We start from the raw sequence: 131921 nt of genomic DNA on the forward strand, positions 1-131921 counted from the left end.
TAGATCTCTCCTTTTTCTTTCATCGCAACCAGTGGGGCGGAGTTTCTCTGTTTAACTCAGCCAGTCCCAGGCTGCGGATTTGATCCAGCCCGGGTTCTGGGAGGGTCTGATCTCCGCTCCGTGTGTAAACAGCACTGTCCGGCGTAGGTAGAGTTGCAGCTCAAACGTCCCTCGCATGTTCAGGTACAGGGAGCCGCAATTCTGCTGAAATTAAACCAAACACGTTCGACAGTATATTTCCACTAACTGGAAAAAGAAAAGCTGGGAGAGATAATAATCTCTACATATTGCTGTAGAGACATTTCCCTGTGCACAACTGGAATAAATTGGCATCTGGGAAGAAAAAAAAAATGATCGGAATGTTACAAGCTTGGGAAATGCACAAAGAAAAGAGTATCGTAATGTGTTGAAAAAAAAACGTCACAACTGCTTATTTCCAAACAGACCTATTACCCAAACTAACCTGAAATTCAAAAATTCAATAGAAATATGCAACTAAATCTCTGCGTCAAATACTTACATGAAAATGAAACAAAGAACGCCAACACCTTACGCGAACTTACGCTAAAGCTTCCACTCCCACTTCAACCATGTCCATTGTATGGTGCACCACTGAACATTTGTATGTCGCCGATATCAACGCTCTTCCCAACCTTCAGTGAATTCTGACCGTCCGTTTCCTAGTCCTTCTCTACATCAGCGCTCTCGGGAACCCGTCACTCTTTGTGAATATTCCAGCCCTGCTCACCCATGGAACGGACTCAGTACGTACATCAATATTGACCCCTGTTTGCCCTTCGAGGACCATCTGACAAGCTGATCAATTCCATACCATAACTGACGACCCATTGGCTTAAAACCGCACGGAGTAGCTGGACAGGTGGAAGGCTGTTCATGTGTGTCATTCAATTCAGGCCAGTGCACGACGGGGAAAAAAGGAAACGGAATATACAATGTTGTGTTATATTTGCCGTGAAAATGCAGTTCAGGTTGCCCAAACAAGTAAATACGACTTTCTACCTCACTTTCAACAACGCTATCAATTTTGTGCATCTGCAAAACAATTGTCATTATTGGTACAAGTGCAATAAATGCAGAAGGTTTAAACATTTGCACCAAATGGAGGGTCGATTGAAATGTTTTGCTTCATACTGGCGCGAAATTGATGGTAGCTGGTTCTCTGTGTGAGGAACTACATCAGTTTCATTCACAAATAAAATGCTGGAAACCTCGGCAGTTCAGGCACATCTACGGAAAAGATAAACTGCGACTTTTCAAATGGACGGGGAAGATGCCGGAGCGAAAAGGTTGAGTGTCGGGAATGCGGACAAGCATGAAAGTGACAGGCGAAGCCAGGTGCGTAGGTCGGGGGCGGGGGGAGACGAATTATGTGACTGAAGATAATTGGAAATGGCAAAAGGTCTGGAGAAGAAAGAATCCGATGGGAGAGGAGAGTGGGTCCATGGAAGAAAGGGAAACAAGTCGGGCACCAGCAGGAGATGATAGGCAAGTCAGGAGAAGTGTAAGAGTTCAGGATGGTGAAATGCAGAAGAGGGAAAAGGAAGGTGGCAATTCCGGAATATCGAGATATCAATGTTTTTGCTATTAAACTGGAGGTTACCTACGCAGAATATCAGATATTAATCCTGCAGCCTGAGAGTGGCCTCATGGTGGCGCAAGAGGAGGCCGTGGACCGACATGTCGGCTCGGGATGGGGATAGGAATTGAAATGTTTGGCCGGCGGGAAATTTTGATCTTGATGGACATGAGGTGCTCGACGAGGCGTTAGTTAATTTGAGGAAGAAGTCTAGGCCAGAAACGTTGACTGTTTATTCATGTCCATAGATGCTGCCTGATCTGTTGAGTTCTTTCAGCATTTTGTGTGTGCTGCAATTAATTTTATTAACCGTTTGCATGTGTTCAGTATCTGCGTCAGTCTGGATCCGATATCAGTTTAAAGCTTTTCATTATATTACAGAAATCTACAGAACATATATACATAAAATAATAGTTCAATTGCAAGATCCATTACCGAGACGATTTCCTCAGTGAACATAGCAGCCCAATAACGGTTAACAATTGCTCAATCACGACAAAGTCTATGGAGCCAAGGAATAGACATCACGTGGTCAACAACGACAATCGTGAAAACGAGAGCTGACCCTGACAGTGTTTCAGAACAACATACACTGATCGCTAGAATCATCATTCCTTTGTCTTTGCGATTTTGCAACCTCGTCACAATTGGGATTTTACTTGAATGACATCATGTTTATTTTTACCCAGCTGTTGGAGGACACGTCAGCCTTGTGTAGTATTAAATATTCAGTGTGCTGCAGCGAGTATACATGAATGACCGTGGAGATTCATCAGCTCAGAGTTTCTTCAGCGGGATCGCGGGCAGCTGGAACTCAGGCTGAATCTCTCACAGAATGCTTTAAATATTTTCCCGTGTGAGATAGATATGATACATGATCATTGCAGTTATCGGTGTTCCTGGTAAGAACATTTGCGAAGTAACAATTGCGGTTTTGTGTGCGCGGTCCGTGAGCTCGTTCAGTTACCGACAGCGTTGTGATGCCGGTGTATCAGTGAGTGCGGTGCGGACATTGTGACAAAACTCCGTGTTCGTTCAGAAGTTTCCCTTGCAGTTTAATCCGTACCCTCGGCTGAAAATCACCTGGCTGTTGAAATAGATGCAGAGTAGAAGATCAGAGATATGATTCACGGCCGGCTGTCGAAGTTAAGTCCGATAATCCAGCACTTCTGCGCCTTTACGGGCTATTAGTGTTATTCCGTATCAATAGAGCAACATGCTTTAAACTCAAATTTAAATTATTGCGCTGTGTTTTCAGAAATTGCTGCAAGTTTGAAGGGAATGCAGGAAGCGGATCGCGGGTGAGGTTCAGCGGGGAGAATTAGACATCTCTGGTGATACACACACAATGAAAAAGTGTACAGACGACGTCATGGGCCGAGCTCCCTCAGCAAGTCCGTTCTGCTGAAGCGTCTCGGCCGGAACTGTCGACTGTACTCTGTTCCATTGATGCTGCCTGGCCTGCTGAGTTCCTCCAGCATTTTGTGTGTGTTGCTCGGATTTCCAGCATCTGCAGACTTTCTCTTGTTTGTGATCGGGTTACATCACTTGCGAGTTAGACTCCGAAACATCAGGAGTTTCCAAAATTCAACTAAGGTTCTGTGTGCGTTTTCATGCACCAGGTTTTGTTCCCATTTGAAGTGAAGCGAGATTTAAGAGCCAACCCAGCAGGGTCAGTCGGAGGTCAGACGGGGCAATATGCAGATGATACTACTCTCTAGAACAATAAGCATTGAATGATTCAAAATAATCCTGCAGCAATCTGGAAAAAATGTGAAAGGGACAGATAAAATACCTATATGGTCTTTCTTTCGAAAATTGGACAGTTTAAGCACTCACGTGCAAAATAGCTGAAAGTTCAGCGTGTCAAGGAAATTCTTTAACAACGAAAGCTGAAATTCTCTGACAGGATACCGTGCATTGTGTGCAGTAACCACGGATTTGTATTCATTTCTCCAAAGCGCCCTCAGCGATCAGTTGTCAATGCCTCCTTCGCAAACTATGACGCTCTTCCAGTATCGAGTACCGTACCCTCTTACCCAGCATGTACTTTTGCGAGGCATCTTCGACTCCCGCTCTACGCATTTAAACCTTCAGAGATAAGTTGTCTGCAAAGTTTGATTGTTGTCAATTACCTGTTTTTTTCTCTTCCCTGTGACGTAGGGAACGGCGAGACAGTAATTAACATTCTTTTTCCTGTTCTCCCAGTGAATTTAGTGCCGATTGTGATCCTGTCCCGGGGCAAGTGCGGCCTCTCCACCTGTACCAAACCCTACCTGGTGACCATGGCAACGGCGGATCTACTAGCCATCATCTTTAATGTTATATTCTGGCCGGTTAGTTGCTATTATTTCCCCGGGACTTTCCTTGACATCACCCCCGTGTGCAGTGTGATCTTTGCTCTGGGAGAGGCAGCCACTGACTGTTCTGTCTGGTTCACCGTCACTTTTACATTTGATCGGTTTGTCACCATCTGTTGCCAGAAGCGGAAAGCAAAGTATTGCACCGGGAAAACTGCGGCTGCGGTGATCACAACAACCGACGTTCTGTTCTGTTTTATCAATGTGCCCTACTTGTTTAGATATCATCCAGTAAAAGTGATTAACAATATATCCTGGGACTGTATTACAAAGATACGGATCCAGGGTGGGTGGGATATGACTCGTTTTCTACCGTTCTAATGCCATTACTCCCGTTCGTGTTAATTTTATTGTTCAACGCTCTGACAGTCAGTCACATTTTAGTGACCAGTCGGGGGCTGAGGGGTCAGAGTAAGGCGGGGAACCACAGTGACCCGGAGATGGAGAGCAGGAGGAGGTTTGTGATCTTACTTCTCACCATCTCCGGAAGCTTCATCACCCTGTGGTCGGTGAGTGTTGCCGAATTCCTTTATTACACCATTCCCAGGCTGGAACCAAATAATTACAACGATTCAGAATACATAGTTCAACATTGTGGATACATGCTGATGCTATTAAGTTCCTGAAGAAACATTTTTATTTATGGGGTAACTCAGTCCAAGTTTAGAGAGCAGTTCATCAGCGCAACGAAATATCCGCTCACCTTATTTTCATTTGATTTGATTTATTACTCTTCAAATTATTTATTTTCGAAGTTTTAGATTTGATCCGAAAGTCTTTTCCTTTTTATTGGTCGTATCCTCAGAATGGACTGCCCAGTCCCTGTTTTTCACCCTTTTTCTCATATAGTGTATTTTTTTCTCTTTATTTTAATTTAAAGTTTTTTTTTCTCTCTTTATGAACTAATAAGAGGTATATTAGCTGTTTTCTTTTTGATTATATACAACATATTAGCTAAATACTATGCATGATTTTGATAATGCTTACTTCACATCCTGTTTGTATTGTTATTTGAGATAATTCTCCTCTTGTTTGTATACATGCTCATTTTAAATCAATAAAACGATTAATAAAGAAAGAAAATAATCCGCTTACCTCAATTATTCAACTAAATATTAAACAAAATATCTAACCTATTCTCAGAGGCGATCGCTGGGTTTTCACCTAGACACTACAGAACTGTGGTCAACGGAGAACGCGACAGCGGGGAGAATTAAACTTGTCTAGAGCCGAGAGAGACACAGCACCATTCGACACCTGCAGTCCATGATCTCCACGTTCTACGAATTATAAACCTCATCCTACGTTTTATCTTATTTTTTCTCACCAAATTCGTTCTTTCGTCACTGCCAGACTCCTTTCGATAATGATAGAGCATGTCAGGATCAGAGGATATTCAAGAACAAATCGGCTGAAATATAAAGTCAGTCGTTAATTTAATTTGCATAAGATTGAAAAGGAAAAGAAAGTCAACAGACTGCACCAATTTACAGATATACCTGTTATGGAAAAATCTTTAACAAAGCAGAACTCCTAGATTCTGTTCATAATTGTGCAAATTTCTGTGGAAAACCCCATTGTCTACTCTGCTTAAATGAAAGAATAACATCTCACTTCCTGATTTCTAATTAATTTCTATCGGAGCAAACTGCATTTTTTATCTCCTCTGCACACACTCCCGTACAACCGGTTGTTTTTTTTTAGATAAAACTGATAAAACTTGAAGTATGAACACAGACAAACACACTCGTTTCTCAACTGCTGTGAAATCTAGGGCTATTCTCGTGGTGTTTCGTATTGTGGATTTCTGAAGATTTACACAGATATTGCCGGGCAGGCTTAATTATGTAATATTATTGCGAAATTATTTCGATATGATACCATTTACTGCTTGGACGATGTTGACCTTATTCGCGAAACATACTCTTTCTAGCTCATTTTTCATGTCAGTATAGTTCTGCTGTTTTCACATATTGATCTCTGTATGCAATGTGTGTTTGGGATGGCAATATCTATTAATGAAGTTGTTCTTGCTTGCTTGTGCTGTAATATTATATCCGGACCGGTATCATGCATTGCCCTATCTCTAATGATGGATCGGTCGTAATATAGTTGCAGGACTGACGGTAAAGCTGGTCTTAATTTTATTTATATTAATGTCTAGTATCTTTCACGAGTTTGTGTTTTAAAGTGAGATGTTAGTGAACGATGGTTGTCACTAGATGGTGCCTGTGTAAGTAATCAAATTGAACTAAACTGTTGCAGGATCCTGGAATGTGTTGGATAGTTTCTAATTTCTCTGGGCATTTTCTGCGTTAATCGTCTTGAATTTCTGTAATACTGATATTTTTGTGTTAATCCCTGGTTAGAGACTTTCCTTTTCCACACAAGGCTCAGAACCAGGTATTAGTTCGCACTCTTTGTTTCCGTGACCTGGACAGCCGTCCCTCTGGAGAGCAACTACTCCAATTAAAATCAGTACACGCACCGTGTTTAACATTGATTCTAACGGGTATAGTTTATTCTACATTCCCATCTTTGGTTTTGTTCCAAGGAATCTAGAGGGAAGAACGTAACCATCCCACCGAAGTGCAATGAATTATGGCTTTTGATTGCACAGAGCCTTGCGTCCTGGTAGATTAACGGGTGAGTTATTGGTTATAACAAACGTTTCTTCAATCCCTCTACCTTCTGCACTAATCTCTACGGGCTGGGATAATGGATCGGTCATGGGAGGTCCGGTTATCCACACGGTTGCTATAGTCATAGTACTCCCAGGCAGTGCCACAGAGGGGCTTCCGGACGATAGAGTGGCGCCGGAATCGATCAGAACATGGACTCGTTTCTCAGCTATTTCTACATCCAGGAATGGATCCTCCTGCGGGTTCACATGAAGCCCGATCATCGCCACTTGTATCGTCTTCCCCTCGTGATCTCCCTACTGGGACCCGAAGGGCTCACGTAGATTGAAATGTGTCACTTCCCCGGGGGTGTTCGTGGTCTATCCTTTCTCACTGCTCTCGCCTATCCATTCCACCCACACCGCCGCGGCTCTCTCCTGCCTCATGCCCATTTCGCCCACATTTCCGGCACACGTCCTGCCTCTTGTCCCGGGGTCTTGTCCGAACTCCCGCCTTCCACTCCCATGTTTATATGTACTGCCCCCTTTCTCTCGTGATCTTAAACAACCCATTTCGTTCCATGTCAGTCAGGGTCTGGTTTACCACAGTCTACTACTGGATCTGCCAGTTCGGATTTGTCAGTTAAAAGGCAGGGCCGACTCGGGTCGGAGGCATTTCAGGAAGGTTTGTACAACCCACTGGGCATTTGGCTGGTCCAGGGGTATTTCCGAATTAAATTTCCAGGTGTATTTGATCGGGCAATGAAGTCAGTGACGGTCTCTCCTTTCTTTTGCATGCACTCGGCAACCTCTCTGAAGTCTCCATGTTGTGGGGCTGCGACATGAATAGGGCCTTTAATTTCGCGCACCCACGTTTTCAGATCTGTCGGGTTTCCTCGCCGACTGACGGTGGCTAGTGTCTCTCGGGAGTAACCCTGGCATCGAGAATTTGGGTTCAGCCACAGCCCAGGACGTTCCGTATATGATATGGAGCAGCGCCCGTAAGTCGCCAGGCAGCGGGTTAAATATTTGACAGTTCCCAGTAAGCCAATTATGAAACGCTGTAGGTTTCCATAGTGCATCCGGGGCGTCGCTGATCAGATTGCGAACCTCAGGCGGGATCCAGCATTTTAAAATAGGGATATCGTCCACGATTATCCGGGGGAATTCAGAGTTCCCTCCCTTTGCTATCGGGTGTAACCTCTCCCCTGTCTGGTGGAAACTCGGCCCTCTGTGAACGGAGGGTCCGTCCCCGCCCGGGGGCTCCGGAAGAAACGGGCACAGGGACGGGGCTCCGGTCCAGGCGGGCGAACATCCGGGCCGCCACAGCGTGGGCTGGCTGCCCGTTCTGGGGTCTCTTTTGTTCCAATCCCACTGCCATTGCAATAACCTCCGTGACGTCATCGGGCGCGTCACAGAGCGGCGACGGCGCCAGCTGAGGCTACAAGCTTCCCAATGGGGCCTTCGGACTGACGCTGGAATCTGCCCTCCGACTATTATTTTCCCATTTCTTTACTTTGGGGCGCTGGCGCCGCTGTTCCACCTCTTCCCATTCAGTAAAACATGGAACTAAGATCCCAATTAGGATCCCCACCCCCCCAGTTTCAATGTCTCCCTCCCAATATCCGATTTTTCTGAAACCGAAAGAGCCTCGTAGCGCCAACTCCTTGATCCAAAAATGTAAATCATTGGAAAATGTAACAGAGTACTTACTGTCCCGTTTCCAACCAAACCTTATCGGCGGGCGAATCCGGGCAACTAGCGAGTAGCGCAACAATTGTTTTGTGCTCTTGTGTTTTGAAATTTTCGTCTCTGTGCCCTTATTCATTGGGATCGGCCGGGCGTCGTTCATGGGGGAGCCCCTTGTACTTTTCCGATCAAGTTGGCTTGATCAAGACTTACTGGCCCGGTTTCCCATTTTAATATATACCTCTATTTCTTTCTTTTATTTATTCGTGTTATTTGTATTCTACGTTCTATTTCCTATGCTCTCCACGCCTCCTAATCAACTGATTACCACACACGAATTCCTGGGTCCTCTTAAATTCCAGAAAGGAAAAATACTTTGTCCATCAGGTCTGATTTGCTTCCTTCTTGTTCTCACCAGAACTGGGCACCCGCCGGTCAGGGACGGCCTTACTCACGCCTCGCCCTAGCCTGGTCTTGATTCCCGTCTTTCAGGGAAGTCTCACACGTAGCGATGAGATTCCTTTCCGAGGGATAGGATGTAGGGATATATAGTGATCCCATCCTCGCTGCCAGATTGCTTAGGAATTTCCTTTTCCACACTAGACTCGGACCCACGTATTCGTTAGGAGACTCTTTAGGGGAGCCGATCCTCCGGAGAGCAACGACTCCACTTACAATCTTTACAGTTTATTGGAACGGGTGTTGTTTGCTCAACATTTGCAATCTAGAGGAAAAACACTTCAGTCACGTGGCCTCTTGCTGTATAGCTGCAGGCCAGAGGGCGGTGCGACGTATTCTTCTGTCTACATCCGTCCGCCAGGGGGCGACATCAGGAATTTTTGCTGATCCAGGCATTAGGCAATACAAACACAAGATGCTATATCACAAATAGGGCCGAGTGAGACCCCAATGATTCTCTCGGCGGTCTTTACTCTCCCCTGTGGTTCCATGCAGCTTCCGCACCATAGAAAGATGGAGCGGGACATGACACGATCCATAGTGTTCTGGGAGACGCTGTTCTGCCTTCTTGATTAGTGAGGAGGTGTTGTGGGTGCAGGTTAGATCGTTACTTCTGTGCACACCAAGGAAATTCGTGCTCCTGACCCTCTCCAGAGCAGAACCATTGATGAGCAATGCAGACTGGTCGATCTGTGTCTTCTTGGTCCCCCATCATCCTTTCTCTGTGTCTCATCCACGCTGACACTCATGCTACTGTTCTCCCGCCATTTAACAAGCGCCTCTACCTCCTCTCCGTGTGCTGACTCACCATTGTTGCTGATGATACCAGCCACTGTCATATCATCAGCGAACCTGATGGTGTTGTTCGAGTGCAGACGTCAGACAGTAGTTTGGGGGGCGGCGGACTGAGTACACAACCTGGGGGTGGGGGTGATCAGCGCTCAGCGTAATGGAGTTGCGATGTTGCTGCCAACACGAACTGACCGAGTCTTCCCGTCAAGAAGTCCAACATCCAGTTACGGAGAGGTGTGCTGTGTCACAACGAGAGCACTTTACCCACCAGCCTCTGAGTTATGACCGTGTCAACGCCCACCTGAGGTCTGTGAACAATATCCTGCCGTAGGAACCATCGACTTCTCGCTGGGACAAGTCGGGGAGAAGGGCAAGGTCATGACATCATCAACGGAACCGTTTGACCGGAAGAAGAACTGGAAATGACCCAATGTAACCGGAACGTGGTATTTTATTCGACCCAATACCAACCTCTCAATGCACAGCAAGACTGTTGAAGACAGTGACACTGCGTGTTATCGTTTAGCCCGGTTATCGTTGTTCCCCTGGGCACCTAAATCATGGCGGTTGCTTTGAAGCTTGAAGAAACATTGGACTCTTTCTGAGAGATTTTAAAGTTGCCCGTTCAGACTTCTCTTACCGGGGCCATATGGTCCCTTGGCACCTGACTGGGTAAGTTGTCCGGCTCTGCGGGTTTGTGTGGGTTGTCCCTGGGCAGTGTCCTCCTCACCTCGGCTCTGGCCAGACAGGATGTCTGTTCCTCTGGAAGAGAGGGGGCTTTTCTTCAATGGCACATCATTCCATTGGTCCAATCGTGCACACAAAGCATTCAGCCGATCAGAAATGGAGGCGTCGCAGTTATTGAGGTGTAAGGTCCACTTGTAATCCGATTGGTATTTGTATCTCGCCACATTCTCCGCGTGTCCCTGGTGTCACGAACATGTCTGTGCATTTTCTCTGCGAACTGCTGAATCTCCTCCTTGAGGACACGCTATCCGCTCTTTTGCCTTCTGCAGTTCTGTTCCGTGGAATCATGAATGGTTCAGAACAGACAGATTTGAGCAGGACAGGATTAGCAGGAACAGAGAAGCAGGACATGCTGGCAATTTACCTGAGCAGAGGAGACAGGAACAAATAGAGTTGGAAATATCGAAGGGCTGCAGGAATTTGAAAATCACGGACGTCCCAATGATTCTAAAAAGAGACACTGGTCGGATTTAAGCATTACTTGCCAGGTATAACAGTCTCAGTGATACACTCCCACCGGCTCTTCATGCTGCCTGGGAGCAACGAAACAACCTCACACAAACAGCAAAAACACCTCAGGTTGCTGTTAACGATATAACGCGGCGTTTAACACCATCATCCCCATCCGCTCAGTACCAATCAACAAGCTTCAGACCCGGGCTCTGCACCTCTCTCTGCAACTGGATCCGCAGTTTCCTCTGCAGGAGTTCACAGTCAATGCAGATCGGTAGAAACCACTTCTTCCTCGCTGAGAGTTGTGATGAACTCCTGGGTTTATCTTGCCGTGGACTGTCATTCTGAAGGGAGAGTGCCTGAGTGACTTCAGCCGCCGGCTCTCTGGGCTCCTGTTTGATTCTCACTGAGAGAGAGAGAGGGACGGAGCTCTGGGACTCTGCGGCTTGTTTCGATTGAAGCAAGGACACTCACTCACACACGGTCAGTCGCAGTTGCAGTCGGACAATGGAAGGACACTCACTCACACACGGTCAGTCGCAGTTGCAGTCGCACAATGGAAGGACACTCACTCACACACGGTCAGTCGCAGTTGCAGTCGGACAATGGAAGGACACCCACTCACACACCGTCAGTCGCAGTTGGAGTCGCACAATGGAAGGAAGCCAGTGACTGAGGGGTCACTGGTTGGAACTTCCGGGAGCCCACAAGGGTAGGTTGAGTATCGACCCAGCACATCGATAAGCGGCCATCACGTTGTGTGATTGGGGCAATCTTGTGGAATCTACCTATGTGTTAACCCTTGCCTGGGGGTAGTTCCCTTTAGAGGTACCCCTGTGATGAGCTACTATTGGTGATGATTCGTAAGTGGATTTGGAACGACGACGGGTAAAATCTACGGCGATTGTTTCCTGTTTTACCACCGTGGAAACTGTGGAATACGACGTAAATGCCTTCTCTCGACATTCACCTTAGATTACAAATATCTCTCTCATCCTGTAATCTGTGGATGAACTGAACTCTCATCCCTTACCATCTCAAGATTATAAGCCTGGTGCCCCCTCCCCCCCGCCCCCAGCTCAATATTTTGGGAGTTATATTGACACATATGCATACTGATAACACTGTTAACCTTTGATCATTCTTGTTTAAGTTGCTATATTAAGCACACACTAATAAGGATAGTGGTTTTAACTCAACACCAGACTGCAGGTGTAGTCTATTGCTGTTGGTTCATTTAAACCGTTACGGGTCCGTAACAGAGTTAACGCAGACACACCTGAAGGTTGCGCGCTTAGTCGACCGCTGCACGATCTGTCATGTTTGTATATCTAAACACAGCTACAAGATCTGTGCTATATTCCATGTTCTTATGAATTTTTTTGCTGTTCTAATCTCAGCTAGCGGCGAAAATTGCAAAATCTTGCAAAATTTCAAGATGTACATGTATGTGAAAGTCACGTGAGCCCCCTTTCCCGCAGATCTGCCTTGTTTCCGAGGCTCCGTCCCCAGCTGAGATGACGTAAATTACTGTCCTGACTTTCCTTCAGTTCTGTGTTGAAGCGGGTCGGCGGCGGCGGATCGTCTGTAGGATCCGGATTGGGAGAGTACCATCCCCCCCAGAGTGGGGAATCGGGGGGAGGGTTCACTGTCCGCGCCTGAAGAGAGCAAGTTCTCATCGGTGAGTATTGAGCCTGGTCCCGAGGGTGGACGTCTTATGTTGAGTAGTGAATCCAGTTAACTTCCCCGATCTGGCGGCCTCTCTGCGCTCGCTGGACAGAACCTGCCGGGGTAGGTCTGTGTTCTGGGACCTTCACAACAGACTGACTGAGATGAGCCGCCGCTCAGACCCTTTTGCCCTGCTCCTAGGAGCGTGATGGGGTGGTGATACCGAGACTGCACTCATCTGTTGGGGTTTATCCCGGGAACTTTACCTCCATCACCCAGTCCAGCATCGGGTCCAAATTCCACCTGGATCGATAGCCAGTGTCTACAATTGTTTTACATCATTCCAGGGCGCGGGAAGCGGCCCCTGCACCTGGTGTGTTCTTGCAGACAGAGAAGGTTAAAGCGGGTAATCGCACCTTCGGGACACTGTTCCATCTGCCTGAGTAGATCCATCTTTCACCCGTTCAGACAAGGCAGTGAGATCCAGATCTCTCACGGCCTCTCGTTTTGGGTGGCCATCGTTGTGTGTTTTCTTTTGTTGAATCCATGCCACAGTTCCCACTTGCCGAAGCGCAGCCATTGTTTCCAGTTCTATAACCCCATTATTGCGAGAAATAAGTCTTTTCCATTTATCTGGGCTTCCCAAAAGTTTGTAAACGTCAGTTCAGCCTTCCTTCAACGGGTGTTGCATATCATCCACACAGATCAATACAACAGCACATCGAGGTGATATAAGGTAAAACAATAACAGAGTGTAACAGAGCGTTATGGTTACAGAGAGAGTGCAGTGCACATCGAGTTAGACTGTGAGATTAAGTGTCCAACTTATCGCACTGGGGAACATTCAATGTGCTAACAACAGCAGGCTGGAAGGTTTCCTGGAGCTTGGTGCTATGTGATTTCAATGTTGTTTTAAATCTCCGACCCGGCTGAGAAGAGAGAATATCGAGCGTTATGAGGATCTTTGATGCTGCCGGCTTTACTGATGCAATGGGAAGTGCAGAAACAGTCCAGGGAGGGGAGTCTGGAGTTTGTTATTCGTGGAAATGTTCTCATCCCAATAGTAGTTTACAAAGTTTACAAGAAAGATTTCTGAAATGAAAAGCTTTATGTATGTGATACATTTGTTGACTCTGGGCCTTTTCTCAAAGGAGGGATGAGGGCGCTGGGAGTAGGAACCTCACTGAAACCTATCCAATACTGATCTCTCGATAGAGTGGACGGGTGAAGATGTTTTCATCACTAGCGGAGTCTAGGAAGTGAGAGCAAAACCTTACAAACCATTCAGCTGTATCTAGAAACCTTCTCCTCCATCATTCTATCTAGTAGCAGGGGCCGAACTTGACTGTATTGTCAAATGTAGTTTTACGTTACTCGAAGGTACAGAAATTTGATAGAAGTTTTAATCGCTTAACTAAGCAAAGACGGAAACCTCATGAATATCTCCTCAATATAATGCCTTTTGTAAATAACAGCTTACCGACGTTTGAAGCAGACTGATCGTATTCAAAAAGTGCTTCATTTTGGAACAGCTTCTGCACTGCTGAAGTTCCATAGAGTTGGAATTACCAGCATATTTACTGGATGTACCTCGACAGGGTTAAAACAGCAACTGGTATTTTAGTTTTCCATTATAAAATGGCTGAGTGTTCAGTACTCACTGTGGTCATAATGAAACTCAGAGCATGTGAGATTGGGAATGTTGCTTCCTTTTTCGTTTACATCTGGTGGGCCTCTTCCTCAGTCACCAGGGAAACAGGCCACCAGAACTTGAAGGAGTGTTGAAGATTTTTATCACTCTGTAGTCACAGCTGCCTAGTGTAAAGACAGAGGCCTCAAGATCCACTGTGGGCTCGGGGATGATTTGAGCATTTACTGTCTGGAATATATGATGTCTGGGTTGGAATGAAGAGATGACTAATGAATGTAGGAATTGTAGTTATGCAAATAGTTTTACAATGTCAAAAACATCTTCCATCAGTTAATATTCATGAATCAAAAGAAAAAAAATCTATACTCTCTTTCCAAGACTGTATTTACTATTTAATATTAAAATACATTGTTCCTGTTCCACTACAGGAAAAGTGGCAGCTAAATGACCTGGTGCAGATCCCACTCAACAATAAAATAATCAACAATATGCCCAATTTAGCTGTGGAGACAAGCTGAAATGTATCCCGGGCTATTTTGTGAACCACGGCCTGGAGGTCAACGCGGATCCCCGTCCAGACAATGGTTCCTCAGGTTACAATTCTGTCATGCGTTGTTATTGGAGTGTTAGTATTTTGAACTGGGAATAGCTGAGACACTGCAGCAGATTAGTACATATATAATGGACCCGTCGGTCAAGTTGCCCGGGCGTATGAGATGATGAGTTAGTATTAATGTTCTGTGCTCAGATGTTTGGTTCTGGGGTTCCTTTGGAAGCAAAGAAGAGAATGAGTTGCCATTCCCTCCCTCACAGTGAGAGGCTGTGAGTTCATGGGCAGTTCCGCGTTTGCAGAAGCAAATCCGGGGTTTTGTGTTCAATCCGTTTTTGGAAAGTCCCTCTTACTGTCCGCTGCGGTGAGTTAGTGTGAGTCAAATAGAAATTCAAAAAGGGGAAGCTAAAGACAGACGCATCGATATTACAGAAGTACCAGCATTGAGGTGGTGTACAGGCAGTTACCGAGGTATGAGAGGAGAATTGGCCAGAATTGATTGGAAATGATCTGATGACAGCAGACAGAGCAACTTGTGGGAAGTTGGAGGGTTGGTAAGGTTGTAAAAACAAACAGAAGGCAACAAAATTTGTTTAAAAAAAAGTAAAGTTAGAATACCAAAGTAAACGAGCCAATAATATTAAAGAGGATTCTAAACGTTCCTTCAGATACATAAAGTGTAAAAGAGAGGCACGACTGGATATCAGAACGCTACAAAACGTTACTGCTGATGTAGTAAATGGGGACAAGGAATGGTGGACTAACTGAATAAGTATTTTGCATCAGTCCTCATGAAGGAAGACACGGGCAGTATATTAGAAGTTCCAGGTGACAGGGGACATGAAGTGTGTGAAGTTACCATAACTAGAGAGAGGTTTCTTGGGAAACTAAAAGGTCTAAAGTTAGATATCTCACCTGGACTAGATGGCGTGTAACCCAGAATTCTAAAATCGGTACCAGAAGAGATGGCGAGACATTAATAACGTCCTTTCCAGGATTACTGACTTTTGTAATGGTTCCGGAAGACTGGAAAATTGCAAATGTCACTTCACTCTTTAAAAAAGGAATTGGACAGAAGGGAGCCCATCTGCCAGTTTGTCTGACCTCAGTAGGTAGGAAGATATTGGTGTCGATTATTAAGGATGTGGTCTCAGGGGACTTGGAGACAAGTCATTAAATAGGCCGTAGTCAGCTGGATTTCCTCAAGGGAAAATCTTGCCTGACAAATCTGATGAATTTCTTTCAAGAAATAACACGCATGATAGACAAAGGAGAATCAGTAAATGCTGTGTATTTGGACTTTCAGAAAGTCTTTGTTACGCTGCCACACATAAGGTTGCTTAACAAGCGACGAGATCATGGTATTACCAGACAGATTCTGCCATTATTAAAGCAGTGATTGATTGGAATGGGGCAAAGCGTGGGAATAAAATAAACCTTTTCTGAATTTCTCCCAGTGACTAGTGATATTCCACAAGGATCCGTGTTGGGACCGATTCTTTTACGTTATATGTTAAATAATTGGGTGATGGAATTGATGGCTTTGTTGTACAGTTTGCCGACTGTATGAAAATAGGTGGAGGGCATGTGATTTTGAGGAATTAGAAAAGCTACAGAAGGACATAGACAGATTAGGAAACTGGGCAAAGAAGTAGAATACAGTGTTGAGAAGTGTATGGTCATGGACTTTGGTAGACAAAATGAAAGCGTTAGTTATTTTCTAAATACAAAAGAAAACAAAGATGCAAAGGTACTTGGGGGTCCGTGTGCAGGATTCCCTAATGATTAATTTGTAGGTTGAGACTGCGGTAAGGAAGGCAAATGCGATGTTAGCATTCATCTCAAGAGGATTAGAATATAAAAGAAAGGAAGTAATGTTGAAACTTTGTAATGCCAAGTCCACACTTGAAGTATTGTGAGCAGGTTTGGGCCTCTTAACTTCGATGGGAATGTGCTGAAAATGTAGAGGGTTCAAAGGTTGTTCACGAAAATGATTCCACGATTGAATTGCTTGTCATATGACAGCGTTTGATAGCTCTGGGCCAGTATTCACTGGAATTCAAAGGAAGGAAAGGGTGACCTTATTGAAACCTATCGAATGGTGAAAAGCCTTGAGAGAGTTTATGTGGAGATGATGGTAGTATAGTCTACGAGCAGATGACACTACCCTAAAATAGAGGGGCGTCCTATCAGAACGGTGTGAGCAGGAATTTATTTTGTCATGGAATGTCGAATCTGTGGAAGTTTATTTTTGCCACAGGCAGCTGTGGGGGGGGGGGGGGGAACTTTGTGTATATTTAAGACAGAGGTTGATAGATCCCTGATTGATCAAGCCATGAAAGGATGTGGTGAAAAGGCTGGGAATGAGAGGAAACTTAGATCAGACATGATGAAATTGTGGAGTAGACTCGATGGGCCAAATGACCTAATTCTGCTCCTATATCATATGGTCGAATGGAGATAGAACATACCATAGAACATAGAATAGTACATCACGGGAACACGCTCATTGGAATGAAACCTGGAATCATTTTCCAGAACCGCGTTTTAACCCTCCCAATTTTTAACACATCTTTTCTCATGTTAGAGGCTTAAACCTTAAATTCTCAACAGTACATCCTTTCTTTTGTATTACAGTCCTCTTCAAATGAATGCAAAGATCGCATTTGTCTTCTCCACTGTCAACTAAAGCTGTGCATTAACCTATAAGGAAATTGCACAAGCACTGCCAAGTCTCTTTGCGCCTCAGTAGTTGTTGTTGTTGTTGTTGTTGTTGTTCTTTTTTTTTCTTTTAAATTTTTGGTCCCAGCCTGTCCATTATCTCCACACAGTTCAAATGGGAAATATGCTTATTATTCTCATGTACCGAGGTGCAATGAAAATCCTGTTTAGCATCTCATCCATGCAGGTCAATAGAGCCCAACAGGACATTGAGGTGATATAAAGTAAAACAATAACAGAGTGTAACAAAGCATTATAGTTACAGAGAAACTAAAGAGCAGGGAGACATATGGTGCAAGGTCACCGCAAGTTAAATTGTGAGGTTAAAGTCCAACTTATAACGTCGGGGACCATTCAATTTGCTGATAACAGCAGAACGGAATCCGACCTTGAGCCTGATGGTGTGTCTTCCATTTTTTCAATCTTCGCCTAAGGTGGAAAATGAGAATGTCGGGCATTGTGTGGTTATGTCGTCTGCTTCACTGATGCAACAGAGAGTGCAGGCAGTCCATGGTGGGCAGGTTGGTTTCCGTGATGTCCTCAGATGTCTACAGCTCTCTGCAGTTCCTTGCGCTTACGAGTAAAGCAGGAACCGTACGAACGCGTAAGGTATCCTGTTGGGATACTCTCTATGGAAAGTTGATGAAATTTGGTGAAGGAAAAAGTCACATGCTAAAGTTCCTATTGTTTGTTCTATCTCTGTATTTTAGAATATTTTCACGCAATAATAGGCATTGCTAATTTACTATCTGCTGAAGGACCACTTGCTACTGTCAATTATCCTTACTCACACCTGGCTCCTTCAGCTTACCCCATGCCGATTTTGTTCAAAATCCGTCCAGCTTGAATCCCGTCATTTCAATAATAAATACCAACCATCTTATCAACATATGTCCAGCCTGTATATATATATATATATATATATATATAACTATATATATCAACCAGCATGTTCATTCTCTGTCCAGCCTGTATCACAGCACCTCAATGTTTATATATCAATCACCTTGTGCAACCTCTGTCCAGCCTGTATCCCTCTACCTTAACCATATATATCAACCAGCATGTTCATTCTCTGTCCAACCTGTATCATGCCGCCTCAGTAATTATATATCACCTAACTTGATCAAACTCTGTCCAGCTTCTAATCCCACCACCTCAATGATATAGATCAACCATCTTGTTCAGCCTCTGTCCAGGCTGTATCTCACCACCTCAATGATACATATCAACTATCTTTTACAACCTTTCTCCAGTCTGTATACTGCCATCTCAATGATAAATATCTAGTTCAAACTCTGCCTATTCCATATACCGCCAGCCTAATGATATATATACTTTAAGCAATGTTTCCTGTAATCGTTCCTTTCATTCTGAGGTAGCGTTTTGCACCTCTTATCGCAATGAGTCATCCAGGACTCGGTTGTTGTTAGCTAGAGTTATCACCGGGTTAATGGAATGAAACATAGCGCAAGGCAAATCAGCCATTACAATATTTTTTCACATTTACAAATTTACTGCTGTGTTAATCTTTGCCAAAATGTAACTTACAGTACATGATGTGAAGTCTATTATTTCCCCTTTCGTTTATTTTCTGTTCCTTATATTTTGAGCGTGTCTTGCATTTGTAGCTTCTTGATACAGCTAACCATGGTATCATTTTCAGCGAATTGTGGATCTGTACTCCCATGTCAGCTTGTTTTGTCTCACACCACAGAACATTGTCACTCCCTGTATCAGTCATACCTTGGTTTATCTTGCCAAATTGCAACAGCCCGCTGTTGTCAGCATTAAAATTCCTGTACTAGTTTGTAACCTACCTTTTCAGTTGGTCCAGAGCACTTTGGTAGCCTTTCTCATTGTCAACTACATCCCCATATCTGTATAATCCACATATTTCCTGCTCCAGTTTGCCACATTTTCATCTGTTCTCTAACTCATTAATATCAATACCTGCAGCACCCCGCGAGTCTCATGCTTACGTTCGGAGAGACAACCATTTGCAATCTCTCTCTGGCTTCTGCACTCGCTTCATCCTGAATTATAAGGACCTTTCCCTTTTGGACCAGTCTCCCATACAGAACTTTGTCAAACGCCCTGTTAATATCAATGTAGGCAATGACACCCATATTACCTTCATCAAACTTCTTGATAACTTCCTCAAATATTTCAATGATTTGATTAGACATGACCTGTCAGGCTGACTATCTCTCATCAGGCCCGGTCTTTCGAAATCCTATAAATTCCGTTTATTAAAATACCTTCCAAGGACATACCCAAGACTGATGTCAGGATCACGTGCCTATAATATCCCTTCTTACCTTTCCAGCCTCTCTAGCCCAAATGAGCAAAACCAGCTATCCTGCCATCCTGTGGCATATCACCCATAGCTCTGTGCATGTTAAATGTCGAGCAGTTTCTGCACTGACCTCCCACAGGGTCCGAGGTACACTTTGTCAGGCCCTGAGCATTTAACCTTTCTAATTCAGCAAACACCTGTTCTGTAATCTGTATACAATCCATAACAAGACTAACTTTTCCCGATTTTGATATTCTCTGTATCTGTCTCCCAAGTAAATACAGGCAAACAAAAGACATTGAACATCTACTCCATCTCCTTCGGTTCCTTGTCTAGATAGCACGCTGAACTTTTCTGACAGTTAATTGGGCAGTGAGAAATATTTGGCTCAATAAATTATTCCGCACCAAATTGTCTGTGTCCGTGGAAAAGTGCCCATTACAGTTGTTGTTTACAAAGTTCAGAAGAGTGATTCTGGAATAAAAAGTTTTATGTATGAGGAACATTTGGTGTCTCTGGGACTGTTCTCAATGGAGGGGTGGTGACTCTCGGAACAGGAACCCCAATGAAATCCTGAGGTCTAGATAGAGTGGATAGGGACAAGATGTTTTCAACAGTAGGGGAGTCTAGTAACTGAGGTTCCAATCTCAATCTATTCAATTGTATCTGGGGACCTTCCCTTCCATCAATCTGTTCAGTAGCCGGATCTAATTTGAACCTGTATCAATGCCTGGGGTTGATCATTGATATAAGCTATTTGCCGACACAAGAATACAATGGAATTTTAACCACTTAATTGAACAAAGAAGTAAACTTTATGGTTATCACCATGAAGCATTGTGTGATGTCCTTATGTAAATATCCTATAGTGACATTTGGAGCGGACAGGCCGCATCAAACAACGTGGATTTGAGTTTGGACCAGCTTCTGCACTGCTGGAAGTTCTGTAGGGATGGAAATACCAACAGATTTACTGGGCGCACCTCGAGACGGGGTTAAAACATGCACTGGAATTTTAGCTTCCCCATTACAAAATAGCTGAGAGCTCAGTATTCATCTTAGTCAAAATGAAACTCAGAGCATGTGAGTTGTTCCTTAATTCCTATTTTCAGTTAGTTCTGCTGAGCCAGTTCCCCCATCACCAGGGTAACACCCACCAGAGCTGCAAGGAGTGTTGAACATTTTTATCACTCTCTGGTCACTACCCCTTACCGGAGAGACAGTGAACTCAGGAGCCGGTGTGAACGGGAGAATGCCTTGAGCTTTTACTGTAGGGAGTGTCTGATGTTTATATTGGAATAAAGAGATAACGAATGAATGTAGGGATCGCATTTATGCAAATCTCTTCAGGATGCCACAAACATCTTGCAGTCAGCCAATATTTGTGCATCAAACAGACAAAAACCTGTACTGAGTTTCCAGTGATTTATTTTCAATTTTATATTAAAAACATTTTCTTATTGTTTCACTATGGGAGATGTGGCGGAGAATTGCATTGACCCAGGACCCGCTCCGCAATACGACAATGAACATATGTGTTCAATTTAACTGCTGAAGACAAGTTAAAATATACTCCCATCCGCTGCTGACCCACGGCCGGGTTCCCCGCCCAGTTAAAGTATCATCAGGTTCCAGTTTTGTTATGGGATGGAGGGTAGTGTTAATTTTAGAGCTGGGATTAGACGAGATACTGCTGAATATTATCAATAGGAAGGAGTCCTGGGAGTGTTGGTGCTTGGCATATAATCCTGGGATGGGACTCCAGGATTACGGAACTGGCAGTCTTCTCCAAAGAGATATTACAACTGAACATATCTCTACCTTCCTCGCTCGCACACCGCCGCCTTCTTTCAACAGGGATCACTGTCTCCACAATTCCCTCGTTCATTCATCCCTCCTCTCTAATCTCCCTCTCAGCCACTTATCCCTGCAAGCGGCCCAAGTCCTACACCTACCCGTACACCTTCTCCCTCACCTCCATTCAGACATGAAACAGTCCTTCCAGGTGAGGTAACACTTCACCTGCAAACTGCTGGGCTCATTTATTGTACCCCGTGCTCCTGATGCGCCCTCATTTACATTGATGAGACCCCCCCATAAATTGGGAGACCGTTTTGTCGAGCATCTCTGTGTCACCTGCCACAACGGGGACTTCGCAGCGGCCAAACATTTTAATTTTGATTCCCATTCCGACGTCTCGATCAATGGCCTCCTCTTGTGCCAAAATGAAACCGCCCTCAGGGTGGAGGAGCAACACCTTATATTCCATCTGTTTATCCTCCAACCTGATTGTATGAATATTGAATTCTCCTTCCAGTAAACAAATTACCCCCACCCACTTCTCCTTTCCTCACTCTGAACTTTCATTTTTTCTCACAACCCTATTACTTCCCCCTGGGTCCCCTCCTTCCTTTTCTCCTATTGACAACTTTCCTAATCTTTATTCTCCAGCCTTGACCTGCCATCACTTGACCTCACCGATCACCTTCCAGCTCCCCGACCGTTTTATTCAGATCACTTCACCTCCTCTCCAGTAGTGAAAGGGGTTCGTGGCCTAAAATGTCGACTGTATACCCTTTTCCATAGATACTGCCTGTTGTGCTGAGTTCCTCCAGCATTTTGTGTCCGTGTTGCTTTGGATTTACAGCGTTTGCAAGCTTTCTCGTGTTTAAGTATGGTAATTACCATAACAATTATTTACGCTTTGGTGAGATTATATCTGGAATACGGTGTAAAAATTCTGCTCCCCATATTAGGGTGGGTTATGTAGACCAAAGAACAAACTGCCGGAGGAACTCAGTGTGTCGGGCAGCATCTGTTGAGGGAAATGGACTATCAACGTTTCGGGCCGAGACCCTCCCTCTGGACTGAGAGTGGACGAGAAATAGTCAGAGAAAAGAGGTGAGGGGTGGGGATGGGGCAAGAGCTGGGGAGTGAGAGGTGAATCCAGGTGAGGGGGTGGTGGGAAGGTAGAAATAGTGACGGGGGTGGGAGGTGAGTGGTTGGGGCAACACGGGGCTGCAGAAGATGGAAATTAATTCCATAGAGGATTAACAAAGAGGATAGAGAGTATTTGTTTCAGAGGTTCACCAGACTGATCCCTGGAGGACGATAACGATCACTGATCGTCTTCACATAAAACAGAGGCCGGCAGATGTGTGGAGACCGAAGGGATCGAGGAAATTAGGATCGAGCAGGGACATGTGGCTGAGATGGGAGAGCAGCCGTCATCTTGTTGATGGTTAGAGGGGCTGAATGGCCACCTCCTGCTGTTTCTCACTTGATGTTTCAGTGTTCCTGTCCAGTGAGGCCGGAGGAATGTGAATAGAAATTACTGTTTATAAACATAGAAGTTATTTGAATGAAACCTGCACAACAACTGTTCAGGTCTGAATTGTGTGTCAGACCGGGATGTAAATCGAACCCATAACTCTGAGACGGGGTGGGATGTGGAGAGCGATGGGGACGGCGAAGTTACCGTGGAAAAAAATTTAAAAAGTAGCTGGTGTAAATATGAAATAATTTGTAAAATGCGGCAGGTAAGTCGGGCAGCGTGTGAGGGGCGAGGAGCAGAGTCACCGGATCAGAAGGGAGACCCTCCACGCGTCACGTGATCCAGTATGTTGCTCCCATTTCAAACGCTGATCCGCTTCCGATAGCTTCCGAGGCCCCGCCGCCGCTCTCACAGTCTCCAGGTGGGCAGTGGTTTACTTTCCGTTCTCTGTTGAAGCGGATCGTCGGTTGGTCCCGAGGGGAGAACGAGACCAACAATTTCCCATCGGTGAGTACTCAAGCCGATCCCGTGGAGGGCTTTACCTGATGTCGGGCAGAGAGTCCATTTAACTTCCTCGAACTGGCGGCCTCGTCCCGCTTCCTGGACACAACCTGTCGTGGTCGGTCCGTGTTATTGGACCGTCACACCGAACCGCCTGAGATGAGCCGCCGCTCAGCCCCTGGTATTCTTGTCCCAGGAGCGACATGAGGTGGTGATGCCGAGACCGAACCCATCAGTTCAGTTGTACCTGGGGAACTTTACCTCCATCACCTGGCCAGGTATCGGATCCAAACTTCACCTGGATTGATACCTGGGGTCGATAATTGCTTTACATATTTCCAGCACATTGGAAGCGGCCATTCGGCCCGTTGTGTTCTTGCAGACACGAGCGTTAAACAGAGGAATCGCACCCTTGGGTCACTGCTCCACGTGTATGAGTAGTTTCATCTTTCCCCGTTCAGACAGGACAGTGAGATCCAGATCTCTCACGTCCCCTCGGGGGTCTGGGAAGTTTATTTCCATTTTCATTCCATGACTACGACTTGCCGAAATGCTGACAGTGTTTCCCGATATCTGGCCCGGTTAATGCGAGAATTAAGTCTTGTTCATTTATCTGGGTTTCTCATAATTATGTACACTCCCTCCAGAATTTCCAGAGGAGCAACCCAGGCTGTCTAATATTTCCACACGTTTGAAATGGGGAATCTTTATTTTGTTTTACATGTACAGAGGTACAGTGAAAATCATATCTTCGGTATTATCCACACAGATCAATACGTTACAGCAGTACATTAAGGTAAAACAATACCAGAGTGTAACAACTCATTCTGGTTACAGAGAAAGTGCAGTGTAGGTAGATATGTGGTGCAAAGTCACATCGATTTAGACTGTGAGGTCAGGAGTCCACTCATCACGCTGGGGAACATTCAGTTCGCTTATAACAGCAGAATGGACACCGTCCCTGAGCCTGGTGGTATGTTTCTGTTTTATTTAATCTTCGCCCCGATGGGAGGGTGAGAAGTGAGAATGTTCAGGTTGTGGGGATGTTTCATTATGTTGGATGCTTTACTGAGGCAGTGGGAAGTGTAGACTGAGCCCATGGAGGGGAGGTTAGTTTCTATGATGTACTCATCTTCTCCAGGATTGTTTTTTTTTCGCTGGAGCGACCAGAGGTTTAAGTACCGGGATGGGATACTTTCTGCGGAGAATTGTTAAAGCGTGTAGATTCGAAATGGAAATATACCAAAGTTCTTATTGTTTGTTCTGGTTTTGTTATATTGGAATTTGTTATCTACTGGTGTGTACTATTATTTCAGTATCTGTGTATTACTGGAGGACCATCAGAGATCGCCCTTGATCCCCTTCTCCCATCCGGCTCCATCTGCTGAACCCTGCCCATTTGGTTCAACCTCTGTCCAGCCGGCATCCCATCACCTCAGTGATATATATCAACCATCATGTACAACCGCTGTCCAGCCTGTATCCCAGAAACTCAATGATATATATCAACCATATTGTTCAATCTCTCTCCAGTCTGTATCCCATCACCGCAATGACACATGTCTACCATCTTGTTCAATCTTTGTCCAGCCTGTATCCTACAACCTCAATAATATATATCAACCATCTTATTCAATCTCTGTCCAGTCTGTATCTCACCACCTCAATGATATATATCAACCATCTTGTTCAATCTCTGTCCAGTCTGTATCCCACCACCTCAATGATATATACCAACTATCTTGTTCAATCTCTGTCCAGTCTGTATCCCACCACCTCAATGATATATATCAACAATGTTCAGCAATCTCTGTCCAGCCTGTATCCTACAACCTCAATGATATATATCAACCATCTTGTTCAATCTCTGTCCAGTCTGTATCCCACAACCTCAATGATATATATCAACCATCTTGTTCAATCTCTGTCCAGTCTGTATCTCACCACCTCAATGATATATATCAACCATCTTGTTCAATTTCTGTCCAGTCTGTATCCCACCACCTCAATGATATACATCAACAATCTTCAGCAACCTCTGTGCAGTCTGTATCCTACAAACTCAATGATATATATCAACCATCTTGTTCAACCTCTCTCCAGCCTGTATCCCACCACCTCAATGATATATATCAATCATCTTATTCAAAATCTGTCCAGTCTGTATCCCATTGCCACAATGGCATATTTCAGGAAGCTCTCTTTCAAACTTTGTCTTCATTGTGAACTTCTGTTTTTCATCTTTTCCAGGATTGTTTTTTTTGATAGCTGGAGCTACCAGAGGTTTAATTGAATACAGCACATGGCAGGGTAAAAGCAGCCATTTCAATTTTAGTATCAGCGTGACAAAATTAGATTAGATTAGCTGCTGGGGGCAGGCTGAAGTGTATCCGCATCCTCTATACAGACCGGGGAACCAGCCTGAGCCCCGGCCCCGGCAGAGGGTCATTATGTTCCAATTCTACCTTAGTTTGTGAATCGAAAGTGGCAGGAACACCACGGCAAATCGCCGGCACCGAAGTGTCTTTGTATGGGTGATAATATTGGGCTGGTGACTCTGATGACATGGAACTGGCAGTTTACGGGCTTCAGTCCAGGTAGGTAATTCGACAGCCGGAATCAGAATTTTCTCAGTCTGCAGTGAAGCTGAAGTCTTGGGCAGTTAGACTTGGGGAAATCTCCGTCTACACTGCCCAATGGGACATCATATCTGTCAAGTATTTTGGATATTATTTAAGAGTTAACTAGGGAGTTGGGTGAATTAGGGCAGTGATGTTGTTGTTCTGAACTTTGGTAAAGTCTGTCACAAGATGCCGCATGCCAGCTGATCTGGAAGGTTAGGTCACGTTGGATTCACGGGGAGCTGGCGAGGTGGATTCACACCGGGCTCGAGATCAAGAAGCAGAGAGAGATGATTGAAGACGGTTTTAGTGAATGGAGGCATGTGACGAGTGGGATGTGTGTGTCAGTGTTGAGACCTCTGTAATTCACTATTCATGCCATTGATTTGTATATGAATGTACATGGCACGATTCGCAAGTTTGAATTGAATGGATTTTTTACATCCTTCACATACATGAGGAGTAAAAATCTTTGTTATGTCTTGGTCTAAATGTGCAGTGTGCAATCAAAGTAACATAATAATTTATGATAAATTGAACAGTACATATAATATAGAGTACACTCAAATCAGCGTGAGCTAATCAGTCTGATGGCCTGGTGGAAGAAGCTGTCCCGGAGCCTGTTGATCCTGGCTTTTATGCTGTGGTACTGTTTTTTGGATGGTAGCAGCTGGAATAGATTGTGGTTGGGATGACTCTGGTCCCCAATGATCCTTCGGGCCCTTTTTACACACCTGTTCTTGTAAGTGTTCTGAATCATGGGAAGTTCACAACTACAGATGTGCTGGGATGTCCACACCACTCTCTGCAGGTTCCTGTGATTAAGGGAAGTACAGTTCCCATACCAGGCAGTGATGCAGCCAGTCAGGATGCTCTCAATTGTGTCCCTGTAGAAAATTCTTAGGATTTGGGGGCCCATCGCAAACCTCCTCAACTGTCTGAGCTGAAAGAGGCGCTTTTGTGCCTTTTTCACCACACACCTGGTGTGTACAGACCACGTGAGGTCCTCGGTGATGTGTATGCCGAGGAACTTAAAGCTGTTCGCCCTCTCAGCCCCATTGATGTTAATAGGGGTTTTCCTGTTTCCATTCCTCCTGTAATCCACAACTAGCTCCTTTGTTTTTGTGCCATTGAGGGAAAGGTTGTTATTTTGCCACCACCGTGTCAGAGAGATAATTTCTTCCCTGTAGGCCACCTCATTATTGCTTGAGAGGAGGCCAATCAATGTAGTGTCGTCGACAAATTTAATTAGCAAATTAGAGCTATGGGTGGCGACACAGTCTTGGGTATACAGGGAGACTAAATTCGGGAGGGCACCGAGTGTTGTGGAACAGAACGACCTGGGAGTACAAGAGTACAGTTCACTGAAAGTAGACGTGTTAGTATAGAGGGTGAAAAAGAAGGCTTTAATCATGCTGGCCTTCTTCAGTGTGGGCATTGACTTCTGGGTTATGGCCATTATATTGTTGTTGTGGCTAAACAGAATATTATAGAAACCTAGAAACATAGAAACATAGAAAATAGGTGCAGGAGTAGGCCATTCGGCCCTTCGAGCCTGCACCGCCATTTATTATGATCATGGCTGATCATCCAACTCAGAACCCAGCCTTCCCTCCATACCCCCTGACCCCTGTCGCCACAAGCGCCATATCTAACTCCCTCTTAAACATAGCCAATGAACTGGCCTCAACAGTTTGCTGTGGCAGAGAATTCCACAGATTCACCACCCTCTGTGTGAAGAAGTTTTTCCTAATCTCGGTCCTAAAAGGCTTCCCCTCTATCCTCAAACTGTGACTCCTCGTTCTGGACCTCCCCAACATCGGGAACAATCTTCCCGCATCTAGCCTGTCCAATCCCTTTAGGATCTTATACGTTTCAATCAGATCCCCCTTCAATCTTCTAAATTCCAACGAGTACAAGCCCAGTTCATCCAGTCTTTCTTCATATGAAAGACCTGCCATCCCAGGAATCAATCTGGTGAACCTTCTTTGTACTCCCTCTATCGCAAAGATGTCTTTTCTCAGATTAGGGGACCAAAACTGCACACAATACTCCAGGTGTGGTCTCACCAAGGCCTTGTACAACTGCAGTAGTACCTCCCTGCTCCTGTACTCGAATCCTCTCGCTATAAATGCCAGCATACCGTTCGCCTTTTTCACCGCCTGCTGTACCTGCATGCCCACTTTCAATGACTGGTGTATAATGACACCCAGGTCCCGTTGCACCTCCCCTTTTCCTAATCGGCCACCATTCAGATAATAATCTGTTTTCCTATTTTTGCCACCAAAGTGGATAACTTCACATTTATCCACATTAAATTGCATCTGCCATGAGTTTGCCCACTCACCCAACCTATCCAAGTCACCCTGCATCCTCTTAGCATCCTCCTCATTGCTAACACTGCCACCCAGCTTCGTGTCATCCGGAAACTTGGAGATGCTGCATTTAATATTATGTACAGATGTGTTCACCCTACTGCAGGAAAGATATTATCAATCTGGAGAGGGTGCAGACGAGATTGCTGAAGATGTTGTCTGGACTAGAGGGACAAGTCATAGGAAAAGGTTGGCCGAACTGGATCTTTATTCCGGAGGAGAATGAGGGTGACATTGTAGTTTATGAAATCAAGACGGAATATAGATAATTTGGTTGGTCGTGGTATTTTCCCCAGGGTTCAAGACATTGTTTAATGTCATTCTGGTACACAAGTGTAAAGGAGAACAAAATAATTGTTACTGTGGATCCAAAGCAAGACAGAGAAAAAACAAAATGATAGAGACCACAATAATAAACAAAACACAGCACATTAAGTATGGTAGCTTAAAAACATTGATCTTATGTCCCTCAAGTGACGTTAGGCACAGGAGTGTCTGGACATATGAGACTGATATTGTTTGTCTGGCCATAAAGTTACTTTAGGCACAGGAGTGTCTAGAACTGTCAGGAAATGTTAAACTAGTTGTGGGTGGGGTGTGAGGGTGGGTTAGTGAGTGGAGGTGTTGATCAGGCTGACTGCTTGGGGAAATTAACTGCTTTGAGCCTGATTGTCTGGGCGTGGATGTTATAATCCACAATACCTTTAAGGTAGCACCAGGGTGGTAAAGAGAGCTTTGGTCATATTGACCTTTATAACGCAGGCTATTAAGAAGAGGGGTTGGCATATGAATGCTAAAGTTGTAAAAGACTCCGTGATTCCAAAATATGCAGATTGTGTGCAGTTCTAGTCAGCTAGTTGGAGGAAAGATATCGATAAGCGTGAAAGAGTTGAGGGGAAATTACACACAAATTACTGGTATTTCAGGAAATAATTATAGTGATAGGTTGAACAGGTTATAACTTGATTACCTGGAATACAGGGGAATGAGGGGGTATCCTAGCAGGGTTCCAACTTTTCTATGACATTTACCCCCACAATTAAAGGAAGGATCCATGAACCCCAGGTTGTGAACCCCTGCTGGAGATGCAGAAATCCATGATGGTATAAACAGGGTGAATGCAGGTAGGCATTTTCCCCTCAGGTTGGGTAAGATCATGGATTTAGGGCAAAAAGTGACACATTTAAGGGGAATCTGAGGGGGAACTACTTCACTCTGAGGGTGGTGCGAATGCGGAACCAGCTCACAGCTGAAGTGAGAGATGAAGTTTCATTTGTAGTATCTGAGAGATGATTGGGTAGGTACATGGATGAGGGAGATATAGAGGGCTATTGTCTGGGACCACACCGAACATGGCACAGACTGGATGGGTTAACAGTCCTGTGTCTGTGCTGTAAGGGTTCTGTGAATCTCAATTGAAATTTCTACACATAATCGACATTTGTTGCAGACAGGTCGTATCCAACAACGTGTGTTTATTTTGGATCAGCATCTGCACTGCTGAGAGTTCTGCAGAGCTCGAACTACCGTGACATTTACTGAATGCACCTCGAAAGGGTAAAAACAACCACTGGAATTTTAGTATCACCATTACAAAATGGCTGAATGTCCACTTCAGCTTTGGCACAATGAAACTGAGAACGTGTGACACTGAGTTTGTTATTTCCTTGTTCAGTTATCTTTGTGAGCCACCTACTCCATCACCAGGGCAACAGCTCACCAGAGCTGCAAGGGGAGTTGAACATTTTTATTGCTCTCTGGTTACTGACTCTCAGCGGAGAGACAGTGGCCTCAGCAGCCGGTGTTGATACGACGATGCTTTGAGCATTAACTGTGCGGGATAGATGATGTCTGTGTTGGAATGAAGAAACAATTAATGATTGTAGGGATTGCATTTATGCAATTCTGTTCTGTGTGTCAAACATCTTGCAGTCAGTCAGTGTTTTGTGCATTAAAATAACAAAAAAAAATCTCCTGTACTCAGTTTCCAGTGCTGTAGTTCCAATTTTATATTTAAAACATTTTGTTCCTGTTACATGACGGGAAAAGTGCCGTATAATTGACCCTGGCTACACCGCACTCAAGAATAAAATAATGAACAAATGTGCTCAATGTAACTGTGGAGACAAGTTGAAATGTATCAAAACCCTCTTTGTGACCCAATGTTCATGTTTCCTGTCTGATCTCCATCCAGACAAAGGATCATCAGGCTCCAGTTCTGTCATGGGTTGGTGTGTGAGTGTAAGTTTTTGAACTGGGATTAGTTGAGACACTGCCGCATATTACCGGCAGCAAAGAGCACTGGGAGAGTTGGTGCTTGAGATACAATCTTGGGATGGGGCTCCAGGAATATGGAATTGGCAGTGTTTGGGCTTCGGTCCACGTTGGTGCTTTTACAGATGCGGATGGATGTTCCTGCTTCCGCAGTGAAGCAGACGTCTCCGGGGGCTGGATATTGGTAGCGTGAATCTCTCAGTGTGAGATGTGGGAAAGATGTGCGAGGCTCTCGGTGTGGGCTGTGACCCTCTGAGGTTGGATCCTGGGATACCACACATGTTTTCACCCAGATAAAATGAATCAGGGGATCAAGTTGTCCGGGTTTATAAGATGTTCAGCGAGCATTACTGTTCTGTGCTCAGATGTGTGGTTCTGAATTTCCTTTGGAAGCCAAACAGGGAATGAATTCTCATTCCATCCGTCACAGGGAAAGGATGTGATTAAATACGCTGTTTTGTGTTTGCACCAGTAGAAGTAGACTGGGGTTTCAGAATTCAATTCACATTTGGAAATTGCCCCTCACTGTCACCTGTCTATCTGCCGGTGGGAGTCAAATAGAAACTCAAGATGCTGAAGATAGAACAGAACATGGAAGAGTACATCACAGGAACAGGCCTTTTGACCACAATGGCATGCCAAACTAGCTGAAAAGTAAATCAACCCCCACCCCCCAAAAAAAACTAATATCTCCTACCTACACAATGTCTATATCCTATCAATCTTCCTCACACCCATGTGCCTATCCAAACATCTCTTAAAAGCCTCCAATGTATTTGCTTCCACCACCATAACAGACAGCACATTCCAAGCATCCACACCTCTCTGAGTAGAACAACTTACCCTAATATTTCCTTTGCATCTACTCCCTCACACCTTCATTGCATGTCCTCTGGTATTAGACATTTCTAACCAGTGAAAAGATTCTCGCTGTCTACTCTATCTATGTCTTCCATAATCTTATAAACCTCTATCTGATCTTCCCTCAGTCCCTACCACTCCATGGAGAACAACCCAAGATTTTCCACTAAAAACTGGATGATGATTGAATCCATTCCGACGAAAGGTTAGGAAACTGAATCACTAACATTTTTCCTCCCCCACAGCTGTTCCTTACCTGCTGAGTGTTCCTAGTGATTCCAGTTTCTATTTGTTACATTCACCCTGGAACATTTTAAATCTCCTGCGAATGGACCAGTGCACCAGCGCTCATTTTGTGAGAGTTGATAGAAGAGTAAAGAAACCAGAGCTTTTACCAGTGCATTATCCTGGGAGCAATTGTCCTGTTTTTCCCGGAAATGTATTCAGTACAGTTGTTGCTAACAAGGTTCACAAGAATATTCTGAGGAATAAGCTTTATGCATGTGGAGCATTTGATGGCCCTGGGCCTGTGTTCAGTGGAGTTCAGAGGGGTGGTGGTTGAGGTTCGGTGGGGGGTGGGAGAGGGAAGTTAGGGCGGGGTGATTATTTACACCAACTGAATAACAGCAAGTCTGGATGCAGTGGGAATGGAGAGGGTGTCTTTATTAGACGGAGAGTCTGGGATCTGAGAGTGCAGCCTCAGAATAAAGAAGCTGCACTTTAAAACTGAGGTGAGAGAAATTACTTCAGCCAAATGTTGGTTCACCTGTGGAATTTGATGCCACAGAGGGTGGTGGAGCCTGTCGTTGGGTGTATTTATGTTCTGGATTGCTTAATAGGCTGAGTGTTATAGCAGGGAAGCAAGAATACATAGTTAGAAAAAGAATCTTCCATGATTGATTATGAAGCGGACTGGAAATGACTGTATCACCTAATTCTACTCCGATGTATTATGATTTGTATCTTATACCATGACTGAACGCTGACTTCTTTGTATCCTATCACAAAGAAGAGAGAATCTGAAGTTTCTGGAAATCCAAGCAACACACACACAAAGTGCTGGAGGAACCCAGCAGGCCAGGCAGCGTCTATGGAAGAGAGTAGAGTCAACATACAGATTCTGCCTGGTCTGATGAGTTCCTCCAGCATTTTGTCTGTGTTCCTTTGTATCCCACGTCAGGCTTTGTAAAGTGTGAGGGGCAGTTACAGATATCTTCACTCGGATAATTATATGTGTATTCAATATTTAAATTTCAATGAGCTTAATGCTTTGTTCTCCTTTGTATTAGTAACATGCTTCATTATCTCTCTGGTTAAAGTTAGATCTGGGCTGAGAGATATATTGGAAGAAAAGCCCACGACTGGAAGAAAACCACAACTGAAGATGAGGGAACAGCAACAAGTGAACCAGCCTGAGGACTGAGAGCACCAACTGGAGAGAACCCTTCTGACTCAGGGTTTCCATTGATTCAGTCCGGAGAATGTTTGGTGAGTCTCATGTACTCAAACGCTAGTCCTTTAGATATTACATTTCTGTACCAAGGAAGGTAGGAAATAGCTGGGGTGAGACTGAATAAGCCTAGAAATACCATGTATGCCTCTATCAGACCCAGTTGCAATCATTCCAGATCTACTAATGTGCTGTCAGCATCAGCTCTGTGAAGCCACACACATTCCCTCATATTGTTTGCTCATTTCAAACATCATTTCTGATGTTTCCTTACTTGTCTGTGTTAGGTCACAATTATCTCAAAATGCGTTGAGAATTTCCTCCCTTTAGAAGACGCCACAGTTGTTTCCTGCTGTAGTGACTGCAGAAATGTGGAATTACCATGAACTGCAACAACATGTCATTGATTCCTCGGCATGGACAGAGTGGATGTGGCAAAGTTGTTTCCCATGATGGGGGAGTCCAGTACGAGGGGGCATGACTTAAGGATTGAAGGGCGGCCATTCAGAACAGAAATGCGAAGAAATTTTTTTAGCCAGAGGGTGGTGAATCTATGGAATTTGTTGCCATGGACGGCAGTTGAGGCCAAGTCACTGGGTGTATTTAAGGCAGAGATTGAAAGGTATCTGAGCAACCAGGGCATCAAAGGTTATGGTGAGAAGGCGGGGCAGTGGGACTAAATGGGAGAATGGATCAGCTCATGATAAAATGGCGGAGCAGACTCGATAGGCCGAATGGCCGACTTCTGCTCCTTTGTCTTATGGTCTTACGGTCTATTGCAAGCTGTAATGACATACTTGCTCTCGAGTATATCGTCGTGCAAGCCTCTGCTAAGAGCAAACCCTCTTGAAGCCAAATGTCCCAGCACCACATTTCATTCAGTCCTAACTAGCAAATGCTAATCAATAATTTACATTTACCTACCCGGTCGTTATCAAGTACTTTTCTACTAATAAATTGTCAGAACCTACAAATCTGTGATGAAGCAGAATTAGGTTTTACAATGAAGTTATGTTCCCATTTGACCCTGTACAAAAGGCACCGGTTATATCTGTACCTGAGATGAACAAATGTTCTTCCAGCCAGGACTGCTGGAGCTGCCGGGGTTGGTTTAAACTCAATCATTGCGGGATGGGAACTCAAGTGTTTGGTCAGATGATAGAAGAGTTGATATAACGGTAGATGCAATGTTCAGAGAGACTGTGGAAGGATCGGTTGTGGACAGGGCATCAGGTAGTGAGTTGGAAATGTGTTTACTTCAATGCAATAAGTATTAAGAATAAGAGTAACTTAGAACATGGTTCAGTACATGGATGGTACATGTTATCACCATTACACAGACCTGACTGTTACAAAGGCAGAATTGGAGTTTGGTGCTCCAGGTTTTAGTTGTTTCATAATTCATATGGGGGTGGGGGGTGAACGGGGGAGAATTCTCTGTACTAATTAGGGATGGTATCACAGCGACAGACACAGAGGACATCAATGTGTGAAAGTCAGAAACGGGAAGGGGGCTATCATTCTGGGGGTATTCTATAGGCCTCCCCCAAAGCCACAGGGATAATGAGAGCAGATAACTTGGCAGCATTGGGAAAGGTGCAAAAGCAACAAGGTTGTTATCATTGTTGACCTCAGCTTTCCTGATGTTGATCCCACCTCCTTGTTCCAAAATGTGTCAATGGGGCAGAATGCAGTGTGTGTCCAGAAAGGATTCTTGACACAGTATGTGGATGGGCTAACTGGAGGAGTTGCCATACTGCATCTATTATGAGGCAATGATGCTGGTCAGGTGACAGATGTCACGATGGGTGACCCTTTTGAGACAGTGACCACAACACCCCAACTTTTATCATAGTCATGGACAAGGATAGTAGCAGACCATACGAGACAGTATTTAATTAGTGGATGGATAGTTAGAATGGTATTCGGAGCAACTTGGGAGTGTAAATTGGGAAAACATTTTCAAAGGGAGATGCACAACGGAACTGTGAAAATTGTTTCAGGAACACTTGTGTGCTGTCGGAGCAGATTTGTTCCACACACAGTGAAAGAATGTTTATATAAGTGAGCCGTGGTTCACAAGAGATGGGGACATTTAAGCAAGAGGAAAAAGGAACCATTACTCAGGTTTAGGAAGCAACATTTTTCCATTGAGAGTCGGGGAGATTCAAACAAGAGGACATGAGTTGAGAGTTAAAGGGCAAGAGTTTAGGGGTAACATGAGGGGGAACTTCTTTACTCAGTGAGTGGGAGCTGTGTGGAACGAGCTTCCAGCAGAAGTGGTTGAGACAGGTTCAATGTTGTCGTTTAGAGTTAAATTGGATAGATATATGGACAGGAAAGGAATGGAGGGTTATGGGCTGAGTGCAGGTCGCTGGGACTGGGTGAGAGTAAGAGTTCGGCACGGACTAGAAGGGCTGAGATGGCCTGTTTCCGTGCTGTAATTGTTATATGGTTATATGGTTATAAAAGCAAGGCACTAGAGAATTATGAGGTAGCCTGGAAGGAGCTTAAGAAGTGACTTAGAGGTTGAAGGGAACTTGAGGTGTCCTTGGGAGGTAGGATGAAGGAAAGCCCAAGGCGTTCTACATGTGGGTGATGAAGAGGAGGGTGAATAGATTGAGGGTAGGACTAGGACTACTCAGGGGCAAAGGTGGAAACGTGCCTGGAGGATGCCGTGATTGGTGAGGTGCTTAATGAATGCTTTGTTTCAGAGTTACCAATGAGATGGACAGTGATTGTGACGATAACATAGCAACATGGCAATGTTCAGAAAGAGATGTTGTACAATCTACCAATACACACCACATTACTAGAGGAAGTGAGGGGGGAGGTTACCAGGCATTGACAATGATCATTGTATCCTCTCTGGCCACAGGGGTAGTAACACATGATTGGAGGCCGTCAAATATTGTTCCGTAATTCAATAAACCCATTGGGTTTAATCCTGGGGATTATAGACCAGTGAGTGTTACATTGGGCGTGGGCCAACCCTTGGAACGGATACTTGGGGACAGGAATTTTGAGCGTTTGGAGAAGCATAAACTTACTACGGGTTGCCATTTTGGCTTTTTGATGGTGAGTGGAGAAAATGGAAGGGGAGGTGCCGGAGATAATTTTCCACAATATGGACCAGTCACAGACAGAATATCTACCAACACTTGGATCGACAGAGACTGATCAGGAGTCACCATGGCATTGTGCATGGAAAGTTGTGTTGAACAATACTGTTTAAGGTTTTGAAGATGATTGTCGCTGAGGGTGGGGGAGTGGATGTTGTACATTGAACTCCAGTAAAGCCTTTGGCAAGATGCCTCATGACAGCTTGGTCTGGAAGATAAGGTCCCATGCGGTGCAGAGAGAGAAAATTAGATGGATTTAAAAATTGCCTTGAAAGTAGCAAGCAAAGAGTGGTGGTTGAAGATTTCTCCTCAGAATGGAGGCGAGTAACTAGTGGTGTACCGCAAAGCTACAAGCTGGGACATTTGATATTCATTATTTGATAGCAATGATTTGAATGCAAGTGCACAAGGCTTGACCAGTAAGTTCGTGGATGTAATAAAATTTGTAGATGGTACTCACAGTGAAGATTATCGTAGCTTATAGGGTATCTAAATGGGCAGAGGAGTGGTAAATAGATTGTAAAACCAACACGAGCAGCAACGGTTCCACGCAGAGTTTGGTGATGATGTGGAGAGACCTGACAGAGGAAGTGGATGAGGCAGGCACAATTGTATCATTCTAGAAGCAGTTGGGATCTGTAGATGGAGTGAAGAGTCCAGGAGGCAAATGGGCCCGACACAGGAAATTGGGACCATCTCTGTGGGCACTGTGGTCAGCATTGTCTGGATGGGCTGAAGGGACTGTATCTGTGCTCTGTTGCTCTCTGACTGTCAGTAAGATTCGTCAGATATTGTTGGACAGACATACAGACATGGTGTGAGAGTTGATGTTAACAGGGAATGTTTGGTCCCTAAGCCAACTGCTGCTCTGATGCAGGGAATGGCAATACCGTCACATTTTCAAAGTAATCCGACTCTCTCTGACTCACTGTCTGCATGTTGTGTGTAATTCAGGGCATCACCAGCAGGTAGAGCTGTCCTGCACTGCGACCAAAGTGTAAACAAGACGACGACAATCAACAATCGTCAGTCAGAATCAGAATGGCTACAGGTACATTCACTGGGATCTTTATAATTAAACCTCTGCCCTGTTGGTGCACAATAGTTCAGATGAAGAAACTTACACAGGTGCTAACAGGGCAGAGAAAAGTTTCATCAAGCAGTGTCATTGATCCAACTGGTCAAGCGGCTTTGTGCAATCGTTCAGTCGAACAATTGTGATAACACAACATTTCAGGTTTTGGCAGGGCAGCTATCAACTCCCACCTCGATGCACAAAGTAGATCAGGGGAATTTTCCAAACTCTTTTCTATAACCGAGCTGAGAACATTGCCAGCCTTGGAAATGGCTGAGGATCAGGAGACACTTCATTTGAGATAAACCTGTGGTCTGGTTTGGTGCATCACTGTCTGGTATGGAGGGGCTACTGCAGAGGACCGAAAGAAGCTGCTGAAGGTTGTAAATCTTGTCAGCTCCATCCTGGGTACTAGCCTACAAAGTACCCAAAACATCTTCAGGAAACGGTGTCTCAGAAAGGCAGCGTCCATTATTAATGACCTCCAGCACTCAGGGTATGCCCTTTTCTCACTGTTACTATCAGAAAGCAGGTACAGAAGCCTGAAGGCACACATTCAACTACTCAGGAACAGCTTATTCCCCTCTGCCATCCAATTCCCAAATGGACATTCAATCTTTGGACACTACCTTACTTTTTTTTAAAATATACAGTCTTTCTGTTTTAGTACGTTTTTAAAAAAAAATCTTTTCAATATATGTAATTGGTTTACTTGTTTATTTATTATTATTATTATTTATTTTATTCATTATTATTTTTTCCTGCAAGATTATGTATTGCATTGAACTGCTGCTGCTAAGTTAACAAGTTTCACTTCACATGCCGGTGATAATAAACCTGATTCTGATTCTGTTTTAATACCCCAATCCATGTCTGGTCTGTGGCCAAATGGTGAACGTGAGTTCTCAATATTTCCCTCTTGAGATGATCTGCTACCTGAATTTAAATTCCCAGTGTCTCCGATGGGAGACCCGGTGTAACCAATGACCAACTGTCTCTGTCTCCGGTGGGCATTGTGATTGAGCTCAACTCTGTGATTCCAGGTGCAATAAAACAGAGATTACAGCCGGGAAACAGGCCCTTCGGCCCAATGAATTCATGCTGTTCTAAATGCGTCTCAGCTTGTGCAATTTCCCAGCAGCTTTTCCCAAATTTCTCTTGCAGACTTCTTTTATCCATTTTCCTGCCCACATCTTCTCAACTCTAATTTTATTTGTGTTACAGCCTCCTCTGGCTGCATGTAATTTATACCCATCATCTTCCACAAGAAAAGTTGCCCCTTCGGTCCCTTTTGAATGAATGAATGAAATTTTATTTTGGTCAGTACAAACATAACAAAAAAAATCATAAGACAAAATTAAATAATAAAAAAAAGGAAGCAATGATATTCTTTAACACTGACAAAGGGTGTAAGCTGAAGCTACAGCTTATTACGCCTAGCCCTCTTACTTATACAAAAAACATATTTGGAGTCAATCATCACATCAAAAAAAATCATAATCTTTCAACACAAAATCCAATTCCAAGTATCATTTGTTTACATTACTCCCATTCATTTTAAATCATGTATTTTTATATTTGGTCATTAAATTATTTTTAAATATTTTTTTAAACTTGTTAAGTGTGGTGCATGTTTTTAAATTCTCACTACAACTGTTCCATAGATTCACCCCTCTGACTGAAATACAATCATTTTTTTTCGCATTTGTTCTTATCCTTTGTTTTTGAAATGTACATGTTCCTCTCAAATCATGTTGACTTTTTCTCATTTTAAACAACCTTTGGATACCTTGTAGTAACACTACATTTTTTACTTTATACATAATTTTAAATTCCTGCCCTCGAGTCTCAGACTCCCCTAACCTGGGAAAAAGACTATGACTATCCACTCCATCTGCACCCCTGATTACTTTATGTACGTGTGTAAGGTCACCCTTCAAGCTCCCCTGATCCAGGGCAAACTGTCCCAGTCGAACCATATAACACAAAAACCAAACAGCCCCGTCCAGTAACGTACTTGTCAATCTCCTCGACACTCTTTCCATCTGAATCACATCCAATCTATAGATTAGCAACTGCAACAGCGAGACTTTAAGTTTAGCTACGAGAACTGCACGCTAGACTCACCCTTTGCCAATGACTTGTATAGTGGTTACATGACAATCATCATCCAGGAGACGGGATGGGACCCAGGGCACCAGGCATCAAGGCAATGGTCAGTCTGTGACCCAGGGGACAAGACAATGTGTGACAAAGCAAACGGAGAACGTGTGATCTAGGGGATCGGACCATGAGTAATCCAGTGGCTTGTTTGTGAGTGACGCAGGTGACTGGACAGTTTGTGACCCAGGGAGATTTATGTTTGTGGAAAATAATCCCAGTGATAATTCCCGGTATCACCTGATGCCGTTCCATTAATAACCGCTGGTTATCAGTGTGTTCAACTAATGCGTAGTCGGTGATCAGTGTTACTGTGTCTATCCAGTTTATTTTCTGGGACTGGATGTGTCCAGACACCGGCTTATCGTGATGGTCACCTAGCAGGAAGTGTGGTTCACATTCACCAGCACAGTCCCACTCCAAATCTGGTCAGCCAGAGTCTCGGCTCCATTGCAGACACGCATTGTGAGTCCTTGTTCGAGTATAAATCACACTAAACCTGCTATTCATAATTTCTTTCAGGTGGGAAATTAAATCGGGTACGGAAAGTACTCAAGAGGTTTTTACCAGGCAACTCGCCGAGGGAAGATGATCGGGACATGGTAAGCAAGGTACCACAGCAAGGTCAGATTGAGAGCAATGTCCCAATGGAATGCGGTCTGGCCGCAGCGGAAGTGGAGCAAATTCAGCCCAGACACAGTGACGTCAGAGACACTGAGCAGGACCCTGGAACCGGTACAAGTGAGGCGACTGTCTGTCAGCCCAGACACAGTGACGTCAGAGACACTGAGCAGGACCCTGGAACCGGTACAAGTGAGGCGACTGTCTGTCAGCCCAGAGACAGTGACGTCAGAGACACTGATCAGGACCCTGGAACCAGCGCAAGTCAGGTGACTGTCTGTCAGCCCAGAGACAGTGACGTCAGAGACACTGATCAGGACCCTGGAACCGGTACAAGTGAGGCGACTGTCTGTCAGCCCAGAGACAGTGACGTCAGAGACACTGAGCAGGACCCTGGAACCGGTAGAAGTGAGGCGACTGTCTGTCAGCCCAGAGACAGTGACGTCAGAGACACTGAGCAGGACCCTGGAACCGGTACAAGTGAGGCGACTGTCTGTCAGCCCAGAGACAGTGACGTCAGAGACACTGAGCAGGACCCTGGAACCGGTACAAGTGAGGCGACTGTCTGTCAGCCCAGAGACAGTGACGTCAGAGACACTGATCAGGACCCTGGAACCGGTACAAGTGAGGCGACTGTCTGTCAGCCCAGAGACAGTGACGTCAGAGACACTGATCAGGACCCTGGAACCGGTACAAGTGAGGCGACTGTCTGTCAGCCCAGAGACAGTGACGTCAGAGACACTGAGCAGGACCCTGGAACCGGTACAAGTGAGGTGACTGTCTGTCAGCCCAGAAGCTCATCGAACACAGAATTGTCAAGTCCCCAACAAGGAGCAGGTGAGTGAAATATGAGGGTGATGTGTTCGCAGAATGAGGCAGGAAGCGGGTAAATGTGATTCCTTGTTGGAGGGTTGGTTAGAGAAGGGAAATGTGTCGGTGTGGTGAATGTGGTGTAGTGAGGCACCCGTTAACCCCACTACAGGAAATGTACCACCTGCTCTGATGATTTCCAGGATGTGTATTAGAGGAAATGCAGCTGTCCGGATAAGAGAGTATTTCCAGGAGTTGAGTTATGAGAAATGTATTCGCCAGGATGGAGAGAGTGTTTCTGGGAAGCGATTATCCTTGACTGTCCCAACATTTATTGCCCATCTTAAACTGCTATAGGTGAGTGGGTGGGACGGTGGGAGAGACAGGGTTCTGGTGTATGTGATCCTTCTGGTAACGTCATGCCCAGCGCATTGATGGGTCGGTTTTAGTCCAGTGTCGGAGATTAGGACAAAATCCATGTTTCCAGTTGAAGGCAGGTGAACACTGAGGTTCAAGACATGACTGGTTTGTTGACAATAGACAATAGGTGCAGGAGTTGGCCATTCAGCCCTTAAAGCCAGCACCACGATTCACTGTGAAGTTGAGTTGGGTGAGAGCGGTGGAGATAAGCAATATTTCAGTTTGAGTCGACATTCTCTTTTTATATTTGCAGAGCCAGGGTTTACAATCTCTGACCTCCTGGCACAGGGGGAGGAATATCGACTGTACCAACTGACAAAGTTCTACAGAGACAGACTCATACAAGCAATTGAAGAAAAGGTTGAAAGACTCGGTTGGATGTTGACAAAGGAGGGACATTTCAGTAGAGAAGAAAATGAGGTGAGTGTATTTAGTGTATTAGAATAGTACAGCACAGTACAGGCCCTTCGGCCCACAACATTGTGCCAACCCTCAAACCCTGCCTCCCATATAAGCCCCCACCTATATTCCTCCATATACCTGTCTAGTAGTCTCTTAAACTTCACTAGTGTATCTGCCTCTACCACTGATTCAGGCAGAGAATTCCACGCACCAACCACTCTCTGAGTAAAAAACCTTCCTCTAAAATCCCCCTTGAACTTCCCACCCCTTACCTTAAAGCCATGTCCTCTTGTATTGAGCAGTGGTGCCCTGGGGAAGTGGCGCTGGCTATCCACTCTATCTATTCCTCTTATTCTCTTGTATATCTCTATCATGTCTCCTCTCATTCTCCTTCTCTCCAAAGAGTAAAGCCCTAGCTCCCTTAATCTCTGATCATAATGCATATTTTCTAAACCAGGCAGCATCCTGGTAAATCTCCTCTGTACCCTTTCCAATGCTTCCACATCCTTCACCGAACTCCCACTGCAGTTTGAGAGGGAGAAGGTAAAGTTAGATGTATCCATATTACAGTGGAATAAAGGAATCACAGAGGCATGAGAGAGGAACTGGACAAAAATAAATTGGAAGAGGACACTAGCAGAGGCAAAAACAAAGCAGGAGTAGGTGAAGATTCTGGGAGCGATTCAGAAGGCACAGGTAGAGGTAGATAATCTGAAATGTATTGTCACCAAACTGCTGGTATCAGAGGGAATAGTGATCAATATTCACCTGCTGCATGTTCTGTCTGGGAGCTCTACATGACAATGGAGACTTTGATCTCTGATTGTCTTCAGCAGATCTGTTTTCAGCTGTTAAGGTGGGGAGCACTGGGAACTACAGCGTCACCTTTTCCTCTCACACCTGCTGTGTTTATCAGTGTGGTGCAAATGCAGGGGCTGCATATCTAGACTGTTGAACAGGCATTCAGTCTAAAACTAATTTTGCATCTTATCAGGACCGTTGGTTAAATTCATCCCAAATCATTAATTCAGGATGAATATTAAACTGTCAGATTGTAAATTGGGCCAACCAGCTTCACTGCGGTACTTGAGGGAGGGAACCCTGCTAACCACAGCTGGTCTGGTCTCCATATGAGTTCCCAAACAATTAGTGGCTAACTTGTCATAGTCATACGAAAGTATAGCACAGCAACAGGCCCTTTGGCCCGTCTATTCCATGCCAGACTACTGAAACTGCCTATTCCCATTGACCTGCAATGGGTCCTGGTGCTCTATACCCTTATCATTCATGTATCTATCCAGACTTCTCTTAATCGCTTGTACCACTTGCGCTGCTGGCTCGTTCCACAATCTCACCACCCTCTGAGTGAAGATGTTTCCCATCACTTACCCTATCTATACACCTCATAATTTTGTGTACCTCTATGAAATCACCCTTCAATCTTCTGTGTTCCAAGGCATAAAGTCCTAACCTGTTCAGTCTTTCCTTATACCTCAGGTCCTCCAGTCCTGGCAACATCCTTGTAAAATTTTTTTCTGTACTCTTCCAACCTTCTTTACATCTGTCCTCGAAATAGATGATTGGATTTGCACACAATACTAAAAACTAGGCCTCAACACTGTCGTATACATGTTCAACGTCATATCTCACCTCCAGTACTCAACATTTTCATTTATGAAGGCTAGTGTGACAAATACTTTCTGTCCAATCTATCAACCTTTGCTGCCACTTTTAATGATTATGGACCTGTTCTCTCAGATCACTTTGTTCTACCACACCCCTCAGTGCCCTACCGGTCACTGTATAAGATTGACCCTGCTTGGTCCTTCCAAAGTGCAACATGTCGCACTTGTCTGTATTAATTTGCTTCAGTCATTTTCAGCCCATTTCTCAGCTGGTTTAGACATCACTGCAAGCTTTGGTAGTCTTCCTCACTCTCCACTACACTTCCCCACTCTTGGTGTCATACGCAAATTCGCTGATCCAATTAACCACACTTTCATCCAGATCATCGATACGGATGACAAACAACAACGGACCCAGCACCGATCCCTGTGGCACCGCACATATTACAAATTCCCAGTCAGAGATTCAACAGTCTATAACCATAGAACCATAACCATAGAACCATAGAAACTACAGCACAGAAACAGGCCCTTTGGCCCTTCTTGGCTGTGCTGAACCATTTTCTGCCTAGTCCCACTGACCTGCACACAGAACATATCCCTCCATACACCTCCCATCTATGTATCTGTCCAATTTATTCTTAAATGTTAAAAAAGAACCCGCATTTACCACCTCGTCTGGCAGCTCATTCCATACTCCCACCATTCTCTGTGTGAAGAAGCCCCCCCCTAATTTTGCCTTTAAACTTTTCCCCCCTCACCCTTAACCCATGTCCTCTGGTTTTTTTCTCCCCTTGCCTCGGTGGAAAAAGCCTGCTTGCATTCACTCTATCTATACCCATCATAATTTTATATACCTCTATCAAATCTCCCCTCATTCTTCTACGCTGCAGGGAATAAAGTCCTAACCTATTCAACCTTTCTCTGTAACTGAGTTTCTCAAGTCCCGGCAACATCCTTGTAAACCTTCTCTGCACTCTTTCAACCTTATTTATATCCTTCCTGTAATTTGGTGACCAAAACTGAACACAATACTCCAGATTCGGCCTCACCAATGCCTTATACAACCTCATCATAACATTCTAGCTCTTATACTTAATACTTCGATTAATAAAGGCCAATATACCAAAAGCTCTCTTTACAACCCTATCTACCTGTGACGCCACTTTTAGGGAATTTTGTATCTGTATTCCCAGATCCCTCTGTTCCACTGCACTCCTCAGTGCCTTACCATTAACCCTGTATGTTCTACCTTGGTTTGTCCTTCCAACGTGCAATACCTCACACTTATCAGTATTAACTCCATCTGCCATTTTTCAGCCCATTTTCCCAGCTGGTCCAAGTCCCTCTGCAGGCTCTGAAAACCTTCCTCACTGTCTACTACACCTCCAATCTTTGTATCATCAGCAAACTTGCTGATCCAATTTACCACATTATCATCCAGATCATTGATATAAATGACAAATAACAATGGACCCAGCACTGATCCCTGTGGCACACCACTAGTCACAGGCCTCCACTCGGAGAAGCAATTCTCTACTACCACTCTCTGGCTTCTTCCATCGAGCCAATGTCTAATCCAATTTACCACCTCTCCATGCATACCTAGCCACTGAAATTTCCTAACTAACCTCCCATGCGGGACCTTGTCAAAGGCCTTACTGAAGTCCATGTAGACAATATCCACTGCCTTCCCTTCATCCACTTTCCTGGTAACCTCCTCGAAAAACTCCAACAGATTGTTCAAACATGACCTACCACGTACAAACCCATGTTGACTCTCCCTAATAAGTCCCTGTCTATCCAAATGCTTGTAGACTCTGTCTCTTAGTACTCCCTCCAATAACTTACCTACTACTGACGTTAAGCTCACCGGCCTATAATTTCCCAGATTACTTTTCGATCCTTTTTTAAATAACAGAACAACATGAGACACTCTCCAATCCTCCGGCACTTCACCCGTAGACAGTGACATTTTAAATATTTCTGCCAGGGCCCCCGCAATTTCAACAGTAGTCTCCTTCAAGGTCCGAGGGAATACCCTGTCAGGTCCCGGGGATTTATCCAGTTTAATTTTCCTCAAGACAGCAAGCACCTCCTCCTTTTCAATCTGTACAGTTGCATGGTCTCACTACTTGATTCCCTCAATTCCATAGATTTCATGCCAGCTTCCTTAGTAAATACAGATGCAAAAAACCTATTTAAGATCTCCCCCATTTCCTTTGGTTCCGCACAAAGCCAACCACTCTGATCTTCAAGAGGACCAATTTTATCCCTTACAATCCTTTTGCTCTTAATATACTTGTAAAAGCTCTTTGGATTATCCTTCACTTTGACTGCCAAGGCAACCTCATGTCTTCTTTTTGCCCTCCTGATTTCTTTCTTTAGTATTTTCTTGCACTTCTTATACTCCTCATGCACTTGATTTACCCCCTGTTTCCTACACATTTCATACAACTCCCTCTTCTTCTTTATCAGAGTTGCAATATCCCTTGAGAACCACGGTTCCTTATTCCTATTCAATTTGCCTTTAATCCTGACAGGAACATACAAACTCTGCACTCTCAAAATTTCCCCTTTGAAGGCTTACCACCTACCAATCACATCTTTGCACTCTCTGTCTTCTTCCAAAAAGCCATTGTCTAATCGAAATTACTAGTTTACCTTGACTGCTGAGCAACTGCACTTTCTTGACCACCCTCCTTTGCGGTACCTTGTCAAATGTCGTGCTAAAGTCCATGCAGACAACACCCACTTCCTTCCATTCATCAACTTTCCTGGTAACTTCCTGGTTCAACATTCAGATTGGTTAGACATGAACTACCACGCACAAAGCTGATATCGCATGACATCAAAAATCAATAGGTTGTCCTAAAAGGACATATATATCAAAAGAACCTTTTGGTAAGCTATTTTACATTATTAGCGAGCACCCCTTCATATTTCATATTCTACTTATTGCTTTTTAGTTGCTTTTTGCTGGTTAGTAAAAGCTTCCCAGTCCTCCAGCTTTGAACTATATTTTGCTATATTCTATGCCCTCTCCTTTGCTTTTGTGCTGCATTGACTTCCTCGTCAGCCACGGTTGATCATCCTCCCTTTGGAATAATTCTTCATATTTGGGAATATCTACCTCTACCTGTGTCTTCTGAATCGCTCCCAGAATCTTCATCTATTCCTGCTTTGCTGTTGCCTCTGCTAATGTCCTCTTCCAATTTATTTTTGCCCAGCTCCTCTCTCATGCCTCTGTAATTCCTTGATTCCAGTGTAAAACTGATACATCTAACTTTACCTTCTCCCTCTCAAACTGCAGTGTCAGTTCTGCTATTTTATGATCACTGCCTCTGAAGGGTTTATTTACCTTAAGCTCCCCAATCAAATCTGGTGCAATACACAACACACAGACTCCAGATCCAACTTTCCTATAGTGGGCTCAACCATAGGCTTCTCTCAAAAGCCATCTCATAGGCATTCTATAAATTCCCTCACTTGGGATTCAGCACTGACCTGATTTTCCAAAGCTACCTGCATATTGAAATTCCCCATGACTATTTTCACATTGACCTCTTTACATGCCTCTTCTCTCTCCCACTGTAATGTGTATCCCACATCCCGGTTACTGTTCCATCAGGGTCATTTTTTCCTACGCAATATCTTAACAGCTACACCGTCCAATCTGCTATCACTTCTTTAGAAGGACTTTTCAGTTTTTTTATGACAACAGAGTCAACCCAACCCTTTCACCCACCTGCCTCTCCTTTCGATTAAATATTTATCTTTGGATGTGAGCACACAAATATGATCTTCTTTCAGCCACGATTCAGTGATGCCCACCATCCATTTTTTTTGCTCCCTCGCTCTCCCCGTCTTCCGTTCTTGTTGTCACATCTTTTTGATGTAATGTTGCACATTGATGGATAAGTAAATTAATCACATTGAATATACTGCAGGGTGTCAGTAAATCCTTATTCTTTCACAATACTGATTTAGAATTTCCCTCAGTTACTGTTTCTCTGTTAACGACTGAACCCAGAGAGGATCGGGCAGCAGCCCAGTGACTGCATCTGTTCTGAAGCTACTGGGACCATGAACAGATATTTTCCTGCACATTCTCCATGTCTGTCTGTCTGCTCCACAGTAAATTTATTACTTTCCTTTTCTAGAAAGTCACCGAACTGACAGAGAAGGGAAACCGGACAGAGAGTTCCAGACTCTTCCTCAGTTTGGTGATGGGTAAAGGCTCCCAGGCCCGGAGGGCGATGTGGGAATCCTTTGTGACATGGAGGACTGAGTTACCGAAATTGGACAGAATACTGAGGGAAATACAGGAACTTGGTACGTTAAAAGCATGCACGAAACACAAAGGCACATTGAAATAAACATTTTAGTTATTTTAATTATTTTAGCTCTGTTTCCATGGATTCTTTCTATATTTAAACAGGTCCTGATCCACAGGAATACGTGAACATCACCCAAGGGTTATCTGAATTACCCACTGAACTGATAGGTGAGTGATGAAATGCTCAGCTCAAACCGCACCTCAGGTGTTATACTGTGACTTGGCAAAACCTGGGAATCAAAATTCGCCATTAGCCATTCGCTGATCTCTGGATTGAAGTAACAATTCAAAGTATCTCTCTTTGCAGCCTGAATATTCTACATTGTATTTTTCTATTAATCCATCTGTTGGTTCTGCTGAAGCCTTCACTCCAGGTGCTAATGCTCTGGGAATGCCCACACACCCCAGGCAGGCTCCTGATACACTGTATGACCCAGTCCAGGTGAGTTTTCTATCTTCAGACCTTCCATCTTCCAAGCCCCTTTTCCTTCGTAATAGCACGACACACAATTCTGTTCACTGATGTTCATTACTTTTTGTAATTCCGCTAGTGACTTCCACAGCGTTTGTCTGCCATTTCCTTTTCACCCGTTACTGCAACTACAACATCATTTTTCAGCGGTCCGATATCGACCCTCTCCCTTTTTGTTTTAACTCTTTATATATCTGGGAAAGATAAAAAAAAACAACACTTTGGTATCCTTTCTTATATTATTGACCATATCCTTGCATTTGCTGTAAATTCATGTATATTTTACTCCGCAAATCCTCTCAACCCCATTATCCCGCCTTCTGTAAATGTTGACGCTCTTCCTAATCAGGAACATATCGACCTGCATTTTAAATATATCCAATGACGTGTCTTCCTCTGCAGTCCATGACAATAATTTCACAGATTCACCACCCGCCAGCCAAGACATTTCTCCCAGTGTGCGTCCCCGCCAGCCAGGACAATTCCCCACAGTTCCCAAGCATATTAATTTTCTGTATGAACCTCCCATGTGGGACCTTGTCAAAGACTCTACCAGTATACAAGTAGACTTGTGTAGACCTGTAGTGGTGTGCCACAGGGATCAGTGCTGGGTCCATTGTTATTTGTCATCTGTATCAATGATATATATTAATGACTTGGATGAGGGAATTAAATGCAGCATCTCCAAGTTTGCGGATGACACGAAGCTGGGCGGCAGTGTTAGCTTGAGGAGGATGCTAAGAGGATGCAGGGTGACTTGAATAGGTTGGGTGAGTGGGCAAATCCATGGCAGATGCAAGTTAATGTGGATAAATGTGAAGTTATCCACTTTGGTGGCAAAAATAGGAAAACAGATTATTATCTGAATGGTGGCCGATTAGGAAAAGGGGAGGTGCAACGAGACCTGGGTGTCATTATACACCAGTCATTGAAAGTGGGCATGCAGGTACAGCAGGCGGTGAAAAAGGCGAATGGCATGCTGGCATTTATAGCGAGAGGATTCGAGTACAGGAGCAGGGAGGTGCTACTGCAGTTGTACAAGGCCTTGGTGAGACCACACCTGGAGTATTGTGTGGAGTTTTGGTCCCCTAATCTGAGGAAAGACATCCTTGCCATAGAGGGAGTACAAAGAAGGTTCACCAGATTGATTCCTGGGATGGCAGGACTTTCATATGAAGAAAGACTGGATGAACTGGGCTTGTACTCGTTGGAATTTAGAAGATTGAGGGGGGATCTGATTGAAACGTATAACATCCTAAAGGGATTGGACAGGCTAGATGCAGGAAGATTGTTCCCGATGTTGGGGAAGTGCAGAACGAGGGGTCACAGTTTGAGGATAAAGGAGAAGCCTTTTAGGACCGAGATTAGGAAAAACTTCTTCACACAGAGAGTGGTAAATCTGTGGAATTCTCTGCCACAGGAAACAGTTGAGGCCAGTTCATTGGCTATATTTAAGCGGGAGTTAGATAGGGCCCTTGCGGCTACGGGGATCAGGGGGTATGGAGGGAAGGCTCTGAGTTGGATGATCAGCCATGATCATAATAAATGGTGGTGCAGATCGAAGGGCCGAATGGCCTACTCCTGCACCTATTTTTCTATAATGTGGTAAATTGGATCAGCAAATTTGCTGATGATACAAAGACTGGAGGTGTAGTGGACAGTGAGGAAGGTTTTCAAAGCTTGCAGAGGGACTTGGACCAGCTGGAAAGATGGGCTGAAAAATGGCAGATGGAGTTTAATAACAGACAAGTGTGAGGTATTGCACTTTGGAAGGACAAACCACGGTAGAAGTTACAGGGTAAATGGTAAGGCACTGAGGAGTGCAGTAGAACAGGTATCTGGCAATACAGATACAAAATTCTCTAAAAGTAGCGTCACAGGTAGATAGGGTCGTAAAGAGAGCTTTTGGTACTTTGGCCTTTATTAATCAAGGTATTGAATATAAGAGCTGGAATGTTATGATGAGGTTGTATAAGGCATTGGTGAGGCCGAATCTGGAGTATTGTATTCAGTTTTAGTCACCACATTACAGGAAGGATACTAATAAGGTCGAAAGAGTGCAGAGAAGGTTTACAAGGATGTTGCCGGGTCTTCAGAAACTCAGTTACAGAGAAAGGTTGAATAGGTTAGGACTTTATTCCCTGGAGCGTAGAAGAATGAGGGGAGATTTGATAGAGGTATGTAAAATTATGATGGGTATAGATAGAGTGAATGCAAGCAGGCTTTTTCCACCGAGGCAAGGGGAGAAAAAAAAACAGAGGACATGGGTTAAGGGTGAGGGGGGAAAAGTTTAAAGGGAACATGGGGGGGCTTCTTCACACAGAGAGTGGTGGGAGTATGGAATGAGCTGCCAGACGAGGTGGTAAATGCGGGTTGTTTTTTAACATTTAAGAATAAATTGGACAGATTGCAGACAAGTGTGATGTGTTGCACTTTGGAAGGACCAAGCAGGGTCGGTCTTATACAGTTACTGGTACGGCACTGAGGAGTGCGGTAGAGCGAAGTGATCTGGGAATACAGGTCCATAATCATTAAAAGTTTTGGATGGGGTTTGCGTCTTGACAACTTGATTGAGTTCCTCCAGGATGTGACAAAGGTGATGGATGAAGTTACACATGGATGTTGTCTAGAAACCATAGAAACCATAAAAATTCTACAGCACAGAAACAGGTCTTTTGGCCCTTCTTGTCTGTGCTGAACCCCAAACCACCTCAAACATTCTCTCTTTCATACTCCCATGGGGCAGAAGATATAAAAGGCTGAAGGTATGTACCACCAGTCTCAAGGTCAGCTTTAATTCTGCATTTATAAGACTACTGAATGGTCACCTACTATGTTATTATTGGCTCTTAATAATAATAAGACAATTATATAATTGTAGCATCGTGCATCCCGTAACTAATAACAACTCACTGAGATAACCGCAATATACTCACAGGAGAGCAGTAAGAATACCTTTCGGGTATGAACAACAGATAACAGATTATGTAATTCTATTTCAAAACCTGTGGAAAGCAGAAATCTTTCAGTGTAATATTGTCTATCAAAAAAACATTTGATTCTCTCCCTCACATGGTTAAGAGAAGTTACAAATAGATATGAAATTCATCCAATACTTGTGAAATTTCTACAACATCTGATGACTCATTGGCGTAAAATAATCGTCCTATTAACAACCACAAAGGGACAACCACCATTATCAAAATAAATTGAGAGATTTTCCAGAGAGACTCATTAAGGCCAGTATGGTTTTGTTTGGCTTTAAACCTGCTTATAATTTACTGAAACGGACAAAAATTAGGTATCAAATCAGGTAAACATACGAATTATACCTTTGCACAGCTGTACATTGATGATTTGAAATTATTTGCTCTTGCATCAGCAAAGCTAAAACAAATAATTCAAATAATGGAACTAATTTCCAAAGATATAAGCATGAACTTTAGACTAGAAAAGTACAGAACATGAAACATAAAGAAAGGTGCAATAGAGCGAGTAGAATATCAAACAAAGCATCAGGATACAATGCAACAGAATATGAAACATATATTTAGGATATCAATAACAAAGAAAATAGATAATAGTGTGATAAAGGAAAACCTTCCAAAAAAATTTACTTTAAGACCAAAGAAAATCTGAATTTACTGCAAGTCTGAAGAAAATCTGAATTTACATCAAGGATCAAGAAAATCTGCCAAACAGAGCTGAACAGTAAAATATAACAAAGGTAGTAAACACTCACTATGCCCATATTGACGTATAATTTTGTTTTAATATCCTGGTCTGAAACAGATCTGGAAAATATGCAAAGAAAAATAAGAACTTAAATAACAGTTTCTAGAAAACACCATGTGTACTGGAGCATACTTAGATTGATATGAACGAGGACAGTATGAGGATGATGAATAACAGATCTAAAAAAATGAGATAACAGCCAGATAAAAATTCTCAGAATCAGGGTTAATATCATGGACACATGTCGTGAAAATTGTTTTTCTGTGCCAGCAGCACAATTACAGTAAAGTGTGCTTGGTGAGTGTGTGTTTATGTATACAATTGTAGAAATAGAGTTGTATCAGTGTGAATTAATCAGTCTGATGTCCTGGTGGAAGAAGCTGTCCCGGAGCCTGTTGGTCCTGGCTTTTATGCTACGGTACCATTTCCCGGATGGTAGCAGCTGGAACAGTTTGTGCTTGGTGAGACTTGGGTTCAGAATGATCCTTCGGGCCCTTTTTACCCCCTGTCTCTGAAATGTCCTGAATAGTGGGAAGTTCACATCTACAGATGTGCTGGGCTGGCCGCACCACTCTCTGCAGGTTCCTGCGATTGAGAGAAGTACAGTTCCCATTCCAGGTAGTGATGCAGACAGTCAGGGTGCACTCAATTGTGCCCCTGTTGAAAATCGTTATCATTTGGGGGCCCATCCCAAACTTCCTCAACCATCTGAGGTGAAAGAGCTGCTGTTGTGCCTTTTTCACCACACAGCTGGTGTGTACAGACCATGTGAGATCCTCAGTGACGTGAATGCCGAGGAACTTAAAGCTGTTCACCCGCTCAACCCCAGATCCACTGATGTCAATAAGGGTTAGCCTGTCTCCATTCCTCTTGTTTTTGCGACATTCTGAGAAGCTCCTTTGCTTTTGCGACATTGAGGGAGAAGTTGTTTTCTTGACACCACTGTGTCAGGGTGATGACTTCTTCTATGTAGTTTACCTCGTTATTATTTGAGATTTGGCCAATCAATATAGTATCATCAGCAAATTTAATTAGCAGATTGGAGCTGTGGGTGGCGACACAGTCATGTGTATACAGAGAGTAAAGGAGGGAGCTTAGGACACTGCCCTGAGGGGCACCTACATCGAGTGTCAGAGGGGCAGAGGTGAGGGGGCCCACTCTTACCACCTGCTGGCGATCTGACAGGAACTCCACGATCCAGCTGCACAAGGCAGGGTCGAGGCCGAGGTCTCTGAGCTTCTTGTCAAGCCTGGAGGGAATGATGGTGTTGAATACTGAACTGTAGTCCAAGAACAGCATTCTCACATAAGCATCACTCCTCTCCAGATGTTCAGAGGCACTGGCTGTCCACTCTATCTATTCCTCTTAATATCTTGTACACCTCTATCATGTCTCCTCTCATCCTCCTTCTCTCCAAAGAGAAAAGCCCTAGCTCCCTTAATCTCTGATCATAATGCATAATCTCTAAACCAGGCAGCATCCTGGTAAATCTCCTCTGTACCCTTTCCAATGCTTCCACATCCTTCCTATAATGAGCTGACCAGAACTGGATACAGTACTCCAAGTGTGGCCGAACCAGAGTTTTATAGAGCTGCTTCATTACATCGCGATTCTTAGACATTATCCCTCGACTTATGAAAGCCAACACCCCATAAGCCTATCTACCTGTGAGGCAGCTTTCAGGGATCTGTGGACATGTAATCCAGATCCCTCTGCTCCTCCACACTACCAAGTATCCTGCCATTTACTTTGTATTCTGCCTTGGAGTTTGTCCCTCCAAAGTATACCACCTCACACTTCTCTGGGTTGAACTCCATCTGCCTCTTCTCAGCCCACTTCTGCATCCTATCAATGTCCCTCTGCAATCTTTGACAATCTTCTACACTACCTACAATACCACCAACCTTTGTGTCGTCTGCAAACTTGTCAACCCATCCTTCTACCCCCACATCCAGGTCGTTAATAAAAATCACGAAAAGTAGCGGTCCCAGAATAGATCCTTGTGGGACACCACTAGTCACAAACCTCCAATATGAATGTACTCCCTCCACCACCACCCTCTGCCTTCTGCAGGCAAGCCAATTCTGAATCCACCTGGCCAAACTTCCCTGGATCCCATGTCTTTAGACTTTCTGAATAAGCCTACCATGTGGAACCTTGTCAAACGCCTTACTAAAATCCATGTAGATCACATCCACTTCACTACCCTCATCTATGTGCCTGGTCACCTCCTCAAAGAACTCTATCAGGCTTGTTAGATACGATCTGCCCTTCACAAAGCCATGCTGACTATCCCTGATCAGACCATGATTCTCTAAATGCCCATAAATCCTATCTCTAAGAATCTTTTCCAACATTTTTCCCACCACAGATGTAAGGCTCACTGGTCTACAATTACCGGGACTATCCCTACTACCTTTTTTGTACAAAGGGACAACGTTCGCCTCCCCCCAATCCTCCGGTACCATTCCCGTTGACAACGAGGAAATAAAGATCCTAGCCAGAGGCTCAGCAATCTCTTCCCTCACCTAATGGAGAAGCCTGCGGAGTATTCTGTCTTGCCCAGGGGACTTATCCGTCCGAATGTATTTTAACAACTCCAACTCCTCCTCTCCCTTAATATCAACATGCTCCAGAACATCAACCTCACTCATATTGTCCTCACCATCATCAAGTTCTCTCTCATTGGTGAATACTGAAGAGAAGTATTCATTGAGGACCTCGCTCACTTCCACAGCCTCCAGGCACATCTTACCACCTTTATCTAAATGGACCTAGCTTCGCTCCTGTCATCCTTTTGTTCTTCACATAATTGAAGACTGCCTTGGGGTTTTCCTTTACCCTACTCGCCAAGGCCTCCTCATACCCACTTCTTGCTCTTCTCAGCCCCTTCTTAAGCTCCTTTCTTGCTACCCTAAATACCTCCATAGACCCATCTGATCCTAGCTTCCTAAACCTCATGTATGCTCCCTTCTTCCACCTGACTAGATTTTCCACCTCACTTGTCATCCATAGTTCCTTCACCCTACCATTATTTATCTTCCTCACCGGGACAAATTTATCCCTAACATCCTGCAACGGATCCCTAAACATTGACCATATGTCCATAGTATATTTCCCTGCAAAAGCATCATCCCAATTCACCTCCGCAAGTTCCAGCCTTATAGCCTGATAATTTGCCCTTCCCCAATTAAAGATTTTCCTGTCCTCTCTGATTCTATCCTTTTCCATGATAATGCTAAAGGCCAGGGAGCGGTGGTCACTGTCCCCCAGATGCTCTCCCACTGAGAGATCTGTGACCCGACCCGGTTCATTACCTAGTACTAGATCTAATATGGCATTCCCCCTAGTCGGCCGGTCAACATACTGAGACAGGAATCATCCTGGACACACTTAACAAACTCTGCCCCATCTAAACCCTTGGAAATATTCAGGTGCCAATCAATATTAGGGAACTTAAAGTCAACAATGATAACAACCCTGTTATTTTTGCACCTTTCCAAAATCTGCCTCCCCATCTGCATCTCTGCTGCTACCAGGGGGCCTATAGAATACCCCCAATATGGTAACTGCTCCCTTCCTGTTTCTGACTTCCACCCATACTGACTCAAAAGAGGATCCTGCTGCATTACCCACCCTTTCTGTAGCTGTAATAGTATCCTTGACCAGTAATGCCACCCATCCTCCCCTTTCCCCCCATCTCTATCCCTTTTAATGCACTGAAATCCAGGAATATTGAGAATCCATTCCTGCCCCGGTGCCAGCCAAGTCTCTATAATGGCCATTACATCATAATTCTATGTATGTATTCAAGCTCTCAGTTAATCACCTTTGTTCCTGATGCTTCTTGCATTGAAGTACACACATTTCAGCCCTTCTACCTTACTGTCTTTACACCGTTTATTCTGCTTCTCTTTTCTCAAAGCCTCTCTGTATGTTCGATCTGGCTTTACTCCATGCACTTCTTTCACTGGTCTATTGCTCCGGGTCCCATCCCCCTCGCAAATTAGTTTAAACCCTCCCGAACCATGCTAGCAAACCTACCTGCAAGGATATTGCTCCCCCTCGAGTTCAGGTGCAACCCATCCAATCTGTACAGGTCCCACCTTCCCCAGAAGAGATCCCAATGATCCAAAAATCTAAAACCCTGCTCCCTGCACCAACTTCTCAGCCACGCATTCAACTGCCATCTTCTCCAATTCTTACCATCACTATCACGTAGCACTGGCAGCAATCCTGAGAACGCCACACTTGAGGTCCTGTTCTTCAGCCTTCTGCCTAGTTCCCAAAACTCACACTTCAGGACCTCATCCCTCTTCCTGCCCATGTCGTTGGTCCCAACATGTATCACCACTTCTGGTTGCTTTCCCTCTCGTACCAGGATGTTGTGCACCCGGTCAGAGACATCCCGGACCCTGGCACCCGGGAGACAACAAACCATGCGGGTGTCCTTCTCACGTCCACAAAATCTCCAGTCTACTCCCCTGACTATAGAGTCTCCAATGATGACAGCTCTCCTCTTCTCCGTCCCACCCTTCTGCACCACAGGGTCAGACTCAGTGCCGGAGGCCCTGCCACCGTGGCTCACACTTGGTCGGTCGTCCCCGCCAACAGTATCCAGGACGGTAAACTTATTATTCAGGTGAATGGCTGACACACACCCCTGACAACATCCTGTAAAACTATCAGACCCCACACATCCCTGACAGGCTCCTGACACACTGTGAAACCCCACACACACCTGGCCAGCCCCTGACACACTGTGAGACCCCAGACACACACAAGACAGGGTACTGACACACTGTGAGACACCTCCCAGCCCTGACAGGCTCCTGACACACTGTGAGACACGATACAAACCTGGCCGGCTCCTGACACACTGTGAGACCCCACACACACAAGACAGGGTACTAACACACTGTGAGACACCTCCCACCCCTGACAGGCTCCTGACACACTGTGAGACAGGACACAAACCTGAGAGGGTCCTGAAACACTGTCAGAACCCACACACCATTGGCAGGGTCCTGACACACTGTGAGACCCCACACACATCTGACATGGACCTGACACACTGTGAGACCGCACACACCCCTGACAGGGTTGTGACACATTGTGAGACCCCACACACTCCCAACAGGGTCCTGACACACTGTGATACCTCAAATACCACTGAGAGGGTCCTGACACACTATGAGAACGCACCGACCCCTGACAGGTTCTTGACACACTGTGAGACCCCACACACCCCTGACAGGGTCCTGACACACTGTGAGACCCCACACACCCCTGACAAGGTCCTGTCACACTGTGAGACCCCACACACCACTGACAGGGTCCTGACAGACTATGAGACACCACACACACATGACAGGGTCCTGACACACTGTGAGACCCCTCACACCTCTGACACGGTCCTGACACACTGTGAGACCGCACACACCCCTGACAGGGCGGTGACACACTTCGAGACCCCACGCACCCCTGACAGGGTCCTGACACACTGCGAGACACCACACACCCCGGACAGGGTCCTATAGAAAATAGACAATAGACAATAGGTGCAGGAGTAGGCCATTTGACCCTTCGAACCAGCACCACCATTCACTGTGATCATGGCTGATTATCCACTATCAGCATCCAGTTCCTGCCTTATCCCCATAACCTTTGATTCCGCTGTCTTTAAGAGCTCTATCCATCTCTTTCTTGAAAGCATCCAGAGACTTGGCCTCCACAGCCTTCTGGGGCAGAGCATCCCATATATCCACCACTCTCTGGGTGAAAAACCTTTTCCTCAACTCCTTTCTAAATGGCCTTCTCCTTATTCTTAAACTGTGGCCTCTGGTTCTGGACTCACCCATCCGCGGGAACATGCTTCCTGCCTGCAGCGTGTCCAATCCCTTAATAATCTTATGTTTCAATAAGATCCCCTCTCAGTCTTCTAAATTCCAGAGAATACAAACCCGGCCGCTCCAATCTTTCGACACATGACAGTACCGCCATCCCGGGAATTAACCTTGTGAACCTACGCTGCACTCCCTCAATAGCAAGAATGTCCTTCCTCAAATTTGGAGACCAAAACTGAACACAATACTCTAGGTGTGGTCTCACCAGGGCCCTGTACAACTGCAGAAAGACCTCTTTGCTCTTGTACTCAATTCCCCTTGTTATGAAGGCCAGCATGCCATTAGCTTTCTTCACTGCCTGCTGTACCTGCATGCTTGCTTTCACACTGATGACACACTGTGAGACCCCACAAACCCCTAACAGGACCCTGACACACTGTGAGACCGTACACACCCCTGACATAGTTCAGAAGCACTGTGAGACCCCACACACCCCTGACAGGTTTATGACACAGTGTGAGACCCCACACACTCCTGACATGGTTCTGACATACTGTGAGACCCCACACATCCCTGACAGGGACTTGAAACACTGTGAGACACAACACACCCCTGACAGAACCTGACACACTGTGAGACGCCACACACCACTGACAGCGTCCTGACACAGTGAGACACCACACACCCCTGACAGGGTCCTGACACACTGTTTGACCCGAAACCCCCAGACAGGACCCTGACACACTGTGAGACCCCACACACCCCTTGGCAGGGTACTGACACACTGTGAGATCCCAGACACTACTGTCATTGTCCTGACACTCTGTGAGACCCCACAAACCACTCACAGGGTCCTGACACACTGTGAAAACTCACACATCCCTGACAGGGTCCTGTCACACTGTGAGACCCCATACACCACTGACATGTCCTGACACACTGTAAAACCCCACACACCACAGACACGGTCCTGACACGCAGTGAGACCCCACACACCCATGAGAGGTTCCTGACACATAGTGAGACCTCACACATCACTGACAGGGTCCTGAAAAACTGTGAGACCCCACACACCACTAACAGGGACTTGACACACCGTGAGACCCCACACACCACTGACAGGGTCCTTACACACTGTGAGACCCCACACATTCGACGGCAACCTGACATACTGTGGGACCCCACACACCCCGGACAGCATCCTGACACATTGTGAGATCCGGCACACCCCAAAAGGGTCCTGACGCACATTGTGATCCCACACACATCTGAGAGGGTTCTGACACACTGTGAGATACACGACAACAGCGTCCTGACACACTGTGATACCCCACACACCCACAACAAGATCCTTACACACTGTGAGAGCCCACACAACCCTGGCAAGTTACTGACACCCTGTGAGACGCGACACACAACTGACAGGCCCCTGACAATGGTCAGACACCACACATTCCTGACAGGGTCCTGACACACTGTTAGACCCCACAAATGCCTGACCATATCCTGACACATTGTGATACCCCACACACCTCTGAGAGTGACCTGACAGACTGTGAGACACCACACACCCCTGACAATGTCCTGTCGCACTGTGAGACCCCGCACACCCCTGACAGGGTCCTGACAAACTGTGAGACCCGATGCACCCCTGAAAGGGTCCTGACACTCTGTGAGACCCCACACACCCCTGACAGCGACCTGACACACTGTGGACGCCGCACACACCTGACAGGGTCCTGACACACTGTGAGACCAAACACACCCCTGACAAACTGTGAGACCCCACACAACCTTGACAGGGTCCTGACCCACTGTGAGACCCCACACACCCCAAAAGGGTGATGACACACTGTGAGACAGCACACACCCCGCACAGGGTTCAGAAACACTGTGAGACCACACACACTCCAAAAGGGTCCTGACGCAGTGTCAGACCCAACGCACACCTGACGGGGACCTGACGCACTGTGAGATGCCACATACAACTAACAGCGTCCTGACACACATTGCGATCCCACGCACATCTGAGAGGGTTCTGACACACTGTGAGACCCCACACACCCCTGACAGGGTCCTTACACAGTGTTCGACCCCACACACCCCTGACAGGGACCTGACACACTGTGAGACCCCACAGACACCTGACAGGGTCCTGACACACTGTGAGACCCCACACACCCCTGACAGGGTCCTTACACAGTGTTCAACCCCACACACCCCTGACAGGGACCTGACACACTGTGAGACCCCACAGACACCTGACAGGGTCCTGACACACTGTGAGACCAAACACACCCCTGACAGGGTCCTGACACACTGTGAGACCAAACACACCCCTGACAGGGTCCTGACACACTGTAAGACCCCACAGACACCTGACAGGGACCTGACACACTGTGAGACCAAACACACCCCTGACAGGGTCCTGACACACTGTGAGACCACACACATTCCTGAGAGTGTCCTGAAGCACTGTGAAACACCACACACACCTGACAGGGTCCTGACCCACTGTGAGACCCCACACTCCCCAAAAGGGTGATGACACACTGTGAGACCACACACACCCCGCACAGGGTTCAGAAACACTGTGAGACCACACACACTCCAAAAGGGTCCTGACGCAGTGTCAGACCCAACGCACACCTGACGGGGACCTGACGCACTGTGAGATGCCACATACAACTAACAGCGTCCTGACACACATTGCGATCCCACGCACATCTGAGAGGGTTCTGACACACTGTGAGACCCCACACACCCCTGACAGGGTCCTTACACAGTGTTCGACCCCACACACCCCTGACAGGGTCCTGACACACTGTGAGACCCCACACACCCCTGACAGGGTCCTGACACACTGTGAGACCCGAAACCCCCTGACAGGACCCTGACACACTGTGAAACCCCACGTACCCCTGACATGGTACTGACACACTGTGTGATCCCAGACACTAGTGACATTGTCCTGACACTCGGTGAGACCCCACAAACCACTCACAGGGTCCTGACACAGTGTGAGACCCCACAAACCACTCACAAGGTGCTGACACACTGTGAAAACTCACACATCCCTGACAGGGTCCTGTCACACTGTGAGACCCCACACACCAGACGGCGACCTGACACACTGTGGGACCCCACACACCCCGGACAGCATCCTGACACACTGTGAGATCCGGCACACCCCAAAAGGGTCCTGACGCACTGTGAGACACAACACACCCCTGACGGGGACCTGACGCACTGTGAGACGCCACATGCCACTGACAGGGTCCTGACACACATTGTGATCCCACACACATCTGAGAGGGTTCTGATACACTGTGAGATACACGACAACAGCGTCCTGACACACTGTGATACCCCACACACCCACAACAAGATCCTTACACACTGTGAGAGCCCACACAACCCTGGCAAGTTACTGACACCCTGTGAGACGCGACACACAACTGACAGGCCCCTGACAATGGTCAGACACCACACATTCCTGACAGGGTCCTGACACACTGTTAGACCCCACAAATGCCTGACCATATCCTGACACATTGTGATACCCCACACACCTCTGAGAGTGACCTGACAGACTGTGAGACACCACACACCCCTGACAATGTCCTGTCGTACTGTGAGACCCCGCACACCCCTGACAGGGTCCTGACAAACTGTGAGACCCGATGCACCCCTGAAAGGGTCCTGACACTCTGTGAGACCCCACACACCCCTGACAGCGACCTGACACACTGTGGACGCCGCACACACCTGACAGGGTCCTGACACACTGTGAGACGCCACACACCCCTGACAAACTGTGAGACCCCACACAACCTTGACAGGGTCCTGACCCACTGTGAGACCCCACACACCCCAAAAGGGTGATGACACACTGTGAGACAGCACACACCCCGCACAGGGTTCAGAAACACTGTGAGACCACACACACTCCAAAAGGGTCCTGACGCAGTGTCAGACCCAACGCACACCTGACGGGGACCTGACGCACTGTGAGATGCCACATACAACTAACAGCGTCCTGACACACATTGCGATCCCACGCACATCTGAGAGGGTTCTGACACACTGTGAGACCCCACACACCCCTGACAGGGTCCTTACACAGTGTTCGACCCCACACACCCCTGACAGGGTCCTGACACACTGTGAGACCCCACACACCCCTGACAGGGTCCTGACACACTGTGAGACCCGAAACCCCCTGACAGGACCCTGACACACTGTGAAACCCCACGTACCCCTGACATGGTACTGACACACTGTGTGATCCCAGACACTAGTGACATTGTCCTGACACTCGGTGAGACCCCACAAACCACTCACAGGGTCCTGACACAGTGTGAGACCCCACAAACCACTCACAAGGTGCTGACACACTGTGAAAACTCACACATCCCTGACAGGGTCCTGTCACACTGTGAGACCCCACACACCAGACGGCGACCTGACACACTGTGGGACCCCACACACCCCGGACAGCATCCTGACACACTGTGAGATCCGGCACACCCCAAAAGGGTCCTGACGCACTGTGAGACACAACACAGCCCTGACGGGGACCTGACGCACTGTGAGACGCCACATGCCACTGACAGGGTCCTGACACACATTGTGATCCCACACACATCTGAGAGGGTTCTGACACACTGTGAGATACATGACAACAGCGTCCTGACACACTGTGATACCCCACACACCCACAACAAGATCCTTACACACTGTGAGAGCCCACACAACCCTGGCAAGTTACTGACACCCTGTGAGACGCGACACACAACTGACAGGCCCCTGATAATGGTCAGACACCACACATTCCTGACAGGGTCCTGACACACTGTTAGACCCCACAAATGCCTGACCATATCCTGACACATTGTGATACCCCACACACCTCTGAGAGTGACCTGACAGACTGTGAGACACCACACACCCCTGACAATGTCCTGTCGCACTGTGAGACCCCGCACACCCCTGACAGGGTCCTGACAAACTGTGAGACCCGATGCACCCCTGAAAGGGTCCTGACACTCTGTGAGACCCCACACACCCCTGACAGCGACCTGACACACTGTGGACGCCGCACACACCTGACAGGGTCCTGACACACTGTGAGACGCCACACACCCCTGACAAACTGTGAGACCCCACACAACCTTGACAGGGTCCTGACACACTGTGAGACCGCACACACCCCTGACAGGGTGGTGACACACTGGTAGGCACCACACACCCCGGACAGGGTCCCATAGAAAATAGACAATAGACAATAGATGCAGGAGTAGGCCATTCGACCCTTCGAGCCTGCACCTTCATTCACTATGATCATAGCTGATCAGCCACAATCAGTATCCAGTTCCTGCCTTCTCCCCATAACCTTTGATTCCTCTATCTTGAAGAGCTCTATCCATCTCTTTCTTGAAAGCATCCAGAGACTTGGTCTCCACAGCCTTCTGGGGCAGAGCATTCAATATATCCACCACTCTCTGGGTGAAAAAGCTTTTCCTCAACTCCGTTCTAAATGGCCTATCCCTTATTCTTAAACTGTGGCCTCTGGTTCTGGACTCACCCATCAGCGGGAACATGCTTCCTGCCTCCAGCGTGTCCAATCCCTTAATAATCTTATGTTTCAATAAGATTCCCTCTCATCCCTCTAAATTCCAGAGTAACAAGCTCAGTCGCTCCAATCTTTCGACATATGACAGTCCCGCCATCCCGGGAATTAACCTTGTGAACCTACGCTGCACTCCCTCAATAGCAAGAATGTCCTTCCTCAAATTTGGAGACCAAAACTGAACACAATACTCTAGGTGTGGTCTCACCAGGGCCCTGTACAGCTGCAGAAGGACCTCTTTGCTCTTGTACTCAATTCCCCTTGTTATGAAGGCCAGCATGCCATTAGCTTTCTTCACTGCCTGCTGTACCTGCATGCTTACATACACACTGATGACACACTGTGAGACCCCACAAACCCCTAACAGGGACTTGAAACACTGTGAGACACAACACACCCCGACAGGACCTGACACACTGTGAGACGCCACACACCACTGACTGGGTCCTGACACACTGGGAGACGCCACACACCCGACAGGGTTCTGACACACTGTGAGACCCCACACGCCCCTGACAGGGACGTGACACACCGTGAGATCGCACACACCACTGACAGGACCTGACACACTGTGAGATCCCACACACCCCCGACAAGATCCTGAGACACTGCGAGAAACCACACACCTGAGAGGGACCTGACAGATGGTGAGACCCCAGACCCCGATGGCAGGATCCTGACACACTGTGAGACCCCACACACCCCTGACAGGGACCTGACACACTGTGAGACCCCACAGACACCTGACAGGGACCTGACACACTGTGAGACCAAACACACCCCTGACAGGGTCCTGACACACTGTGAGACCAAACACACCCCTGACAGGGTCCTGACACACTGTGAGACCAAACACACCCCTGACAGGGTCCTGACACACTGTGAGACCCCACAGACACCTGACAGGGACCTGACACACTGTGACCAAACACACCCCTGACAGGGTCCTGACCCACTGTGAGACCACACACACTCCAAAAGGGTCCTGACGCAGTGTCAGACCGAACGCACACCTGACGGGGACCTGACGCACTGTGAGATGCCACATACAACTAACAGCGTCCTGACACACATTGCGATCCCACGCACATCTGAGAGGGTTCTGACACACTGTGAGACCCCACACACCCCTGACAGGGTCCTTACACAGTGTTCGACCCCACACACCCCTGACAGGGTTCTGACACACTGTGAGACCCCACACACCCCTGACAGGGTCCTTACACAGTGTTCGACCCCACACACCCCTGACAGGGTCCTGACACACTGTGAGACCCCACACACCCCTGACAGGGTCCTGACACACTGTGAGACCCGAAACCCCCTGACAGGACCCTGACACACTGTGAAACCCCACGTACCCCTGACATGGTACTGACACACTGTGTGATCCCAGACACTACTGACATTGTCCTGACACTCGGTGAGACCCCACAAACCACTCACAGGGTCCTGACACAGTGTGAGACCCCACAAACCACTCACAGGGTGCTGACACACTGTGAAAACTCACACATCCCTGACAGGGTCCTGTCACACTGTGAGACCCCACACACCGGACGGCGACCTGACACACTGTGGGACCCCACACGCCCCGGACAGCATCCTGACACACTGTGAGATCCGGCACACCCCAAAAGGGTCCTGACGCACTGTGAGACACAACACACCCCTGACGGGGACCTGACGCACTGTGAGACGCCACATGCCACTGACAGGGTCCTGACACACATTGTGATCCCACACACATCTGAGAGGGTTCTGATACACTGTGAGATACACGACAACAGCGTCCTGACACACTGTGATACCCCACACACCCACAACAAGATCCTTACACACTGTGAGAGCCCACACAACCCTGGCAAGTTACTGACACCCTGTGAGACGCGACACACAACTGACAGGCCCCTGACAATGGTCAGACACCACACATTCCTGACAGGGTCCTGACACACTGTTAGACCCCACAAATGCCTGACCATATCCTGACACATTGTGATACCCCACACACCTCTGAGAGTGACCTGACAGACTGTGAGACACCACACACCCCTGACAGGGTCCTGACAAACTGTGGACGTCGCACACACCTGAAAGGGTCCTGACACACTGTGAGACGCCACACACCCCTAACAAACTGTGCAACCCCACACAACCTTGACAGGGTCCTGACACACTGGGAGACTCCACACACCCCGCAAAGGGTCCTGACACATTGTCTGACACCACAAATTCCTGGCAGGGTTCTGCTACACCGTGACACTCACACACCCCTAAAAGTTTCCTGACACACTGTGAGACCCCATACACACCTCACAGGGTCCTGACACACTCTGAGACCCCGCACACACCTGTCAGCGTCCTGACACACTGTGAGACCCCACACACCCCAAAAGAGTCCTGACTCACTGTGAGACCCCACACACCCCTGTGAGGGTCCTGACTCACTGTGAGATACAACACACAACTGACAGGGACCTGACACACTGTCAGACACCACAAATTACTGACAAAATCCTGAGATACAGTGAGACCCCACAAACCAGTCACAGGATCCTGACACAGTGTAATACCCCACACACACCTAGCAGCGACCTCACACACTGTGAGACCCCACACACATCGGAGACGTTCCAGACACACTGTGAGACCCCACACACCCCTGACAGGTCTCTGACACACTGTGAGACCCCACTCCGCATCACAGGGTCCTGACACACTCTGAGACCCCGCACACACCTGTCAGCGTCCTGACACACTGTGAGACCCCACACACCCCAAAAGAGTCCTGACACACTGTGAGACCGCACACACCCCTCATTGGGATCAGAAACACAGTGAGACCGCACACACACCCAAAAGGCTCCTGACTCACTGTGAGACCCCACACACCCCTGTGAGGGTCCTGACTCACTGTGAGATACAACACACAACTGACAGGGACCTGACACACTGTCAGACATCACACATTACTGAGAAAATCCTGAGATACAGTGAGACCCCACAAACCAGTCACAGGATCCTGACACACTGTGATACCCCACACACACCTAGCAGCGACCTCACACACTGTGAGATCCCACACACATCGGAGACGTTCCAGACACACTGTGAGACCCCACACACCCCTGACAGGTCTCTGACACACTGTCAGACCCCACTCCGCGTCACAGGGTCCTGACACACTATGAGACTCCACAATCCCTGAAACAGTCCTGACACACTGTTCGACCCAAAACCACCTGATAGGATCCAGACCACTGTGAGACCCCACGCACCGCTGACAGGGTACTGACACACTGTGTGATCCCAGACACAACTGACATGGTCCTGTCACACTGTGAGACCCCACACACCACTGCCACGGTCCTGACACACTGTAAGACCCCACACAGCACAGACACGGTCCTGACACACAGTGAGACCCCACACACCACTAACAGGGACCTGACACACTGTGAGACCCACACACACCTGACAGGGTCCTGACACACTGTGAGACCCCACACACCACTGACAGGGTCCTGATAGACTATGAGACACCAAACACACATGAAAGGGTCCTGACACACTGTGAGACCCCTCACACCCCTGACACGATCCTGACTCACTGTGAGGCACCACATACCCCGGACAGGGTCCTATAGGAAATAGACAATAGACAATAGGTGCAGGAGTAGGCCATTCGGCCCTTCGAGCCAGCACTGCCATTCACTGTGATCATGGCTGATCATCCACAATCAGTATCCAGTTCCTGCCTTCTCCCCATAACCTTTGATTCCGCTATCTTTAAGAGCTCTATCCATCTCTTCCTTGAAAGCATCCAATGACTTGGCCTCCACAGCCTTCTGGGGCAGAGCATTCCATATATCCACCACTCTCTGGGTGAAAAAGGTTTTCCTCAACTCCGTTCTAAATAGCCTGCCCCTTATTCTTAAACTGTGGCCTCTGGTTCTGGACTCACCCATCAGCGGAACATGCTTCCTGCCTCCAGCGTGTCCAATCCCTTAATAATCTTATGTTTCAATAAGATCCCCTCTCAGGCTTCTAAAGTCCAGAGTATACAAGCCCAATCGCTCCAATCTTACAGCATATTTCAGTCCCGCCATCCCGGGAATTAACCTTGTGAACTTGCGCTTCACTCCCTCAATAGCAAGAATGTCCTTCCTCAAATTTGGAGACCAAAATTGCACACAGTACTCCAGGTGTGGTCTCACCAGGGCCCTGTACAGCTGCAGAAGGACCTCTTTGCTCTTGTACTCAATTCCCCTTGTTATGAAGGCCAGCATGCCATTAGCTTTCTTCACTGCCTGCTGTACCTGCATGCTTACTTACACACTGATGACACACTGTGAGACACCACAAACCCCTAACAGGGACTTGACAAACTGTGAGGCCCCACACAACCTTTGCAGGGTCCTGACACACTGTGAGACCCCACACACCCTTGAGAGGGACTTGACACACTGTGAGACCCCACACAACCCGACAGGGTCCTGACACAATGTGAGACCCCACACACCCATGACAGCGACCTGACAGATTGTGAGACCCCACACACCCCTGACAGGGACCTGACACACTGTGAGACATCACACACCCCTGACAGGGTCCTGACACACATTGATATCCCACACACACCTGAGATGGTCCTGAAACTGTGAGACCACCCCTGACAGGGTTCTGACACACTGTGAGACCCCAGACACGCCTGACAGGGTCCAGACACACTGCGTGACCCCACACACCCCTGACAATGTCCTATCACACTGTCAGACCCCACACACTCCTGAGAGGGTCCTGACAAATTGTGATACCTCACACACCCCTGACAGGGTCCTGACACACTGTGAGACCCCACACACTCCTGACAGGGTCCTGACACACTGTGAGACCCCACACACCCGACAGGGACTTGACGCACTGTGAGATGCCACACACCCCTGACAGGGTCCTGACACACATTGTGATCCTACACACATCTGATAGGCTTCTGACACACTGTGAGACCTCCTACAACAGTGTCCTGACACACTGTGAGACCCCCCACACCCACAAAAAGATCCTGACACACTGTGAAATCCCACAGACCACTCACAGGGACCTGACATACTGTGAGCCCCACAGGCCCCAAAAGCGTCCTCACACACTGTGATACCTCAAACAACCCTGAGAGTGTCCTGACACACTGTGAGACACCACACAACCCTGGCAGGGTCCTGACACACTGTGAGACCCCACACACCCCTGACAGGGTCCTGACACACATTGCGATCCCACACAACCCTGGAAGGCTCCTGACACACTGTGAGACCCGACACACCCCTGACAGGGTCCTGATACACTGTGAGACCCGACACACCCCAAAAGGGTCCTGACACACTGTGAGACCACACGCATCCCTGACAGGGGCCTGACACACTGTGAGACGCCCCCCTGACAGTGTCCAGACAAACTGTGAGACTACACACACCCCTGGCAGGGTCCACACTGTGAGACCCCACACAACCCAGGCAGGGTCCTGACACACTGTGAGACCCCACACACCCCTAACAGGGACCTGAAACACTGTGAGACACCACACAGACCTGACAGCAACCTGAGATACTGTGAGACCCCACACACCCCTAAAAGGGTCCTGACACACAGTGAGACCCCACACACTATTGACACGGTCCTGACACTCTGTGTGACCCCACACACCCCTGACAGGGTCCTGACACACATTGCGATCCCACACACATCTGAGAGGGTTCTGACACACTGTGAGACCCACAGGCCCCAAAAGGATCCTGACACACTGTGAGACCCCACACACCCCTGACAGTATCCTGACGCACGGTGAGACACTGACGCACTGTGGGTCCTGACACACTGTGATACCTCAAACAATCCTGAGACACTGTGACACACCACACCCCCCGACAGTGTCTTGACACACTGTGAGTCCACACACACTCTTGACAGCGACCAGACACACTGTGAGATTCCACACACAACTGACAGGGTCCTGAAACACACTGAGATCCCACACACACCTGACAGGGTCCTGACACACTGTGAAACCCCACGGGCCCCAAAAGGGTCCTGACACACTTTGAGACCCCACACACACCCGAGAGGGTGATGACACACTGTGAGACCCCACACACCCCTGGCAGGGTCCAGACAGACTGTGAGACCCTACACAACCCAGGCAGGGTCCTGACACGCTGTGAGACCCCACACACCCCTAACAGGGTCCTGACACACTGTGAGACCCCACACACTATTGACACAGTCCTGACACTCTGTGAGACCCCACACACCCCTGACAGGGACCTGACAGACTGTGAGACCAAACACACCCCTGACAGGGTCCTGACACACTGTGAGCTCCCACACACTATTGACACGGTCCTGACACACTGTCAGACCCCACACACCCTGGATAGGGTCCTGACATTCTGTGAGATCCAACACACCCCTGAGAGGGTCCTGACACACTGTGAGACCCCACGGGCCCCAAAAGGGTCCTGACACACTTTGAGACCCCACACACACCCGAGAGGGTGATGACACACTGTGAGACCCCACACACCCCTGACAGGGTTCTGACAAACTGTGATACCTCACACACCCCTGACAGGGTCCTGACACACAGTAAGACCCCACACACCCCTAACAGGGTCCTGACACACTGTGAGCACCCACGGACTATTGACACAGTCCTGACACACTGTCAGACCCCACACACCCTGGATAGGGTCCTGACATTCTGTGAGATCCAACACACCCCTGAGAGGGTCCTGACACACTGTGAGACCCCACGGGCCCCAAAAGGGTCCTGACACACTGTGAAACCCCACAAACCACTCACAGTGTCCAGGCACGCTGTGAGACCCCACACACCCTGGATAGGGTCTGACACACTGTGAGACACCACACACCTCAAAAGGGTCCTGACACACTGTGAGATCCAACACACACCTGACAGGGTCCTGACACACTGTGAGACCCCACACACCCCTAACAGGGACCTGAAACACTGTGAGACACCACACAGACCTGACAGCAACCTGAGATACTGTGAGACCCCACACACCCCTAAAAGGGTCCTGACACACAGTGAGACCCCACACACTATTGACACGGTCCTGACACTCTGTGTGACCCCACACACCCCTGACAGGGTCCTGACACACATTGCGATCCCACACACATCTGAGAGGGTTCTGACACACTGTGAGACCCACAGGCCCCAAAAGGATCCTGACACACTGTGAGACCCCACACACCCCTGACAGTATCCTGACGCACGGTGAGACACTGACGCACTGTGGGTCCTGACACACTGTGATACCTCAAACAATCCTGAGACACTGTGACACACCACACCCCCCGACAGTGTCTTGACACACTGTGAGTCCACACACACTCCTGACAGCGACCAGACACACTGTGAGATGCCACACACAACTGACAGGGTCCTGAAACACACTGAGATCCCACACACACCTGACAGGGTCCTGACACACTGTGAAACCCCACGAACCACTCACTGTGTCCTGACACACAGTGAGATCCCACACAACCCTGGCAGGGTCCAGACAGACTGTGAGACCCTACACAACCCAGGCAGGGTCCTGACACGCTCTGAGACCCCACACACCCCTAACAGGGCATACTGTGAGACCCCACACACTATTGACACAGTCCTGACAGTCTGTGAGACCCCACACACCCCTGACAGGGACCTGACAGACTGTGAGACCAAACACACCCCTGACAGGGTCCTGACACACAGTGAGACCCCACACACCCCTAACAGGGTCCTGACACACTGTGAGCACCCACGGACTATTGACACAGTCCTGACACACTGTCAGACCCCACACACCCTGGATAGGGTCCTGACATTCTGTGAGATCCAACACACCCCTGAGAGGGTCCTGAGACCCCACGGGCCCCAAAAGGGTCCTGACACACTTTGAGACCCCACACACACCCGAGAGGGTGATGACACACTGTGAGACCCCACACACCCCTGACAGGGTTCTGACAAACTGTGATACCTCACACACCCCTGACAGGGTCCTGACACACAGTAAGACCCCACACACCCCTAACAGGGTCCTGACACACTGTGAGCACCCACGGACTATTGACACAGTCCTGACACACTGTCAGACCCCACACACCCTGGATAGGGTCCTGACATTCTGTGAGATCCAACACACCCCTGAGAGGGTCCTGACACACTGTGAGACCCCACGGGCCCCAAAAGGGTCCTGACACACTGTGAAACCCCACAAACCACTCACAGTGTCCAGACACGCTGTGAGACCCCACACACCCTGGATAGGGTCTGACACACTGTGAGACACCACACACCTCAAAAGGGTCCTGACACACTGTGAGATCCAACACACCCCTGACAGGGTCCTGACACACTGTGAGACCCCACACGACCCTGGCAGGGTCCTGACACACTTTGAGACCCCACACACAACTGAGAGGGTGATGACACACTGTGAGACCCCAGACACCCCTGACAGGGTTCTGACAAACTGTGATACCTCACACACCCCTGATAGGGTCCTGACACACAGTAAGACCCCACGCACCCCTAACAGGTTCCTGACACACTGTGAGCTCCCACACACTATTGACGCAGTCCTGACACACTGTCAGACCCCACACACCCTGGATAGGGTCCTGACATTCTGTGAGATCCAACACACCCCTGACAGGGTCGTGACACACTGTGAGACCCCACACGACCCTGGCAGGGTCCTGACACACTGTGATACCTCACACACACCCGAGAGGGTGATGACACACTGTGAAACCCAGACACCCCTATCAGGATCCTAACACAGTGTGAGACCACACACACCCCTGACAGCGACCTGACACACTGTGAGACGCCACAGACAACTGACAGGGACCTGACACACTGTGAGACCCCACACACTCCTAACAGGGACCTGACACACTGTGAGACCCCACACACCCCTGACAGTGCCCTGACGCACGGTGAGACACTGACACACTGTGCGTCCTGACACACTGTGATACCTCAAACAACCCTGAGAGAGTTCTGACACACTGTGAGATCCCACACACCCCTGACAGGGTCCTGACACACTGTGAGACCCCACACAACCCTGGCAGGGTCCTGACACACTGTGAGACCCCACACACCTCCGACGGGGACCTGACAAACTGTGAGACCCCACACGACCCTGACAGGGTTCTGACACACATTAAGATGCCACACACACCTGAGAGAATCCAGACACACTGTGAGACCCACAGGCCCCAAAAGGGTCCTGACACACTTTGAAACCCCACAAACCACTCGCAGTGTCCTGACACACTGTGAGACCCCACACACCCTGGATAGGGTCTGACACACTGTGAGACACGACACACCTCAAAAGGGTCCTGACACACTGTGAGATCCCACACACCCCTGGCAGGGTCCTGACACACATTAAGACCCCACACACACCTGACAAGTTCCTGACACACAGTGAAACCCCACACACCCCTAACAGGGTCCTGACACACTGTGAGCACCCACGGACTATTGACACAGTCCTGACACACTGTCAGACCCCACACACCCTGGATAGGGTCCTGACATTCTGTGAGATCCAACACACCCCTGAGAGGGTCCTGACACACTGTGAGACCCCACGGGCCCCAAAAGGGTCCTGACACACTGTGAAACCCCACAAACCACTCACAGTGTCCAGGCACGCTGTGAGACCCCACACACCCTGGATAGGGTCCTGACATTCTGTGAGATCCAACACACCCCTGAGAGGGTCCTGAGACCCCACGGGCCCCAAAAGGGTCCTGACACACTTTGAGACCCCACACACACCCGAGAGGGTGATGACACACTGTGAGACCCCACACACCCCTGACAGGGTTCTGACAAACTGTGATACCTCACACACCCCTGACAGGGTCCTGACACACAGTAAGACCCCACACACCCCTAACAGGGTCCTGACACACTGTGAGCACCCACGGACTATTGACACAGTCCTGACACACTGTCAGACCCCACACACCCTGGATAGGGTCCTGACATTCTGTGAGATCCAACACACCCCTGAGAGGGTCCTGACACACTGTGAGACCCCACGGGCCCCAAAAGGGTCCTGACACACTGTGAAACCCCACAAACCACTCACAGTGTCCAGGCACGCTGTGAGACCCCACACACCCTGGATAGGGTCTGACACACTGTGAGACACCACACACCTCAAAAGGGTCCTGACACACTGTGAGATCCAACACACCCCTGACAGGGTCCTGACACACTGTGAGACCCCACACGACCCTGGCAGGGTCCTGACACACTTTGAGACCCCACACACAACTGAGAGGGTGATGACACACTGTGAGACCCCAGACACCCCTGACAGGGTTCTGACAAACTGTGATACCTCACACACCCCTGATAGTGTCCTGACACACAGTAAGACCCCACGCACCCCTAACAGGTTCCTGACACACTGTGAGCTCCCACACACTATTGACGCAGTCCTGATACACTGTCAGACCCCACACACCCTGGATAGGGTCCTGACATTCTGTGAGATCCAACACACCCCTGACAGGGTCGTGACACACTGTGAGACCCCACACGACCCTGGCAGGGTCCTGACACACTGTGATACCTCACACACACCCGAGAGGGTGATGACACACTGTGAAACCCAGACACCCCTATCAGGATCCTAACACAGTGTGAGACCACACACACCCCTGACAGCGACCTGACACACTGTGAGACGCCACAGACAACTGACAGGGACCTGACACACTGTGAGACCCCACACACTCCTAACAGGGACCTGACACACTGTGAGACCCCACACACCCCTGACAGTGTCCTGACGCACGGTGAGACACTGACACACTGTGCGTCCTGACACACTGTGATACCTCAAACAACCCTGAGAAAGTTCTGACACACTGTGAGATCCCACACACCCCTGACAGGGTCCTGACACACTGTGAGACCCCACACAACCCTGGCAGGGTCCTGACACACTGTGAGACCCCACACACCTCCGACGGGGACCTGACAAACTGTGAGACCCCACACGACCCTGACAGGGTCCTGACACACATTAAGATGCCACACACACCTGAGAGAATCCAGACACACTGTGAGACCCACAGGCCCCAAAAGGGTCCTGACACACTGTGAAACCCCACAAACCACTCGCAGTGTCCTGACACACTGTGAGACCCCACACACCCTGGATAGGGTCTGACACACTGTGAGACACGACACACCTCAAAAGGGTCCTGACACACTGTGAGATCCCACACACCCCTGGCAGGGTCCTGACACACATTAAGACCCCACACACACCTGACAAGTTCCTGACACACTGTGAGACCCCACACACCCCTGACAGAGTCCTGACACACATTAAGATCCCACACACACCTGACAGGGTACTGACACACTGTGAGACATCACACACTGCTGACAGGGACATGACAGACTGTTAGATCATACACACCCCTGACAGGACCTAACACTGTGAGATGCCACACACACCTGACAAGGTCCTGACACACTGTGAGTCCCCACACACGGCTAACAGGAACAGAACAGACTGTAAAACTCCACACACCCCTGACAGCAACCTGACACACTATGAGACCCCACACACTATTGACACGGTCCTGACACTCTGTGAGATCCGACACACCTCTGTGAGGGTCCTGACACACTGTGAGCCCCACAGGCCCCAAAAGGGTCCTGACACATTGTGAGACCCCACACACCCCTGACAGTGTCCTGACGCATGGTGAGACACTGACACACTGTGGGTCCTGACACACTGTGAGACCTCAAACAACCCTGAGAGGGTCCTGACACACTGTGACACACCACACCCTCCCAACAGGGTCCTGACACACTGTAAGACCACACACACCCCTGTCAATGTCCTGACACACTGTGAGACACCACACACCCGACAGTGTCCTGACACACTGTGAGACCCCACACAGCCGACAGTGTCCTGACACACTGTGAGACCCCACACACCCCAAAAGGGTCCTGACTCACTGTGAGACCCGACACACCCCAAATGGGTCCTGACACACTGTGAGACCCCACACACCACCGAGAGGGTGATGACACACTGTGAGACCCCACACACCCCCGAGACGGTGATGACACACTGTGAGACCCCAGACACCCCTGACAGGACCTGACACACTGTGATACCCCACACACCTCTGGCAGGGTCCTGAAACACTGTGAGACCCCACACACCCCTGGCAGGGTCCTGACACACTGTGAGACACCACACACCCCTGAGAGGGTCCTGACACACCGTGAGACCCCACACACCCCTGACAAGGTCCTGACATGCTGTGAGACTCCAAACACCACTGACATGGTCCTGACACACCGTGAGATCCCACACATCCCGGAGAGGGTCCTGAAACACTGTGAAACATCACACACCCCTGACAGGGACGTGACACATTTTGAGACACCACGCAACCCTGACAGGGTCCTGACACACTGTCAGACACCGCACATCCCTGACAGGGTGATGGTGAGAGGGGAGGGGGAGCTGTGATTCCCGGACCTGTTCCTTTCACTGAATGCCCACTATCCTTTTCTCCATCTCCAGATGCCACATCAACAATGGGGACTAAAAGTTTATTCCACAGGGAAAAATGACACCTCTGATAGTAGAGGGGGGGGTTTCCAGTACAGGACAGTTGGGGGTCAGTGAACTACCAGGGAAATACTCACCTTCACAGCACAGTTAATTGTGAAATGTGATGATCTGGTGTTTATCTGGACCAGGCCTCTCTGTCCAGTCAGGGGTCTGTTAATGGAATTTACTTTACTGTTCGAGCATCCATTGATGAATCCAATTAATGCAATAGCTTTGAGCTAACTCTTGTGTGCTTAAATACTAAGTTCTGAGTTGAGGCATCTAACAGTTTGTCCACTGTCTGTTCCCATGGAAGATGTTCAACAGAAACACAAGGAGACTCTGCGGGTACAAACTGAAACGCTGAGAGTGAACACGATCCTGATGAGGGAGAAGGTGAGGTTTTCCAGCTGGTTGATCGATACGCTGAGCTCACGGTCATTTCTACTGTTCGAGATCGGAGACTGGTGGAACATGAGCTGCTGGCAAGAGGCAGAGACCACGAGGAGTGGAGAGAGGAACATCTCCGCGGAGAGCTGGAAAAAATCCGGACTGATCAGTTGTTCCAGAGCAGCTTTTCCCGGAGTAAATCCAAATCTGGGAGTTCGGCAGCAGTGGCCGGAGTCGCAGGGATCGGGAAAACAACAATGGTACAAAAGATTGTTTATGACTGGGCCACGGGGAAAATATACCAACAATTCCAGTTTGTCTTCAGTTTCAAATTCCGAGATTTAAACTCCATTAACTGCAGAATAAACCTGAGGGAACTGATCCTGGATCAGTATCCTTACTTTGGGAATATCCTGAGAGAGGTCTGGAAGAACCCAGAGGGATTGCTGTTTATATTCGATGGTTTGGATGAATTCAAGCACAGAATTGATTTTGCTGACAGTCGGAGAGATACAGAACCCAAGCACCAGTGTCCAGATCCCGAGTGCTGGTGTGAAGTGTCTGACATTGTGTACAGTTTAATCCAGGGCAAGCTGCTCCCAGGGTGTTCAGTGCTGGTGACCACCCGTCCCACTGCGTTACATTTATTGGAAAAGGCAATGATCAGTATCTGGGCTGAAATCATGGGATTTGTTGGTGAGGAACGGAAGGAATATTTCATCAGGCATTTTGAAGATCAGACGGTGGCAGAAGCTGTTTTCAAACACGTGAAGGAGAACGAGATCCTGTACACCATGAGCTACAACCCCTCCTACTGCTGGATCCTCGCTCTGGCACTGGGCCCCTTCTTCACACAAAGAGTCAGGGACCCGCAGCGAGTTCCCAAAACCATCACCCAACTGTACTCCTACTATATTTACAACATCCTGAAAAACCACGGCCGTGAGATTGAGAACCCCCGTGATGTGTTACTCAGGGTTGGTCAGATGGCCTTCAGAGGAGTGTCCGAGAAGAAGATTGTGTTTACAGATGGAGATTTGATCAACTACAATCTGCACCCTTCCCAGTTCCTGTCCGGGTTCCTGATGGAGCTTTTGGAGAGAGAGGATTCTGCCCGGAGCGTGGTGTACACATTCTCACACCTCACCATCCAAGAGTTTGTAGCTGCAGTCGCACAATTCCTGAATCCACATCCCGGGGATATCCTGATATTCCTCACTGAGGCCCACAGCATGACAGATGGGCGATTTGAGGTATTTCTTCGTTTTGTTGCTGGTCTCTCCTCCCCAATGACAGCTCGGGGCCTGGAGGAGTTTCTGGGTCCATTTCCTCATCAAACAACCTGCCGGGTGATTGACTGGGTGAAGGAGGAGGTTAAACGCCGGAGTGGAAACACATGGAGTGAAGCTGGTAAAAGGAGCCTCCTAAACACATTGCACTACCTGTTTGAGTCTCAGAATCGTGGACTGGCTCAGGCCACACTGGGATCTGTGGAAACACTTTCATTCAGTGGAATGACACTGACCCCGATTGACTGCGCGGTCCTGTCTCATGTCATCGGACTGTGTGATACAATAAAACACCTCGACCTGGAGAGCTGCCACATTCAGTGTGAAGGAATCCAGCGGCTGGGACCCGGGCTGCACAAGTGCCAGGAGTTGAGGTAACTTGATTTATCTTTCATGTGAACTGTGAAACTGTTCCATTGTGTTGTTTCAATGTAAAGGGATTTGGGGAAAACTATAGTAAGTACGATTGTGAAGAATTGTAACAAATGCCATCCCCCTTCGTCCTGTGGGATCTCTGTTCCCCTTCCCCCTTCCTCCTTTTTCTTCCATCATCTCCCATCGATATTTCCCCATTCACAAATCTTCTTCACTGCGGGATTTTCTCCCCTTCATCCCTGCCCATCCCGACCCTCTCACATCAGGAACACTTTTCTAACCATCGGGGAATGAGACAGAATATGTGGATTTTACAGAGTCACACCGACAGACTAAATTACTGACATTCGGTGAATACCCTGGAGCTGGGCAGTGAGGGACATTGACAGTGATGGGAACTCCGATCAGTGATTTACTGAAGGGTTTAATGTTTCCTGAAATATCCGAGTGAGAGAAACTCCCTCAGACCCACGGTTTGAATCACTTTGTTCATCAATTTGTCTGTTTGTGTTTAGACTGAGTGGTAATGAACTGGGAGATTCAGGAGGGAAGCTGCTGTCTGCGGCTCTGAGGAACCCGGAGTGTAAAATACTGAAACTGTGGTAAGTACCAGACTGTGGGAGATTGTGTTTACAGTCACTGGGTGTCTGACACTGAACATTAATGTGATCAGTAATTGTGTTACTGATAAACACTGGGGATTTGTACCGTCTCCTGTCTCTCTGTGTCCTTCACCCTCACTCTCTCATCTCCAGGCTGGAGGATGTCGATCTCACAGATTCTGGTGCCGAGGATCTCGCCTCCGCTCTCAATGCAAACCCATCACTGACGGAGCTGAACCTGGGTTATAATAAACTGGGAGATTCAGGAGTGAAACTGGTGTCTGCGGCTCTGAGGAACCCGGAGTGTAAAATACAGAAACTGGAGTAAGTACCAGACTGTGGAAGATTGTGTTTACAGTCACTGGTGTCTGACACTGAACATTAATGTGATCAGTAATTGTGTTATTGATAAACACTGGGGATTTGCACCGTCTCCTGTCTCTCTGTGTCCTTCACCCTCACTCTCTCTCATCTCCAGGCTGATGGGTGTCGGTCTCACAGATTCTGGTGCCGAAGATCTCGTCTCCGCTCTCAGTACAAACCCATCACTGACGGAGCTGAACCTGAGTATTAATGAACTGGGAGATTCAGGAGTGAAACTGGTGTCTGCGGCTCTGAGGAACCCGGAGTGTAAAATACAGAGACTGTGGTAAATACCAGACTGTGGGAGATTGTGTTTACAGTCACTGGGTGTCTGACACTGAACATTAATGTGATCAGTAATTGTGTTACTGATAAACACTGGGGATTTGTACCATCTCCTGTCTCTCTGTGTCCTTCACCCTCACTCTCTGTCATCTCCAGGCTGTGGGGTGTCGGTCTCACAGATTCTGGTGCCGAGGATCTCGTCTCCGCTCTCAGTACAAACCCATCACTGACGGTGCTGGACCTGGGATTAAACTCGCTGACAGACCGATCTGTCCCCGCTCTCCGCCGCCTCATACTGATCCTCCCGAGTCTGGAGCGGATCCAGTGAGTGTTTGTGTTAATGTTCAATGTGATAAAATATCAGCGGATCCGCGGGTTTTCTGGTGATATTTGTCTGTGAGTGTTGTTGAAACATTAACCCCAGTCCCCTGTTACTGACACTGTTGTGTAATCTGTTTATTTCATCTTTATTCTCCCATCTGTTTCAGGCTGGACTGGAATCAGTTCAGTCGGACCGGGATGAAGGAACTGAGATCTCTGCAGGAACCCAGACCCGGACTGAGAGTGACCGTGTGAACATCTGAATGTGTGAACATCCCCGCCCGCGGGATGGGGACATTTTGGCCGATTCCCCGCCCTCCCCTTTAACCCCGCCCCCCACCTTCCCCTTACCTTTAATGGCCGCGCGCCAGGTTTAATTCCCAACGGTTTTTAACGGAACTGGCTTCAGCCTCGCGCTGTGTGCCGTTCGCGGGTCTCCCGTGGTGACGTATTTCCGCCTCCTGTCCAGCGGCGCAGCTTCCGCCGGATGTGCAGGTTCGAGACCCCGGGGAATGACACAGACGGGAAGAGCCCGGGGGCCGGGGCTCAGTCTGGGACACTGGTGTCCCGGGGTGGGATTATCCCGGGAGTAGGTAATGCTGGCTGGCCTGCTGCGTTCACGGGCAACTTTTATGTTTGATGCCGGGGAATTAAACGGACAGGAAGGGCCCGATGATGGCGGGTTTTTTTCTGAGACACGGGTGACTCCTGACCGGCGTGGATAACTTCACTCACATCATCTCTGAACTGATTCCACAACCTACGGACTCACTTTCAAAGAATTTACAACTCGTGTCATTATTATTTAATATTTTATTTGCACAAATTCCCCTTCCTTTGCACGTTGCTTGTTTGTTAGTCTTTGTTTTTATATAGTTTTTCATAAATTCTGCTATATTGATTAATTGTCCTGTAAATGACTGCAATAAAATGAATCTCAGGGTAGTATATTGTGACAAATAAGAACTTTGATAATAAACAGCACGCATCAAAGTTGCTGGTGAACGCAGCAGGCCAGGCAGCATCTCTAGGAAGAGGTACAGTCGACGTTTCAGGCCGAGACCCTTCGTCAGGACTAACTGAAGGAAGAGTGAGGAAGGGATTTGAAAGTTGGAGGGGGAGGGGGAGATCCAAAATGATAGGGGAAGACAGGAGGGGGAGGGATGGAGCCAAGAGCTGGATAGGTGATTGGCAAAAGGGATATGAGAGGATCATGGGATAGGAGGTCCAGGGAGAAAGACGGGGGGGGTGGGGGTGGGAATCCAGAGGATGTGCAAGAGGTATAGTCAGAAGGAAAGAGGGAGAAAAATAGGGAAATAGTATATAAATATGTCTGGCTCCCTCCACACTGTCCCATCACACACGCCCGGGGTCAGACACAGCGTGAAACTCCCTCTACGTCATCCCATCACACACTCCTGGAGTCAGACACAGAGTGAATCTCCCTCCACACCGTCCCATCACACATTCCTGGGGTCAGACACAGAGTGAATCTCCCTCTGCTCCGTCCCATCACACAATCTCAGCGACTCTCTTGTCCATTCGTCCTCCCCATCCCTTCCCACCGATCTCCCACCCAGCACATATGCTTGTAAGCAGAACAAGTGCTACACATGCCCTTTCACTTCCTCCCCTAACACCATTCAGGGCCCCAGACAGTCCTTCCGGGTGAGGCGACACTTCACCTGTGAGTCGGCTGGGGTGATATACTGCATCCGGTGCTCCCGATGTGGCCTTCTATATATTGGCGAGACCCGATGCAGACTGGGAGACCGCTTTGCTGAACACCTACGCTCTGTCCACCAGAGAAAGCAGAATCTCCCAGTGGCCACACATTTTAATTGCACATCCCATTCCCATTCTGACATGTCTATCTACGGCCTCCTCTACTGTAAAGATGAAGCCACCCTCAGGTTGGAGGAACAACACCTTATATTCCATCTGGGTAGCCTCCAACCTGATGGCATGAACATTGACTTCTCTAACTTCAGTTAATGCCCCACCTCTGCTTTGTACCCCATCCCTTATTTATTATTTATTATCATTATTATTTTTCCCTGTTTTGTCTCTGTCTTTTTTCTCCTTCTGTCCCCCTCACTATAGTGGGTTCACTTCCCCCTTTCTTTCTCCCTAGGCCTCCTGTCCCATGAAACTCCCCCTTCTCCATCTCTGTATACCTTCTGCCAATCACCTGTCCAGCTCTTGGCTCCATCCCTACCCCTCCTGTCTTCTCCTATCATTTCGGATCTCTCCTCCCCCTCCCATTTTCAAATCTCTGACTATCTCTTCTTTCAGTTAGTCCTGACGAAGGGTCTCGGCCCGAAACGTCGACTGTACCTCTTCCTATAGATGCTGCCTGGCCTGCTGCGTTCTCCAGCATTTTTGTGTGTGTTCCTTGGTTAATGTGGCCGCCGGGGATGGAGTGAGACACTGACTTACAATGGCCACTGTCGCACACAGATTCTATGGCGAAGGAACATGCGGTGCCGGTGGATACAATCCCGGGATCGAGTGTGTTATTGATTGTAATAACAGTAATTTGTGTTTAATATAGTCTTGGGTATTACATGTATGTTTTAATTCTAATAATGTTGTCATTGAATAAAGTAATGTATACATTTCAGATATTCACACATACACATACATGTGGGTTTTGGGGAGGAGGGGTGAGGGGTTTGGGAGGAAGAGGAGTGACGGGATGAGGAGTGGACTGATGAGACGGTGACGGTGGCGAAGTCACTGACTCAATAGGGGACGAAAAGGGGAGGAGAGAGTTCCTGTCACAAACTGGTGGTGACATGGATAATATAGAGACGGGGTGAGGTGGAGTGAAATAACAAGAAGGGAGCGGGAGTGATGGGACCAGGAAGGAGGGAAAGTAATGGGACGAGGTGGGAGGGGATCTGATGGGACGGGAAGGGAAGGAAGTTACAGGACTAGAAGAGAGGGGTCTGATAGGACAGGGTGGGCAGGAACAGGATGAGGAGTGTGGGGGGAGTGACTTACTCAATAGTGCAGGAAGAGTGGGTGGTTACGATCCTTTGCAAATTAGACAGACGGCAAGAAAGTGGGGTGTGGACGGGGGAAAGGGGGAGCGAGGGGTCGGGACGCGGTCAGGGCTGATGGGACGGAAAGTTGAGTGTCGTAACGGATGCAGAGGGGAGTGACTCACTCAACGACGGAGGGGAGGGAACGGGTGGGGGAGCAAAATTTCCCATCAGAAAATGTTCTCCCCCCAGGATGTGGTGGGTGGCTGGGGAAAGGACAAGTGGACAGAGAGGGGAGGGTGTCAGGAGTGACGGGGTGAGTAGGGGAGAGACTCACTGGGTAATAGAGAGAGAGAGGGGGTGATGAGGAGAGGCGAAAATTGGCATCGCAAAATGGCAGATAACCAGTGTAAGTGGCACAACATCGAGGTGGCGGGGAGAGGAAAGCGAGGGGAGGGAGGGAAGGTGTTTGCGAGTGATGGGATGGGAAAGGGGTTGACAAGATGGTGAGTGTGAGGGAGTGACACACTTCGTGGTGGAGGAAGAGGGAGGGAGGGTCACACACTCTCACAAAATGGCTGTCGGCAGAAGGTTAAATGGAGAGTCGGGAGAGCGGGGGTGGGGCGGAGGGATGAGGAGTTGAGATTGAATCAACAGGGAGGGAAGTGAGTGGAAGGCGAGAAAAAGAGTGTGACCATTTCTGCGATGCTGGGAGAGCGATTGTCTATGATACCCATCACAAAATGGCCACCAGCCAGGGTGAGACGGGCGGTGATAGAGGGGATAGCGAGCGGAGTGTTTCAGGAGTGACCGAATGCCGAGGGTGGGAGAGGGCGACTCGTAACAAGGGAGCTGGAACTGGGGGGTACCCACGGGTAGGAATGTGACTACGGGAAGAGGCTAGCACCCTTACCCTCCCCACCCCCCACACCCCCGTCTCCAAAATCCCACCTTGATTATTCTTTCAGGCCGCTTGGCCCGAATCCTTCGGGCTGTCCCGTGGAGCGGGAAACGTGTTGTCACTGGAGCCCGTCAGAGGCCGGGGTGGGCGCCGGTCCGCTGGAGAAGATGGAGGCGAGGTCCGGCGGTGCGGGCTGGTTAGCGTGGATCACCACCATCCTCTGCATTGGGGGAGAGGGAGGGATCAGATTGAGGAGGGCAGGGGAGAAAGAGAAGGTGAGGAGAGGAGACGAGATTCACTGCCCACTCCCTCAGCCTCTCTCTCCCTCCGTCCCCTCTCTTCATCCCCTCTGTCCCTCCATCTCTTCCCCAACCCCTCTCTCTCTTCCCACCCTATCCTCCTCTCCCCACCCCTTTCATTCCCTTTCTGCCCCCATCTCCCTCTCTTGCTCCCTCCCGTCTCTCCCCACCCTCTTTCCATCTCCTTCCATCTCTTCCACCCACGTCCCATCCCCCGCCGCCCACCCCCCGGTGCACAGGAAGATCCCACTCACACCGGAGGCCGCGCGGCACAGCACTCGAGGTTCCCGCAGTTGACGATGGCCGTGAGGACGGACATCACCAGGGAGACCAGGCAGTTAACCAGCAAAATCACCGTCACCCCGCTCACAAACCTCTGCCAGACGGAGAGAGGGAGACATGGGGTGAGAGTGAGAGAAAGGGAGGGGCTTGGGCCGGGGAAGAGAGAGACAGAAGAGGCGGGGAGAGGGTAGGATTGGCAGCGGGAGTGTGGGGTAGGCGGAGGTGGGAGACCCAGACGGGGAGGAAGAGATTGGGGGGCGATGGGTGAGGAAGAGAGGGGGTGGGTGGGAGAGAGATGGGGAGAAAGAGGAGAGGGGGCAGAGAATAGTTGATAGAGGGAGAGTTAGACCGGGCAGAGAGAGGGAGGAGAGGGAGTGGTGGAAGTCAGAGGGTAGAGAGAGAGGGGGGAGGGAAACGTGAGAGGCAGAAGATGAGGGAGAGAAAGGTGGAGAACAGAGGGGGGAGAGACGGAGAGAGGATGAGGGACAGAGAGGGGTGAAAGAGGTAAAAGAGGGAGAGGGGTGGGATATCAAGAAGGGTGAGGGACAGAGAGGGGTGAAACAGGGGAGAGAGGGGTGAGAAACGGAGAGGGGGAAAGGGGGGGTGAAAGTCAAAAGTGAGCAGAGAGGAAAAATAGAGTGTGGGAGAGTTGAGAGTGTGAGAGAGAAGAGGGGTAGTTCCGAGAGAGGGGTGAGAGAGGGAGATATAGTGAGGGGGAAGAGGGAGAGGAAGAGATGGCCGGTAAGGAGGAGCAGGGGGAGAGTTTGGGGTACGGGGTAGAGTCGGGGGAGAGGGAAGGAGCGCGTTGTGTGGGGAGAGAGGGAGAGTGTGGGAGAGGGAGATGTGTTTTGAAGTGTTTGGGGGGGGGAGAGGAGTGAAATCTGTGTTAACTCTTGTCTCAGATCTTTATCTTTCAATTAACGGGACGCGTTTACAGGGATGTGGCCGTGACTGGAGGGACTGAGTTACGGAGAGAGATCAGGCAGGTTGGGAATTTATTCCCGGGTGTGTCGGGGTGACTTGACAGGGGTGTGTAAAACCACCAGGGGCACAGACAGGGTGAATGAACACAGACTGTTTTCCCCAGGGTCGGGGAATCCAGAACCAGAGGGCACAGGTTTTACAGATTTAACAGGGGACTCGAGGGGAATTTTTTTTTCACTCAGAGTGTGGTCCGTCTTTGGGACGAGCTGCCAGGGGAAGTGGTCGACGGGGGGATCGGGGAGGAGAGGGGAGAGGGGAGAGTGGACGGTGCAACAGAGGGGACGAGGGTTCAGAGGGAGCTTGGCGTGGAGAGAGGGAGCGCTGCTGGGAGGGGAGCAAGATAGAGCCACGGGAGAGGGGGAAGGCCAAGTGGAGATCTCCGTGGGTTGGGAGGAGGATGAGGGCTGAATCGCTACCGTGGGTGTGTGTGTGGTGCGGGGGACCGGCATCCGGTGCAGCAGTACCCAATGCGGACGTTTGGCGAGTACAGGCGAGAGCGCAGATGACATTCGCAAACAGGCAGGAGATAGTCTGTCGGATACAGAGAGAGAGAGAGAGAGAGAGAGAGATAGAGAGAGAGAGAGAGAGAGAGAGAGAGACTGAGAACAGACAGAGAGAAGGGGGAGTGGAGAGAGAGAAAGTAGAATGCGGGAGACAGAGAGAGAGCGACAAAGAGAGAGAGAGAGGGGGATACAAGTTTGAAAGGGTCTGTGGAAGTGAGAGAGAAGGGAGACCACGTGTAGAGGGAAAGTAGCGAGGTAGGGGGAGAGAAAGTGAGGGAGTGAGTGTGGAAAGGGTGAGGGAGGAGGGGCAGAGAGAGAGTGTGGAGGAGAAATTGTAAAGGGAGGAGAGAGGGAGAGAGGATGGAGGGGGGTGAGAGTCAGAGAAAGATGGAGAAGGAGAGAGGGATTGGGTGGCAATGCGGGGGGGGGGAGAGATAACAGACGGGGGGATGGAGAGAGAGAGACCATAAGACCATAAGACAAAGGAGCAGAAGTCGGCCATTCGGCCCATCAGTCTGCTCCGCCATTTTATCATGAGCTGATCCATTTTCTCCTATTTAGTCCCACTGCCCCGCCTTCTCACCATAACCTTTGATGCCCTGGCTACTCAGATACCTATCAATCTCTGCCTTAAATACACCCAGTGACTTGGCCTCCACTGCTGCCCGTGGCAACAAATTCCATAGATTCACCACCCTATGGCTAAAAAAATTTCTTCGCATTTCTGTTCTGAATGGACGCCCTTCAATCCTTAAGTTATGCCCTCTCGTACTAGACTCCCCCATCATGGGAAACAATTTTGCCACATCCACTCTGTCCATGCCTTTCAACATTCGAAATGTTTCTATGAGGTCTCCCCTCATTTTTCTAAACTCCAAGGAATACAGTCCAAGAGCGGACAAACGTTCCTCATATGTTAACCCTCTCATTCCAGGAACCATTCTAGTGAATCTTCTCTGTACCCTCTACAAAGTCAGCACATCCTTTCTTAAATAAGGAGACCAAAACTGCCCACAGTACGCCAAGTGAGGTCTCACCAGCGCCTTATAGAGCCTCAACATTACATCCCTGCTTCTGTACTCCATTCCTCTAGAAATGAATGCCAACATTGCATTCGCCTTCTTCACTACTGACTCAACCTGGAGGTTAACTTTAAGGGAATACTGTAGGAGGACTCCCAAGTCCCGTTGCATCTCAGAACTTTGAATTTTCTCCCCATTTAAATAATTCTTCCAATTTATCCAAGTCTCTCTGCAGACTCTCCGTTTCCTCAGCACTACCGGCCCTTCCACTTCTCTTCGTGTCGTCAGCAAACTTAGCCACAAAGCCATCTATTCCATAATCCAAATCGTTGATGTACAATGTAAAAAGAAGCTGCCCCAACACGGACCCCTGTGGAACACCACTGGTAACCGGCAGCCAACCAGAATAGGATCCCTTTATTCCCACTCTCTGTTTCCTGTCAATCAGCCAACGCTCTATCCACGTATGTAACTTTCCTGTAATTCCATGGGCTCTTATCTTGTTAAGTAGCCTCATGTGTGGCACCTTGTCAAAGGCCTTGTGAAAATCCAAATATACAACATACAATGCATCTCCCTTGTCTAGCCTACTGGTAATTTCCTCAAAAAATTATAATAGGCTTGTCCTTAAGGAATCCATGCTGAGTTCTGCCTATCTTGTCATATGCCTCCAGGTACTCTGTAACCTCATCCTTGAGAATCGACTCCAACAGCTTTCCAACCACCGATGTCAAGCTAACAGGTCTATAATTTCCTTTTTGCTTCCTTGCCCCCTTCATAAATAGCAGAGTGGTATCTGCAATCTTCCAGTCCTCTGGAACCATGCCAGAATCTATCGACTTTTGAAAGATCATCGCTAATGCCTCCGCAATCTCCACAGCTACTTCCTTCAGAACACGAGGGTGCATTCCATCTGGTCCGGGAGATTTATCTACCTTTGGACTATTCAGCTTCCTGAGTACTTTCTCTGTCGTAATTGTGACTGCGCACACTTCTCTTCCCTGCTACCCATGGGTGTCCAGTATAATGCTGATATCTTCTTCAGTGAAGACTGATGCAAAATACTCGTTGAGTTCCTCTGCTATCTCCTTATCTCCCATTACAATTTCTCCAGCATCATTTTCTATCGGTCCCATATCTACTCTCACCTGTCTTTTACTCTTTACATACTTGAAAAAGTTTTTAGTATCCTTTTTGATATTATCTGCTAGCTTCCTTTCATAGTTAATCTTTTCCCTCTTACTGACCTTCTTAGTTTCCTTTTGTAAGCTTTTAAAAACTTTCCATTCCTCTGTCTTCCCACTAATTTTTGCTTCCTTGTATGCCCTCTCCTTTGCTTTAACTTTGGCTTTGACTTCTCTTGTCAACCACGGTTGCATCCTCTTTCCATTCGATAATTTCTTCTTTGTTGGAATATACCTGTCTTGCACCTTCCTCACTTCTCGCATAAACTCCAGCCACTGCTGCTCTGCCGTCCTTACCGCCAGTGTCCCTTTCCAGTCAACGTTGGCCAGTTCCTCTCTGATGCCACTGTAATTTCCTTTACACCACTGAAATACCGACACATCAAATTTCGGTTTCTCTTTTTCAAATTTCACAGTGAACTCAATCATGTTATGATCACTGCCTCCTAAGGGTTCCCTCACCTCAATCTCTCCAATCACCTCCGGTTCATTACACAATACCCAATCCAATACATCTGATCCCCTACTGCGCTCAACAACAAGCTGATCTAGAGTTGTCTAGAAAGTTTGTTTGTCCTCAGATCCCAGATTATTTCTGCCGTGAGACCCACGGAGCAGCGAGATAGTGAATCACTCATACATTTTCGTGTCCCTCCAGTGAATATTCTGGCGATTGTGATCCTGTCCCGGGGAAAGTGCGGCCTCTCCACCCGCACCACTCGCTACCTGGTGGCCATGGCAACGGCGGGTCTATTGACCATCATCTTTGCGGTCATACTGTGGCGGGTCAGTTATTATTACTCCCCCTGGACTTTCCTCAACATCTCTCCCGTGTACAGTGCGATCTCTGTCTCGAGAGAGGTAGCCGCAGAATACTCTGTCTGGTTCACTGTCACTTTTACGTTTGATCGGTTTGTCGCCATTGGTTGCCAGAAGTGGAAATCTAAATATTGCACCGGGAAAACTGCGGCTGTGGTGCTGACAGCAACCGGCATTTTTTTTTTTTGTTTTGAGAATGTGCCCTCATTCTTTATGTATCAACCTGTGAAAGTGGTTGACAATATACCCTGGGACTGTATTACAAAACCGAGCTACTATACGGATCCCGGGTGAGTGGCATATATCTGATTTTTTTTTTTTTTGCCATTCTGACGCGATTACTCCCATTCTTCTTAATACTGATACTCAACGGTCTGACAGTCAGACACATTTTAGGGACCAGTCGTGTTCATAAGGGGCTGAGGGGTCAGAACAAGACACAGAACCGAAGTGACCCGGAGATGGAGAGCAGGAGGAGGTCTGTGATCTTACTTCTCACCATCTCCGGATATTTTATCACCCTGTGGTCGGTGGATGTTGCCGAGTTCCTTTATTACCTCATTGCCGGGCGGCATCAAACTAAATACGCGATTTGTAATACATACTTGATCACGTTGGAGAGATGCTGATGATATTAAGTTGCTGCAGAAACACTTTTATTTATGGGGTGACTCAGTCCAAGTTCAGAAAACAATTCATCAGAGCAGTGAAATATCCGTTCACGTCAATTATTCAACAAATTAATAAACAAAATATCTAAGTTCTTCCCAGTTGCGTTGATAATACTTTTGCACGTGACACTGCACAACTGTCCGGTCGGAGAACCTGGCAGCTAGGAGAATAGAACTGGTTTAGAGCCCAAGATAGACACAACCTGGGAACAGACCCTTCGGCACAGGCAGTCCACGACATCCACATCCTGCCAATTACTGATCACAGCCTACCTTTTATTTCACCATAATCCTGATCTCGGCATCGCCGTACATCCTCTAGATAAATAATTCTGCTCCTGTGCAGTCACACGAAGAACGGGTGGAATTTACACTGAACGCCCGGGAGATCAGGTCGGGCGTGGTCCATGCTCGGATTGAGTGTCCAACTTGGGCACATCCCCGAACACGTTATGAGCTGAGAAAATTCACGTGTACAGAGATCCTAACTTCATCTGTCGAGTTCATCTGTGTCAGGTCTTTGGTATAAAAACTGTGATGTTTATTCACACGCACAATATCTTAAGTTCCATTTATCATCTGCGAAAAGTCTATTTCTAAAGGTAGAAGCGTGCATGACATCAATCTTCCTCATTTCCCAAAGTGTTAGTTAGGTGATAGCAAAAATAAAAAGTGAACGCGACAAAGTAAAAGCTGACGATAGACTTTTTAGTAAGGATTTAGGCGAAAGCCCGATGGTTAAATCAAACTGTCAAATGGCATCGGATAGACAATAAAATTATAGGGTATAAGAACAGAATTTTGAAATTTCTTCCTTCAACTTCTCCACTTTTCTTTCTTAGGTGATCTGTCCCAAACATCTCAATCAATCCCCAACCCCAAACGTCTTCCTTCTACCAAAACCGTTAGCCCCTTCAACAATCAATAACTTTTGATTATGTAAGCCCAATGAATTGGCTTCTGAACCCTCTGTGGCATCAAATTCGGGTCCTCTTCAAATCAATACCAACATTGCATTTGTCTTCGTTCATCCGACTTAGCCTGTAAATTTGCCTTCACCGATTCCAGAACAAGGACTCATAAGTTCACAAACAGTTGTTTTTTCCTATTGCCGCCCCCCTCCCCCGTTAGGCCCTCTCCACATATGAATAGTTCGCTCCAAAGTGCACCCCCTGAACCTCCATACACTGTATTCTATCTGTCACATCGTTGTCCACTCTGTCCGGCTGACCCCGAGCCGGCAACTCTTCTGGTCTGTGCAGGCAGATACTGCCCATCTGAATCCCATCCGTCAGCAAACTCTCCACTGCTCAAAGGCTCGTTTATCACCAGTTCCCCGGCTTATCTCTGTTCCCTGTTCCCCTAATATAATGACGCTACACCAGCTATCTCCTGGCCATTCGATTTATTACTTATTATAAGGAGGGTGCAAAGATCCTTGAAAATGTCACAGCAATCTCTGTTCTTGTCTCCCGTAATATCCTGGGATAAAGATGATCAGGGTATGAGAACATTAATAAAGAAATCCAACACAATATCCATTCCAATGTAAATAAGCCCCATACGGCACCGTCCCCTCCAGAGAACTCGCCATCTATGTCCGTTTCGCGAGTAAATGTAGAGGTGATATATTCAGTTAACTCTGTGGTTGTGCACACGGATCACCTTTCAAACGAGGTTGTAATTCTGTCGGAATGAAAGGATGCTGTGAAGGGGGGAATGGATAGCCACGGGAGGGCTGTGGGACAGGTGGCAGGAAAGTAATGCGTTGGGGGAGGGCAGGGGTGGCCTGGGCGCGGTCACACCCAACACACCAGGCAAAGACATATAATTCTATATAATGTGTTTACTGATCGTTGCAGAATGTCGCTTCCGTGCTTCATGCTCCCTATCCTCTCCCTATCCCTTTTCCCATTCATGAATTCCCTCACTCTGCCCCCTTCCACTTCTCAGTCCACAATCCGAGACCCATATCAGACTCAAGTTTATGATCACTCACGTATGTCTTGATTTTTTTTCCTTTGTAGCAGTAGAGTGCAATACATAAAACTACTATAATATTGTCTCAGGAAAAAGTCTCAGGCACCCCACCTATTTGAACATATATACCTCTATATACGCCTAAGACTTTTGCACAGTACACTAAAATCCACGATTTAGGTCTCTCTTATCTGTTTACTAACAGGAATGTTTCATGCCACCTTATGCCTTGTTAATGTATTGACATGATTCCTGCAATGCACAGGGAACTGGCTTTATCCAGGCTGACTATACTTAGACAGATCTACTCATGTTTCCTGGCCATGCCCTTGATTCCCATTGGCAATGCAGCTGGTGGAATTATCCCAGCACTGTTCATTACTCTAACCTGAACAGTCTGCGACCAATGTCTTCTTAAAAGCTTCGCACCTATCTGGCGGTCCTTTACTAATATAACATTTGCAAGCTCCTTCCTTATGGCATCGAATTGAGCGTTCGCACTATTGAGGGATTTGAACTGAACGTCGGTCTTTGTTTTGTCTCTCTGACAACCTGTAAACCAGTAGAGTGGTGTGCACTGATCACAAACGAGTTCCCCACTGGCGCAGAGGCCACTTGTTCAGTCTCATCCCCCCTCAAGCGATCGACTGCAACCATTTGACATTCAGTACCACCTTCCCGGTACTTTCAAAAAACATCTGCAGAGACATTTAAGACATTTTACCCAGTGTAAACAATGAACACTTCGGCGGTCAAAGGAGGACAAATTCATGAATTATTACACCCTATTATTTTCAGTATACATTCTCTCAATCCCCTTCATCTACTTTCTGTTAACCATATGGTGTCCTCTTGTGTGATCGCAGCGTTGTGATCACCCCTTTCGGATTTATAAGTTTTTCACAGAAGACGTCGCTGTTTGTTCCCCCGTTTCCGATACTCTGTACATCGTGTGAACTACCGTGATTTCCTCCCGAGTCGATCATACAGTTCGTCTCTATTTCATGTCCGTCAAATCACTGATACCCCAGTAAGGTACGTTACCAGTCCTACCATCCAGAGCCCCTCCTTATTTAGCCCTGTTCAGACATTTCAGCCGTTGTTTTAGCTGGACCAGATTCCGCTGCCGGCGTTGGTAGATTTCCTCCCGGTTCGCTACGGCCCACAGGAAATGCCGATGCCAAGAAAAATCCATTTGAGATCTTTCGGCTCCATGCATAGATGCATTTCAAAGGATCTGTTTTGTCGTCTGCTCGTCTTTTGCTCTAAATATATCTGTAGAAGCCTTCGGAATTCTCCTTCACCTTGCCTGCTATAAGAATATCGCGCCTTCTTTCAGCGCTCTAGTTTTCTATGCATTTTTATACACCTCGTACACCTCATTTGTTCCTGTTAACCAGGTCTATGTAGGGAAATACGGTGGGCGTTTGGGGTAAGGTCTCTCCTCCTGGATCGAGCCATAGAGGGGGCATCGTCAGTAGGAAGAGGTGGAGACAAGTGTCCGCACGTGGTAGGAGGATCCGGATAGGGGAGGGTGAGAAGCAGATGCGGTGCTGATGGTGGTCAGAAATTCGCTGCCTGGACAGAAGGGGTTGTCTCCATGTTTAATACCCTGTGATACCTCGGCATCGGGTCTTCTCCGAATCTCACTGCATTTCTCTTCATAGAAGCCGTTTGATCAGATTAATTCTTCCAGTATCTTTTTATTGACGCATACACATACGCCCTCCCCTAAATGAATGTATTCCCACCTGAATTCTTGCGGAATCCGTTGTATGTTTGTGTAACTAAATGGCTGTTTGTGGAGATGTAAACAGTGCGCATTCACGAGCAAGATACTGAGAATGGGTAGATAATTCCCTGAAGTTGACGGAGAAAATGATTCTTCCATAATACTGACAGAAGTGGGGAAATGGGGGGTTGCAGCCTGCGGTGACATCGTATTCCCAATGGTCATGTTAAACCGACTAAATCGTCAGTGCAGTTGGTCAGTTGCTGGTTTGAAGTCCGAAAAGAGCATCGTTCTTCTCTGTCAATGCGGGGTCGGTGTGTTTAAAGTTTCCCTGTGCGCAATGCATACCGTCGATCTCAGATACATTTTCAAACACATTTCAGTTCAGTTCAAATTTGCAGCATATTCGATACTGCTGTTCCTTCCCACACCAAGTCATTATGTTTATACTGACCTTGGCGATATTTTATAATATATAATATATGTTATATCCTATACGTCATAAAGTAAATTTATCATGTATCATAGTCAACCAGTTCTTCCAAACGTCCCGCATTGCTCTCAATGTAGGACATTAGTTTGATATCTCGAACTCACTGGCTTTATCCCACTTTCATGTATTCACCTCTCTCTCTCGCTCTCTCTCTCTCTCTCTCTCTCACACACACACACACACACACGCACGCACACACACACAAACAGACACCTTAGTTACTGACTTAGTCACGCTGGGGCACCGAGGACTGCCGTAGAACGAGGGATCTGGGAACACTGATCCATTATTCCTTGAAAGTGGCGTCACAGGTCGTAAACGGAGCTTTTGGCACATTGACCTTCTTCAATGAAAGCAGTGAGTACATGAGATGATATCTTATGTTGAATTTCCATAAGATATCGTTGACGTCTAATTTGGAGTGTGTTGTGCATTTCCGCTCAGCTATGTACAAGGGGCATTGCATAAGATTGAAAGAGTGCAGGGAAAATTTACAGGAATGTTGCCTGGATATGAGTATCTGGCTTACTAAGAAAGATCGAATAGGTTGAGAGCTTATTCCTGAAAGCGTAGGAGAATGAGGGGAGATTTGATACAGATATATACATTTGTAAAAGGCACAGATGGGCTAGATGCAACAGGCTTTTTCCACTGAGGTTTGATAAGGTGAAGTGTGAAAGGTGAAATGTTTCAGGGGACAGTGCTGTTAAGAAGGCATACCGAGTGTTGGCATTCATCAACCGTGGGATCGAGTTCAAGAGCCATGAGGTAATGTTACGGCTATGTAAGACTTTGGTCAGACCCCACTTGGATTATTGTTTTCAGTTCTGGTCACCTCACTGCAGGGAGCAGAGGGATAATAGAGCAGATGGATAAGAGAGAGAGAGAGAGAGAGAGAGAGAGAGAGAGAGAGAGAGAGAGAGAGAGAGAGAGAGACAGAGGGAGAGAGCGAGAGAGAGAGCGAGAGAGAGAGAGAAGAGGAGAAGAGGAAATTTACAATGATGTTGCCTGGATTGAAGGTCTTACGTTACGAGAACAGGTTGAGTGAACTCGGCCTTTTCTCCTTGGAGTGACGGGGGATGAGCGGTGACCTGATAGAGGCGTATAAGATGATGAGAGGCATTGATAGCCAGGGGCTTTTTCCCAGGACTGAAATGGCTAACAGGAGGGGGCATAGTTTCAATGTGTTTAGAAATAGGTATCGAGGGGATTTCCGGGGTATTTTTCTTTCACACCAGAGTGGTGGGTGCGGGGAATGCACGGCCTGCGGCACTGGTAGAAGCGGATACAATAGGGTCTTTTAAGAGCCTCTTAGATAAGTACACGGAGCTTTCTAAAATAGAGGGTTATGTGCTTGGGAAATTCCAGGCAGTGTCTCGAGTAGGTTACATGGATGACACAGCATTGTGGGCCGAAGATTCTGCAATGTGCTGTTGATTTTTATTTTATATGTTCTGTGCAACGTGATGGGGAACGTCTTCATCGGATGGTGGTGGGAATATGTAACAATTTACAAGAGGTTGCGGATTCTGTATCCCCATGTATCAATATATGAATTAGTAGGTTATGTTTAGCTCTGGTGTGGTTTCAGATCGATAGGATTAGCCAGAATAACAGTTCAGCACAGACTAGCCGGGCCGAATCGTCTATTTTCAGCAGTGGTGTTATCTGATTCTAAATTGAAATTGAACCGACACAGACATCTTCTCCCAGCACGTTCTGACACGAGAGTGCTGTTTCCAGCGCGGCTACAAATAAATGTACTGTATATGCAGTATATGTAAATCAATGATGTATAAAGTTTGGAAAAAATATAATCCCTCCATACCTCCCTCTCCTGTCTTCTCCTATCTTTTTCGATCTCCCCCTCCACCATTAAGGGCAATATCAGGAACAATACGAAGATGAGGTATCTGCCGGATATACGCAGCCGGGATCAATCAGTTCCTTGTTCAGTAAAAGGAACATGACAGTGCCTGAGTAGGACAAGGGTTGGCTAAGAAATACCCCTTACTGAAAAGATAAAAGAGAAACCAAAACGATTGATTTTTAAAGTGTGGCTGCAGGGAATAGACGCCCTTAGCATAAATGGTGATCCATCTGTAGAACCACAGGAAATGGTCGAACTGTTAAATGAACGCATCTCATTTATAATTACATGTGAGACGGACATTGTGAGTTCACTGGAGGGGTCTATTGCATGTGAGAACAAATCAACATTAGAAGGGTTGGAGGTCTTCATGAATATGGTCTCCAAATTTGAGGAAGGACATTCTTACTATTGAGGGAATGCAGCATAGGTTCACGAGGTTAATTCCTGGGATGACGGGACTGTCATATGTTGAAAGATTGGAGCGATTGGGCTTGTATACACTGGAATTTAGTAGGATGAGAAGGGATCTGATTGAAACATATAAGATTGTTAAGGGATTGGACACGCTAGAGGCGGGAAACATGTTCCCGATTGAGGGGAAGTCCAGAACCAGAGGCCACAATTTGAGAATAAGGGATAGACCATTTAGAACGGAGTTGAGGAAACCTTTTTCACCCAGAGAGTTGTGGATCTGTGAAATGCTCTGCCTCAGAAGGCAGTGGAGGCCAATTCTCTGGATGCTTTCAAGAAAGAGTTAGGTAGAGCTCTTAAAGATAGTGGAGTCAAAGGATATGGGGAGAAGGCAGGAACGGGGTAAAAATTGTGCATGATAAGTCATGGTCACAGTGCATGGCGGTGCTGGCTCGAATGTCCGAATGGCCTTCTCCTGCACCTATGGTGTATTGTATATTGTCTATCCTAATATCCTCGCCTCCTGTATCCTCTGGGGAAACAAAGCACAGATTGTTGTGCCCTTGGAAGCGATCTTTGTGCCCTCCTTATCAAACAGTAATGAATGCAAAGGATGGCGGATGGACAATGTTGTGTCGCAATGTAAGACACAGATAAGCCGGGAACTACTGTAGATGAGCTTCACAACAGTGCAGGGTCAGACAATGGATGGGATTCAAATGGACAGGATTTACCTGAGGAGACAAGTGGTGTCGCCGGCGGGGGGTCAGTTTGACTGAGTGGGCAATGCAGTGACAGGTGGAATACAGTGCATGAAGTTGTGGGGTAGGACTTAAGAAAGAAAGATTAATGCGCAAAGAAGTTTCTAATTGCGGAGGTAATTCAGAAAAAAAAAAGATTCATATGAAGTGACGAGTCCCAGCTCTGGATTTACTGAAGTCTAACGTGCAGGGCAATTGCTTAGTAAAGAAGCGAATGCAATTCCGGCAGAGGAATCGCATTTGATGCCACCGATGGCGTGGAGGACCGGTACGAGGGTGAGGTTAAAGAAAACAGTTTGATTGTTAATTGGTGAGGGGGTTCACAGTTTCTTGGTGAATAGACTTGGGTTGAGAAAGAGATTACCTGAGAAAGAACAGCAGAAGAGCTCGATGGAGCGAATGGCGGATTGTGCTTCTGTATCCTGTGGTTTAATGGTCTGATTCCGAGTCGTTCGACCGTCTGTATTGACCATCGGGCCTTCGCCCAAAGTCTTAATAAACCGTCTATCGACAGCTTCTGTATCCTGTGGTTTAATGGTCTGATTCCGAGTCGTTCGACCGTCTGTATTGACCATCGGGCCTTCGCCCAAAGTCTATCGACAGCTTCTGTATCCTGTGGTTTAATGCCGTGTCATTTGACCGTCAGTGTTAACCATCGGGCCTTCGACCGAAGCCTCAATAAGCTGTCTGTCGACAGCTTCGATCGCTTTGCCTTCATGAACGGTCTTGTTACCTGCTAAAAGACACCCAGGGAAATGAGGAAGGAAGACTTCCTTCCTCACAACGTCATGCAAGTCACCATCAGCTACAGACTTTCTGCAGGTGATATTTGGACCCTGGAGAGACACTGCCTGTGCAGGGGGACACATCACAAAGCTGATACCAACTGACTGGACAGGCACACTCACAGCTGAAGTGAGGATCTCTGTACACGCCAGTGTTGTCTGCTCATAGCATTTCAAAGAACGGGCCGATGTTGGAGGCAATCAGCTAAGTCTCTTTGTGGCGCTGTCTGTTCATTCTGCGTACAGGCCAGGCTCGATCTGATTCCCGGAGCGCTCAGTGTGGATTCCGCCCGTTCTCCTAGTGACGGCAGTATTTCCGCTAGTTTCCAGTTGTTCCGTTTCCTCTCCGTCACCGAGTGCAACGGCTTTTAGGCCACTCGACCGGTGAGTATTTACACCGGAGGGTGGGATTCGTTATCGAAAGTGGCGTGGCGGTGACGACAGCCGGAATATAGCGAAAGAGAATAAAACAATAAAAGGTAGGTTGAGTTTAATAGTTGATTAAGGGTTACGTGGTGGGCTGTGGGTGCGGGAGGGGATGTTTCCGAGCTGCGTCTTTCTCGGAATCTAAACCAATTTTATTCTCGCATGTGCCACGATCTTCGGTGCCCGCCGGTTCGGTAACGTCAAGACAGAAAGAAATCAGCGACCGCCTCGGAGAGGCATTAGATATTGCGTTTGTTAATCATTTGAGTAATTGACGTGAGAGGATATTTCGCTGCGCTGATGAACTGCTCTCTGAACTTTGTCTGCGTTACCCCATAAATAAAAGTGTTTGTACAGCAACTTAATAACATCAGCATGTAACCGCTGTGTTCAACTATGTATTCCGTAACGTTGTAACTATTCTGATCCAACCCGGCGATGGTGTAATAAAGGAATTCGGCAACACTCACCGACCACAGGGTGATGAAGCTGCCGGAGATGGTGAGAAGTAAGATCACAGACCTCCTCCTGCTCTCCATCTCCGGGTCACTGCGGTTCTCCGCCTTGCTCTGACCCCTCAGCCCCTTACGGACGCGACTCGTCACTAAAATGTGTCTGACTGTCAGAGCGTTGAACAGTAGTATAACACGAACGGGAGCAATGGCGTTAAGACGATAGAAAACATTCTATATCCCACCCACCCGGGATCCTCAAAGTAGGCCGGCTTTCGAATGCAGTCCCAGGGTATGTTGTTAATCACGTTAACAGGACGAAATATAAAGAAGATGGGCTCATTTTTAAAACAGAGCAGAACGCCGGTTGTTATCAGAATCACAGCCGCAGTTTTCCCGGTGCAATACTTTGCTTTCAGCTTCTGACAACAGATGGCGACAAACCGATCAAACGTAAAAGTGACGGTGAACCAGACAGAACAGTCTGTGGCTGCCAAACCTACGGCGTAGATCACACTGCATACGGGGGTGATGTCCGGGAAAGTCCCGGGGAAGTAATAATAACTGACCCGCCACAATATGACCTGAAAGATGATGGTTAGTAGATCGGCCGTTGCCATGGCCACCAGGTAGCGGGTGGTGCAGGTGGAGAGACCGCACTTTCCCCGGGACAGGATCACAGTCGCCAGTAAATTCACTGGGGGAACAGCAAAAAAAGAATGAGTGAATTGCTGTCTCGCCGCTCCATGGGCTGGATTAGCTGAAAATTGACAACAATAAAACATTGCGAACAACTCATTTCTGGAGTTTTAAAAGTTGTAAAACGGTACGGTGCTCGGTACTGGAATAGGATCACTGTTTTGGAAGTAGGCAATGTCAACTGATCACGGAGGGCGCTTTGTAGAAATCAATATCATTCCCCCATCATCACTTTATCGGCTGATTTGTAAAGCCTGGATACCTCGTCCGCTTTCTCAGTGATGGTGATCGCCGCGTTCCCGTCAGCTAAACTCTGCCACTCTCCGCGTACCGAGAAGCTCGGTCCCTCCACTTCTTTCCATTGACAAATTTCAATGTAAATTTAGTTTTCTAGTTCGACTGCCTTCGCTTCCCCCTCGGTTTCAGTTTGCACACAGGGGCCTCGGCTGGCATGCTTCTTTTAAATTCTGCAAGTAATATTTACCGGGGCTCCTACACCCATTCCTTTCTGATCGGTGACAATGTGTCCGATCAGAAAGTTCCAATCTTCTCTGACCGGATGAACGTTTCAGATATTTTGCTCGTTAGTGCTTAAAGCAACCAATTCCTAAAGCGCAGTTACATGGAAACATCTGCCTGTTTTAGATGTCGCTCCAAAGCACTGCAGTGTTTCTCTAAATGATTCGATGCTTATTGTTCCAGAGCCGACTATGGCCTTTACCTTACCCTGTCTGACCTCTAACGGAAACCGCTGTATTGGCTCAAAACTCCCGCATCACTTCACGGAACAGGACATGGAAACAAACCCTGGTGCGCTAAAGCGCGCACAGACCCTGATTTAAATGTTGGAAACTCCGGATGGTTTGGAATCTAAGTCACGTGATGTCTACCTCTCTCCCCTGAATCTCACCGGCGATCCGCTTCCCACGTTTCTTTCACATTTGCAGCAATTTCTTAAAGCACAGCGTAATGCCTTTAGATTTGAATTTAAAGCAAGTTACACTATTGATATGGAATAATACCAAGTAGCCCATAAAGCTACCGTGCGATTATAAAGGGTTACATTAACAACGGCATCACAAGGCATCCGTTAGTCTTGCGAGACCATGGATCTGCGCCTGGAAAGTCTTCACTCTCCAGGGCGCAGACCTGGGCAAGATTGTATGGAAGACCAGCAGCTGCCCATGCTGCAAGTCTCCCCTCTCCACGACACCAGTGTTGTCCAAGGGAAGCGACATCACAACGCTGTCAGTAACTGGACGAGTCCAAACACTGTACACACAGAACAGCAAAAGATAGTTCTCCTATGTTCTTACCAGGAACACCAATAACGGCAATGATCATGTGCCATATCTTTCTCACGCGGTAGAATGTTTCAAGCATTCTGTGTGAGATTCAGCCCGTCTCCCAGCTGCCCACGATCTCGCTGAAGAAACTCTGAGCTGATGAATCTCCACGCTCATTCATTTATACTCGCTCCAGCACACTGAATATTCAATACTACACAAGGCTGACGTGTCTTCCAACAGCTGGGGTACAAATAAACATGATGTCATTCAAGTAAAATCCCAATTGTGATGAGGTATGGATAGCTTGAAACAAAATTGCAAAATCTCAATGACGAAATAATTACGATCCGAGAAGACAGTGAATATGTTTGTGAAACACTCTCAGGCTAAACTCTCGGTTTCATAATTGCTGTTGTGGGAGTAGTTAACCCTTTCCTCTCCAGCTCTGAGGAACGTCTCGGCCCGAAATGTCGACTGTTTGTTTGCTGATTTCCATAGATGCTACCTAATATGCTGAGCTCCTCAATCATATTGTACGTGCATCAAAATAATACAACCCCTGACATGGTAAATCTTCCTCTTCTTCTTGCGCCCTTAACTCCTGGTGGAGTCGTCGGGGCGCCGTCGTGACGAGCTTTGCACCATCTTTCCGGTGTGCTCATCATGTGGCGTGTCTTGCGCATCTGAAACCTGGCGGAGCCCATCCCTCTCCAGGTTTGACCACAGACGATTTCCTCCAGCTAGGTGGCTCGCCTTGGTCGGGAGCACTTGGCCGTTGTAGTTCATCTGTAAACCTCTCCGTCCCGGCCGGGGACTTTATCATGGAAGTCTTTCGCCCAGTGGTGCCTGTTAACACCACCCCCTCACGTGGTTTAGCCCGCCAGCTGACGCGGTTTACCGGGGTATGGCGCTTTGAGCCAACACGTGAGAGATTTAGGAGATGGATGGGGACCAGTGATACCCGTCCACCCTGTCTGGTAGGGAGCAGCATGCCAGATATCAAAGGTATTACCTCTGTCCAGAGCCCCCTGTACCCCTATATGGTAAATCAGCTCCCATCAAATTTCACATCCGTATAAGGCATAGTAATTCAATGCCCATCCACATGGCTCCCGAAATGATGCAAATGCTTAAACCGACAGAGAATCTACATTGATTACAGTTAGAACAACAATGACAATTGTTTTGCGGGTGTACTGAATCGGGAGCGTTGTTGACCGTGAGATACAGAGGTGATAGCAAGTGTGTGAAACCTGTAGAATTTTCTCTATTGCAGCAGAAATATGACCTAAAATGTGTACAGACTTTCATGTACGTTCTAAAAATAGACTAAGAGAACACAATTAAATAAACAACACAAAAAACATTGTGCTTGTTAATTTATTTATCGTGAAAAATGATCCAATTTTACATGTATTTGCTGGAAAGGTATGTGAACCTCTGGGTGAACGCGTCCTACAAAAGCTATTTGAAATCAAGTGTTCCAATCAATGAGATAGGGTTGGAGGTGTGGGTTGTGGAAATTACCTGCCCTATTAAAACGAAACACAAAATCAGGTTACTGATCGAGCCTGCTCTTCTCAAAGAGGATCTGTTTATCGACATCATGCCTCAATCGAAACGAATTTCAGACCTTAGAAGACGAAGTGTAGAGATACATGACGCTGGAAATAGCTACAGAAGTATTTCTAATGACCTGAGTGTTCAGAAGTCCACAAATAGAGAAACTATCAACAAGCAGAGGAAACTCGGTGCTGTTGCTACTCTCCCTGCGGGTGTGCCTTCTGCAAAGGTCACGCCAAGCGAACAGCGTGCAGTGCTGAAGGAGGTGAGAAAGAACGCAAGGGTAACAGCAAAAGACCTGCAGAAACCTACAACTTGCGGCTCTGTCCATGTGACTACTATAAGAAAAACGCTGAATATGAATGGTGCTCATTGAAAACACCACGGAGGAAACCACTACTCTCCAAACAAAAAAACTAATAACATTGCTGCACGTCTCGAGTTTGCAAAAGGCGACCTCGATGTTCTACAATGCCTCCGGGACAATCTTCGGTGGGTAGATGAGAAAAAAAAAGGTGAACATTTTGGTGACGGAGGATGAGCGGTGACCTGACAGAGGTGTATAAGATAATGAGAGGCATTGATCGTGTGGATAGTCAGAGGGTTTTCCTCGGGCTGAAATGGCTAACACGAAGGGGCATAGGTTCAGCGTGCCTGGACATAGGATAGGGTTATCACACAGAGAGTGGTGAGTGCGCGGAATGCACTGCCTGCGACGGTGGTGTAGGCGGATACAACGGGGCCTTTTAAGGGACTGTTAGATAGGTACAAGTTGCTTAGAAAAAGTGCTATGCAGTTGGGTAATTCTAAGCAGGTTCTAAAGTAGGTTACATGGTCGGCACAATACTGTGGGCCAAAGGGCCTGGAATCTGCTGTAGATTTCTATGTAAATGCTCATTGCAGGTCTGGAGGGAAAAGGGCCCTGCACACCAACGCCAAAACACCGTCCCAGGTTTGGTGCCGCAGGGCCTGGACAGCCTCCACCCGCTGAGGGAAAAACGAATTCAAAATTGTACCAAGACATCTTTCAGTGGGATTCTAATGTAGCAATCCATCACCTGAGGCTTAATAGAAGTTGAATAATGTAACAAGCATTGATCCAAAATATACGAGTAATTCAACAACAACATGGTTTAAAAAGAAGAAAATTCTTGTCCTGTAATGGCCGAGTCAAAGTCCTGAACTTAATCCGTGGAAATGTTGTGGATGGACGTGAAGTAAGTAGTTGATGCAAGGAGGCCTAGCAACGCTCCAGAGTTGAGGCGGTTTTGTCAGGAGGAATGACCTAAAATTCCTCCAGGTCAATGTGCAGGACTGATCAATTGCTACCGGAAAGGTTTGTTTAAAGGTATTGCTGTACAAGGTGCTCACACCTGTATCGAAAGCAAAGGTTCACATACTTCTTTTTTCCCAACAAATATATGTAACGTTAGATAATATTTTTTTTCTTTAAGTAAATGAACAAGTATAATATTTTATGTTACTTATTTAATTGGGTTTTCTTTATCCAGTTTTAGGACTTATGTGAAGATCGGATCACATTTTCGGTCATATTTATGTAGAAAGAGATCAAATTAGACAGGGTTCACAAACTTTCCAGCACTGTAGATAGTCATATGTAACTATTTGATATTCTGAATTGCACTTTTTCTGCAAAGATAACACGACATTGTATTTTCTGTTTTTTTTTTCGTGACATGCTACCTCGATGAATTATCTGAACTGAGTAGCACAAAAGAAGAGCGTTCGCTGTGTCTACATACTCGTTGCAGGAAAAGGCAGTGGATCATTGGGTATGGGACGGAATTCATCAATTTGTCAGATGGTCAGCGAAGGGCAGATAAGGGTCAATACTGAGGCGCTGGGTGATTACTTTCCATGGGTGAGTAGGGCTGGAATATTCACAAAGAGTGACGGGGTTGTCGAGAGCGCTGATGTAGAGACAGACAAAGAAATGGAAGTTCGAACATCAATGAAGGTGGGAATGTAGTTCAATACATTCCGATTACCTGCCTTTTCTGACTAGGAGGGTCATAATCTATAAATATATAATATTGGTCTGATTAGAACATCTCAATGTTTCTGCTTCCCGTCAGTAAAGGATGTGATTGCAGTGGAGTTGATGCAAAGGGTTTTCACCAGGAAGCTGCCGAACATGGAACATTGCAGAAATTCAGGAATCATACTCTCCTTGAAATGAAGGAGGAATAGGTGTTTCATACAAACCTTAAAACATGATTAGCGACATACATGTAGTGGTAACATTTCTCTATATCAGATAATTTGAATTGAATTGACTTTATTATTTATATCATTCATAAACATGAGGAGTTCAAATCTTTATGTTTCCTTTAAATGTGCAATCTGCAATTATAACAATTTATAATAAATATTACGTACAACAGGATAGTTAATATAACATAGAAATACAATTACGTGAGCATGAATTAATCAGTCTGATGGCCTGGTGGAAGAAGCTTTCCCGGGGCTTGTTGGTCCTGGCTTTTATGCTGCAGCACCGTTTCCGGAACGGTAGCACCTGGGACAGTCTGTGGTTGTGGTGATTCGGGTCTCCAGTGATTCTTCGGGTCCTTTTTTGCACACCTGTCTTTGCAAGTGTCCTGAATACTGGGAAGTTCACATCTACAGATGTGCTGGGCTGTCCGCACCACTCTCTGCAGAGTCCGGCGATTGAGGGAAGTACAGTTCCCATACCAGGCAGTGATGCAGCCAGTCAGGATGTTCTCAAATGTTCCTTTATAGAAAGTTCTTAGAATTTGGGGCCTATACCTACTTATTCAACCGTCTGAGGTGAAAGAGGCTCTGTCGTTCCCTTTTCATCACACAGCCGGTATTTACAGACCACATGAGATCCTTCGTGATGTTTATACCCAGGAACTTAAAGCTGTTCACCCTCCCTACCCCAGATCCATTGATGTCAATACTGGCTAGCCAGTATTCATCCTGTAATCCAAAACCATCTCCTTTGTTTTTGCGAGTTTGTGGGAGAAGCTGCTTTCTTGACACCACTGTGTCAGGGTGATGACCTTTTCTCTGTAGGCTGCTCATTATTATTTGAGATTAGGCCAATCAGTGTAGTGTAGTCAACAAATTTAATTAGCAGATTGGAGTTGTGGGTGGCGACACAGTCATTGGTATACAGAGAGTAAAGGGTGGGGCTTAGTACACGGCCCTGAGGGGCACCTTTGTTGAGGATCAAAGGGGCAGCGGTGAGGGAGCCCGTCCTCACCACCTGCTGGCAATCTGAAAGGAAGTCTAGGATCCATCTACACAAGGCACGGTGAAGTCCGAGGTGTTTCAGCTTCCTGTCAAGCCGGGGGAGGGGGGAGGAATTATACTGTTAATTGCTGAACTGTAATCCAAGAACAGCATTCTCAGATTTGTAACGAAGGTGTGTAGAGCTGTGGCTATTGCGTCATCTGTCGATCGGTTGTGTCGGTAGGCGAACTGTAGGGGATCCAGTCTGGGTGGCATTATACTGCAGATATAGTCCTTTACCAGCCTCTCAAAGCATCTGTTATTATTGCGTCTAATATGAAGGGAGTAGGTTCAGTTGAAGTGTGTTTCTGCCTGTTAGCATAAGTTCTTGACTTTCCTCGTTTCATTCTGATATTAACAAATGGCACGACTTCGATACATTTGTGCCAACCTAGGCTACTGTACTGTCAGTTTTCACAAGCATGTCTCCTCTACATAAAAACAAACGGTTGTGCGTGCTTTGACTGTTCCCCAATTCATCTCACTATAACGCTAAAACCACTGATATTCAAAGTCCTGTTCTCTGTCTTCAGCGCTCTCTACTGCCATCGTGAGGCGGCACTAAAATTACAGGATCGGCATCTCATCTTCCAACTGGACGCCTTGCAAGGATCGGGAAGCTTTCAGACTTAGACTGCTAATTATTGCCTGCCGAATTCATTCATGGAAAGTCTGTACTTCAAGGCCTCGTGCCGACCACTCAGTGCTTATTCGTAAGAGTTTCTTATCCAGTAGTGCTGTTTGTTATTTGGCCTTTCGATTGGGATCGGCTGTCTCTGTTATATAGAGTCTTGGTCTGAGTTCATTCTCGAACTTGCTCTGCACATGGCGTCACCGTCATCCATAGTCCTCTCGTTACATCCACAAGATCATGCGGCTCCTACAGTGTGTCATCCAATCACAAGATCTTTGTGAAGTTCCTCCTACAACTGAAATAATGTCTGACCAGGAAATGGGGGACTTTTGAATGGAACACGACCGAAACCTGATTTGTAGACGTGAACGAACCAACCTTGACTGACTCCCTGCTGCCTTTTGAATTGCGGAGGCAACTAGAATGTAAGTGGCTAACATAGACTATGGCACGTCGAACATGCTACACTGTTGAGAGAGTGGGAGCGGGGGTGGTGAGGGATATCGGACACTTCGAAGCCCAAAGACCGAATCAGAAAGATGTGGGAGCAGGGCTTGGCACGGCTGGACTGTGGCTCCCAATCCTGGTCTCGTCAATTTAAGATGGACGTGGGGGTCTCCGTCATGTAGCCGAGAATATTCCTGGGAATATTTCCACCGGGAAGGAACCTCAGACCCAGGTTAGACTGGAAAAGCTATTATGACTCGTCCTGGAGCAGAGAAGCCGAAGAAGTGTAAATCTAGTCAAGAATAAAAGAAGAGCTTACGAAATATTCAAAAAGCTAGGTAATGACAGAGAGCTAGAAGATTATAAGGCTAGCAGGAAGGAGCTCAAGAAAGAAATTAGGAGAGCCAGAAGGGGCCGTGAGAAGGTTTTGGCGGACAGGATTATGGAAAACCCCAAGGCATTCTAGGATTATGCTAAGAGCAAAAGAGGTTAAGAAGTGAGAGAATAGGACCAATCAAATGTGGCAGTGGAAAAAAAAGTGCATGGAACCGGGGAAGATAGCGGAGGTACTTAATGAGTACTTTGCTTTAGTATTCACTACGGAAAAAAGGATCTTGGCGTTTGTAGGAATGACTTGCAGCAGACTTAAAAACTTGAGCATGTAGGTATTAAGGAAGGAGGTGTGCTCGAGCTTTTAGAAAGCATCAAGATGGATAAGTCAGCGGGACTTGTACAAAGCCTACAGCAGCAACGTTCTCCAAATCACCCAACGCCACATCGACGATTGCATTGTTGCTGCTTCCCGCACCTGTGCTGACCTCGTCGAATTATTCAACTTTGCCTCCAACTCTCACTTTATCCTCAAATTTACCTGGTCCGTTTCCGACAGCTCTCTTCTGTTTCTCTATCTCTGACTCCATCTCCGGAGACAGTCTATCCACTGGTATATTTAGCAAACCTACAGACTCACAGCAGTCCGGACGGTACCTCTTTCCACCCTGTCATTTGTACAGAATACCACCCCTACTTTCAGCTCCTCCGTCCCTGCTGTATCTGCTCTCAGATTGAGGCTTTTCATTCCAGAGCAACTGAGGTGTCCTCCTTCTTCAAAGAAATGGGCTTCCTCTCCTTCAACATCAACGCTGCCTCACCCGCATCTCTTCCATTTCACGCACATCTGCCCTTACACCATCCTCCCGCCGCCCCATCCCGGATAGAGTTCCTCTTGTCCTCATTACCACACCACAAGCCGCATTCAGCACATAATTGCACGTAACTTCCACCACTGCCGACGTGATCCCACCACCAAGCACATCTTCCCATCCTCATATAGACCCCGACCAGTTCTGCTCTCTGCAGGGATGACTCCCTATGTGACTCCTTGACTGGCCCCACTGATCTTCCTCCTGGCAATTAACATGGCAACTGGAACAAGTGCAACATTTGCCCTTACACCTCCTCCCTCAGGGCCCCAAACAGTCGTTCCAGTTGTGGCGACACTTCACCTGCGAGTCTGTTGGGGCCATCTACTGTATCCGGCCGTTGAGAGCTCCTATATATCAGTGAGACCCAACGTAGATCGGAAGCCTCTCCCCCTCGTCGAGCACCTGCCACGAAAAGCGGTGCTTCCCATTTCAATTCTACTTCCCATTCCCATTCTGACACGCCAGTCCGTGGCCTCCTCTACTGCCAAGGCGGCGACACACAGGTTCGAGCACTGACACCGTGTATTCCGTCAGGGTAGCTTCCAATATTATGGCATGAACATCGATTTCTCTAACGTCTGGTCATTGCCCTCCCCACCCCCACAAACTCTTCACCATTCCACATTCATGTTTCCCTTTCACACCTGATCATCCCCACCCTCTGGTGCTCTCCCCTACCAACCCCACGTCCTTTTTTCCCCATGGACTTCTCTCTGCTTGATTCAGATTACCCCTTCTCCAGACCTTTATTTCTTTCACCAATCAACTTCCCAGCTCTTTATTTCACCCCTCCGTCTCTCCCGGTTACATCTATCAGCTGCCTCCTTAGCTATTTCCTCCCCTCCCACAGCTTTTTTAAACTGACTTCTCCCCTCCCTTTCCAGTACCGATGAAGGGTCTCAGCCCGAAACAAATGACTGTTTACTCTTTTCCGCAGATGCTGTCTGACCTGCTTAGCTTCTCTGGCATTTTGTGTGCGTTGCTTTGGATTTCCAGCATCTGCAGACTCTCTGGTGTTTGTTCTACCCGTTTGAATTGATTGACCCGCTCCTCCACGGAGCCGACGAAAAGGCCGGCATAGCTCGGAATCATGCGAGTGCTCATGGCTACACCTTTTGTTTGAAGGAAGTGGGAGGATCTAAAGGAGAAATTATTGAGAGTGAGGACAAGCTCCGCTATACGGAGGAAAGTGATGGTGGAATGGAAGTCGTTGGGTTTGGTGTCCAGATAGAAATGAGGGAGCTTTGGGAACTTCCTGCTGAGGGATGATGTGTATAGGGACTGGATCTGGGCCAGGCATCTGAAAACATTGAAAAGATCCAAAACGTGAGAGCTATCATGAATGTTATAGGAAGGGAATGAACCATGGGGGATGAAACTGAGGCAGGTTATACAGATATGAGTTCAGTGGGGCGGAACAAGCTGTAGCAGGCACATTTGTGGGTCTTGGGTACGAGGTCGCCGGGGGCGGGAATTATGAGGGTGTTACAGTGGAAGTTGATCCCCAGAGCTCATAAGGTCAGTGATGGTCTGGAGACAATGGCCTGGTGCTCCGTGATGGGGTCCCGTTGGAGGAGTAAGTAAGAGACGGTGTCTGAGAGATGTCGCTGGGCTTCCGTAAGGTAGATCGGTCTGAAAGCAAATTAATCTGTCTGAATTTTAAAGCAATAATCAAGCACTGATTGCACCTGAAATTAGAAGTGAATTCCGGATTTTGCTACACGTCAAGTTATAAATTTTCTTGTAGCGATAACTAAACGGAAATGACTGCTAACCTAACCTTCCTGCAACCTTGTTTTTGGAGAGGGCAACGTGAAGCAAAGTGGCACAACATATTGAGGAATTTCGAGAGAATTTTGGTATTCAAGTAATTGGAAACGACTTGTTACTAATTCAATGTTTTTAAAGTGAGATGGCAATTCTGGATTGCACAGTATGTTTCCAGAAACTCCGAATTAGACGAACGGGCAATTTTAACGTTGGGACTCGATCATAATGTGTTGATCTAGTGATTGGGACGTTTATGTAAAGTGATTTGCAATGGCGTTAAATTGTCCGGTAAAGTGGGTATAGTTCACTGTCAGCACGTCACGTTTATTTTGAGTTAATACTGGGTAGATAGACTTAAGAAAAAATAACTGAATTGGCTATATTTCTGACATCCTTCGTATAAAGAGCAGCAAAAATCTTTACGTTTTTTTCCCGTCTAAATGTGCGATGTGTAATTATTGTAATTTATAATAAATCGTGTGTAGTACTACTTCTTAGACAATCTGTACTGTTCTTGCTTATTTTAATATAACGGCAGTCAATGTTTTACGAGAACAAGGACAGACGTCCGGATTTCCAGACGCGTCACGCTCTTTTCACGATAGCCTGATAACACATGTAGCGTGACAGAGAGTGACCAGAGTGATTGTGATCGAGTGAGACGGAGGCATCGAGCTTTTGGAAATACTGTACAATGTGAACTTCGCGTCGCACACGAGAACACAGAAATATTTAAATAACTTGTCAAAGAAAATTCGGTTAAGAAAAAAAAGATTGGGGAATGACGTAATAATTAATAATAATCCGAAGTTCATCAATGCTGGAGCTTGATGAACTTCGGATTATTCGGGAGGCAGAGGGAGAAATAGAGAGGAGCTACAGGGAGATAGTCACCCCTAAGAGTCAGGAGACAGGTAGCTGGGTGACTGCCAGGAGAGGGAAGGGGATTAGACAGAATGAGCAGAGCACCCCTGTGGCCGTTCCCACCAATAATAAATACATCGTTTTGGATACTGTTGATGGGGACGACCTACCAGGGACAAGTTGCAGTGGTTGCATCTCTAGCACCGAGATGGGACACTCAACTCAGAAGGGAAGGAGGAAAAAGAGGAGAGCAGTAGTGATAAGGGATTCGATAGTCAGAGGGACAGATAAGAGGTTCTGTGGAAGAGATCGAGAATCCCTCACTGGTGCCAAGGTCCGTGATATCTCCGATCTAGTTCTCGGTATTCTCAAGTGGGAGGGTGAGCAGCCGGATGTCGTGGTCCATGTAGGGACCAATGACGTGGGTAGAAAGAGTGAGGAGGTCCTGAAAGGTTAATTTAGGGAGTTAGGTGACAAGTTAAAGAACAGGACCTCCAGGAAAGCAATCTCAGGATTGCTACCAGTGTCACGTGCAGGCAGGTTTATAAATAGTAAGATAGCACAGATCAACACGTGGCTGAAGACATGGTGCAGGAGGGAGGGCTTCAGATTTATAGATAATTAGGCAGTTTTCCAGAGAATGTGGGACCTGTTCCGGCGGGACGGTCTACAACTGAACTGGAGGGGGACAAGTATTCTTGCAGGTAGGTTTGCTAGAGAGGCTCCGGTGGATTTAAATTAGATACGAGTGGGGAGGGGAACCAAAGTGTAGGAACAGATGTAGTGGAGAAGGAAGAAAAAGAAAATCGTAAAGTTGTTTGCACAGTTAGTGATAAACAGAGAGTGAGAGGTGGAAAATTTCTTAACTGCATTTATTTTAATGCTAGGAACATTATAAGAAAGGTGGGCGAGCTTAAAGCATGGATTGATACCTGGAAGTATCATGTGGTAGCTGTTAGTGAAACATGGTTACAGGAGGGGTGTGATTGGCAACTAAATATTCCTGGATTTAATTGCTTCAGGTGTGATAGAATCCGAGGGACAAGATGGGGAGGTGTTGCATTGCTTGTCAGAGAAAATATTACAGCGGTGCTCTGGCAGGATAGATTAGAGGGCTCGTCTAGGGAGGCTGTTTGGGTGGAATTGAGGAATAGGAAAGGTGGTGTAACTCTTATGGGGTGTATTATAGACCACCAAATGGGGAGCGAGAATTGGAGGAGTAAGGTTGTATGGAGATAGCAGATATTTATAGTAAGCACAAGGTTGTGATTGTGAGAGATTTTAATTTTCCACATATAGACTGGGAAGCCCATACCGTAAAAGGGCTGGATGGTTTGGAGTTTGTAAAATGTGTGCAAGATAGTTTTTTGCAGCAATACATAAAGGTACCAACGAGAGAAGGGGCAGTTTTGAATCTCCTTTTAGGGAGTGAGATAGGTCAAGTGACGGATGTTTGTGTTGGGGAGCACTTCGGGTCCAGTGATCACAATGCTATTGGTTTCAATATAATTATGGAGGAGGATAGGTCTGGACCCAGGGTTGGCATTTTTGATTGGAGAAAAGCTAACTTTGAGGAGATGCGAAAGGATTTAGAAGGAGTGTATAGGGATAATTTGTTTTATGGGAAGAATGTAATAGAGAAATGGAAGTCATTTAAAGGTGCAATTTTGAGAGTGCTGAATCTTTATGCTCCTGTTAGGTTGGAAGGAAAGGTTAAAAGTTTGAGAGAGCCATGGTTTTCAAGGGATATTGGAAACTGGGTTCGCAAAAAAAGAGACATCTACAATAAATATAGGCAGCATGGAGTAAATTAGGTCCTCGAGGAATATAAACAATTTAAAAATAATCTTAAGAAATAAATTGGAAAAGCTAAAAGAAAATGCGAGGTTGCTCTGGCAAGTAAGGTGAAAATAAATCCCAGGGGTTTCTACCGTTATAGAAATAGCAAAAGGATAGTGAGGGATAAAATTTGTCCCTTAGAGAAACAGAGTGGACAGCTATGTGTGGAGCCAAAAGAGATGGGGGAGATTTTGAACAATTTCTTTTCTTCGGTATTCACTAAGGAGAAGGATATTGAAGGCTGTAAGCTAAGGGAAACAGGTAGGGAAGTTATGGAAACTATGATGATCAAAGAAGAAAAAGTACTGGAGCTTTTAAGGAATATAAAAGTGGATAAGTCTCCGGGTCCTGCCAGATATTCCCTAGGACCTTTAGGGAAGTTAGTATGGAAATAGCAGGGGCTCTGACAGAAATATTTCAAATGTCATTACCAACGGGGATAGTGCCGGAGGATTGGCGTATTGCTTATATTGTTCCATTGCTTAAAAAGGGTTCTACGAGTAAACCGAGCGATCATCGGCCTGTGAGTTTGACGTCAGTGGTGGGTAATTTGATGGAAAGTATTCGTAGAGATGGTATATATAATTACCTGGATACAGAGGGTCTGATTAGGAACCGTCAACACGGATTTGTGCGTGGAAGGTCATGTTTGACAAATTTTACAGAATTTTTTGAAGCGGTTACTATGAATGTTGACGAGGGTAAAGCGGTGGATGTTGTCTATATGGACTTCAGTAAGGCCTTTGACAAGGACCCACACGGAAGGTTGGTTAGAAAGGTCAATCGTTAGGTATTCATATGGAAGTAGTGAAATGGATTTCGTGTGGCTGGATGGGAGACGCCAGAGAGTTGTGGTGGATAACTGTTTGTCAGATTGGAGGCCGGTGACTAGCGGTGTGCCTCAGGGATCTGTTCTGGGTCCAATGTTATTTGTCATATATATTAATGATCTGGATGATGGGGTGGTAAATTGGATGAGTAAGTATACTGATGATACTGAGATAGGTGTAGTTGCGGATAATGAAGTAGGCTTTCAACGCTTGCAGAGAGATTTAGGTCTGTTAGAAGAGTGGGCTGAAAGATGGCAGATGGAGTTTAATGCTGATAAATGTGAGGTGCTACACTTTGGTAAGACTAATCAAAATAGGACATACATGGAAAATAGGAGGAATTCTGCAGATGCTGGAAATTCAAGCAACACACAACTAAGTTGCTGGTGAACGCAGCAGGCCAGGCAGCATCTATAGGAAGAGGTACAGTCGACGTTTCGGGCCGAGAACCTTCGTCAGGACTAAGTGAAGGAAGAGCTAGTAAGAGATTTGAAAGCGGGAGGGGGAGGGGGAGATCCAAAATGATAGGAGAAGACAGGAGGGGGAGGGATGGAGCCAAGAGCTGGACAGCTGATTGGCAAAAAGGATATGAGAGGATCATGGGACAGGAGGCCCAGGGGGAAGAAAAGAGGGGAGGGTGGGAAAAACCCAGAGGATGGGCAAGGGTTACAGTCAGAGGGACAGAGGGAGAAAAAGGAGATACATGGTAAATGGTAGGGTATTGAAGAATGCAGTAGAACAGAGAGATCTAGGAATAATGGTGCACACACAGAATGCTGGAATAACCCGGTAGTCCGGGTAACATCTATGAAAATGAATAAATAGTCGGTGTTTCGGGGTGAGATATTCCTCAAAGCCGGAAAGGAAAGAGATAGCTGTTTCATCAATAGCAATCCTGAAACGGAGAGTTGAAGCTAAGAACGTTTCAGAAGTACATTCACTGACCCTCAGGGATCTGTACTGGGTCCAATGTTGTTTGTCATATATGTTAATGATCTGGATGATAGGGTGGTAAATTATATTAGTAAGTATGCAGATGATACTAAGATAGGAGGTGTTGTGGATTATGAGGTAGGTTTTCAAATCTTGCAGAGAGATTTAGGACAGTTAGAAGAGTGGGCTGAAAGATGGCAGATGGAGTTTAATGCTGAAAAATGTGAGGTGCTACATTTTGGTAGGACTAATCAAAATAGGACATACATGGTAAATGGTAGGGCATTGAAGAATGCAGTAGAACAGAGTGATCTAGGAATAATGGTGCATAGTTCCCTGACGTTGGAATCTCATGTGGATAGGGTGGTGACGAAAGCTTTTGGTATGCTGGCCTTTATAAATCAGAGTATTGAGTATAGGAGTTGGGATGTAATGATGAAATTGTACAGGGCATTGGTGAGGCCAAATTTGTAGTATTGTGTGCAGTTTTGGTCACCGAATTATAGGAAAGATGTCAACAAAATAGAGAGAGTACAGAGAAGGTTTTCTAGAATGTTTCCTAATGTTACATAATGTAAAGGTTTTCATCACCTAATTTACAGAGAAAGGTTGAAGAAGTTGGGTCTTTATTCTTTGGAACGCAGAAGGTTGAGGGGGGACTTGATAGAGGTTTTTTAAATTATGAGGGGGGCAGATAGAGTTGACGTGGATAGGCTTTTTCCATTGAGAGTGGGGGATGTTCAAACAAGCGGACATGAGTTGAGAGTTAAAGGGCAAAAGTTTAGGGGTAACATGAGGGGGAACTTCTTTACTCAGAGAGTGGTAGCTGTGTGGAACGAGCTTCCAGCAGAAGTGGTTGAGACCGGTTCGATGTTATCGATTAAAGTTAAATTGGGCAGATATATGGACAGGAAAGGAATGGAGGGTTATGGGCTGAGTGCAGGTAGGTGGGACCAGGTGAGAGTAAGAGTCCGGCATGGACTAGAAGGGCCGAGATAGCCTGTTTCCGTGTTGTAATTGTTATATGGTTACATGGTTATAAAGCCATATTAAAAAACATTATTAGCAGACACACACACAAACATACACACACGCGCACGCAGGCAAATGAACGTCGGTACATGTAATAAAATCTTTGTCGATCTCCCAGTTCATGCCTTTCTCTTCCCAGTCGGAACGCGTTGAACACGATGTTTCACGGTGCAGTCAGCATATCGATGAAGGGATTGATGAAACAGAAGCGACATTTAAACACCTGCAAAGACATGTTGTAGAAGCAAGAATTATTCACTGCAGAATAAACGAAGAAGAACAGTAAATTGGGAGAACAGAGTATTAGTCCAGTCTGCCGGAGGGAGGAAAGGACTGAGCCTGCAGTCGGTTTCAAGATGAAAATGAAGAGAGGGTTAATGTGCAGTTGACATAAAATGCAGAATTAGTGAGCGAGAACGACAGCAGGGCAGAGACAATCGACAAACCGGAGACATTCAGTGGGAAAATATAAGAGTGTGGGTTTCATTCTCCACCTGCCTGTCGCCGGTAGAGTGTGGAGAGATGGTTCATTCTGTATCCACCAGTCTCCGGAGCACTGTGAGAGTGTGGGGATCATTTTATAGATATCAGTCCATGGAACAGGCTGAGAGTGTGGGGTTCTTTAGTTCTCACTCTCTGGCTCATTTTGAGAGTGTGCATTTCATATTGTACATGCATACCAGTCTCTGTTACAGTGTGAGACTGTGGGTTTCATTCTGTATCTGTCAGTCTCTGTTACAGTGTGAGAGTATGGGTTTCATTATGTATCTGTCAGTCTCTGTTACAGTGTGAGAGTGTGGGTTTCATTCTATATCTGTCAGTCTCTGTTACAGTGTGAGAGTGTGGGTTTCATTCTGTATCTGTCAGTCTCTGCTACAGTGTGAGAGTGTGGGTTTCATTCTATATCTGTCAGTCTCTGTTACAGTGTGAGAGTGTGGGTTTCATTCTGTATCTGTCAGTCTCTGCTACAGTGTGAGAGTGTGGGTTTCATTCTGTATCTGTCAGTCTCTGCTACAGTGTGAGAGTGTGGGTTTCATTCTGTCTCTGTCAGTCTCTGTTACAGTGTGAGAGTGTGGGATTCATTCTGTATCTGTCAGTCTCTGTTACAGCGTGAGAGTGTGGGTTTCATTCTGTATCTGTCAGTCTCCGCTACAGTGTGAGAGTGTGAGTTTCATTCTGTATCTGTCAGTCTCTATTACAGTGTGAGAATGTGGGTTTCATTCTGTATCTGTCAGTCTCGGCTACAGTGTGAGAGTGTGGGTTTCATTCTGTATCTGTCAGTCTCTATTACAGTGTGAGAATGTGGGTTTCATTCTGTATCTGTCAGTCTCTGTTACAGTGTGAGAGTGTGGGTTTCATTCTGTATCTGTCAGTCTCTGCTAGAATGTGGGATTGTGGGTTTCTACCTCGGCTCCACCGTTAAGTGCGTCGTCTCTGTCTGTACCTCTGAGACCTGAGTCGGTGTGAGCGAGTGTATTTTTTCTCCTTCTTTTCTGCTGTTTCTCAAACCTTGTAAATAATCTTAAAATAGGTTCTGTATTTTCTGCGCTATTTTTAGAATAGGAGTCTCCTGCAGCCGGTTTATGTTACAATCGTGAGACGGACAATGCACCTGGATCGAGCAGGACATTCAGCGTCTTAGAGTCATACGGCAAACAGACCATTCGGCCCGACATCATTCTACACGCTATTCGTTACTCAACCACATGGAGCCAATTGAGCAGCACGTGATCTTAAAAACTCACTTCTTGTGGTTTGAAAAACCACCTCTTAAATGTTGAATGAAAATAATCAAATTAAATAAATTCATTAATTCATATAAATAAGTGAGTAATTAAATTTATAACTTGATCGAATAAACCAACCAAGGCAGAGCGTTTCCTGTTCCAGCATCGTTGATATGAATACATTTCATCTCAGCCATTCTGAATTGCTCCCTTCTCCGTGTACCTGCTCTCTAATGTTTGCCGATTCTGTCATATGTTTCTTAATGTGTACTACACCATGAATCTATTCGAGTTATGTCCCACTCATAAATAATATAATATTCATGTCGAGTTTCTCATGATAACTTCAGTCTTGTGTCTATGTTGTTCTGTGCAGCACTGAGCGAGTTTGTGAATGGGAATGCGAGGGAAGGTCAAGGTTCACATTTGGAACAATCCAAGTTCCACGTTGCAGCATCCGGGTTATTGATGACTTCCCGGGAATTTGGCGTCACTGGTTACGTCACAGCTCAGCCGGGAATGTTCCGATCGTCAGAGACACCGTGGACGGAAGAGTTTGCCTCAGTGTTGCAAGACACCGTGTCCTATATTGCACTCGTCAGTGCTGAAGACCGAGGTGAATGGAGGAGAATGGACAGCTCATGATTAATAGATTGATATTACACTCTGAGCACATCAATTGGAGATGTTGGGATCCTGGGAACAGTAGAGTACAGGAACAAGCCCTTTGACTCACTACTTCTGCGTTGAACAAGATACCGAATGAGATTAAACTCTGATGACTGTACATGACCCATCACCCTTCATTCACTGCATATGCGTGTGCTTTGATTCAATATTTACCATTTTGGGAAGGTAAAGGTGATAACTCAAAAGACGGCAAAGCAGTACCATCAGCTCCCATGTTGAAGTAAATATTTGAGAAGGGAAGTGGAAACAGTTATGGATTAAACAAAAAGGTGAAGAGTCATTTGCAGACTTTTCAGGAAAGGAGCAGGAAGGCTGGTGAGTGAGCCAAACTAGAATCAAGCTGGGTGGTGAAAGCGAATCCAGGTGTAGAGGTAGGGGTGGCAGAGAAACCAGCAAACTGTATACATATAGACTTAGTCATGACACAGCAACAGGATCAGGAGTTGGAAAAGGTACAAAGAGGAGAGGAATCTGAGGAGTTTTGGAAATAACGAGGGATACAGGTACGGAATCGGATTGTACTTAATAATGGTAAATTTGTGGTGTCAGAATTGGAAAGGTACCAGGTGATGTATTGGCACCATGACATTTGTGCGCATCAAGAATCAGATAGAACTATGGAACAGTTGTAGAACCTGTGTTGGTGACCGAAATTGCGAGGAGATGTACAACATTATTGTAAGAATTCCTTCATTTGTGCCCAGTAATAACCCAGGTAAATCGGCTGGAGAAGCAGTTTTAAGGCCCGCCCAGTAGAAGGACCATATGTTAACTTGCATGTTTATTTTGTTGGATCGTCGCCTCCATCCCCTGGAGGACAGAAATATATCCTTCAGATAGTGGATGCGTTCACCAAGTGGATAGAGGTTTTCACAACTAGACAATGAAAATCGCTGACATTACAGCCAGGTTTTTGTCCGAGACAGTTTTTACCCGTTGGGGATTGCCAAGGACTCTAGAATCAGATCATGGTCCCCGCTACACCGCACAGATGACACAAAATCTAATGAAACTCTTTGGGGTAAAACAGAGGTTCTTTTCCCCCAATCGACCACAACAGTGCGATTGTTGAACGGATGAACTGGACTTCAAAGACAATGCTGTCTAAAATGACTAAACGGCTCAATGTTCACTGTCTCACTGTATGTTCTTATGATAGTCCTCACCACAGAAGCATCCTCTCCTGCATTTACACGTTTTAAGTTGATGATCGGGAGAATAAATAAAAGAGTTAGCTTTCCTGCTTGGCTAGATTTATCACAGACCGAGTATGATAGCATTGGAAAGGACAAATTCAAGCAGCAATTAATTTACTCTATTAAGGAGGCCCATTCTGATGCTGCCCATAATACGTGACGGAAGAAAAGGCAGAGCGAAGCTTGTTTCGAGGTGCGAACAAAACCGCGGGCGTTTAAAATAGGACAGAAGGTTATGATGTCACTACATCAGCCGAGCCGGTTTACACCTTCGCGATTTGTCCGGATAGAGCCAGTCCATCAGTATATCGAATCCAGACCTCTCCATATAAGTTGGGTTGGTATCATATTAACCAACTCAAACCCCTTGGAGATCGTCAATGTCCTCTCGTAGCTGAGTCCAGAAAACATGTTGTCACTGGGATGTTGTGGACCGGGATGAGATGATCCTCTTAGATTTATGTTTCAGACAATCGACGGTGATGAGGATGAAGGAGCAGTTATCCCCTCAGTGAGTTGGGCAAACATTTCCAGTTTGTACTCGGAGGATAACGATAGTTCACATCTTTGCACTCGCCCAAGCCAAGGTGGAGACAATGGGAGAGAGAAACAGATGGGAAAACGTGTTTATTATGTGTTCTTCCGCAAATAAAGTGGGAGATAATTGATCTGTTATAAATGGATTTTTAATAAGGCCTTATTGTTAGCCATGGTAGGACCATTTACAACGTTAGAAGGTTTGGTGTCCAGGGAAAGTTTGCTGGTAGATTTAGAACTGACTCTCACAGAAGGCAGAGGGTAGTTAGTTATGGAGCGTTTTCTCTCTGGATGTCGGTGACCAGTGGAGTCCTGCAGAGATCTGTTCTGAGACCCCCGGTTTTTTGTGCTTTTGTGAATGATGCAGCGGTCCCCAACCACCGGGCCGCGGACCGGTACCAGGCCGCAAAGCATATGCTACCGGGCCGTGAGGAAACGATACGAGTCAGCTGCACCTTTTCGCATTCCCTGTCAGGCACTGTTGAACTTGAATATGGGGTTGTCAACTGCCCCGTATTTACTGAGACATTCCGTATATTGGGCTAAATTGGTCTGTCCCATACGGGACCGCTCTTGTCCCGTATTTCCCCTGCTAAGGTAGAGTGTTCCTATGAAAACTTTCGTGCCGAAATGGCGTGAAGCGAAGAAGCAATTGCCATTAATTTATATAGGAATACTTTTTAGCTTTCCCAGACCCAAAAAATAACCTAACAAATCATACCAAATAACAGAAATAACGGCAACGGTGGTGGAGGCGGATAAAATAGGGTTTTTTCAGAGTCTTTTGGATGGGCACAAGGAGCTTAGAAAAATAGAGGGCTATGGGTAAGCCTAGTAATTTATACGGCAGGGACATGTCCTGCACAACTTTGTGGGCCGAAGGACCTGTATTGTGCTGTAGGTTTTCTGTCTTTCTATGAAAGACAATATCCCTGAAGGCAAATCAGGAGAAAAACAGACAACTTAGTGGAAAATAATAGAACAGCCTGAAAACCTGCGGAATGTTCACAGATTTTACTTGTTACTTTTGTTTAAACAGAGAATAGGTGGCGAAATAGTGGCAGAACTGTGACAGGTTTGAGAATATTTTTAAAGTTAAATAGACTGCATCGCAGGTCACGGCTATGGGATGGTCAAGTCATTCACTGGCAGAGGTCAGGCTCCTGCCAAACAGCCCGTGTGTGCGCTGGAAAACATTGCTCATCAAACTGTCCACAGTCCTCGCTAATTTCCCGAAAACACGTTCCCGTTTTGACCACAGGTCTCTCGAAAATCGCTGTGGAGCTTTTAAACTGTTTTGAAGAATATAGCTGTAGTGTATTTTATTGTAATACCTGCCAGGTGTCACTGTGAATTCCAGCACTCAAACCGCCGAAACGACTGGAACGAACGAAAGAAAAGAATGAGCGAATGTTCCCCTTTAATAAAGATGCGTTTTCCATTTCACCTGCCGGAACAAACACCTTCCCTCAATTTCAGAAGCGAATGTGCTTTGTCAAATGTTACAAAATAAATGACTTCATGATAAATGCCTACCTTCAAAGCAACACAGATGTAAAAATACCCTATGTAAATAGCTGAAGCCAGGTCTCATGGAAAATAACTTTGTAAACTCGCATCATATTTTGTTTTGAAGTAAAGAGGTTGCAAAAAGAATTGAATTCATGACACGGGGACAGTAAGTAAAAATAGTTTAACGTAAGTGTTTGTGCAGTTGGTTGTCACTAATGTCCCTGACGTGATAGCCACGCTAATTGCCTCAGTGGAATTGCTCTCACCTCAATAAAAGTCTGCTAAACCGATCCCCAGTCCATCTGAGCAGCTGAAAAGTTCCGTACAACTGAACGCTGCTTCTGACGGAATATGGGATATCCGGCGATTTACAACATCGCGGCCATTTTCTATCCCACACTCGTAGCGGTTGGTGTCCCCGGTAAGATGCCGGAGCTGGTTACTTTATGTACGGTGCCGTCGTCTTGCTGTTACTCTGCTGCGGGATCCGCACTGTTACTGAGCACAGATGCTAACGTCGGCAGAAACGGGTTTCCGGAAATTTACATTGTTCGTATTTTGATCGCAGTGTTTTCCCCTTTTGTCAATTAAGTTGGTGCCGGTATTGTCACTGTTTCATATTTTAATCTCTCCAGGCTTTCTGAAGTGATGCTGGTCTCTGGTTTTCTAGGTCCGTGTCTCTATCAGTGCAGACACTCCGACCCTATAACAACATGGCAGCTTATTTAAATGACGGTCCAGTCTATTTTCGACACGTAGGTCTGTTCTTCTGTAAGTCAGTAAATGAGAACTCGTGCTTTATATCTCCTTGACTCCACTTTGTCACCGCTACATATAATCCCTTCAGCTATTTCACCTCTAATAATGGAAATGGTGTTGTTTACAGGAGCGATCGACTGCTCACCGGTTCGTGAGTCGAGGAACTCGGATTCCTCGCTCTAAAGCATCGGAAGGTCGCCAATCCACCGACACTCACACCCGTCATTGTCCTCCAGCCGGAGTGCAGCGACGGAGACCTCGCGCACTGGACTTCCGCTTTCCTCTTCCAAACAGACCATACCCTGCGTAGCATCGGTAGAATGGGAGCATTCAGGGAGTTGACAATATTTCTATTTTGTTTCCAAATTTCTTGCAGTTAACTTAACGGCGATTGTGATCCTTTCTCGGGGAAAATGCGGACTCTCCAAATGCATCACCCGTTATCTGGTTGGAATGGCCACAGCGGATCTGATGGTAGTTATCGTTGTTGCTTTAGTGGAACAGACCAACAATATCTACATTTATTCCAGATCCCTGCTCATCACTCCTGTATGCGCTCTGACACTTGTATTTCGGGTCATAATGACGGACTGTTCTGTTTGGTTCACGGTCAGTTTTACATTCGATCGCTTCATCGCAATATGTTGCCGAAAGCTGCGGGAACGATACTGCACCGAGAGAACAGCAAGGGTGGTTATCGTGACCGTGGTTATAGTGAGCTGCGGGAAATGTGTCCCGTTATACTTTGCTATTGAACCTTACGTCATCATTGACAACACGCCGTGGCGTTGCGCCCTCACAGATGAATACGCTACTTCGCCCGTGTGGCGAGGATATGAATTACTAGAGAGCATTTTAACACCATTGCTACCAATCGGCTTAATCCTGGTGTTTAACGGGTTAACCGTAAGACATATCGTTGTGGCAAATAGAGCCCGCAGAAGACTTCGGCACAGCAGCGACAATCAGAAAGATGCCGAGGTGGAAAACCGCAGAAAATCGATGATTTTGTTGTTTTCTATATCAGCTAATTTCATATTATTTTGGATTCCCTATGTAGCGCATTCCCTGAAATGGCAAGTGCAGAACTATTTTTACGAAGACAGATATTTGAGTTCACAGGTATACATCCTACAGCAATTTGGGTTCATGTTGGAAATTCTCAGCATGTGCACCAACACTTGTATCTATACACTGACACAGAGGAAATTCAGAGAAGAGCTGACGAATGGAATGAAGTATGTGTTTACATTAAATGGCCGTCTGTGTAGATAACACCCGCATCCAATGGCAATTCAGCTGAGTTTTCAAATAAAGCCGTTTTACAATGAACAGGGTTGGCAAATATGTCAAAAGCTCAAACAATCATATGCCTGGTCATCATGAAATTACAGAATTCGCGGATAATTGCTGCCTTCATGTAGTTCAGGTAGGTAGGAATACAAACGTTCAATGCCGCTGGCGTGATTGTTACAATGGTTGAGGTATGTTCCAAACTATCACAGACACTCAACTGTCATAAGGGCAGGAATGGCTGCAGGACTTACAGGGTTTTAGATGTTGAAAAATGGACAGGGTCGGGTAACAGAGTGTAAAGGGAGTGCGATGGCAGATCAGGGATGGTATCGCAGATGCAGAAAGGGAGGACAACGTGGAGTGTTCGTTTGTTAATAGACTGTGAGACGACCACAGAAACATGAAGGGCGCGATCACCTTATATGGAGTATTCTATACAGCAACGGGAGCATTAAGGAATCAATTGGGAGCGGAACCTGGACATGTGTGATGTTATTGGCATGAGCAACTGAAACTTCCACAAGATCTTTTGGCATCTCCTCAGGGTGAGAGGTTTAGGAATGGTATAATTAATCAGTTGTGTCCAGGAAGGATTCATGTCACTATAAGAAGACAGGCGGACGAGCAAACAGTCCATACAGGATCTAACATTAGAAAAGGAAACGGATCAGGTGACAGATCTCTCCACGGGTCAGCATTTCAGAACGATAGGGCAGAAATCCCCGAAATTTACCTTGCACACGGATAGGACCAGGGAGCATGGAATGCATTTAATTAGGTGTCTCCGATGTATGGTGTCACCTGGCAGGAACTTGATGCACTCGGGTAAATGCGCAACAGATATGTGGAGATTTTTGAAGGAACATGGAGTTCAGTATAGGCTTGTCTCTTTCAGACAGGGAAAGGATGATAGTGTAAAGTAACTCTGGGAGATAAGAAGATTGGAACAATTCAAGAGGAAGAAAGAAAGATACATAAGATTTAGGAAGAAAGGATCAGATAGGGCTATGGCGAGTCACAGTGCAGACAAGAAAGAATTTAGCAATGGACTTAGAAGCTTTAGAAGGGGGCTTGAGAAGGCCTTGGCGGAGTTGCACTGTGAAGAACAGGAGGAGACTGCAGAGAGTGTGGGCAGATCAGAGGAAAACTTGTGTCTGGAGTCCAAGAGGCTGTGAAGCTCCTCACCGAATATATTGAGGAATGTGAAAACAGCGTAAAAAGGCAGATACGCCAGATCATGCCGACACTGAGAAAGGGGCTGCGCTGGAAGCTTGGAAAACATTATGATGGATGATTCCCCGATACCGGAAGGGATAGAGTCCAGGTAATTTTGGAAGGCGAGCGAAGTTATTGCAGAGCTTTTGGACAGGATATGTGTGTGTTCGCTGGCCACGGAAGTAGAAATAGCTGACTGGAGGTTGGAAAATTTTGTTCATTTGTTGACGGAAAATAATAGGGATACTTCTTGGAATTATAGATCAGGGAGTCTTACATGAGTAGTGGGTAAACGACTGGAGAGGATAATTGAAAAATGAATTAATGAGTATTTGGAGAAACGTAGTCTGGCTACGGAGAGACAACTTGGCATGTTGTCCTTTCTGAGCCAGATTGAATTATTTGAAAAAGTGAAAATAAAACAAACAGAAGAATCAGAACAGTCGATGTGGGTGCATTAATTTTGGTCAGGCGTTTGATCAGTTCCCCATTCAGAAAGTCAGGAGGCATGGGATCTGGGGAATCCTGGCTGCATTGATTCAGAATTGGCTTCCTAACAGAAGGCAGATGATGTGGTAGATAGAATGAATTCTGTCTGGAAGACTGCGGGCAGCCGTGCTCCTCAAGCAGGGTTGAAATTTCAGTACACTTTATAACTCTATTTGGACTCTACAGTTACAGTGCTCCGCGAAATAGGTCTTAGAAAATAACCGATTTAATCCGACCACCCAGCAGCAGCTGGATAATTCAGAGAATTGGGGCTGACGATGTAAGCAAATTGCTGAGATATTGACTGCACTAGCGCGTTTTCTAAACTGACCTGTCATTTACATATAACAGGGCAAATGCTACAATGACTTCAAAGCAATCTTTTCCAATGGAGCCCTACAACTTGAAACCAGCATTTCAAAGTGTCCAGAAGCAGCTTCTGCTGCTCATTAAAAGAACCAGCCTTCCAAACTGCCAATTCCAAATTCCCAATTCAACTGTGCACCATTTTTTTCCCAGTGCCAATTTACCTCTGAATCATGGTTTTATCGTATCGGGTGTAGATTCGCTTATATTTCGATCCCTTTGACCCTGAATCCACATGGCCGGTGTGGAATCCGTGTCTCCCTATGAAATCAATAATAAAATAAACATGCAAAACTACACAAACTAAAAACGCAGCGATGGCAAAGCAAATATCTTCCTTCAAAACCATCGCAGGCCATTGGAGAATATTGAATAAAGATTTTCCAAAGCTTCCATCTTCTCATGGTATAATCATCCTTTTTACTCAGTCTCCATGCTTCAGTGTGTGCAAGGACAGACGGATCAAACAGTATCAACGACTTTCTCGACTGGTCGGTGCAGTTAGACACTAAAGTTCTAACCCAGACATACAGTCAGACAGCCACAGGAAACCACTGCACAGAAACAGGGTGTTCAGACCGTCAGGTCAGTGAGGAATTATTTAAACTGCCTACTCCCATCGACTGCACCCGGACCGTGGCCATCTATATCCCAATACTTATCCAATCAACTCTTATACGTTGCCATCGACATCTCAATTCCCATTTGCGTTGGCAGCACTGTCTACACTCTGACGTCAGCACTGTCTACACTCTGGCGACCCTCTGGGTGAAGAAGTTTCCCCTCATGTTTCCCTTAAACATTTCACATGTCACCATTCGCCCTTGATCTCCACCCGACATCACTGGAGAAAGCCCGGTTGCGTTTACGCTCTCTATACGCCTCATAATGTTGTATACCTCAATCAAATATCCTCTCTGTCTTCTACCTACTCGGGAATAAAGTGCTAACACATGTAATCTTTCCTTTTAATTCAAAATATCCAGTCCCAGCGATTGTCGTGTGATTTTTCCTGCATTTTTTTCAATCTTATTTGCATCTTTCCAGCAGATAGTTGAGCCCAACCGCACACAATATTCCAAATTAGGCCTCAATAAAATCTTAAACAGCATCAACATAACATCCCAACTCCTGCACTCAGTACTTTGCTCTATGAAGACCATTGTGCGAAAAGCTTTTTTACGACCCTGTCTAACTGTGCGGAAACTTTCATTGAATTATGGAATTGCATTCCCAGATTCGTTTGTTCTATCGTACTCCTCAGTGCCCTATTTCTCATTGTGTCAGATCAACCCTGGCTGGTCCTCCTAAAGTGCAACATCTGACACTTATCTGCGCTTAATCCAATCTGCCATCTTCAGCCCAGTTTTCCAGCTGGACCAGATCCCGTTTCATGCTCCGGTTCTCTTCCTGGCTGTCGACTGCACCCGTAATGTTGTTGTCATCGGCAAATTTGTTCATCCACTTAACGACATTATTATACAGATCGTTGATATAGATGACAAACAACAACGGACACAGCAACGATCCCTGGGGCACTCCTCTCGTCACAGGTCCCCAGTCAGAGAGACAACCATTTATTACCACAATCTAGCTTCCCCAACATAGACAATGGCGAATCCAATTTACTACCTCATCGTGAAAGCCAAGTGAATGAACCCTCTCGAGCTTCCTCCCATACGGAACCTTACAAATTTCTTTCTGAAGTCCCTGTAGACGGCATCCACTGCCTTGCCTTCCACACCATTCCTGGTAACTACCTCGTAAAGCTCTGTGAGATTGGTTAGACATGACCTACTACGCACTGGCCCATATTGACTGTCACTAATGTTCCTGTTTGTCGAGATACTTCCCTTCATACCCCGTGACCAGCGTAGTCTGCACACCGAGGACAATTCCTCATTTCGTAATTCTTGACGAGTCCTTTCCGAGCAAAACTATCGATATCATCCAGCGGCCGGCAGTCACATTTATGGCCTATTGTTGTTAAGTTCTCCTTGAGTATTATCAGACGCATTGAGAGTGATCTGGAAAAGGAAGGCTTCGTAGCTTTAAATAATTAATCGATTGGATTTAAATAGTAAGATACGGTATACTAGATAGAGCATAGAACAGAAAATATTACAGCACATTTTCTCACGAGGTTCTGACAGCCTTTCAACTAATTTAATTTCAAACTAACACATCTCCTCTGCATCTGAATCAGAATCAGAACCAGATTTAATATCACAGGCAGACGACGTGAAATGTGTTAACCCGTAACAGTGCAATGAAATACAGGATAAATTAATATACAGAGAAAAAAAAACTGAGTTAACGTGGGAGAGGAGAAGAAGCTGTTCCTGGATCGCTGAGCGTGAGCTTTCGGGCTTCTGTATCTCCCTCCCGATGGTAACACTGTGCAGAGGGCGTGTCCTGGTGGTGGGCAACTTTAGTGATGGACACCACTGTTACAAAAATCACCACTTCTAATAAAAATCTGTGAGGTACAGATAATCTGTATTTGCCAACAAGTAACTTCTATTACTTCAACTAAAAAACACGTAGATTCACACGCCATCTTCACTCCGTGACACTCCATGAGCAGTCAATGAAGAGAAAAGTTATTACCCGGGAAAGGAGTCGACGCTGACCAGAAAGAGACGAGAGAGAGGGACTGGGGAGAAAGAAACGGGGACAGAGACTGGTGAGGGAGCGAGAGAAAGAGGAGGGTAGAGGAAGGCCATGGGGAGAGAGGCCAGGAAGTCGAGGGTTCTGTTGTGGAGAGAGTTCGGGGTTTGGGGAAAGGTTTTCGACGGGGAGAGAGATCGGAGTCGGGACTTTGATGTCGGTAGAAAGCGGGAGGGCGACAGCCGGGAGAGAGAAACGAGGACGGAGAGAGAGACTATGCAGAGACCAGGGGCCGAGAGAGTGACTGCATGAAAAACAGAATAGCGGAGGGAAAGTCTGGAGGAGGGCGAGGAGTTAGGGTGGGTAGAGAGAGAGTCAGGGAAAGAGAGGCCGGGGTTACGGAGAGATGGGGTAGACAGACTGTGAGAGACGGGTGAGAGGAGAAAGAGACTGGGGAATGCAGAGAGACGGCGGCGAGAGTCTGAGAGAAGAAGGGCTGGAGGGAGAGAGAGATGCAGCCGAGATTCTGGGAGAGGTGAAAGCACAGAGGAAGAGGGAAACGGAGGGAGACAGCGTGGGGGCGGGGTAGAGGGAGAATTGTATGACAGAGTTAGGGTAGAGAGAGGGAGGAGAGACTTAGGAGAGAGACCGGTGAAGTAGAGAAAGACCGAGGGGTTAGAGAAAGATCAGGGGGTGGGAGACCGGGGAAGTCGAGAGATCTGGGGTGAGGAGAGATATTTGGGAACAGGAGAGAGATCGGTGTGAGGAGGGAGATTGGAAGGGAACTCGGAAGCGGAGACCCCGGCGCGGGGTTGGGGTGGCGGTTACGGTTGGAGTGACGGCGGGCAGGGAGAGAAACTCGTGTGAGGAAGAGCTGGAGGGTGAGACCGGGATTTGGGAGTGAAACAAGGGAAAGAGAGAGACAGGTTCAGATACTGGTGGCCGGAGGGGTTCGGGAGACGGGTGGATACCGAGAGACGGGAGTAAATGACTTAAGGAGGGAAATAGACATTGGGGGTTGACAGAGAGAGAGAGAGAGAAAGAGAGAGAGAGAGAGAGAGAGAGAGAGAGAGAGAGAGAGAGAGAGAGAGAGAGAGATGGGGAGAGAGAGAGGGAGAGACACACACAGAGAGAGAGAGAGAGACTGGGATGAGGGAGAGAGAGAGAGAGAGAGATGGGGAGAGAGAGAGGGAGAGACACAGAGAGAGAGAGAGAGAGACTGGGATGAGGTAGGGAAGAGTGAGTCAGGGAACACGGTCCATGAATACACTGAGCGATTAGAGGACTTTCCTTCCTGCGGGGCATTCTGGGATCACAGCGCTTCCATTCTAAAGTCCCTCTGAAACAAGCAACCCGGGCCATCTCGCTGACCTCTCCCACCATCTGCTTGACCCGAGTCCTTCCCACACCGTATCCGCGATCTCCCTTTCCTCAACTGGTTTTCGCGGTCTTCACCGTCCCTCCCCGTCTCTGTGTCATCATCCGACGGCTCCTGTAACGAACGCTCAAAGTGGTATCATGAATCTCTTATACTGAGTCATGTCAGTAACGGGACACTCTGGGCAATTTACAGTGTGGGACCGAATCGATCCCACCCGAGATGAAAAACACGGACACTGGAAAGCCCGCGTGGAGACAGCGCCTCATACGCGAAAGGGGTCCAATCGATACACCAGCGCTATCAAACAGCCGCATGCGCACCTGCCACATTGTCCCAATCGATCTGATGGATACGTTCACATCCTTCCCCTGCACTTCTTCCCATCTCCACGACACCTTATCTTCCCTCCGACCTGTCCCTCCCTCCCTCTGTCCACAGGGATCACCCTCTCTGCATCTGAACCCTGTGATTATCGGACGGCGCTGTCTCCCTGCCCGTCGGCAGGGGACGGAATTTACTCAGGACGATCAAGGGAGCCATAGCCAGCCTCCTGTCCAGTCTGGAGTCGCAGATGGTGCTAAGTACACACTGGAGCCGGCACGGAATGGACTTCCTGTAGAGTCGGGGAGGTAACTTCTCCCTTGTGGGGGATCAAGTCTGGGTCGTGGTCGCTCATACCCTGGAGCACCTTAGCTTCCGTTTCCATCTACCTCTCTTCGATAGGGAGACCCGCCGGTGCTTAGCCTCATTTCCCGGCCCAAAACACCGGACCATCTTATGTGGACTTTCGGAGCTACCGCAGGCTTTCGTCTCAGGCGCTGAGAGAGCAGGAGTAGGGGACACGTCACAGGACTGTGTACAGAGAGGCTTCGCAACCCTTTCGGGCCCATGAGAGGTTGGCGGCGAGTTTCGGGTATTTATCTCCGCTTCAGCTTCCCGGGAGGTGGCGGAGTCTTTTACCGGAGGGTATGCTACCATCTAGACGGCCGGGAGAGTCATGGCAGGCTCTTGCTCCCGCAGCCCCGGCAGGAGGGAGGAGCTGATAGCCCCTACAGGGTCATTCCGGGTTGATAGGGTCCTGAGGCCGGCGGTGTCGAACGAAGGGGATGGAAGTTTGGAGATTTATCTGACTTCCGTGCAGCTGATCCATGCAGCCAGCGGCAGCAGGGAAAGTGGGGGGTGGGGAGGGGAATCCCGGATTCCCGGCACTTCTGGGGTGGGCGGTGCTCCTGGGCTCGGGATTCTGTGGTCCTGAGCTCAAAGGAAGTGTGGAATGAGATCGCGGTAATGCGGCGTTGGGCCGTCAGGGGGAGCTTCTCGATGGAGAGGAGGGAGTTCGCTGCATGGTCTTAAATTAACTCAATAGATCACTTTAGATACTTATGGAATAACACAAACAGAGGACTTGTGTAAAATATATTGATATTAATATTTTATTGTGATTCACTCTGTTCCAGCAGCCTCCCTTCATAAACAGGGAACACACACTAATCCCGCAGCCCTGCGTCAGTCTTCAAAATAATTCCACAGACACTAGTCAGTCCCAAAGTAATCCCACGGCACCACGATTATCCCACAGTCTCGTGTCATTCTCCAAACTAACACCACTGCCCTGCTCATTACCCACAGAGTTGTGTCAGTCCCCGAACTAATCGCTCCGTCCCTCTCTCTCCCCCGAGAGCCTTCGTCAGCCGCCGAACTAATCACACTGTCCCTAACTCTCTTCCCATGTCAGTCCCTAGACTAATCACACTGTCCCACTCTCTCTCCCCACAGTCCATGTCACTCCCTAGACTAATGTCACCGTCCCACACTCTCCCCACAACCCGTGTCGATCCCCAATTTAATCCCACGGCCCCGTTCTCTTCCCACAGGCCCACGTCAGTCCCCAAACTATTCAACTTCCCCGCTTTCTCCCCCCTCCCCATCCCCGTGCTTGCCAGTCACCAAATGAATCACAGTGTCCCACGACCTCCCAACAGACCATGTCATTCCTCGAATAAACCGTCCCACTATCTCCACACACCTCTGTTTCAGTTCCTGAAGTAATTAGTTGTGGGAAGTGGAATTAAGATCCTATATGGCTGGAAACGGACCTTATATCAGGAACAGATGTGCTCTGGGAAATGCACAACGTGAAGGTGGAGGTATTTCAGGCAGCACTTCCATTGGGTTCTATAAACCATATAAACCAGACACAAACGTAAAAACTACAGCACAGAAACAGGCCTTTTGCCCTTCTCGGCTGTGCCGAAACATTCTCTGCCTAGTCCCAGTGACCTGTACACTGACAATATCCCTCCATACACCTCCCATCCATGTATCTGTCCAATTTATTCTTAAATGTTAAAAAAAAGAACCCGCATTTACCACCTCATCTGGAAGCTCATTCCACACTCCCACCACTCAGTGTGTGAAGAAGCCCCCCGCACAATGTTCCCTTTAAACTTTTCCCCACTCACTCTTAACCCAAGTCCTGTTTTTTTTTTCTCCCCTTGTCTCAGTGGAAAAAGCCTGCTTGCATTCACTCTATCTATACCCATCATAATTTTACATACCTCTATCAAAGCTCCCCTCATTCTTCTACGCTCCAGGGAATGAAGTCCTAACCTATTCAACCTTTCTCTGTAACTGAGTTTCTCAAGTCCCAGCAACATCCTTGTAAACCTTCTCTGCACTCTTTCAACCTTATTTATATCCTTCCTGTAATTTGGTGAACAAAACTGAACACAATACTCCAGATTCGGCCTCACCAATGCTTTATACAACCAGATCATAACATTCCAGATCTTCTAGTCAATACTTTGATAAGTAAAGGCCAATGTACCAAAAGTTCTCTTTACAACCCTATCTACCTCTGACGCCACTTTTAGGGAATTTTGTATCTGTATTCCCAGATCCCTCTGTTCTGTTGCACTCCTCAGTGCCTTACCATTTACCTTGTATGTTCTGCCTTAGTTTGTCCTTCCAAAGTGCAATAACTCACGCTTGTCTGTATTAAATTCCATCTGCCATTTTCAGCCATTTTTTCCAGCTGGTCCAAATCCCTCTGCAAGCTTTGAAAACATTCCTCACTGTCCACTACACCTCCAATCTTTGTATCATCAGCAAATTTGCTGATGCAGTTTCCCACATAATCATCCAGATCATTGATATAGATGACAAATAACAAAGGACCCAGCACTGATCCCTGTGGCACACCACTAGTCACAGGCCTCCACTCTGAGAAGCAATCCTCTACTACCACTCTTTGGCTTCTTCCATTGAGCTAATGTCTAATCCAGTTTACCACCTCTCCATGTATACCTAGCGACTGAACTTTCCTAACTAACCTCCCATGCGGGACCTTGTCAAAGGCCTTACTGAAGTCCATGTAGACAACATCCACTGCCTTCCCTTCATCCACTTTCCTGGTAACCTCCTCGAAAAATTCCAATGGATTGGTGAAACATGACCTATCACGCACAGAGCCATGTTGACTCTCCCTAATAGGTCCCTGTCTATCCAAATGCTTGTAGATTCTGTCTCTTAATACTCCCTCCAATAATTTACCGACTACCGACGTCAAATTTACCGGCCTATAATTTCCCGGATTATTTTTCGATCCTCTTTTAAACAACGGAACACCATGGGCCATTCTCCAATCC

At 47.0% G+C, this 131921-nt stretch overlaps 1 protein-coding gene and 1 pseudogene across 1 annotated transcript; one reads left to right on the plus strand and one right to left on the minus strand.

The window, feature by feature from the left end:
* The first annotated feature begins 12279 nt into the window (after window positions 1-12279).
* On the plus strand, window positions 12280-79913 carry LOC134342133 (NACHT, LRR and PYD domains-containing protein 3-like). Its single transcript, XM_063040091.1, is given in 14 exon segments — window positions 12280-12398; window positions 32832-33000; window positions 37039-37135; window positions 39842-40777; window positions 41424-41590; window positions 47361-47532; window positions 47639-47704; window positions 76239-76319; window positions 76322-77975; window positions 78492-78578; window positions 78732-78902; window positions 79057-79227; window positions 79383-79550; window positions 79715-79913. Coding segments are annotated over 12 exon segments (3771 nt in total). The 5' UTR covers window positions 12280-12398; window positions 32832-33000; window positions 37039-37125; the 3' UTR covers window positions 79803-79913.
* A 17986-nt stretch (window positions 79914-97899) lies between these two features.
* Window positions 97900-100194, minus strand: LOC134342140 (probable G-protein coupled receptor 139; annotated as a pseudogene).
* Between the last annotated feature and the right edge of the window lie 31727 nt (window positions 100195-131921).

The sequence above is a fragment of the Mobula hypostoma genome, unplaced genomic scaffold, assembly GCF_963921235.1.
Source record: "Mobula hypostoma unplaced genomic scaffold, sMobHyp1.1 scaffold_64, whole genome shotgun sequence".
NCBI lineage: Eukaryota > Metazoa > Chordata > Chondrichthyes > Myliobatiformes > Myliobatidae > Mobula > Mobula hypostoma.